Source organism: Barbus barbus, assembly GCF_936440315.1.
Source record: "Barbus barbus genome assembly, chromosome: 11".
NCBI classification, from domain to species: Eukaryota; Metazoa; Chordata; class Actinopteri; order Cypriniformes; family Cyprinidae; genus Barbus; species Barbus barbus.
The window spans coordinates 1012044-1156222 of record NC_136739.1 but is presented as its reverse complement, the minus strand read 5'-3'; the positions used below and the strand labels follow the sequence as shown (position 1 = coordinate 1156222).

Here is a 144179-nt window from a genome sequence, read left to right as displayed (position 1 = left end):
ATGCCAAATTTGTCACATGCTAATTAATCAATCCACTCGCTCCCCTAGTGGAAAGAGCTCAGATTGAGGCTATTATTAATGGGGAGCATTCCTCATTCACGCCACCCATTTATTCTGTGGTGTCTCCCACGCCTGTCAATTTATGGGACTCAGGAGAGCACCTGAGACCTCTGCTTCTCTGCCTCTCAGATTGTGCTGAGCAAGCACAACCGGCAGGGCACATTTAGAGGCGAATTTACATTATTTATGAGGAGACCACTGGAACCCCTGTTCTTAATTATTTTCCAAATTTCCATAAAATGCATTTGCCATTATGTCTGCTGTGTTTTAAATAGCACGTGTCAAACAGAAGAGCACCAGTGAAAAAGCGGTAATGTGTGCCCTTCAATTCAATTCTGGCTTTATTGCTGATTGATCATGTTTACTCATAAATATCACGATCTGAGATGTCTTATAATAGGTTTAGGACAAAATTACACCAATAATTGCTCTGCTGTTTCCTAGGTTACTTTTTCTATCCAATCACAAAGCATATCAGCTATTGTTGTCCAGCACCTCAAAGGCCATAAAAACTAGATTAAATTAGGAGACTTTGGTAAAGCTCATTCAGCATAGCCTTGGGTAACAAACAAGAAAATGGAAAGACAATAAAGAAATTATGTTTGTTCTTTCCTGTCTACAATACTTCAAACTCATTCTGTTCAAGGCAGTTAAAGGACAGACAGATGCAGAAAACAAAAATGGCTTTCATGTAAACAAATTCTAAAGTATGTCAATAAATGTGTTCACAGGCATTCAGAAATTTGATGCTGAGAACCTTGAAAACTTTGACAAATTTAGACCCAGCAGAAGCACTCATTGTAGAAGTCTGATACCTTCTCTAGATATTTTGTAAGATTGTATCTTCTGGCAGAATTCTATCCTGTGTCTAAACTGATTCTACTGGTTGAAAGAATAGGTACTCAATTCCGTGCCCAATTAGAAACCCTACAAAATCTATGATGTGATCTTTGTAATTATACAAATACAATTGATTCATGTCTATGTTATGACACAAACAGTACCATTTTATAAATAGTCAAATTAACAGCTTTCGCCTTTTTTTTTAAGTTAGATTACCAGTTATCATACAACATTTGCATACTATTAACCTGCTAGCCTGTTATATTAGCATGCTAACCTATTAACCTATTAGCTTAAAGGGCACCTATTATGTCTTCTATTATGTCAGAACATTTTCATTCAAGAGCAGTGAGTTTTATTTTATTATTTGGGTCATATTAACAGAGTAGACAGCAGTAAATACAGAGATCTCAAATAAACATGCAATTTCTTTCCCAGCTGTTTGCCTTCACAGACATGATCAACTGTGTTTTTGTAACTTCTGTGTTTTCAGCATAAACGTGTGTGTATTTGACAGTTTAAGTGCGATAAGACATGGAAGAGAACTTTGTTTAGTACAGCCGCTTTCTGTGTGTCTTCTTCAGATGTGTGCTCTCAGAAAACTGTACAGTATATCAGAAGTTTAAACTGATATGGCATTAGAACGCATGTTTTCAGCATGATAGACATGATGAAACCAAACAGATGTTTTTTTGGCAGAGTATCTGCGGTATGAGCTGTAAAGGCACAGCCCTATTCTGGAAAAGAGGGCGGGGAGCAGCAGTTAATTTGCATTTAAAGAGACAAGCACGAAAACAGCCGGTTTCTGCTTCCACTTAAAACAGGCATTTTCAAAATGATATAATAAATGATATGTGGGGTATATTAAGCTGAAACTTCATAGACACATTCTGGGGACAGCTGAGACTTATATTACATCTTGTAAAAAGGGGTATAATAGGTGCCCTTTAACATACCGCAATGATTTGCACACTACCCTTATTTAACTTTATTTACAGCTAATACTGCTACAAAAAATATCTATAAAAATAGTATATATTACAATAATGTGTTTGAAAAGGCATTACAACAAGCTGCTTGTTCTGGTCCTGAGTGAAATAATTCTATGAGGGGATACAATGTTGCACAACACCAGCAGACTGATAAAAACCTGTGGCCATTGCAGCCAATCAGAATTCGGTCAGCTCTTGCTTTTTTTCTGTGCAATATGGATTTGTTAACATCACATACAGTGGGAGGTTTTGTGGGCATATAGTCTGCAATACACACAATTTGGAAAGAGTAACTGCAAAACCTTATTTTATAAGATGCTATGAACGTTTTAACAGGTTCCCTGAAAACACAAACTAGTATTTTGTTGAATTGAATTTTCAGTGGAAAAAAACAAGTGGACCAAAAGAAATACAATTCCAGAAACTCAATGCTGCAGTGACACATAAACTATACTCTAATACCAACAACAGGTACAACTGTGAATGTCATGAAAACCACAGCACAGCCCGCAAACACACACACAGCATCTCTAGTTTCTGACTTCATTACTATCACATGGAGTAATTTTATCATTATGGCTGTTGTCTTATACTGACTGTGGAAGCGCTCGGTAAAAACAAATGTTTAGTTATCAATGAGCAACACATTGGAGGCTATTTCCCCAGGCACAGCCTTTAAATAATGTCCTGGCTTGGAGTCAGAGCGTAGAATAATCAGACAGTCCTTAAACAGCGCTGGCAGAATGATTTATTCCCACTTTGGTGCCCAGATTAGGTTTTTAATGTATTTAACGGATTGCATCCCCGTGGTGAAAACTGAACGAGCAGAAGGGGGGCACCTCGTGCCTCTACCGTGTGACCCTAAATTAATTTTAATATTTGACAAATCAAATACACTTAGCCGGGAGACCTGGCTCCAGGAGAGAAGATTTATGAGACATTATAAAATGTGTGTGCAGTGAGGGTTGACTAAATACACCTCCATGCTCCTCTTTGGGGGACAAGAGACCTCCAGGAGCCCGAGGTAATAGCGTTATAGGGAGGAGGTCAAAGCGGCGCTCTAGTGCGGTGGCGTGTGTAGTGTTCAGAGCAGCTGGAATACAAGAATCAGACTTGAGAAACAGCCACATCAGTCTGATGATATGATTACTGACGTCGCGGGTGGAGCAGAGCAATGTTAGAGCCTGATCTTTATTGACATTGCTGGGGCTATAGTCGGCTTCCATTCATGAAAGGGATGCTAAGATACATTTAAAAACACATGCAAAATATCTACACTCAGCCTTAGAGGGCATGCTCAGAGTGTTCATTATATATCTGACATGTATCAGTCCACCAGGAAACAAAGTGGCAATAATGTGGTATGGTATGGTTCAATTTATTAACGTTTGTTCATGATACCTACAGTAATGCATTAACAATGAACTACATTTATTAACATTTTATTATATACAGTACATGTATACATTTATATATTTATTTAATGTATATTATTTTTGTTTATATATTATATTCACATTTATATACATTTATTAATAAATATTATTTATTAATCATATGTTAAAAAGTTTGTTAATTTCTACATGTGTTTCTATTTTTTTATTATTGTTTAATGAACATGTCAATTTATTCATCGTCTAGTCATTCCAAACCTGTATGACTGACTTTCTTCTGTGAAACACAAGATTATATTTTTTTAAAACTGTTTTTGTCCATAAAATTAAAGTCAAAAAGGTCCAAAATAATAATACAGTAATGTTTATTGTATGGACCAAAAACACTGTTCTAAAAATCCATGTCTATTTAAATAACCATAATAATTGCATAAAGTTAATTGTTAACCTTTTAAAGATGATAAAATGGCTAGTTTATGATATCCAATGCATTAATTAAATGTTATTGTTAAATGTTACTGACGAGGTATTCGATCTTCATAGTAACAATGAGCACTTCAGAAGAACTAGTCGTTGGATTTGTCTAGTCAAAATTTGCAGAGTTTGTGGCCCTTTGAAAGATATTCTGAAATGTATTATGAAGCATTTATTAAGTCAATTTATCTGCCAAACATTTCCACAATACATATAGGTTCAAAGCAGCTTTACATGCAGTTTAAAGCTGGGCGATAGTATAGTTTAACTTACTTTGTTATGCAGCGATATAGAGTATTATGAATCTATAAGTTTTGACAATTTATAACAATTAGGTATAGTGACAAGCCTAATTACTATTTGGTGATGTTCATCACTGCCACTGTTAAACGATGCAGAAACAACAGGGTTTAAGTACCACAAAGTAAATAAATGAGAAATCTTCAAACACAACTGTATAATCTGGTCTGTTCTGCCCGTAAACATAATAAAAAATTTAAAAAAAGAAACACTGTACCATCCGGCTGTTATTGGTCAGACTGATCTGCAAAAATGACTTGTGACAATAATCAAAAGTTTGGCTTTTTGAGACCAGCAAAACTACTGCAACACTGTTTTCAACATGAATTTCTAACCTTGCCAAGCACTTCGCCGTATTCAAATCTATCAACACATTCATAAAACAAGAGACAAAATGAAGGAATAATCTATTTTTCAGCAGGTGCAGGTTTGCGAGTACCAATAGCAGTAAAAGCAGGCTCATAGAGTTGATATATGGATAGATAGGTGACTCTTCACGAGATGATGAAGCTGCATTAGAAGCCATTATTAATCAAGTAAATGACCATGTGAGAGCTGCCCTTTAAATTCCAAGCCTGTTCCATGGAAATTGATGGCTATTAATATTTAACACATACAAGTGTAGCATCACAAATCAATCTGTTCAACCAATTACTCCACATTTACTCAACTGGTGGTCAAGCAGCGATGCCGCTCGCGTATATTGCTGACATCACCAGAACCCGCTGAGGGAAAGATTTATACATACAGGTGCTGCTGTGTTGAGGTTTTTTATTTCGGCCTTGCAGCGGCTGGGTCAGAATGCCATTGCCATTTCTCTGAGCTTTCGTTTAGAGTTAATACAAAGGGTATAAAGCTCATTGTCAGGATCCTGGCGGTGCACAGAAACAAGCATTAGTCCTGGAATAAGGTATGTGCAGACAGGGCTGTTGTTAAACCCATATTTCTGCTCATAAATATGCATGAAGCTGCAGTGTTCATGGAAAGCAATAAGGCGGCGTCATCACAGAGCTCACCTCAGCGTCACTCTCCTCCACGCTCCCTATTAATTCACTCTGACACCCACAGCCCTTGACCCAGACACTGTGAAGGTGAGAGAAGGAAAGAGTGAGGTGGGAGGAGGAAAAGAGACAAAGTTGTATTTCTCTCTCAGGCTTGCTGACAACAACTTAAACCAGCCTAAACTGGTTTGCTAGTCTTAGTTGGCTTCCCATGCTGGTCTGATGGCCGATCTAAGAGGAGTCTTAGCACTTTTCAGATGGTCAGGCTTCTTAATCAAGTGATGCGCTCCAAAACTAAAACTAATTTAATTTAAAATACATGTTTGTTTGTTTTTTTAGTAATCAATCACATTTCTTTAATATTTTAATTAAACATAAGCCAATTTTTTTATCAATTTTATTTTTCTACTGCATGACTTGCGTAATAGACACAGTTAAAATGTGCCATCATAGAACCGGTTTCGGACAATGAGTCAGCCCTCCAAACCTGTTTCAGTCAAAACTGAAATTTCATTGTCGGATGATATTTCCAGTTGCCAAAATGAACAGTTATGCTGTTACAGCGTGTACTATAAAAGCTGCACCACAGTGAAAATATAATCTAAGATTGGTAGATTCAGAAGTATAAAACTGGACATTTTGCAGTAACTAGGCTAAGAATGCAATTAAATCCAACTCAGATTGTAGATGTTATCTTAACTGTTATTTCCAAGCAATACCCAATATAAGTGATGCTGATGCTCTCTTCCACAAAAATCCTGGAAAGTTCATGCATGCTCTTACAGATAGCCTAAATAATAACACTGAAAATCATTAGCAGATTAAGTCTAAATAAATGCCTCGATAAGTACACCCGAATCAACACTAATGACTCTGTCTAAATAGAAGATAAAGGCTTATGGATAATTACTTGGCATTGGAAAAGTCTTTATAAGGGTTGTGTAGCAGAGGGAACCATCATGTCTTAATGAACTGTACATTCAATAATGCACTGTAGCATGGATTTGAGTAACATTCAGCAAGTATAGGGAAGTGCTTCGAGTACTAAGCACTAAAACATTTCCTCAAGACAGTTATCAGAAAGCATTATGTTATGATGGCATGGTAAGCAGTAAGCTTTTGAAAGTATGCAGTCTTTGTGTCTCTTTATTAGTAAAATACAGTGTCATTAGATTGGCTGATTCCAATTGTTGCCAGCTTTCGATATTTTTGATAAAAAAAAAAATCATTATAAACTATTTGTAAAATAATCAAAAATATTTAATTTAATTATTATTCAGATGAAACACACACAAACCGCACATTAAAAGGAGATCACACAAAGATGAAAATTTGCACTTAATTTGACTAAAAGACTATGGATTACAGGCAATGATGTTGTAAATAATGTTCAGTTTCTTGCACAGACCAATCGTTTCTCTTCATAAGACCTCAATGTATTGTCAGGAGCCATGGTTATTAATTTCATATTGTCTGTACAGTTTATGCTTTTTTGACTTTCAAAGTGACGGTAGGCATGGACTTGTATTTCATAAATCACAAAGGTTTAAGATAAATATATTCTTTATTGTTCTTGTGAAGAAAAAAGGTATCTATATCTTCTGAGGGTGAGTAAAAAAAAACAAGGACATTTTCATCTTTGAACTTTCCCTTTAAATTCAAACAAATGATGCTAACTTTCTTTCTTTGCGGTGGAAAACAGTGGCTGAGTGGATATGCTGTAATAAGAATATACAATTACTTATAAAATAACTTAAAATTAACTAACCAAATATTCATTATTTTATTGTTTATTATATCATGTCACACACATCATACAAATATGCAAAGTTCGACAAACTGTGAAAATCTAAATTATATCACTATTTGTTTCAAGGGTGTTGCGTTCTGTCATCACCATCTGAAGAACAGATAATACAGATAAATGTTTACTCCTGTACATGCTAGAACGGTTACATGTTACATTGGCTTTGTACGCTTCAACAAGTCCTTTTCACACATGATCTCTGAACAGAAAAAAAACATCATTAAATGTACAGAAAATCAGTATGTGTGAAAGCTCTTCGGTTCGGTATAAGAACAATACTTCACACAGTATCATTACTTACTGTGAGGCTCATATTAGAAATAATGAAAGCAAGCACCGGTGAGCTGGTTAAGCCTGTGGTAATGGCAGCTGTGTAGATAAAAAGGCGGCACATGCTTTTTTAGCTTCCTCTTTGAGAGGATTAAGCTTTTCCCAGCTGTTTATGTCACAGCGACTCCTCAGCCAAACACACACCTGAGAAAGATGCACCACATGGATCCTCTAGGTGCTCTGGTACACGCCTACCGTCGCTGAGCTCCAGGTGTGTGTGGTTCAGATGTGGATAAATACTGAGGCAGAGAGAAGCTTAGTGTACTTCTGTAGTCCAAGTGCACTCTGTCGACTGTCTGTATGGAGTATTTAAAGAGTATTTACATGCTTTTACTCCATTATCACAACTGCTACAGAGCCTCTAGTCTACATCACCAGCATGAGGGGCTGACAGAGTGCGTCTTCTGAGTGTCTCTAGAGTCTGTGAGAGGTATTGACATGTGCAGGCTGTTTTTCACTACTCAGATCTTACCGTCTCAATTCTCAGATTCTTGCAGTGTCAAACATGGCGCCGATGATGGCAGCTATTGTGCGTTGCTCTTCAGTGTTCGTGTTGTTTTTGTTTGTTTTTCCTGTTTTTTGTTTTTCAAATACAATCAGTTTTACCAGGGATGATCTGCTGAACATTCGGCAGAACACAATACAAAATCTTCTACCGGATTTTGATTTTTCGGCCGTTTTGCTGGACATTGTAGTTGGCGGAGCCATAGCTCTGGTCAAACGCTACAGGAGGCACCTATCAACACCTGGCAGACGACTTAAACGAGTTCTTTTGTCGTTTTGAACGATCACCCCACACCCGCCCAGAACACCCCTCCACACAACCATTAACACCTCCAGCAACCCCTCTCTCCCCCACACCTACAATTCAAATCAGCGAAGATGATGTGTGCCAGGTCTTCAGGAAAAACAAAAGAAGGAAAGCACCAGGTCCAAACGGTGTGTCACCAGCCTGCCTAAAAATCTGTGCTGATCAGCTGGCCCCCATCTTCACACAGATCTTCAATAGATCACTGGAGCTGTGTGAAGTCCCCTCATGCTTCAAACGCTCCACCACCATCCCCGTCCCAAAGAAACCCAAAATTACTGGACTTAATGACTACAGACCTGTGGCCCTAACGTCTGTAGCCATGAAATCATTTGAAAGACTGGTTTTGGCTCATCTGAAGGACATCACTGGACCCCCTGCAGTTTGCCTACAGAGCAAACAGGTCTGTGGATGATGCTGTCAACATGGGACTGCACTTCATCCTGCAGCATCTGGACAGACCAGGGACTTATGTGAGGATCCTGTTTGTGGACTTCACAAAAATGATCTGTGCTGAGCGAATCATTGGTACAACCCTCCCCACTCTCCAAGAACTGTACTTATCCAGAGTGAGCAAAAGGGCTGGTAAAATCACTCTGGACCCCTCACATCCAGCACACTCCCTCTTTGAACTGTTACCGTCTGGTCGACGTTACAGAGCTCTGAGAACCAGAACGACCAGACACAGGAACAGTTTCTTCCCTCAGGCAATCCATCTCATTAACGCTCAACAACAAACGTGGAACACTCAACTGATACATTATCCATTCACCACACTCACTTATTTTATTTTTATTTTTCTCATTTCTAATTTCTAATTTGCACATACTTGACCTGTACATACATAGTTGTCTATATTATATATTATGTTTTTTTTTTTTTTTTTGCTGCTTTGTACATTGATTATTGGCTATTTGTTGTTATTTTGTTTCATTACCTGTGTCCTGTCCTGTTGGTGTCTTTCTGTTGCACTGTGGAGCTTCTGTCACTACAACAAATTCCTTGTATGTGTAAACATACATGACCAATAAAGCTCATTCTCAATTAATGCACCACCAGGGCGTTTTTAACTCTTAGAAATGTTCATGTTACAGATTTAAATGGGTCATGTCATGAAAAACATGTTTTTTTCTTTGCTCTTTTGAAATAAGAGAATTCAGTGTACTGTGTAGATGTACTCTGATATTCACAACAAGGATACAAAATTCAATTCAGACCATTTATGGAAAACAAGATGCAAAGATGGGTCAGTTTAGAAACTGGCATGGTCAGGACATCATAATGAAGTCATTCACGAATGACATTAGGGCTGCATGATTTGCAGACAAAAATCTAACTGCATTTGTTTCCTAATAAAAATGTAGCCTATTTAAAATAAAATAAAAAAATATATTTTTGTCATTTATTATTTATTTTACAGTATAATTTTATTTTCAAATGCTAAACCATCAAGCTTTAATTTTGCCCTATATGACATGCACATTTACAAATCCAATATTTGACAATTTGGCCCATCTGGATGACTGACAGTGTAAACTACAACAATATGGTAGGCTAGCCAATCGTATCAGAGGGCATTTACATAAAGGGGCACTTCTGGCACTTCTTCCTAAAACTGTGAGTCATCATATTCTAGTGGTAATTTTTATAATGAACCAAGCAAAGATGCAACTGAACCCGACTGCCAGTAAATCGTCCTGCATTTGTATGGAAAACAGCAGAATTGACTTTATGACACTGTTTATGTGAAAAACCAAACCCCAAATAAAAATAAGAATGATTATTTATAATAAAACTTGAGTGAATTTTCCATTGTAATAATAACTGAAATGTCTTCAGACCAAATTTTATACTTTTGAATTATGAACAGAAACGAGAACATAAATCGTTAATGCCTTTATTGTCACTGTCCCAGAATATTAAGAATATTAAAAGTCCTGCATCCATTCTGCATTGGACAAGGCAAGGCTAAACTGCACCATATCTCTGCGTCTGACAGCACACAGATTTTGTGAATCAGAGGATGCTCTCTGCAGTCCTTCAGAGGAACGCACTGACCCTGTGACAGACTCCCTGGAGTTTAGCAGATCAGCACAAGTTATTTCACAAAAGGCTGACATTTAAATGAATATATAAAATATCACTGAATGCAAAAACTCTTTTGTTGACAAATGACTAATTTGTAAAATTTTACAACAACAAAACTCTTTGGTTCTGCAAAAATTATAAATAGGCTAAATTATATAATTTGGCTTCAAAACACAAAATTCACCAAAAGGAGACAACTTTGGGGAACTACTAATTTCGTACCTAAAATAATCATGGAACTTAATTATCAAAATGTAAAAACTTAGTGAACTTGCAACAAAATGCAACAAAAGTGTAAAACAGAGCTCCTTAAAATACAAAAGTCAAAGCAATCGGTTTACAAAGCACTGATATCTCAGCACTGCAACAAACACATCAATGCATAACCCGAACTTCATTTGCAAATGAAGATCCTACACAGACCAAGAAATGCTTTAATTGTCTGAACATTAAGTGAAGCCCTCAGGTCTATAGCATATAGATTCTCTTGCAACCTGCCCCATTAACTCTGATTTATAGTATCATCACCCTAATAGCTTCAGAGCCTCTGTTCCACTCATTCTTATGCAGGTAGCATCATGCGTCCTGTTTTCTCTGACTGTCTACCTGCTGCTATTCAATGTAGTTTACAAGCTTAGACCCAGCAGAATCAAGTAAACATACACCCTTCTCCGTATGCATCTCTCTGAGCCTCTCAAGTCCTACTCGCTCTTATCTTCATAAGAGCACATTTGATCTGAGCAGTGTTAAGAAGTAACAAAATGTAGTCATGCTACTAACTTAACACTTTTTTGCTGTTGTTTCCAGCAAAGAGCAATACATTTAGCATTGTGTAATAATATGTGACCCTGGACCACAAAATCAGTCATAAGGGTAATTTCTTTAAACTTTCCATTGATGTATGGTTTGTTATGATAGGACAATATTTGTCTGAGATACAACCATTTCAAAATCTGGAATCTGAGGGTGCAAAAAAATCTAAATATTGAGAAAAATACCTTTAAAGTTGTTCAAATGAAGTTCTTAGAAATGCATATTACTAATCAAAAATTTACTTTTGATATATTTATAGTAATACATTTAAGAAATATCTTCATGGAACATGTCCTAATGATTTTTGGCATAAAATAAAAATCAATAATTTTGAGCCATACAATGTATTTTTGGCTATTGCTACAAATATACCCCAGTGACTTAAGACTGCTTTGTGCTCCAGGATCACATGTTTTGGCACATTGTATTACTCAATAATGAAACACTCTCTCTTGTATGTTGCATTTAGGAGTTTCTATTAATTTATAATATACTGTATATACATACATACAGACATACAATGCCATTCAAAAGTTTGGGGTTATTGTTTTTCAAAGAAGTCTTGTTTGCTCACCAAGGCTGTGTTTATATCCTCAAAAATACAGTATAAAACAGTATTATGGTAGAATATTATTACAATTTAGAACAACTGTTTTCAGTTTTATTATATTATAAAATGTAATTTATTCCTGTGATAGAAAATCTGAATTTTCAGTCTTCAGTGCCATATGATCATTTAGAAATCATTATGATACGCTGATTTAGTGCTTAAAAACATTTCTTATCATCAATGTTGAAAACAGTGCTGCTTAATATTTTTGTGGAAACTGTGATACATTTTTATATTTATTGAGTTTTATTTTGTGGAACAATAGTAAAGATAATTAAGTCATTAATTCAGAAAAACAGAGCAAAAACTTTTTTTTCATAAAAAATTATCTCGTAATTCTGAGATAATTAACTCGTTAATTCAGAAAAACAGAGTAGATTTTTTTTCCTCAAGTGAATGCAATACGCTTCCGTAGGGCACAACCAAACATAAATCCAAAATATTAGCAGACAAAGGAACATGGGAGAACACAGGCTTTAAATACTAAACATAATCAGGGAGGAACAGAAAACAGGTGTGCAACTAATTAATCAAAAACCATGGAAACAAACGAGGCAGGAAGACTGAGACATAGAAACTAAACTATATTTTAACCCAATTTTACAGTCTCTGCACTGGCTACCTATTAAGTTCCGTATCATTTACAAAATATTATTACTTGCCTATAAGGCCCTAAATGGTTTAGCTCCTGCGTACCTAACTTGTCTTCTACCACGCTACAATCCAACCCGCTCTCTAAGGTCGCAAAACTCTGGACTTTTGGTAGTACCTAGGATAGCAAAGTCCACTAAAGGAGGTAGAGCTTTTTCACATTTGGCTCCCAAACTCTGGAATAGCCTTCCTGATAACGTTCGGGGTTCCGACACACTCTCTCTGTTTAAATCTAGATTAAAGACACATCTCTTTAGCCAAGCATTCACATAATGCATCTTATAATCTTGTACTGCAGTTATATCTGATCAAATGTACATTATTATTATTCTTTAGCTTGGGTTGAACAAATCATTTTTGCTTAGATGGAACAGCAGCTACGCTAATTATGTCTCTATTTGTTTCTCTGTTTCTGCCACGGGATGTTAATACTAGGAATTACAGAAGCTTCAGTCTGGATCAAACCCTTAAATGATCTGAGATGACCGAACACCTGAGAAAAGATAATGCCAACCCCTCAGAGGACCTCAGAGGATGCCAACGCTCAGACAACATACACAATTACCAAATATTGCCATAAGTCAAACATATTAAGGTTCTGCAATATATAAATATATTGTGGAAATTTAAATTCCTGTAGAGCTGCTTTGCAACGATTTGTATCGTAAAAAGTGCTATACAAATAAACTTGAATTTAATTTAATTGAAAGGTAGTCAGTTTAATACGAGGACATTTCCCATCCCATATATACCGTGAAACACATGCATCTAGTTTGTTCCAGTAGCCAACCGGTGGAGCGAGAGGAATCATGGAAGAAAAGAAATGAATACGTGGGAGAACATTCATTTTAATCACCGATATACGGGCCTGAAAAGAAGTAGGAAGACGAGACCAGTTTTCCAAATCTGAGGATACTTTGGCTAGAATACCATTATAGTTTTTTGAGACTATTTCCTGCAGGGAAGGCAAAATATCCATCCCCAAGTACTTAAAGTTTTGAACCAATGGAATAGATATAGAAAGGGACATGGAATCAATTTTAGAATTGAGGGGAAGAAAACATGACTTACTCCAATTAATTTTAAACCCTGAGAGAGATCCAAGATGGTCAAATAAATTCAGCACATGAGGAATAGAATGTGACGGCTTCTCCAAAAACAATAAGATATCATCAGCAAACAAAGAAATATGATGATGAGTATTCTGTATATTTATGGGGGAAATAGCTTCAGATTGTCGGACCGCTTGAGCTAAGGGTTCCAAGGATACGGCAAATAACAGAAGAGACAGCGGGCAACCCTGACGAGTACCTCGATGTATAAAGAATGGATTAGAGCGAACAGCATCTGTGAGAACAGTGGCTGCTGGATTGGCAAACAGAACTTTTATCATATTTATGAAACTCAATCCCAGACCCAGATGCTGTAGAACCGCCCATAAATAGCTCCATTCTAGCTGGTCGAAATCTTTCATCGCATCCAGAGATAATGCTGCACAAGGAGAGGACAAGCTATTATTTGAATTAATAATATGATATAACCTGCGTAAATTATCCGGAGCTGAGCGAGATTTAATGAATCCTGTTTAGTCATGCTGAACTAGCCTATTCATAAATTTCTCTAGACGACGAGATAGTACTTTAGCATATAATTTAACATCAGTCCCTATCAAAGAAAGTGGCGGGTAACTAGAACAGGAAGTCGGATCTTTATCTTTTTTTAACAAGAGAGAAATAACAGCCATATTAATAGCTGGGTGAAATGAGCCTTGAGTAACTGAAATTTATCATATCTAACATGATGTGGCCTATAAAAAGTAGTATACAATTTGATTGTAATCCCCATCTATGCCTGGGGATTTGCCCTTGTTCATAGATCAAATTACTGACTCCAGCTCCTGAAGAGAGATCGGTTCAGTCAGGTATTCTGAATCTGAATCTGACAGCCTAGATAAATCAAGATTAGACAGAACAGATGCAAAAGAGTCAGGGTCACCATCAGCGGAAGAAGTATAGAGGTTAGAGTAAAAAGAGTGAAAGGCAAAATTTATGTATTTTGGGTCTGTCATAATGAGCCCAGATTGGGATTTCACAGCTGAAATATTAGCAAACTTTTCATTGTTGCGTAATCTTTGGGCTAAAAGGTGGCTTGGTCTACTCCCTTGAAAATAATAATTCTGCCTGGATTTTTGGATCAGGAATTCTGCCCTGGACCTCAGTAATGAATTGAGTTCGGACCGAACCGCCATGATTTTACTGAGTGTATTGTCTGAGAAACAACGCTGATTATCTCTAGTCAGATTCTGGAGCTGTGATTCCAGTTCAACTATCTTTCTGTGTCGGTTTTTCTGAAGGAAAGGCATATGAAATTGAATTATTCCTTATAAATCCTTTAACTGCATTCCAAAGTGTTCGAGGATCATCCACTGAACCTTGATTAATTTCAATAAACTCAGCAAATTTATTTCTGAATTGACTGCAAAAATTCTCATCCTGTAACAATTTAGGGTTAAATCACCATCTAGTGGCACGAGATGGCCAAGAGATCAAAGATAATCTACACAAATTTCCATCGTGATCCGACAAAGATAAGGAACAGCTGAAGATAAAGAAGTAGAAATGAAAATATAGTCAATTTGCGAATAGGATTTATGAGTAGCAGAAAAGAAAGTGAAAGACTTAGCAGAAGGATTTAATAAACGCCAACTGTCCACCAACGAAGATGAGGTTACTCATTGCCGAAGTTTGTCAGAACACAAAGCTTGAGAGTGATTCCTTTGGTCCAGATCTATCTAGGATATGCGACATTACAGAATTCATATCTGCACCCAATACAATTTCAAAATCTGAAAACTTCAAGAGATTTGTTGACAAAACAGAAAAAAAGTAGGGTCAGGAGTACAAGGGGCATAAACATTCTATTCCTCATGTGCTGAATTTATTTGACCATCTTGGATCTCTCTCTGGGTTTAAAATTAATTGGAGCAAGTCATGTTTTCTTCCCCTCAATTCTAAAATTCAAAAAAACAAACACATTCCCATGAACTATGGCAGATCAAACCAAGAACAAACCTTGGTCTGCCAGCACCCCTTAATATGGTCCGTGGCGTCAACAAAAACCTGCACATTACTGTAGTACCAGCATTTGGCCCCATAGTCACATATTGACTAGGTAGTATTTCTATTTAAAAAATAAAAAATAAAAAAAACAGAAAGGAAAGAGAGATAAAGAATACAACTAAAACAAAGAAAATACCATAATCAGTATGCGATACTGTATGCACAATGAACTATAAATTAAGAAGTGAACATTAAAGTGAACAGTGAAAGACACAGTCACCTAACCATTTAGAGCATCTCTTCTCCGATTAGACAGCAAATGTCCAGCTGGAGTTCACTGAGAGTTGGTGGATGAAGGGGATCTGAGAAAATCTCTTGCTTCTTCTGGGGAGTGTAGCATTTTAGGTTCACCTTGATTGAGAATGACCTTCAGCCTCGCAGGATAAAGGAGAACATTCTGGACGCCAGCGTCTCTCATATCCTTCCTAATTGGCGCAAATGTACTTCATTTTGCGGTGACCGGAGAAAAATCTGGAAAGAAAGACAGCGTTGCTCCGTCGAAAGTTTTCACTGGTGCATGAAGTCTGGCGGCCCGCAGAATAAGCTTCCTGTCCGTGTACCGCAGCAGTTTAAAGATGAAAACCTGTGGTTTAACGCGATCTGTGGAGAGCCTTGTGTACATGCGCTCGCTCCACTTCAATGTCTTTACCCGCCAGAGACGGGAGCCACGTCGATCTTTTCAAAAAGCCGATAGGGTCGTCCTTTTCAGAACCTTCAGGCAATCCGAGCAGACGCAGATTGCTGCGCCTATTGCGATCCTGTAAGTCCACAACCTGTTGCTCGAGCGCATCAACACGCCTATCGTGATCTGCGATGACTTTCTTTTGTTCTCTCATCTCCCCTGTAAGAAGATCCAGTTTAGAGCATAGCGAATGAACAACTGATATGTGAGAAGCGAATTCGTTCCACATCGCCGTCAACTCGGTTTTTAGAATGTCCTCAAAGTGTGTAACAGTGCTCGCCATCTTGTCCATCATATCGCTTGAGTTCGGTGACTTGGATTTCTTCTTATTCAGAGAAGCCGGTGGAGACAACTCCTGCTGTTTACGACTGCATGCCATCAGGTAAAGCACCACCAATGACCAAAACTTAAAACAAAGCGAAAAAAATGTACGGCCAAACGTACAGAGCTGTACTCAAGTGCAACTAGGTTCATGAGCACGTCATGTGACTCAACCCATTTTTTTTTTTTTAGAATTCCTTGATCGAAAGTTCAAAAGAACAACCACTGAAATAGAAATATTTTTGTAACATTGTAAATGTCTTTACTGCCACTTTTGATCAATATAAAGAGTCCTCGCTCATTAGAAAATGCATACTGACCCCAATATTTTGAATAGCCATAATGCAACGGTCCACTTTATCACCTTGGATGTTCATTATTCTTCCAAGTTTAAACCGTGATCTTCCGCCTGATACAGTTGGACACAAGTAGAAAGCCTAAAAGTAACAAACCAACCAACAGAAACCCAGGAACTCTGTTAGCTCCAGCATTTTATCAGTCATGTAAATGTTAGAAGCATAGTGTTGCTAAGCAAGCTACTTTGCAAGGGTAGTTTGACTATAGTTTATCCACTTTAAATAAATAGCTTGTCTCTTATCTTATAATTTCAAGGAAAATTCCCCAACACAGGATCTGAGGCATGAATCATACACGCGCACTGAATTTTATCTCCCCTCATCTCTTAATAGAGCACCAGAGAGAGAGAGAAGACCCCCTGCATGGCAGAGCTCATTTGGACGGGGTAATTAATTACATTACTGGCTGCATTCTAATTGGAAGAGGAGAAGGAGGTGGGGGTTCCTCCCCAACAGCAAGCAGCGATGAACGGGCAGGTGAGTGTTCAAGAAAATCTAATAAATTGCTGTTGATGCAGGAAGGTCTACGCAAAATAAGGTGAAGGCGCTGGCTCATCAGCCACATTCTCGTGCTGTTTTGCATTTCAAATCTAATCAAAGACCCGTCTCTAGTTTTGATTGGCAGTTCAGACAGGTAGATATGCAGGCATGCATATGCAAACTCGACATGGGTATCTCTGAAGAGTGAATTATATGGCTGCGGCTTATTCCTTCTGATCTGGGAGTCTGTAGAGTAATTTTTGCATTAGAGTTAGTGTTAAAAGAGTATTTTGTTTCTACACAATTTGGCTAATTTAAGTTTACAGCCTTTATCTGTGCAATGTTTGGAAGATCTGAGGTTGCTGAATGTCATATTCAGGAAAAACCACGATATCTCTTTTTCTAAACACGACCGCATGTGAAGCTAGTCGTGCTATGTTTTCTTCCATGCAAAAGATTGTGTATAAAAGCTATGGGCTGAAAAGAGGAGTGTAATTTCTCTGCCACTGCACTTCCCCGCAACCCAGAGGTACACTTATCCCTGAAAAAACCCTCACGCAATTTTATCATCAAACACGCACCTGTGAAAGCCTAGCACGAATGAGGGCTGAAAGGAAAACCGTTTTTCATGTGCATGTACAAACAAATACAAATCTAAAGCAAAGCGAAGGAAATGGCAGACTTAAGGAATTCACAACATGTTGTCAAAATGGATTGATACATAATGGAAATGTAGTTCGTGTTGTGCTTAGGGAAGTGTGGAAAGAGCCGGAAACAATCAACCGGAGCCCACCGGGTCTCATTCTCCATCAGTGCCTTTACTGTATCTGTCGACAACACGTCTGCCATCTCCTCTCGCCTCTGACACCTTGGCACTGACCCAAAATGCTGTCGTTATCTTAAATTTCCCAGCAATTTCCCCATCGTTTGCTTCTCTTTCACTGTAAAACCCCTAAAATCTGCACAGCTAAGTCTTCTGCTGATGCGAACCACCAAAACCTGTATCTGCACAATATCAAAGATGACCTTGTCATCTTCAGGTAAGATGATCTGAGGAAGAAAGTACCTGTATAAATCAAACAGAGTCAAAATACATGTCGAGCAAGCAAAAATGTTGGACCACATTAAAAATAAAATGCTTCTCTCATAGGAAAAATTACTATACATAAAAAAAGTGTGATGCTCATGAACATTAACGTCTGACTAAAGCAGAAACTAAAGATATCATTAGTGCATCTTAGTTAACACAAGTCAGACAACATCATAAATCACTGTTAACAAAGTGCTGAACACACTGAGTTTGTGCTTGTCGTGGGACTTCTGTTGTTGACCACTAAAATCTGTTCTGGGGGCAGCACTTTTTGAATTGGTGGGCGGTAATAAGATAATACACTGGAGGCGTTACTGTTAAATCTCAGGGGTTGCAATGAGAAAGCTATAGTTTGATCGCTGCAAGGAACGAATGATTACCATGGTGCCCTTGAACAAGGCACTTAACCCCAGGTCACTACAGAGTGACTGTCAATGTTATAAGAGTGCTGTAAATTGCATTGGATAATAGCATGTGCTAAAACACTTATTGCATGCCATGTCAAGTTCCTGTGCTTGCTTGAGTTTATGAAGAAATAAATAACCAGGTAATATGAATCATGATGCCATTAAATTATTTCATTTTATTTCCCCCACCCTCAAACACACATTAGACACCGGGGATGACTGATGTTTAGGATAGGTAGAACAACATATTGAATAACAGAATAGAACAATAGATAGAATGATCTACAGACAGACATATGGATGGATGGATGGAACGATCGAAAGAACGATGGATGGATGGAACGAACGATCGAAAGAAGGATGGATGGATGGCCGGACGGACAGACGGATAGAATGATAGGATAGATGGATGGATGCTGGAGCGGATAGAAAGAAAGTTAGAAAGAACAATGGACAGATGGACGGATAATGGATAGTACAATTGAAAGAATAATGGATGGCCGATAGATGGACAGATGGATAAAGTGATTGGATGGATGGATGAACAGCTCAATAGAAAAAATGATGAATGGATGGATGATGAACAGAACGATCGAAAAAACGATGGATGGATGATGAACAGAACAATTGAAAGAACGATGGATGGACGAATGATGAACAGAACGATTGAAAGAATGAAGGATTGATGGATGATGAACAGAACGATTGAAAGAATGATGGATGGATGGATGGATGGATGGATGGATGGATGTATAATTAACAGAACGATTGAAAGAATGATGGATGGATGGATGGATGGATGGATGGATGGATGTATAATTAACAGAACGATTGAAAGAATGATGGCTGGATGGATGTATGGATGGATGGATGGATGGATGGATGGATGGATGATGAACAGAACGATTGAAAGAATGATGGCTGGACAGATGGATGGCTAGAATGAAAAAATGATGGATGGATGATGAACAGAACGATTGAAAGAACGATGGATGGATGGATGATGAACAGAACGATTGAAAGAATGATGGATGGACAGATGGATGGCTAGAATTAAAAAATGATGGATGGATGGATGGATAATGAACAGAACGTTGGATGGACAGATGGATGGCTAGAATGAAAAAAATATGGATGGATGGATGATGAACAGAAAGATTGAAAGAACGATGGATGGACAGATGGATGGCTAGAATGAAAAAATGATGGATGGATGGATGGATGATGAACAGAAAGATTGAAAGAACGATGGATGGTTGGATGATGAACAGAACGATGGATGGACAGATGGATGGCTAGAATGAAAAAAATATGGATGGATGGATGATGAACAGAAAGATTGAAAGAACGATGGATGGATGGATGGATGGATGGATGGATGATGGCTAGAATGATAGAAAGAAGGGTAGATGGATGATGGATGGATAGGGAATAGAAAGAATGATGATGATGAACAGAATGATAGAACAATTGATGATGAATGGATGATGGATAGATAGAAAAAAAATGATGGATGGATGGATGATGATGGCTAGAACGACAGAACGAACGATGGATGGATGGATGAACAGAATAATAGAAATAACGATGGAAGATGCAACAGAATGGAATGATGTCAGGGCCAATATCCTCGTGGTTAGTGCGCCGACATACAGCACAACTGCACTCGTGGCGACCAGAGTTCAAATCCTATCTTGCGGTCCTTCGCCGATCCTGTTCCCCTCTCTCTCTACCCAATGATTTCCTGCCTGCTCTCTACTGTCTGTACAAATAAAGGCATTTAAAAGCCCAAACTCAAAAACATAACTTAAAAATGACAGAATGATGGACAGATGGATGAAGAATAGAAAGAATGATGGACAGAATGATAGAAAGAGGGATGGAAGGACAGATTGATGGATGTAAAAAATGAGAACAATTCTTGGCATCTGAGAGATTTAATACCAAAAAATCAAAAGATATTCACAGTGAATGTTTTTTAGCAGACCTTGGGTCATGTAGCCAGAATTTATTTTTCAGAAATGTAGTTTGTCCTTGTATTAAAGCCAGAGCTTCTCGGCACTTGCTCTGTAATACATGTCCAGCATTGATCCCTGGTTATTGGTAGCAGTGTCTATTTAAACAATAATAGATTTCTGTCCTTGTAATATGTCAGTGAAAATGGATTGAACCAGCCCATCAGGTGCTGAACTAACAATCAGTTGGTGGGAGAGTAGCTGTGAATGCTGTCAGGGGAGCAGAAATGAAGAAAAGCACTTTTCCACATGCACGTCTTTCTGTTAGCGTCTGTAAACAGATGACTGGCTGCACCGTTCCGAGGGTTTATTCAGATTGCGTCCTCATATCAGCATTCACAAAGTTTCATATTGCGCTTCTCACTTCACTTCACAAGCCTCTCAGGAAACTGTAACGTCTAATCAGAACTGATGTTTCTGTTATGGAGATCAACCTAATTGAATAATTTCACAGATAAAGGAGTGAAAGATAAGCTGAACTAATACCCCCTCAGAGAAGCCATTCAGGCGCCGCAGATTTAAGTTTGCATGTAACTTTGAAAAGCACCAGGCTTTAACAGTCTCACATATGCATGAAAAATACCGCATAGAAAGTATAGTCATGGGGTTTTACAGCTATAAGGTGTATTTTTGTGTATCTATGTTATTCTCTGGATCTTAATGCGTAGTTGAATGGCTTGTTACAGGAAGCAAGTCTGTCATTCACTCGATTCATCTTCAAGTGCGTGATGTTGCCATGTGAACGTGAGCTAGCTTAAGGCATAGACGTGTTGAAAAGTGTGATGAATGCCAATAGATGCATTAAGCAGAAAGCCTTCTGACCTGAACAGGCCATCAAGAATGGGTTAAGCATCTGCCTTCTGCATAAAAGAGCCCTATATTTTATCTTCTGCCATTAACAAAAACATTTTCGCTTGCGTCCGAGGATAAAAATGTTAAGAGAATCTGGCTTCCTGGTTTTTGACAGCATTAAGTTTTTGCTAAAAACAGGCTTGATTCATAACTAAATGTGGCAAAAAGTGCAGTTGGGAATGTGAAAGCATTTTAGGGTTGACATTTTGTGTGACATTTTATTCTACTATTTAATTCACTCATATCTAATAAAGCGGAAAGAAAAATACAGTCACAATCCAACTGAGAACAATGAACAAGTTGGATGTGTGTTTTAGCGGTGCATTAACTGGTGGTTAAACAAATAATAACTGTTCCTGAACAGTACAATGTGAAATAACTGAAAATATAAATGTGTTTCTCCCATTTTTCCTCAGTTGCTAGAAGATAATTAAGTGTTTCGGCTTTGAACGTCCCTGATGAATTACCATCTTGGCTAGACAAACACAATACACACAAAACACAGGCAAAAAGCATGCAGAGAACATAAAAAAAGGAGAAAAACTCTGGCAAGGTTGTTGAATGGAAGCATCCAAGCTGTTCTGTTACAAGCATAATGGGTATTTTATCCTGTCTTGTTGATTCAAATTGTCCTAAATGATTTGGACCTTGTTACTCAAATGTGGCATTTAATGCAGTGCATTTTATTAAAGCAGATGCAGGTCTTTTAAAAGATAAACATATGGCTTAGCACGATCATCAAATCAGCTATAATTAAATAAATATATGCGCTGTGTATTTGCACTGATTGACTGTGTTCTTTTACAGTACATGCAAGCAGCTCATGATTTTCAGTGTCTCAGAGCAATAAGAATGGTAATTTTACAGATGTATAGTAGGAGCTTGGGCACCTATTGTCTCCGTTCTTCTTCTTTTTCAGATAGAGGACGGTCTCAATATTAACCGTAGTACATTTGGAGTCTCTATCTCAAACTCTCTAACTCAAACACCACCAATAGGCCACATTTTCACTCATATTTCTGCTAATAACTTTTGAACCGGTAGGGCTAGAAGCAAAATATTTTTTTGTTTTTCTTCCTCTGATTCCTTGGCTCATATCAAGTCAAATGCATACCAAAATGTTAATTTCTACAGGACAAGATTTTTCACAATTTAGATTTTTTCTGAAAAATCCACTTTTTCGAACTCATCCTAAACGGTTTGTCCAATTTTCACCAAAATTGGCTCAGACCATCTTTAGAGAATTGTCAAAAATATATCAAAAGCTTTTTGATGTACCAAATAATTTTCATTAAGCTTGTTAACAAATTTGATGAAGATTAGACCTGAATGGACATTGTTTTAGCGGCGCAATGCCACCTCAAAAGATTGGCCAGTTTGGCTAAAAATCATGAGATTGGTCTTGCTATATTTGGAACAGTATACCAGATCTAACAATACCCAGTTTTCCTATGTTGGCCTTTTTGGGTGTCAGAGAACCTGGGTCTTTGCTGAGTAACTAAAGATAGCTCGTTAGCACTTCATTTTACCTCTGTTGTGCTTTGCCCCTTAATTGCTGCTCTTCTTCTTCTTATTATTATTTTTTAAAGATCATTATTTTTTGAATTTGGTGTAACAGAATATGCTGACATGCTTTAATTATTTTTCAAATACTGTACGTTATTGAAGTTCCTCTATGCCCCGCCTCTCTCAAACATGTCATTTTCTACAAAGCCCCTCCTTCTGACAAGCCCAGTCTGCTCTGATTGGCCAACTGACCCAGTGCATTGTGATTGGCCGAACACCACAAGCCATGTCGGAAATGTAACACCCCTTTCCATAAGTGTGTGCTTCAGCTTTCAAAATTAAAGACAGATAATAATGTCCTTAGTTTCACCATCAGTTCAAGCCCGAGAGAGGAACAGAGTCGCGTGACAGACACAGTCATAACGCTAGTATGTGTTTGCGCACGAGCCGCGATTAAGACGATTTCTGACGGGCTGTACACTCCGCTGTGATGTGACCCTGTCTCCCTCTCTCTCTCTCTCACACACACACAGGTGCAAAACTCTGCATTTGAACAGTCAATAGCAATTACTTAAACTAATAACAAAACATACTTACAGTCGCTGATTCAGAAGCGCCAGATTGTCATAGCAAAGTCAGAATTACCTCCTCTCCTAGGTTCTGTTGTAAGTGAACTTAATGATTTCTGAAGGCCAAATAAAGTGCTTTTGTTTTTGCCTAGAAACACACAGCTTCTCCCGGACACAGCTGCATCAACACTACTTCATTGTACATTATTTAATGTTGCTGCTGTTGTGCCTGTTTCCCAAAGCAGCACACTGTGTTCATTATAAAGTAGAACTTAAAAGCCACATTAGAGGAGCTGTCAGACCCTGGGATTCTGAATAGTGGCCAAATATTTCAGGACCTGATGTGTTTCCAAACAGAAATCTCGCACAGACAGTTTACCAAACAAGACCATTTCCACGCTTTAGTGTTATTTATGTGATTACTAATGATTGTGAGCCTTGAATGTGATGGGGAAAAACAGAAATGCATTGGTAAAACAATGTCTGCCAAGAATATAAATGTGAATGTAAATGTAAATAAACTATGCTCTCATAGAAAGCACCTTTTATGCAAAAGCCCTTGACGTTCCACTGAAGTTGTATTATGCAGCACAGGAAACAATGGACCTGCCTGGGAAGATAAGCATGTATAGCTACTAACAGGCTTTTAAAAAAAGAAATACGTATCGTCTTTTGTACATTTCAAAGCGATGAGAGGAATTACTGACACTAAAAGTTGCATTATATACACTATTATTAAAAAGTTTGGCTTCCATGAGATTTTTCTCTTTTCTTTTTTTTTTTAGAAGGAAAGAAATCAATACTTTTATTCAGCAATGATGCATTCATTTGATTAAAAGTAACAGTAAATAGATTTATAATGTCACATAACGCTTGAAACACATGTTTCTTGAGCAGCAAATCAGTATATTAGAATGATTTCTGAAGGATCATGTGACACTGAAGACTGGCGTTATGATGCTGAAAATACAGCTTTGCCAAAGGAATAAATTAATAAATAATAAATTAATACATATTAAAATAGAAAACAGTTTCACATTTAAAATTGTAATAATATTTCACCATATTACCATTTTATTTTTTTTATCAAATAAATGTAGCCTTGGTAAGCATATTCTTAGCGACTCCAAGCTTTAAACAGTGATGTACCTTGGTCTGAGCAGTTAAAAATGGATAAGAGAGAATATAGCGCATACATACTAAACATTTCCGTAGCATAGTGCTACATGACTAATCTTGCAGCTAATATGTTTTGCTGACTAATGAAACTATTTTGGGTCACTCATTTGATTTGGACAGAGACCGAAGTGAGGAAAAGGAGGAATACATATTATTTTCCAAACCAGAAACCCTGTAAATGCTTTATGACAAGAAAGTTTGCTGTTCAATAGTGCAGGATCGTAACTATTCCAGATACACACGTCCAGGTCTGAAACACATGCCATGATATAATCAGTGAGATTGAAACTAGAGCCAGTGAACATGATCAAATTGTCCTTTATCTGACAGGCACATTCATCACACAATGACAGATCCTTCTTTACACCGTCACTAAGTTCCTCCATTTGATCTGCTGCACATGACGTCAGTGAATAAAGCAATCTTTAAACTGCATTGCAGAAGATTTAGAAAGCTATGATTCTGATCTGTGTAAATCTCATTAGGTCTGCATAAGCACACATTTGCATATCTGGCAGAGCAGATATCGCCTGTTTTACAAACAGTGATCGTTCTCTGGCTTACGTCGCAGGTAGAGATAACGGGTCAGCGCTACATTTTTTTTTTATGAAGGATCAAAGACAAAAATTGGTTTATTAAAAGTGCTAGAGTAAATGACAACCATGCAATGTAATATGGAATTTCTGCATGAAACGCCACAAAGTTGTGTCATTCTCACATTTATATTCGATCCAGATGAAGCACACCTGCAAATAAAAAAATGGTTATCTGCTTTTTAACTGGCGGTCCTTATATCCTAATTAGGCATATTTACTTAGGCAACAATCACATTCAATTTCACGCCATTTTAGCTAAGTTAATTAAAACATGAATGTTCATTTGCACATTCTAAACCCCTCCTCCTCCTCTATCTCACACCTGCAAAACCACAGAAACAAACCAAGCTAAATTTGCCTTTCAGTGCTTTTCTAAAGAATAAACTCACTCATTACAAGAGACTTGGGAAGCATAAAACCCAGATACTTTAATCACTTTTATAAAAAGATTTAGATGACACCTCCAGGTAACCTAATTAGTTTAAGAAATATCACTGTTTGTAAATAGGAGCCCATTTCTCAGATGAATTGCCTACTGCATGTTTTTTTTCCCTTAAATAAATCAGGACGGCAAACAAGGAAACTCTTTCTTTGCACAGGACCCCTGGGTATTCCTTGAATTTACAAAGGAATTATTATTGCAAGTTTAACGTAAATGTGATCATCACTGTCAACATGCCAGCAGCAGTTATTGCCCTACAACATGATTCATAATTCTGACTTTGATAACATCAGTCATAAGTCAGTCATCAGGAATTATACATTTGCAATCATACATATTCATGTGTGTCTTCATGTTCACCCCAAATTTTTACCCACTCAATGATTTTATCCGTTTATTCATCTGTTCAACTCATGATTCTTTTTAGTTTTTTTGGACACAATTATGCCCATAGCCAAAATTTAATAACTGCTGCAAAAAAATATTAAATGCTTGCATAAATAAATATTGTTGCTTGCATATGAAACAGATATTACAGTACGTGCATTTCTGGTAATGCATTATCCACAGAGCATACTTTCAGTACTGCCATATAGATTTTAGCCTTACAAGACTGGAACAGTCTCCATGTTAGGAATCTGTCTATGAATCCTTTATATGATGGTCACTAGTTACTGGATGTACTGGATGTGGCGGATTAGGGTGAAAGGAAAAACATGTATCATTTCATGTCACAGACGTACTTGGTACCCACCAATCCAATGAAGCCTGGGCTATAAAGCAGCTGCAGCACAATCATACATGTTTGACGTGATGCTTGAAACACAGCAGACCGGCTCATATGAACATCTTCATTAAGAATCATAACAGGCCTGGTGGACCCTTTCCCTGCTCCTGAGGCGGCCGTCTCCAGATTCTGCCGCAAGGCCTCTGATTGATGTTTTTATAAGTAAGACCTTGCTCTGCCCTCCCCCTCTGGGTCTGCCCTGCACTTCCTACCATCAATCACGTGTCATTTCCTTTCTAACGCCATCTCTGACAGAAATACAGTAAACATGATCTATGTGTGTGTGTGTGTGTGTGTATTTAAGTAATTATTAAGTGTCTGGCACCTCTAATAAAAGACTGGCATTGCTTTCTCTAGCTTCTATTTTTTTTCCAAATATAATAACAGCTCACAAAAGGTAAGAATCTCATTTCTATTGTACTTGAAGTTCAACTGGTCCTTGTCATAGAGCAGCATGCTATAGATCCTTCTGACTCACAATAGACTGCAGATAGTTACATATGGCCCCTCGAGGGTTAATCGTTTAATGTTTTCACATAGATCTCTTAAAGACAGTATCATACAGAAATATAAACGCAGAGCTGTAGATGCCCAGATGACAAGAGACCACATGCACACATATTGTGAAAACAGCTTCTTTTATAAACTGAACAGTCTGCACTGAGAGCATCTGTTGCAGTATCATATATTCAGATATTTTATTAGCTTTCTTTCAATTTTATCTGCATCTGTTGTTAGTGGATTTTTAACTGTTTACCCCTATTTTAAGATATAAAGCATCATCTAGCACTAACTGGGACAGCGATAGATCATGGCAAAATTTAATTAACCATTTTTTCCCTTTAGCTCATTTCCCAAGTACACCGACTTCATTATTGTTACTCTGATTTGAGAACTGAACTATGCTTCAACACACACACACACACACACACACACACACACACACACACACACACACACACACACACTTTAAAACACCAATCTTTAAAAATCTAGCCAGAGGTTTTCAAGGACTACCTCTATTACGACTTTCAAACAGTATATTTATAGTATAACATAGCGGTAATCGTATAAAGAGTATAATAAGTTTATTTCTCTATAGCAGATTTATTATTATTATTATTATTATTATTTCAAAGGGTACATTGTCCTGTTGCCTATAAAAAAAACATACAAATCTATTTATTCATGATTATCATCCATAACACACACTACCATTCAAAATATTTTATTTTTGTTTTTATAAATTATTTAATTCAGCAAGGACATATTAAACTGATGATAAAAAGATGGAGTAAATATATTTATAAATGCTACAAAAAGATTTTGGTTTCAAGTGCATTCTGTTCTTTTGAACTGTCTGTCCTGCAAAGAAAATAGATGATAAGTTTCACAAAAATATTAAGACCAACTGTTTTCAACATTGACAATAACAATATGAAGTGTTTCTTGAGCAGCAAATCAGCTTGGCTGGAATAAATTACCTTTTAAATTATTTTCAAATAGAAGACAGTTATTTTAAATTGTAATAATACAGTATTTCACAATATTTGATCAAATAAATGCAGCCTTTGTGAGCACGAGACTTTTCAAAAACATTTAAATATCTTACCGATGATGAGTTTAGAGCAGTGTTAATTTTGTCAACGATATTTTTTCACCTACGAAAACGAGACATGACACGATAGCGAACTAAAACTCCTTTTGAATGACAATAATCTATTGACATATTCGTCAACGAATAAAAACGAGACGAAAATGTTAGGAAGGGAAGAGATTCATTCAGAACGAATCTGCTGCGTGGTTCGGAGGTTAGATGCGTGCATTCGACTGTATCATAGTCTATTGATCAATCCTGCGGGACATGAGTGAACTCAATTCGGTCTGGTTTTCTGAACACAGACACTGAAGCGTACACACACAGAAAGCGGGTCTCACACAGCGCACGGGTAGGCTACTCTTTTGCGTCGCATGAACGGAGAATTACACACAAAATGATGTTGAATTATCCGTTTTGACCAGTATTCATGTAAACACAGTCAATTAAGTGAATGTAAACATTAGGGAGAACATGCTTATCAGTGCATTGCATCCATTGCATCCCTGCATTCGGTTTTAAAGGGATAGCAGCCTAATTTAGTTGCTATTGTCCGAGTCATTGATGTTAATCAAGCAACAAAAGAAAGACAGAAAATCACACACTGCTCTTGACTGAATCACTTTAGCAGCACTAAATGTTAATCTAAATGTATTTATAGAAATAAATGTGTCTGCTTGATAGAATGACGAATATGGTAAACAAGTTGTTATAAAGAATGCATAGTTAGCCAGATATAACCATCGGTATGTCATTGAAAAGAAGACCATGTTCTTGTTCTTTATGAGAAGTGGTTTTATTTAATTTTAACGAACAATGTTGTGTGTCACCGCAGTTAAATCGGTGTCTATCATGATAAAACCTCAATATGAAACCTATACAGTATAATGAGTTTGGAAATTTTAGAGAAATGCTTAATAAATGCACTACACTGTAACTAAACCCATTCGATTTTAGCCATCTAAATGTACTGTAGATTTAGTTGACTAAATTCGTATGATATATACCCCCGGTTTCACAGACACGACTTAAGCCAGACTAAAATCTAAGTCTGAGCGGTTTCAACTGAAAGAAACTTGCTCTGACTGATCTTAAAATATATCAGTGCCTTTATTTTGTCTCAAAATGAACAAAAGTAATGTTTTTCTAAGGCACGTTTATCAAAATGACATAAATGTCCTAATTGAACTATAGCCTAATCTAAGCCCTGTCTGTGAAACTAGGCCTTAATCGACTAAAACTAGATTAAAACTAAAAACAATTCGGATGACTAAAATATGAGTAAAACTAAATGGCATTTTAGTCAAAAGACTATGAGTAAAACTAAATCTAAATTTACTGTCAAAATGAACACTGGTTTAGAGGAACAGGACAATGCAAAAATGAGGAGATGCACGGCTGCACCGCTGCTCTGAATGTAATGAGAAACTGGACATCAGTTGGGTAGCAATGAGCGATGACTGTAAATAAGGCAGTAATTACAGACAGGAAGTGACAGGCAGGGGGTGCCGCCCACTCCCCCACTCTCCAAGTAAACACATGTCAAGGTGACAGAGGGGTCAGGCAAGCGTGCAGCCTTTTATAGGAAGCCAACACAGAGATCCTCCCCATCAGAGGAAGCACTGCAGCAGTGATGGATGGACCTGAACTGAACATTTGTTTTCTGTCAGAAAGGAGGAGGAAGAAGAGTAAAAGGTAAAATAATGCATCTGTGGCAAATTGCTCCCTTAGAGGTCTTGTCTCAGATGCTCAGTGCACTAAAGAGAGCGTCCTCATGTCACTGCACTGACGTCTTAATCTAGAGTAAAAGGAGTTTGACATTTCAGTGCAATCATACAGATGATGAGATGGCACTTAATCTTTTTGAGGTAAGCCAGCGAACTCAAGTCAGTATGTAACACAGCAAACAGATCTCTCTTTTTTTTCTCTCGTGTGCTAAAAAGCAGTCATTTCAATCAATGTCATTAGGATCCTCAATGCTCTGAAAAAAGTTCACTGTAAACATGATTTCGGGACTGTAACCTTTCATAATCTCTGTGGCTTTATTCATAAGTCATGTGGCATTTTTCAAAAGCTTGACTGAAGGCCCAATTACTTTAATTTTTGTAAGTGATGTGGCAACTTTTAAGTGATGTTCTACAGATGCTCATCGTTAACTCAATCGTTAAACATCTGCCTAAAATTCCGTAAACTGTTGAGTGTCATAATTTGAGACTTCCTTTACTCTTAATTGGCACTAACATGCATTTTGGTCACTGAGTCACAATAGTTGAGTGATCTGTCCACTAAAACCACATTTGGAGGTAGTGAAAATTATGCGACTACAACATAACACTAATCTGTCCTAATGCATTCTGGTGCATCCCAGGCAACAGTGAAGGACGACCTGCTCACCTGCCAATCAAATACTGTTTGTTAGGTTATGGGCCACTTAAAAAAAACATCTTAATGTGAGAGTCAATAAATAAATAAATAATAAATACTGAATACATATCTATCCGCAGTAACTGCTTCAGTATTGTCTGATATCAACATGAAAGATCATGGGAAGCACATTAAATTATAATCACCACCATTAAAATAACCACTAAAATACCACTTAAAATGTCACATTTGTGGATTTAAGTACACTATTATTTAAAAGTGTGGGGTCAGACATTAAAAAAGTTTTTATTCAGCAAGGATGGATTATATAGATCAAAATTGACAATAAAAAACATTTGTAATATTATATATATATAATTTAAAATAAATGCTGTTCTTTTGAACTTTTTTATTCAAAGTATCCTGATTTTTTTTTTTCATAATTTCCACTTTTTTATTAGTATTATTTTTCCTTTTAATTATTTATAATAAAAAATGTTTCCAATTCACCATATTAAAATGATTTCTGAAGCATCACGTGACACTGACCACTTAAAAAAATTGTTAAAATAATATTTCACAATATTTCTCAATACGGTTTTATTGATCAAATAAATTCAGTCTTGGTGAGCATTAAAGACTTCTTTCAAAAACATAAAAAATAAATAAATAAATAAAATCTTACAACCCCAAACTTTTGAAAAGTATATATCTGAGAGAAATTGTACAATTTATAAAATGTTTCCCCTTCATTTTATCAATAACCACAACAAGGCATTAAGTGATGGATTTAGTGCCAAAATCAGAGACCCTTTAATTACAAGCAGCCACAGGAGATGCATTTGAGCCACATGTTAATAACAGATATAAACAGCCAAGCATCTCAGCTGACAACATGTGATCAGATCACTCAAGACGGGCACTAACACCAGGTGTAAACAGGGCCTAAGAAATCCATTCGTTTGTATCAGAAAACACTCCCTAGAAAATCAATATGTACTGAATATAAAGCCAAAATTGCAGAACACAAACAAAGAAAAAATGCTGAGTCCTAATGGAACACAAATAGTTTCCCCAAAAGCCCTAGGGACAGTGAAAAACACAGAAAGACAGTCTAGCCCAGCCGTTTCTAAGGCAAATGACTGCTTTCATGTTATGCATTAGGATGATTGCAAAGTAATGCCAATATAATTGTGTATTTAACTGCATTTAAGATAAGGCATGCTGTCTGTCAGTGACTACAGCAATCATTTAGTCGTCAACATTGGCTCCTCATCTGCAAATAATAATGGAGGAAATAATGGCAGACACGACATCAGAGAGGGGCAATAAAACATGCAGAATGCCATTTATTTAACCAGAAATTGTGCTGGCACATAAATGGGACTGAGGAAAGGTATCTGTACGGACAAAAAAACACATCTGCAAGATCCGAACACATGCACACAATAAATGGACACAAGTAAATAGCTTGGACCTCTGAGTATTCTGACCATGAACTGCACATTCAATTATCTGTTCTGCAGTGACGGAGATACGAGAGGAAGTCGTGTTTTTCAATGGAAGTTCAGTTTAATTCCACCTAATGTATCCTACAACCACACAGAAAAACACAAACAAACTACATTCCCCTGAACATCAAATCAAGAAATAAAAGCACCCATTTCATACAGCCTCAGCAATAACAAACAGCAAACAAGCATAATGAAGTTTAATACTCAGTTTGAAGCGCTCTGGCTATTCGAAACAAGGCAGGAAAATGTGCCAGTCCATCTGTTTGGCCGAGAGGGCTGAGGGGAGTCTGAGCCCCTGCGGTTTCCGTGGGAGTCTGAAACAACCACCGACTACAGAACGCTCGCATGGACCTGCATTCACACCAAATGAGAGTCGGAGTCTCTCAGGGCCAGATGATGCTTCAGACCGGTTTGAGAGCCATATCTCCCACATCTAGCATCTAAGCCATGAAGATCAGCGGCCTGGATCAGTGCCTGGAACAACTCTGGCACATACCAGGAAAACAAATTTGTTGTGGTGGAGATGAGATTAGATGTGGCAAGACAGAGCAAAGAGTGAATACCGATGAGCAGGAGGTGTGATATTTTTAGTTGTAAGCTTGTAAGATTCAATCGCAGATATTCGCATGCTTAAGTGACACTGTATGTCCGAGTTACACTTCCATGAGAATCAATAACAGACAGAGGACATGCAGTCACGGGCATGCTGACGAGGACTGAATAAAATAAGTAATTATCAGAATTCAGTGTTTCTCCATGTGATATGTGGATCACACCACAATACTATATGAAATTCAGTGTTCAATTTGTTCTTTTTAGTCAGAAAGACAGATGAGTACCCAGAATGTATTATGTGGGAAAGTTCAAAGTAATATAGAACATAAAAGACGACATTTTAAAAAAGAAATCTCAGGCCATGCAATTGAAATCAATGGTGACCAAAACATCTAAATATCTTCTTCTGTGATACAGAGAAAAAAGTAAATCATACAGTTTTGGCACGACATGAGGATGAGTAAATGATGACAAAATGTTAATTTTCTGGTGAATTCTCCCTTTAAGAACACTCACAGCACTCAAAACCCAAGAGAATCGTTCAGAACAGAGGTGTTAAGCAGCGCTTCAGCTGTGGAAAAGTCAGTGAGATTAGTTTGGAAGTTCTGCATTGATGTGACAGCGAAGAAAAGCAGAAATAAGAGTGCATTGACTATCAAAGAGGGATAAGTGAGTTGCAAACAACCACTTTGTACCGTTGTGTGTGTGACGCAGTTACTTTAAACCGGTTCCAGTGGTGCAAAGATGGTAAATGGTCAGCTTGACATTTAAAATCTCTTATCTGGTCAGTAAAATGTTATTTTTAAATTAACATTCAAGTCCTGTATGTATTCCGACTGCTTAGTCAGAAAATGTTTTTGGCCACCCCATGGTAATTTCTGGCAAATTACAATAATTACTGCATATATTGTTATTAGGCCTCAATTAATTAATTCATAGGATATCATCTTCAAGCTGTCTTAAGAAACTGTCTGAAGAGTATTTTCTGATAACAGATATGGATAATAACAAGTTACCATAGTTTTGTTGTAGTAGCAATAATTGTGGTAACTACTGTATTTTTAACAGAAATGATGGTTATTATGGTACAATTCTGCAATGGTTACAGGAAACATTTCAAAGCATAAGTGATATTTTATTCCAGTTCACTCTTAATTTAGTTAATTTAAAACCCATAAACAGGCAGGTTGCACATAGTGTGAGAACAGGTTTCACTGTTGCAGGGTTTTATCGCTTAAAAAAACTATTGAATGAAAAAGTAACTAATTGAACTGAAATAAAAGTAAATATAAGTTAGAGAGAAATTTTGCCTTGGCAGCTAGCTAAAATAAAATTTAATAGTTTAATTTGAACTACTAAAACAAAATTTTAAATACAAATAAAAACAAATTAGAATGGCATAAACGCATAAAAATAAACTTCAACTCAAATTAAAATCAAAATATGAATACATTTGTTGTTCAATGTGTTGTTCAGTGAACTTTTTTTTTTTTTTTTGGGGGGGGGGGTGTTCCTGGGAAATAACATGAAACTAGCCCCAGTTTCTCCCTTTACTGCCAATTATTAAACTGTAAAAATTGTGTAGGAATGCCATTTACTTTATACTACATATCCAGAATATTTTCTTCAGATGAGGTTAATCTACAGTACATAATTTGACCACCTTTGTCACAGTAAGGCATCTGTTTATATACTGTGGTCCATTGATGGCCTAAATTCAATAGACAGTTACCTGCACTCTTCCTCCCTTCTCTGATGCCTTCCTTCTCTGATGCCTTCCTCTATGACCTCTCTGATGGGCTTCTTGTCCGCTAGTCACTGATTGTTCCACTGTCATGCAGTCAGTCTTGCTGTATGTTGACAAACTGTAAAAGCTCACACAAACACAAACACACACTTATTTTTTACAACCAATAGTGGTTACTTGGGCTCTGTTCAGAATATTGACAACTATGCTTGGCATTTAATTTTAGATTTGTTTTCTTGTATGTAGACTATGGCATAGGGACATTTCTGAATATTTACAATACAGAGCAGCACTCATGAGATGATTTAATTTCGGGAAATGTATGATGCCACACCTCAGCGTCTACCACATAACAAACTGATGACAGCGGCTCACAGGCATACACCACTGCATCAGCGCTGTGACCTGACAAGGGAAGAGCAGGTGTTATTCAGCAGAGACTACAGGCCTCTTTGTGTCTTTATGGGTCATGGTTCAGGTGCGCGTGCACGCCTGGGCTGTTGCACTGGGGATAACATCTCGAGCATGAAGCCCGATGTGGCAGACACACTCAGCAAAGCTGATCTCTGAGCCGCACAACCCCAAATACTCCATACATCCACAGTGTCATCTCAAACATACATAATACAAATAAAACACGAGCTTTCTCAAAATTACAAGCTGCAGTCTGATTGGATGCCTTTAGCCATTTATGGGAGTCAGAATTCAGTTGTTGTTGTTTTTGTCTGCCTGGAAACAAGTTGTGTTTATATGCTACTAAATGATGTGATCAGAGTTGGTATGGAAGGTTGACTATACCATACCAACGGTGGCCCGGTAGTGCACAACACAAATCGCAACTAATTTATTTGTTGTTGTAACTTGTTTCTGTTGTGTTGCAGCTTTATTACATAAATTATAAACATATATAAATTACATTTTATATCAAATTGTTATATATGTATAATATATTTAAATATGTTTTTATTTTACTTTACATATTTTATATATCTTACCTATTTTTTGCTTTACATATTAAAAAATATTTATATAAACTATATTTAGTATAAGTGTTATTATTATAACTTATTATAAATAGTTTGTTTTTTAATTAGTGCTGTCAAACGATTAATCGCATCCAAAATAAAAGTTTTTGTTTACATAATATATGAGTGTATACTGTGTATATTTATTATGCATATATAAATACAAACACATGCATGTATATATTTAAGAAAAATATGTTATGTTTATATATTAAATATATTTATATATAATATAAATATATAAATGAATATGCATTCATTTTTTTCTTCAAAATATATACTGTATGTGTGTGTTTATATTATTTTGGTTGTGATTAATCACTATTAATCGTTTGACAGCACTATTCTGAACATGAATTAAAGGGATAGTTCACCCAGAAATTATTTGAATCCACTAACACCCAGGCTATTTAAGATGTAGGTCAACTTTAAATACTTGTATTATTATTAGTATTATTTCAATGTATTCCTCGTTTCTCTTCGGATTATGTCCCAATACAGATTTACTTGACACTAAACATCACCTAATGATCAACTGTCATTGGTCAGTTTACATGACAGGTACCCCTGATTAAATGACAGATACTTGGCAAAACAGACCAGACTTTATGCCGACTGTCAAACGTCTGGCTATGCAAGACTAAGCTGTACCAAATGAACTATTGCTTATCCATAAACATAAGCCCTACAAAAAACCACCCCATGTCCTCATTTCCACTCTCACCGTGACCCTTTCACCCTCTCTCCCCACGGTGCTGCTCTGAACGCACTGATTTTTTTCTTGCATGCAGAGAAGCCAGAATCCCCCGCACCCTGTTTTCATGTTACAAGCTCAGCGATGGTAGTGTTGCAGGTTGTAGTGCAGCCAGCATGGGCTGCATAATTCAGTCTAGCTGTTGCGTCTGGGTGGGAGCTGGGCCGCAGTGCATCTCCGTAGCGGCGTTAATGATGACAGCCAGGCCGATAATGGTGCAGGCTCCCAGACAGGATCCATACAGATAACCCAGGCACGACACTGATGGAGTCTCTTACCGTCATTACGGTCCATCAGGTGGAATTACAGGGCAAAAACCAGCAGCAATATATGTCATTAGCAGAGTCACGGTTCAACACACAGCCCTGCTAAAACAAGGGTTGAGACTAGAGCCATCAAACACAGCCTCAGCATCCCGCCCCACGCACACACATAAGCTGCTTTTATGATATGTTTGATTCATCTACAGAATATGGCTACACTCTATTTATGTTGATACCAGCCTATTATCTTACCTACAGTAAGACTTTGTACATCTCATGCATGCACTTGGTTTTTATGTTCAGACAATTCATTAATATGCAAGCATCTGAATTTTTCATGACTTTAAATTATTTTAAAGGAAACAAAGAACCATTTGCAAGCAGATTGCAGATAATTAAGATGATTGTGAAAGCATGAAATATTAATTCCTTAAGTGGACCTGGAGGAAAAGCACACACACTTAGAAACTATATTAGTCAGGACGTCTGATACACCCATTAGTTTTCATACAAAAAAAATATATATTTTACACCTTAACCCTAAACCGTATTTTCATTTTGCTGATTTATAAGCATTGTGGACCACATCAATAGGCAGACTCTAACAAGCTGGTTTGATATAGCTTCCCTAATGACAAATTCATATAATCTTACAATTACAACCACAATGTACATAGAAATACAAATACTTCTGCTCTATCTTCAGTACTTGAATTTACTCTTGAAATTCTGCATTGCAGTACTGTGACTTTACTGTTGGCTGTTATTTGATAAACTGCTTGAGCAACATCATCAGTTGCTATGGTTAAAAGCATCTCCTAAATGACTAACTGTAAGTGTCATCAGACAAATAAATTAAGAAAAATGGCTTGGATTTAAAACTCAAACAGTGTTTAAACAGCACTTTTCTCTCTATGTAAATACCCAAACAAATATGTGTCTACAACTAGGTTCTTTCCAAACAAGAAGTACTGATCAGTCATGCAAGTAGAGAGGCATTTGTTTGCTACACATATTAAAAAAAATCCAAACAATTTATTAATTTGCATATTTTTGTACTTTATACAATTATATCCCAATATTGTCCTCCTTCAAATGACTGACTACCAGTGAATGATAAATATTAATAACCTAAGGTAATATAAACTAATGCTGCTTCTTGCTGTTGTTTTGGATCCAGTGGAAAACACATAGTACAGTATAAACACGTCTGAGGAAACTTTCCATCTGCACACTTAAGAATAAATGTTCTTCTTTTGGCATCTTTATGGTTCTGTGAAGAACTTTTAACATCCATGGAACCTTTCCATTGTTCAGAAGTTTGTTAAGGTTCTTTAGATTTTAAAATCTTCTTCAAACAAGCTATTTTAAGAACAGTTCACTGAAAGGTTCTTTGGGGAACCAAAAATGGTTCTTCGGCAGCATTGTAGTGAAAACCCTCTTTATTTTTAAGAGTATGTGATGGCATACTTAAGTTATAAGTTAAAATTAAATAAGGTGAAACTTTGATTTTTACAAATAAATATTTGAAACAGTACCTACATTAGAAATATTCAGTAGCCCCTACTGCCACCCATAACAAAATCCATTCAGTAATACTGAAGCATTTGAATATTTCATGCCATTTAATTTCTTTAAAAGCAAGACAGAATGATTTGCGAGCAGGTTCTAGACAATTATTTAGAATAACTGTTAAAACACATAAAATATGCACTTCCTCCCGGTGGTTCTGGTGCAAAAATAAATTGCTATAATTTTCCTTTTGCTGAAATATGTATCACAGAAATTAATACTGCATTACTTGCATTATTTATTTTTATAAGACATTTTCAACTTGCCACTCATAAGGTGCAGGGAGAGGTCAGGGAAATGAAACCGATGCTTTTCAGAGATCACACGGGCCTTGCAGAGATCATTCCTCAAATTTACACTACATTACTGAAGCAGCCTATATGAACATTATCTGCATCACAACAGGCTCATAAATCCAGGGAGAAAAGTGAGCGGGAGAAAGAGAGACGGAGAAACGGCCCCACTTCCTCAGGGTTTATCATTATGAGCATAACAGCGGGATGAAAAGGCTTTCAAAGGTTTGTTTAAGGTCCTGTGGTGGACAGGTGATGACAGGCTTTGAGGCAAAAAGACCAAGTACCTATTAATAGAAGCATGTGTGCGTTATCTTCAGGAGCGAAAAGATGCTTCAGCAAACTTAATAAATGTCTTCCAGATGTAAATGAAACAGACTGCGATACAGATGATAAGTCTGCCATTACGGAGGCGTTTACTCTTGTGCTGGAGTCAGTGTATTTAAACCACACTGATGATAACATGATATTAATTTATTAAATGGACGGCGCATCACGGTCCAGCTAATTAATTGCTATGCATGCTGTGCTGATAATTTTTATCCATATTTATTTAATATGCTATTAAGGCTAGTTGGCACACAGGGCAGTATCTCAGTAGCCATAAGGTCCAGATGTGTTTTGTTTTTTTTCTACCAGTGGTTTCGGATGCTACTTTTTTACAACTAATTTAGAACGGTCTTAAATTATAATTTAAATTTAAATTCTAATAATTTATGTTCATTCTATCCACCAAACTAAAATTCTAAGATTCTAAGAACCGTCCTCCATAATGTTAAAGTCAGCTATATAATGAAGGCAGACTTCAACTGAATTGAACTTTAATCTAAGGAAAAGGTGTTGCGGTTCCAAACATATATATAAAATTATATATATAAAAAATAAATCATAAAAAAACATGGTTTGATCATATTTTTGCATATTTTACACGCCGTTCCATTCATTTTGTGCATCATAACATTTACATTTTAAATTCAACCTCCAGTATGCTTTTAATGACAACTTACCCCACAATATGCACTGATATTTATTGGAAAACAACAAGTATTGATTTTTAAATTATTTATGTAATACATATATATTTTAATATTTTGTATATATTTTTTTTATACTTACATTTATTTTTATTTCTCTTTTTTTAACAAATTTTAGTACTTCAACTTATTTTCAGTTAGTTGCCAAGACACCACTTCTTAATAGTTCAAGAGTATTCGTTTTTCATCCAATATTTATATTTTATTTCAGCTTTATTTCAATTACCAAAATGTTTAACAGTTTTAGTTTGAACAATAACAGCACTGGTTGTTAAGGACAATCACACACAAATCATATCACTCAGAAATGATGAGAGCTAAACTCATAAACCTGTCCATACCAGCACCGCTTGTTTTATGACTAATCCAGAAAAATTAGAAAATGTAATCTATAACGCCATCCATCTAGCCTATTAATCAAATGACAAAAAAATAAAACTCGAATTTCCAAACTAGAATCATAACCACTCCACAAAAAACAAAAACAATGAAAGTCACTGTGTCATATTTCAGGTTCATATGAAAATCCTTAGGATTAATGCGACCCAACCTCTGCGAGTCCTTCAGAAGCTTGCCGAGCTCATTGTGCTGTGCTGAGATGCCATTTTCTGGTCCAATGACACCAAGTTACTCTCATATTGAACATACTCAGTGGCTCGGGTTCATGACTGGCATCTCAGACACGCATTAAAAGCTTTCCCTTTAGTACTGAGATGTTAAGTTTGTGATGTGAGGCAAGTCCCACTTCTCCAGCAGCAACTGAGATGAGCTCCAAGAGCATTCTGGGAGCTCTGCAAGTCAGCCTCTATTAAAAATGACAAGATCAGACGCGCACACACACACACACACACACACTCTCTCTCCAATTGTGGATGGGTGGTGTCACGTCACCTCTCTCCTCAGACAAGTTCCGGAATACATCATCATGCCAAAACACAGCTCATTAAACACTATTAGCCAGTCATTTCAGCAAATTAAATCCCCTCTCGACTCCTCTTGCTTAACAAACAGCTCTGGGGTCAAAACCAAAGAGGGGGAGACTCAGGCAAATGAAAGCAGGCCTCTCATAATAATAGCACATCTGGGACAAACAGACATAATGTGATGTTGTTGTTAATGATCAGAGGTCAGGATTTGATTGTAATTACTTAAAGAGGCTCCTAATAGTGATAAAGTGCCTGTAATTGGCTCAAGGCGCTTAAGAAAATGTGCCCTAAATGAAGATCATTCTAGAGACATTACTGATGAAAGAAAATCAAATCAACACATTAATTAAGATCAAGCTGTAGACATTTCTGTGGGCATGAGGTACGATGCCTGGTATGATTCTGATTTGTCAATCACGTAATCGAGCAGTAATATTTCCTAATATCAGTCACTTCCCAGGGAAATGCTATATATGAGATCACTCATCTGGGTAACAGGACCTGACACTACTTTCATGTCTCACACGTCTGTGTACTTGCTCTCTCGTTTCACATAAGCACAACTGCAGTCTTCTTGCGTATCAGTTATCTCTGTATTAATACTACTGTAATATTGCTGCAGTTTTAGTAAAATACTGCAGCTAGGACAACTGTTTTAGAGCCCTGCATTACACCCCTAGGGCCGGGCTTCCAGCCAATTTTCATGTCATAGTTCAGACGCGGGCCAGGCCTCAGGCCTGTTTTAGGCTTTTCCTTATTTTTATATTTTAGACATCCATAAATTAGTGATGAAAAAAAATTGCCGTGCTGGTGGAAACAACATGAGTCCTTGCTGCCGCGACGGTCAAGAGCAGCTCGACGGTGTTTAGTGTCAGCGCACCTGAGGAGTTCTGCGTTCAAATGCACGCAATAGACTAAAGCTTGCCGCAAAGCCCCAGCAAAAGTAATTACCATGAATGTGTCCAGGGGAAATAGCAAGGAGATATCTGAATTATTTACTAATAAACTAGTGTTGTCAGTGTTGCAAAGAGGAAGATGACGACCCTGACTCGCCGTCTCCTCATTAGAGAGAAGTGCATCTTTACGGAATTTGATTATAATAAAAGAGTTTTTGTTTTCGATTTGATTTCATTAAGTAGTAATTGTAAGCTTTCTATAGATATATTAATCATGTCTGTGAGGCATTCGCTGAGTTTCAGTTCATTTCCTGTTCAAGGCCGCATCATGTTTGTTTTCTTTATTTTTCAAAAGCACAATGTTTTGTTGATACCGTGAGTGCACACAAATAAAAGTAGACCCGTTACAGTTCTGAATGTTGTAGTACTCTTATGAGCAAAAATTACGGTGTATTTTAAGTTGTTTCCACTGAAAAAAATGCAAGTGATTTAGCTGGAGCCTCCATGTCCTGCGCTTTAGCTTCCTCTCTCCGCACGAACGCTTGGATACAGCACACTTTTATCTAGGTTTAACGTTTAAACATTGTTATGTGCTTGAACTGTTTTATATCTATAGATTTTATTTTAGGGAAGTCGTGATGATTTGCGAAGGCTAAATTTATCAAACATAGGCTATGATCAGTCTGCTGGCCGCTTGGTCATTATTTAAAAAAAATGCTCCAAACGTGTTTCTAAATTAATTTAATAAAAAACGAAAAGAAATATAATTACTGTGCCATTACATACAAAAATATTTTAGTAGGTGAAACAGTAGTATAAGCCGTTTTGGGAGAAGGGGAGGCTCAGGTCGGACTCGGGCCGGTAATTCTGATGAGCTGTCGGACACGGGCCGGGCTATGAGCAGTCCGATAAATGTTCGATATAATGTTGATGCACCAAAGCGGAACGAAACAGTGCGACTCATTTGAAGCGCACCGGGGTCTTGATTTGAAACAATATCACTCATTAGAACATGCAGCAACTAAGAAATTAATTTTTCTATTAAGATATTTATTTTGTTAAGGAAAATTAAGGAACAACTCACTTTGGAGCAAAAATCTGGCTCTAAAATTGAAAGAAATAAAGATTTGACATTTATCATGATAATTATTGATATATGAAAAATTGATTGTGATAATTTTTTTGGCAATATGGCCCAGCCCTACGCAAGACCTTTGTTTACTTTATTAAAGTGTATAATTTTTGTTTTCTTTGCGCACAAAAAGTATTCTCGCAGCTTTGCAAAATTGAAGTTGAGACACTGATGTCAAATGGACAGTTTTATCGATGTCCTTACTACGTTTCTGGGTCTGGGAACATTTCAGTTGTGTTGCTGTCTATGAAGGGTCAGAGAGCTCTCAGATTTCATCAAAAGTATAATTTTGGGGTGAATATAATTAAAAAAAAAAACTCTTACAGACCTCAAACTTTTTTCCAGTACTGTAATTTCAACTTGGATCAGTATTTCATGCCGCTTCATTTATTTATTTATTAATTCATTCATTCAGTGAGTGGTCATGCAATAAGCAAGATAAATGTACAGTCAGCCTGACATTAGTGCAAAATAAACCCCTTCAGAGCGCGACAAGTCCAGATCCCTCTATCGGGGGTTTATTTTGCAATAATGACCGACTGATGGTACATTATTTCTTAAAATATCAAACACCTTAATGGCTTTTTCATTAACAAAGGCCTTGGGAATTAAGATCGATGTGCAATTGTTCCTTTTCAATTGTCTAATCAACCATAGAATATTGCAATTTACATAAAACAGCAGCTGCAGAGGGGATTTTTTTTTTCTGAGTGGCGTAAAGGCCAGCGCATATCTGAGAGTATTAGGGAGAAAATGAAAAGAGAGACAGAGAGGGGGAGAAGGAGAATGTTATGTGCCTAGAAAGAAGTAATTGCACATCAGATGCTGACAAAATGGTGTTTTGATGCAGCAAAATTGGCAGCTGAAACTTTCTCTGCATACGGCTTGTACATACAGATAATCTGAGGATTCAGAGCCTCCGTGCTGCACACACTTCCAGCGCTGGCGGTTAGAGGAAATGCTTTCTGAAATGATTGCCAATGTCATTGACATATAATGTCAGGAACGAGCACAGAAGGCTGACCCAGCTGTTTCACCAGTCAAGGAACAGACACTTTCCACAATTAAACCTCAGCACAAATACAGCCTTATGTGCATTTGCAAAAGCTTTCCAAATTAGTCTGCAAAACAGAATGTGCATTTACATACATTTATTACTACATTATATGTTCAAAGACTACTGTTAGTTGGGAAAACACATGGGAAAATCCATCTACCGTGTGGTCCAAATGAGTCCACATAAGAAAAAATTGAAAAATAAAACTAAAAAAACATTTTGAAGACTAAAGGTCCTTTTCGTATGTGTTTTTCGTATTCGTCATCCTTTCCTATCAAAATGCTTGCTACGGATGGGAAAACTCAGAAAATCGAACCCATTCAGATTTTTTTTATGAAGGGCGTAAGTTTCGGAGGCAGTGTGTAAACGTGATTGACACAACGTGAGGTCGGATTTATTTTTCCACGTCCGAAAATTTCGGACGAAAATTTCAGACTCAGTGTGCAATGAAAGGCCTTAACCCTTTAAGACCGGCTGTGTCGTCGCCGACACACTAAACCAAGCTGTATTCATGTTACCGTAACTCTTCAACCGTTTGCACCATCACAATAATTCAAATTGCTCCTGACAGAAAACTACATGCGCTTTTCGGCAATATATTGCTTATTACGGTAATTTCTTGCGCTCCGTCGACAAATGACGGCTGATTTCCGGGAGAGCGGGGAGGGAGAATTTGAATGGAGCGATAGGGAGCGCGGAGTTTTGGATTGCATAAAATAATAAACGAAACAAACAAAAACATGGTGAAGGAGGAGTAAACAGCATAAGAGTCGATTGGGATGATTTTTGATGAGACTTTGGGAGCAGTCTGAGTGAGACTTTTTCACATGTAGTGTGTGCATCGCTATAATGAGTCCGTGCATGTAAATGTATGGGTGTATGCATGTGCACGCATTTACATGCATGTATAAATGTATGCGTGTATGAACAAAAAAGCCTCCTGAATGAAAACTGTGCAACCCAGTGTCCCAAAACTACTTGTATATATGTAATATAGTTGAATTTTGAAGTAAGAAGTGTTGGATTATTTCGATCACGATTTTTCTCTTTTTTATAAATAAAAAACAGAAAATATTTTACTGTTGTTTTTTATTTTTGTCTATTTAAATTCTGTTTACAAACTCAACACACGACATTAATGGTCAAAAACTGTACTTTTTTGAAAGCCGTCTGTTTTCTGAAAAAAATGACACCTTGCACTTGAAAATAGCACATTCTGTTAGAATTTTACAGTCAAATAAACAAAATATGTAAAAATGACCTATTTTACCCTTAGGTTTTAAAGGGTTAAGAAAGGCTCTGCATTATTTATAACTAATCATATGTGACATTAAGCATTTGAACTTTTATAAAAGGTCAGATTTTCTTGCTTTCATTCAAGCACAAGATGCTCTATGGACCTGTCAGGAAAAAAATGGAAATGTATCCATGCATGATTCATATTCAGACTAATATTAAAAAAAAAAAAAAGTCAATATATTCTAAGTGAATACTTGTAACTCTATAGGGCTTGTCCTGCTGAGTTTAGCTTGAAATCTAACTAAATACACCTGAACAAGCTCTTTAAGGTGTTCAGAATTACTTGCAAATTACAGATGGGTGGGTTAAATTGGGATTGGTGGTCTGGCCTTGACAGTGATTAGGAACATGACGAGACATAAGGATAGGAACAAAGGAACAGGGTACTGTAAATGTGTATTGAAAAAAAAAAGCAGATGGCTATAAGTTTTTTTAATTAGTTAATTTTCCTATTAAATTGTTATGTTAATAATGACATTTTGAAGGGGAAAAAGTTACAGAGTAAAAGTATTTTAACTAGTGATCTCAGGTTTTGAACCCCGTCTCTATAACAAGACTATTCACCATTTCTAATTCAACATCAATTATGAAAAACGAATTATTGATGAACATTTTAACATACTGAAACACGTTAATTTATTTTTATGTTTGTTAAAGATGATTGTCAAACTTCAGTGACAATTTAATAGCATGCCATCAGCAGAGCCATTCAGAAAGAAAATATAAATTACATTTAAAAAATGAAATTGAAGAAAAAGACAGTTATGTGTCATGCAGACTGTATGGGAAAATCCACACTGAAATAAGGATCCTTGTATGAAAGCATTTGGAAAACATGTCTTTAATTATTTGAAAAGCTTAAAGGAATTGTACACCCCAAAATGAAAATCACTTACCCAGATGTCCTTCCAAACCAGTATTCTCAGTAAACTCTATGACTTTCTCCATGAACCACAAGCAGTACATTTTTGAAGATTATCCAAGCCACTCTTATCAATATAATGAAAGTGAAAGAAGACTGGGGCTGTCAAGCAACAAGATGTCAGGAACTACCATAAAACTATCAAAAAAGTAGTCATATGGGAGTCACGTGACGAGCTCATGAAACTAGTCACACTCGAGTAGAGCTCTGTACATTTGGCCTCTATTTGCTGATTTTTTTTGTTTTGTTTTAAGTTTTATTCATTGGTGGTGCTTTACCTGATGGCATGCAGTCGTAAACAGCAGGAGTTGTCTCCATCAGCTTCTCCGATTAAGAAGAAATCCAAGCCACCGACCGCGAGCGATATGATGGACAAGATGGCGAGCACTGTTACACACTTTGAGGACATTCTAAGAACCGAGTTGACGGCGATGCGGAACGAGTTCGCTTCTCACATATCAGTTGTTCAGTCGCTATGCTCTAAACTGGATCTTCTTACAGGGGAGATGAGAGAACAAAAGAAAGTTGTCACAGATCACGATAGACGCGATGTGGTTGTGGACTTACAGGATCTCAATAGGCGCAGCAATCTGCAACTGGTTTTATTGCCTGAAGGTTCCGCAAAGGACGACCCTATGGGCTTTTTTAAAAGATCGCTACCGACGTGGCTCCCGTCTCTGGCGGGTAAAGAGATTGAAGTGGAGAGAGCCCATCGCATGTATACAAGGCTCTCCACAGATCGCGCTAAACCACGGGTTTTCATCTTTAAACTGCTGCGGTACACGGACAGGGAGCTCATTCTGCGGGCCGCCAGACTTCATGCACCAGTGAAAACGTTTGACAGAGCAACGCTGTCTTTCTTTCCAGATTTGTATCCGGTCACCACAAAAAGAAGTGCATTTGCGCCAATTAGGAAGGATATGAGAGACGCTGGCGTCCAGAATTTTCTCCTTTATCCTGCAACGCTGAAGGTCATTCTCAATCAAGGTGAACCTAAAATGCTACACTCCCCAGAAGAAGCAAGAGATTTTCTCAGATCCCATTCATCCACCAACTCTCAGTGAACTCCAGCTGGACATTTGCTGTCTAATCAGAGAAGAGATGCTCTAAATGGTTAGGTGACTGTGTCTTTCACTGTTCACTTTAATGTTCACTTCTTAATTCATAGTTCATTGTGCATACAGTATCGCATACTGATTATGGTATTTTAGTTGTATTCTGTATCTCTCTTTTCTTTCTATCTATCTTTTCTTTATTTTTTCTTTAGTTTATTTTATTTAATTATTTTAAATAGAAATACTACCTAGTAAATATGTGACTATGGGGCCAAATATTGTTGACGCCACGGACCATATTAAGGGGTGCTGGCAGACCAAGGTTTGTTCTTGGTTTGATCTGCCATAGTTCATGGGAATGTGTTTGTTTTTTTGAATGGTAATGGAGAGGGTGGGGGGTGGTTTAATGGTAGACTCAACTGGTTTTATTTTCAAACTTGTATTTTGTCTTATTATGCAGTAATTCTGTTTGATACCTACGACTGACCTTAATATTCTGAGTTGTAATATTAATGGGCTAAATGGCCCTCACAAATGTACAGGTTTTCTGGATTTTTTGCGAAGAAAGTTTAATATAGTGTTAGTTCAAGAATCCCATTTGAAACAGGAGGATATACACAGGTGTAATAATAAGTTTTATGAAGTGGTATCTCACTCATCTTCGGATACTAAAACCAAGGGTGTCCTAATATTGGTCCGGAGGACTTTAAATATTACTATTTTAGATAAAGGTTGTGATACAAATGGTAGAATAAAACATATAAAAACAACAGTGGAGAATAGGAATATTGTATTTCTCTCAGTTTATGCCTCTTGTACTCCTGACCCTACGTTTTCTCTGTTTTATCAACCTATCTCTTGAGGTTTTCAGATTTTGAAATTGTATTGGGTGCAGATATGAATTCTGTAATGTTGCATATCCTAGATAGATCTGGACCAAAGGAATCACTCTCAAGCTTTGTGTTCTGACAAACTTCGGTAATGAGTAACCTCATCCTCATTGGTGGATAGTTGGCGTTTATTAAATCCTGAACTGTGAGAAAAAAACAAAAAAAAACAGAACGTGTTGTTCTGAGCTCAATCTCTTTGATAAAGCACATCTCAGTGGTTTAATTTCCAATGACGGAGAAATATTTTTAGCTTGACACAAAGAGGTACAAATGCCCCGAAAATAAAACAAAACGGGCGCCACATCAAGGGATTCTAAAGTGATCTCACATCAATACCTCAGGAGCTGTCACAGAGGGGCATTTGTTTTGGAACTGGGAGGATGAAATGATGACATTCAGGGGCCCGTTTCGTGAGATGATGTCTGGAGCCACCCGCCTGACACCTCCATAAATCAGAATGACTTTGCAGAGTCACACTAATGGAGACAAAACAGAAGATTAATACGTCTCAAGGTTTGATAAAGGTTAATTTGGTAAAAGTATGCATCCGTTTGAAGCAATTACCAGCCACGAATGGTCAGTACCTGCAGAATTAGGGTTGCCATGGATACCTGAGGAGCAAGTAATAGGAACGTTTCCCTGCATGACAACATCTCAAATTTATTCATCTTTCTTTTATTTACCAGCTCGAAATACACAAAAAATAGAGGCTTTTAAAGTGAGACAGCAGACCTGGCCTGTGTATCAGTATCAGTTATCTCTTCAACGTAATCTCAACCACGTAACCTCTCTATAGATCTCATCTATACATCTATGAGGCACAAAGACATAATAAACAGTGATTTCTGCATGGATATGTTTGAAAACACAACAGGTCAGGTCACTGCAATTAACTGCAATCTTATATAATTTTGACAAACGTTTGCTCAAGGAAATGAAATTTACTCTGCTGAAAAAAAAGGATACTTTAATCTTAATTCGACTCATTTTAGATGAGTAATAGTGGTCTGTTACTGGTTTGGTTATTGTTACAGATAGACCAGCCTGACGAGTGTAGCCATATGGGTGACTGAATAATGCAACAATTTACTCGTAACAATGTATCATTTTCCTATGAAGATTTTGAGCTGCTTAGCATCCTTTCATTCTTTCATTGTTCTTTTGAGTCGGATCATCAGATCAGAAACTTATGGAGGACCGAACCTGCAGAAATTAAAAATGATTGTTTGCACATTGGACTGATCTGGTTCTTACTGACTTGATTCAGTCACAGCAGTTAAAGATTCGGTCACATTTACCATTTTCTGCAGAATTTTGTTTCACGTAAAGGAGAAAAAGTTCCCCGTGCAGATTTTGCTTGTGTTCAAATTTGCCCACAAATGTTGCTAATGTGACCACACTTTAACAGCCCATTAGTGGTAAAGATTTTGTGTATATAATGAATTCAATTTAATTTTAATTGTCCCACAAAGCTATCGTAGTTTCAGAGGACTTAAAATATAATAACACAAGTCATGTGGACTATTTTAAGATACATTTACGATGTGGTTTGGTCACTTTAGCGAAATTACACAGGAAAAAGGTCCATTGTCAATAGTGTAGCAATGTAAAGTAATGTGGCGAATTTGAACATGAGCAAAATCCTCATGTCAAACTCCAGAGCGTGCAGATTCCTATTGAAATTACTGGATTTCACTAAGAAATCAAACCATGAAACTAGTTTGAATATTGTTTAATATGCTACTTGAACATCTCTGCACACACACAAAAAAGCCTCGTGTGACAGACAGACTTGCCAGATGTACTGCAGCAAGACAATAAATAATCTAGAGACCAATTACTTGTGTATGAGGCCATGGGTCAGACAAAACAAATGTATCCCCACAGGACAAAGAACATGAGACGTGTCCACATCAACACGTCTCGCCTCATCTGTTCCTCCTGGGCAAAACACAAAAACTCCAAGAGGATGCAAAATAAGCTCTTTGTTCACTAATATAGGAGTGTATTTGTCTTTGGGAAGTTGCTATCAAATGCTAAGTTCTTCTCCGTGAGACGTCTGGACAGTCAATGTTTGAGTCTAATATCATCCCATAAATGTTCACTGGGTGGGAGTTCTTGAAACTAAGCAACAGAGAAATGACAAATTTACACACAAACATTTACTACTACGTTTTCCAAACTTTCACACTTTTGAGATGTGTATAGACAGGAATCTGAACCTCACAAACAAGAAATGAGAAATAGTTTTTAAAGGCTGATTTAATTTATTGCTCGCATCCAGATTACTATGAAGTGAACTGTAAATCTATTCAAATCTGAAAACTTTATCTCTAAGTCATCTAAAGGATAAAAGGAGCGTAATGAGTACATTAAGATAGGAAATGGCACTCATTTCACCACAATAAACTGCACAGTCCAAACACTTCAACAAGTCACTAATTGTGATGTTAAAGCTAGAAGAATTTAATAAATTAATAAATAAAAATTTTCAACCAAGTGAAAGAAGTTTAAGAACTTTTAATTTTTTTGCCATCATTGTATTCAAGGAACATTCAAGAAAATACAGTGTGCAATAACTTATGTCATCATGGCAGTTATGAAGGATGTTAACACGTCAACGTGAACTCAATCGATTAGTATTCTGCACAAACGATTCCAGGAACATCATTTGTGACCCTGGACCACAAAACCAGTCTTAAGGGTCAATTTTTCGAAATTGAGATTTATACATCATATTAAAGCAGTATAAATAATATTTCCATTGATGTATGATATTGTTATGATAGGACAATATTTGGCTGAGATAAAACTATTTTAAAATCTAAAATCTGAGGCTGCCAAAATATCAAAATTGAGAAAATAGTCTTTAAAGTTGTCCAAATGAAGTTCTTAGCAATGCATATTACTAATCAAACATGAAGTTTTGATATATTTACAGTAGGAAATTTACTAAATATATTAATGGAACATGATCTTTACTTAATATCCTAATGATTTTTGCCATAAAAGAAAATGCAATAATTTTGACCCATACAATGTATTTTTGGCTATTTCTACAAATATACCCCAGCGACTCGAGACTGGTTTTGTGCTTCAGTGTCACGTGAGGTTTGCACGCAAGATTATACAAGCAACCGAGTTCTGAAGTCCTTCCTCAGCTCACTGGAAGTGCAGTACATTATATGTTACTTTACTTTATTTAACTGACACTTCAAAGCCACCTAAAGTGCACACTGCGTGAACAGTGGTCTGAGGTTAAGTGTCTTGTTTAAAAAATAAAGTCATCAGAGAAGTCACCACTAGCCAGGTTTGAAATGATGGGCTTTGACTCGCTAGCGCAGATCTTGAACCACTGCATCACCACCCTGACAGATTTGATTTTAACCATGCGATTCAATTCAGTGTTTTTAAACATATGCTCTATTCACTAACTTGCATTTCAGAGAACTCTCTGTTTGTTTATTTCAAATTTTATTTGCAAATGGATAAAAATATATAAATCTCATGCAACACTTATACAGTTCTGGGAAACTTGTCAAGGTGATTTTTAATTTGCTACATAGCCTTCACAAGAAAGTCTGTCCTCTAAAATGGAACGAAATGTTCCTGTATAATACAATAAGTGTATGAGAGGTTGTTACAGGTCCTGACAAATGCTCATGTCACTTTAACTGATTTGCCTTTTATGCACTATATAGAAAGAGGCCAATACACTAAGTTTAATGGTCTATAGATTAGCATTTGCACCAGATCTAGACATGCAAAGTCCAAATTCTATTGGCCTGGTTAATGATGTCTGTGTAGGTTCTATATTGATCAATGGCAGCAATTAATCTTCAAAGGATAATGAAATAATCAAGCCAAACATCCATACATCCAGACACATGCATAATTTCTTTAGCGAATCAGGCACTAAAACAACCCAGACAGCATTTGATGATAAATGGCACTATTATTCTTCGCAAGTTCCCCTTGTGTGTTTAACGTCTTCTTTGTTTGAGTATCATGTATCCCAGTGATTGAGAAGTTAGCATATTATATATTTATTTAGTCTGTGCAGCTGTCCTTGTCCTAACCTCCCTCTTGGGAATGTCCTGATGTTTGTGACATTTTAATAACAAGGCTATTTTAAGACGTGTTTACATGGATTGCTCTCAATCTGTTTTACTTTGTTCTCCTGTTGGTTTGATGCATTTTTTCAACATCTCTATTTGCACAGCAGTACAACACTCGTCATGTAACGTCTGTCTATAATTACATACTGCCATATATATTCTCCAGTAGATCATAGTATGCTGTCAATTAGATATCAGAGATCTCATTTTAATAAACTCATCACTCCCACAAATACATTGCAGGTGCAGAATTGATCTTCTTTCAGCTGAAATATTAATCACTGTACTTTGTAAAATACACTGACCTTTATAGAAAACAACAGAGCTTAATTAAGTTCAAAGACCCCCAGATCTCAAATACAGTCCTTCCACTTCATGAAGTGGTTGTGTGTCTCTGTATAGGTCACCAATTATTAAATATTAACACTTCTGAATGGCATATACTACACTTTCTAGTGATTTAACAAAAATCATTCAAAAGAAAAGTAATTGAGGTCTGTGAACAATAACTAGTTTCCAGAGTGATGCATGCTCATTTCTAACTCGAACCATTACAAAAAAAGAAAAGAAAAAAAGTGATTAATATTGTTTTAATGCATTATTGATTTTGCAATATTTTTATAGGTAAGCTTACTACACATTCACATTAAGAAATTATTCTACTTGACTAAGAAATGTTAGCAAGATTGCATTAAATTGATAAATAGTAACTGTACAGACATTTATAATGTGATAAAAGATTTCCAATTCAAATAAAAGCTGTTCTTTAAAACTTTCTATTCAAAGAACATTGTATCAGGGTTTCCACAAAAATATTAAACAGCACAATTGTTTTCAACGTTGATAAAATAAGAAATATTTCCAAATTAGCATATAAGAATGATTTCTGAAGGATCGTGTCACTGGAGTAATGCAAATTTTATTTTTAAATATATTAAATTCATTTTAAATGACTGTTTTACTGTATTTATACAAGCAGCCTCGTGAGACAATAACAGACATTCCATCAATTCTAATAAAATAAATAAAGAAAAACTACCAACCCAAACTTTTGAATGGCAGTCCATCATTTTGCTAGATTGCAATATATAATATAAATAAACTAGACTGCTACTTTTGGCTACTTCAATGAATGGAAATGACCCAACTGTTTGCTCTCCAAGGACCCAACATTTATATACGCAGACTCACAATCAGACATGTGTTAACACAATCAGTTAATTCATTATAATGTTGTTAACAATTCCCTTAATCATGTGACTGGAATTGCTCAGTTGTACAATTAAATAAAAAACTGACACTTTACTCGTCTCAAATTTCAGCCCTTGTTCTCTGTTTTTCAGCTCTATAGCATATAAGACAGGTGGTCCAAAACCATTAGTGCACCTGAAAAAGAAAGCAACTTCAAACAGAACCTTTTTCAAGCTTTGAAGTCTAGTTACAGTTAAAAGAGAGACCAAAAAAGACAAGACGGTCTCGTAGTGGTTATATTCTAATTTCACAGTACTTGTGCAGAGGCCTTAGATGATGTCAGATGAACTACCTACAAAAAAAAAAAAACACACATCTTAAACTATTCTCGTCATAACCTATTTTACCAACTTTGATTCTTCAGTAGAGGGAAGTTTATATGCATATGAGGAGGTTCCTAGACACCTCTTGCAGAGAACACCGGCCCATGGCTACAGGCTGAATGATTAAAGTTCAAAGGCAAGAGCCAGGGATTACTCACAGATTCAAAGTCTTCAAGGGTGCAGTGCAGCCCCTGGAAACGACAAGATTTCACCATGTCCCAGAGGCGGTGAGCAGCTCGATCATACAACTCCTGCCAGTCAAACCTGCACAGGTTGCACTCCGGATCTGTGATGTTGAGTCGTGGCACGTATGCGTCGCCCGTTTGGCTGGCACGCTTACTGAGGACGGTGTCTGCAGGAAGGCCCCAAATCCCTCCAATGTGCTGCACATCACAGTCTGTGAGAGCGGATAGCCGGACAGGGTTCATATTGCACAGTGTAACAGCAGGAAAGTGAATCTCCTCATCTAGTTGGGTGACATGGTGGGATTGGAAATAAAAAGTAATAGAGCTGCAGAAATAGTGTAGGAGGAAGCCCAGTGATCCCAAGATGGCCAGCAGCCAGAGCGAGTATCTGATGGAGCCCATGTTTGGCTGGAGGAGGTTTTGAATTCCATGAAGAGAGGTCTGTTCCGCTAATGCTCTCAGATATGAACAGCGAGTTCTGCCGGCTTTCATGAAGTGCGACTGTTGGAGAGCTTCGTCCCAAAACCTGTATGAAGCAGCTGCCATTGTACTATAAAAACATCTGTTGAAAGTCTTGCTAGAAACTGAAGCAGCATTGGTCACAAGCCTTTTATAGATCTCGGAGGTGGACTTCATAGTCTAATCTACAAATATAATCTAATTTGAAAACTTCTACATCTGCATTACATACATTTATCTCAACAAGATTTCATCTACAACTTCCTCATTAAGACTTCTCGCAAGCAAGTAAAGAGAAAAATGAGTCTAAACTCTTCATCTTCACAGTGATTGTGATAAGACACAGTGGATGCAGCGAGATACTGATTTCCATTACCAGTCGTTAAAAAAAAGAAATATGTTGACCGGTTTCTCTCATCCAAATGCTTTTTGCTCTATTGAAATTATAAAATAAAGCAACAAAATGTACCACTGTTATATGCAAACAAATAGATGCAGTTTTGCATTTTTTGTGCAAAAATCAAACTTGCAACATTTCACTCCTCAAGCATTAGATTCTCAATAGCTCAGGTAAGCAATGGCAGTCTCTAAATCAAAGTAATTAGTTTGTTCAACCAGTTCACGTAAAGGGACAGATTTAAAACAACATTTAGTGAGGCTTTTAGGTTGTATATTTTTAAATACTGCTGCTCATTACTATATTTATGACACAGTTATGCATAAATTAGTAGCTAGTAATAGTTATATTATGGCATCTGTGATTTTCCATTCACTTAAAAAGCCTGAAAAACACTGTAAAAATGTTACAGTAAAAACCTGGTTTAATCTGATTACTTTACAATACACGGTAAAAACTGCAAATGGTTTAATATTAAATTATATGTATTCAAAAAAATGTCAAAATATTGTCAAACTATGAATTACTGTGTAATTTATGGTGGAAAAGAGTAAAATATCTGACATCATATCTTAGTGTGATATCACATCACATATGATTATATTTTATTTAAATAGCCGGTCCATAAAACAATACTTTAACAACAAAATGTAACATAAAATAACCAAAAGTGCATTACTTGTAACAAAAGCAATAATTGTTTCTTATTACGTTTGTTATAAGTAATGCACTTTTGGGTATTTTGTGTTACATTTCCTGTTATTTAGTTTTATGGCAGGCCACTTACAATGAACTTTAATTCATCGTGTGGCTTTCAATTTTATCACCTGCATTAGCATAGTGGTTACCAGTATAAGGTAACATTACATCACTTAAATATACAGTTATAAAATTTTTTACACACACACACTTCAATGTAGTTAATTATTTTTGTTAGTAGCTTGTAGCATAGCTAACTTTTTTTTCAAAAGTGTAGTTTGACTGTAGCTTAAATTAAAATTGCATGTAGCAAAGTAGCTTCCCCAAAACTGCAAAGTGTCTAGCCTAATGCCTCTTTGTTTGCACAGATATAGATAACTAGAACAGAGGCTTACGGATCGATGGTGTGATTGACAGGCTTCTTGGAAACATGCTGAGCTCATTTAATGAGAACTACACTGTTTGCATGCGGGATGTGTTGAACAGCACTGTTGCCAAGATGTAAAATGCGAAGGCAAGATGATGAGAGCGGGCATATAAATCAGTTTAAATTCATACTTGTATGCAAGCACCAATATACATCTTCAGAGCTTTCACCCTGTGGTGCCATCATGCTCAGATGACAATGATTCTTCTTGAAGTCTGAAACTGGGTGCCCTCCAGCCACCTCCCACACAGGAAGACAGCAAGTATGATGTCTCTCCCGCTGGCACAGATTTAAGGACAGCCAGAGTACTCCAGGTCTCTCTCTACCTGACACTTCCACACACACACACACACACACACACACACACACACACACACAAACACACATACAATGGGGTCCAAAAGTTAAACAACAGTGTAATCGCTGCGTTCAAAACTGTCCAAATTGGGTCTGAAAAGTACTCAATATTAACTTCTTGTTCATAGAATTGTTAAAAGCTTAATGCAACGTTTGCTTGGTTTAGTTTTTCTAAATCCTGTTTATTAATTTGGTTTTATTTATTATTAAAGGACTAGATTACCCAAAAATGAAAATAACCTAAACATATATTCACCTTCAGACCATCCAAGATATGGATGAGTTTGTTTTCGTGGGAACAGATTTGAGGAAATTTAGCATTAAATCAGTTGCTTACCAGTGGATGCTCCGCAGTGAATGGGTGCCGTCAGAATGAGTATGAACAGTTTATAAAAACATCACAATAATAAATTAATCCACACAACTCTACAACATTTGAACAAATTAAGTGAAAAGCTTTATTTGTAATAAACAAATCTATCATTAAGACATTTTTTACTTCAAACATTGCTTTCAGCTAAAATACTGTTTAAAAAAAACAAACAAACAAAAAAGATTTGTTCATTACATGCATTAACTGGAGTTTATTTTAATGCATGTGCATCTCTCCACAGCAGTTAAAACAGTGAGTCACAGACAGCCTTTTACATTTCATCAGCCATCAGTCTAAGAGTGAGAAAAGATTCTTTCAAATGCAACTGTGGAGAGATTTACACTTGCATACTCTTCAAAGACAAAAAGTGCATACAGCATTTGTGTGCCAAATACCAAAGCATTTACCTAAAGATCAAATAAGCACCAAGGCCAGACAAGTGCGACAAACTGTGCCAACAACTTAGAGACAAGTGCTGTTGACAAGACAGATAGAAAGCATGTATACCAACATGGAGTCAGATTTGGATGCAACCTTTGGAATATAAAGGAGTCAGGATGGTGGTTCCTGTTCCTATGATATTGTTGGTTAATGTTCTATATATATATATATATATATATATATATATATATATATATATATATATATATATATATATATATATATGGAAGGAAAAATGGAAAGGGAAGTGGTGTGTGGCCAAGTGTGGTAACCCATACTCTGAATTTGTGCTCTGCATTTAACCCATCCAAGTGTACACTCAGTAGTGAACATACACCCGGAGCAGCGGGCAGCCAATGCTGCGGCGCCCAGGGAGCAGTTCGGGTTAATATAGGAATGGTTAATATATATATATGGTTAATATAGGAATATTAACATTATTGACTACTAGTCTAAATATATATGTTTGATAAACAAACAAACAATGTGCATTGATGAATTGTGACCAAGGCCAGAGACATTACCTTCATGAAAAGGAAGTGCTCTATTTATTTGACTAAATGCATATATTTTTTAAAAACCTGCACTTCCAGATAATATAATATTAATTAAATAAAAGGCGTGTTAAGTGTAGACATGTACTTAAGTTGGGTCAAAAAAAACATTCTAAAAAAATAAACTAATTACATTTAATATAAATACAGTGGAATACATTGTTACTTATTTACATTTAACATGAAATTAACTTGTTTCCGAAAACATTGTTCACAATTAATTATGTGTGTACTAAATTCATCTTTTAAAAGCATGCTAAGTGTAGTTCTTTTTTCACAAGAGTCATAAGGAAGGCCAACAAGTTTTGATTTCCTGTAAAATTTGCCTGAATGCAATCTGTGAATTGTTTGCAAGAGGATTTGGTAGAGAACTGTATAGATGTGTTTAATAAAAGCACCTGTAACACTTTGAGCATAAAGATCAAGCTGCACTGAGCTGTCGAGTAAAGGAGGTGTCTCCACAATGTGACCCATAGAGGCCTCATCTTTTAAAATCTTCACAGAAGGACGTTTTCTTTTACCCTCGTCCGAGACAAATCAATCAGACCACAGCAGGCACAATCTGCTTCCATTTTCACCACTGTGTTTGTTTCAGAATGCTGTAGCTTTCGTACTCTCAGGTGCTAAATCCTTTGACGGTTGTGGGCGCACTTCTCTCCTCTATGATTTGAGGTGAAGTATACATCTAATGGGAGCCGTGCTGAAGTCAGGATAGCACACATAGTGGAATTGATCCAATATTCTCCGGAAGATTGACAACACTGACTAGACCGGTGGACAAGCCGAGGCAGCAATTTTTTCCTTGTCTGTCTTTTTAAAATGCTTTGGCACTGCCAAACGTGGCACATGTAGGTCGAGTCAGATCAGAAGTCAAAGAGTTTATTGGCCTGACCTGCGCAGTAAAACACTACTTTATTTATTTATTTATTTTTTTAAGTTAACAGTAATGTATGTATTGCACATGATAAAATGCATTGTTAGCATTTGCTCATTTTAAAGAAAAGTGGTTAATATAGGATTTTTGCCCCATTATTGACTACTAGTCTAAAATCAACACTGAGTTACCAATATTTTAGGAAGAGTTTCTACATTTATGGAGAGGTGTTGTTAATATTATAATATTAATAATAATATCAATATTCTGGTGGGGTTGCACCATATTACATTTTAATGCAAAATGTTACTTTGTTACATTAATGATACATAAATACATTTATATGCAAGTATGACTTTTTTATATATAGTAACAAATGAACAGCAGGCAAAATTAAAACACAATGCTAAAAGCAAGAAGATTGAAAAGATGATACAAAACATAAAAGCGTATGTTTACCCTAAAACCGCTTCACATTTGTTTGCATTACAGTAACTGCATCAGTGACATGAGTAGCAGGTCATGGACCCCAGAAATGGCTTTGAGATATGATTGTGTAAAAGTGCCAGCTTTCATCATACAGCCTGAAAGAAAATCAAAGCTGATTCTAATTGCTGCTCCACCAAACCATTCTTAGACAAACTCCAGCTTCATTGCAGTGGATTCTGCAGTGTGGCCAATCCATTGAGATGAATTTCCACTTTCTACTTCGCATACAATCAAATCAAATCCAAAAATATACATATAATGGAAAGAAAGGAATGAGGCCAGCATGGTACTAATATTTGAAAGATCAGAGCAAGAGCCATGAATAACAGACCACAGAAAGAGGAGAAAGAATAATGTAGGTCGCATGTTTGAATCAGTGCAGGATTTCAAGGACGTTTAATTAGAGCTTTTACCCAGCGTGGTAAAGAGCCAGGATACGGAGTCATTTATACCTGTGTCAGATTCATAAGAAGTCCTTGTCACGCTGTTGACAGCCCATGACATTATGCCAGTTACGAATAAAAGCTGTTGTGAAAGAATGAATCTTAATTGCTAGCTATAATCTGCCTTGGTTTATGCCAAATTGCTACATTGTTTTCACAATAAACCAGGAGACCAGGCTGCATGTTCATTGGAGAACGATAATGATTTTTTAATCTGAGACAATTTGCCAATGTTCCCTTTACACTATACTGTAGTAATTACAATTACCCATAGCAGGGATAAGCAGAACTATCATCATATTTAACTCCTTATCTCTCCAGATAAGCTCACAAATCATGCTCCTGGGGTAATTAGCTGCCTGGATTAATGAAACTCCTCTAATTAATAGGCCTTTGTCAGTTTTCAGTGACAAAATGATGTTTTACCTTTGACAGCACTACACTGCTGCAATCCCCAACATGGGATAGGCCAGAACACAAAGGACGGAGGTCAAGAATGCATTCAGTTAGGTACAGCACTGCGGCACTTCAGACCAAACTGTAGTTTTTGGTGCGTTCACACTAAAGCTTTAGATCCAGATTAGAGTCTATTTGACGTCAGTTACAGCAGGAACTGCTCTGGAATACATTCATGTGATCTGCTATCGGTACAAAGAAATCTGGCCTAGTTTGTGGCAATAACTCAGTTTTGAAGACATGCGTTTTACTTTATTACACGGCTCTCTGAAATGCCATTCTGATTGGTCAGTGTGACATTCCGAGGTCAGTTATTCCCTGATAATGATTGTTGTCAATAGCAATGCTTCATAATTACCGCTCATCTGGGTATCTGAGGTCGGCACTTTTTCATGTCGCTCGTATCTTATTGCCAATGCACTAAGATCTCTCATTCAATCTCTCATCAATCTCTCATTTCATTCAAACACATAGTCCCATGTTGCACCTCAGTTGTTGACTGTGTAAATCTGTCCAGAATAACCTGGTGCCATAAGTCTGAAGCAGGTCAACCAAATAGCAGCTTTGAACAGCTCACAGTATTAAAGCAAAAGAACACTTATTGATAATCCCAACTCAGGAAGGAGACTGTCAAATTTGGGGCAAGTAACCAAGATTAATGGTCAAAGAGATACATAGCATGACCATCACATCTAAATCCATGATATAAATGACAAGCTAAAGACTTCCTCGGATTGACTTCCCCCACCTAGAAGACAAGAACCAGACTGAGATTCCTTATGAGACCTTTTAACCTCTTTCGTCTTCACAGAGCAGGTCCTCATGTTCACAGAATGGCACAGAAACTGCCTTCACATGTGCCTAAATGATGCTAAAAGGACTTATGAGCAACTGCTCTTAGCCATGCTTTTTGCCATCACTTTTCACTGCACGCCCGCTCCTACTTAACCACGATGAGAAAAAACCCATCTAGCCTCGCTACATCCTTTTATTTTTTTACTTCAGTTTCTTTTCTTTCCCTTGAGAGTTTCGTGTTCTGAGTTAAGTTTTGCCACAAAGCCATGTCTCCGAGTCCAACTCCGACTGTACTCGCATAAAAACACACAGACATTATTATATTATTTTCAAATAAATTGTTTTAATTGTTTTTTTTTTTTTTTTTTTGTCCCTGGACCAGTAGGGTATTCCTGTAATAAAGTAGCGGTGGCTGGTGCAGATTCAAAGTATCAATTCTGCTTAAAAAGTTGCAATCATATCCTGTTTACATGAAATAAGCCTGCCCCTGAGCAGGTTTAAGCTTATGGACCTGTTGCTATGACAGCAAGTCCAGGATGACCTTCGAAGAACCAAATGATCCAAGATCAAGTGAAATCAGCAACAATCAAATCCAGCTAACTGAGTTAGCGACGTACGAAGAACAGGCCCCTGATCTTTATTCCTGTCTGTGTACTGTACATTCAGTTTATAAATAACTGTGTTTACATTAATGTCCCACCAAAATGCACTGTGTGATCATCAGCACCACAGTAGTTGGCCTATACGTTGTTAGTTTTATTAGTCCTCATGAATGTCGCTGCATGTGGCATAGAGGTACTTTTTCCTGCAATATCAGCTAAATATCCTAAGAATGCAACTCATTCTACAAAGGAGATGATGACTGTGCAATGAGCAAAGTAATGTAATGAAATAATGAATTCTCTCATTCTACACTTTAAAAATGTGCGCACAAAACCAAACTGATTTATGTTATTATCTATTATTTTGCAAAAATGCAGTCTCCTTATTGTGTCCTCACTGCACAACAAATGTCTGACATTTCTTAAGTTCAGAATTACTTCACTTAGACATGCACAGACATAAATAAATTTAAATGGAAATGTGAAAAAGTGCACTGTTCATTCTACTGGCTAGACTATCAGATACAGTAGCCTAATATCTGAATTTGGAAGCACTTATGAATGAAACAAATTAATGATGAACAAACTTATACACTACTGTCCAAAATTGGGGGTAAATCGTAATTCAAAGTGCTTTACATAAAAGGAAGTAAAATACTAATAAAAAAAAAATCATCAAAACAATAAAACCAGAAATTTTAATGAATTTAGAACAGTTAGAAATAAAAAATTATTATATATAAAATACAGTGCAGTCAGTACGGATGTGGCACAGCTCATTCAACAAATGCACAGCTAAACAGATGAGTTTTGAGTCTGGATTTAAATGTGGCTAATGTTTTAGCACATCTGATCTCTTCTGGAAGCTGGTTCCAACTGCATAGTAGGTAAAAGCGGACTCCCCTTGTTTTGTGTGAACCCTTGGTATTTCTAACGGACTCGATCCTAATGATCTGAGTGGTCTGTTCAGTGAGCATATCTGCAATGTATTTAGGTCCTAGGCCATTGAGTGATTTATAAACGAGTAAAAGTGCTTTAAAATCAATCCTAAATGTAACTGGAAGCCAGTGTAAGGACCTGAGGAGTGTGATATGCTCAGATTTTCTGGTCTAGTCAGAATCCTGGCAGCAGCGTTCTGGATGAGCTGCAGTTGTCTAATGGTCTTCTTGGGAAGGCCGGTGAGGAGACCATTACAGTAATCCACCCTGCTGGTGATAAAGGCATGAACAAGTTTCTCCAAGTCTTGATTGGAAACAAAACTTCTAATTCTTGTAATGTTTTTAAGATGATAGTATGCTGATTTAGTTACTGCTTTGACATGACTACTGAAACTAAGGTCTGTCTCCAGAACCATACCAAGTTTCTTGACTTGATTTTTAGTTGTTTGACCCCTAGAGTCAAGGTATGCATTCACCTTGAGAACTTTGTTTCCAAATACAATGACTTCAGTTTTCTCCTTGTTTAACTGAAGAAAGTTTTGGCACATCCAACTGTTAATTTCATCAATGCATTGGCAGAGGGAGTCAATGGGGCTGTAGTCATTTGGAGATAAGGCTAGGTAAATCTGGGTATCATCAGCATAGCTGTGATGGGCAATTTGGTTCTTCCTCATTATCTGACTTAGTGGGAGCATATACAGGCTAAACAAGAGCGGTGCAAGAATTGAGTCTTGTGGGACTCCGTATGTCATGGCTGTCCACTTAGAAGGGAGAGGTTATTATGTGAGTATAGGAGAGCATAAGTCTAAGTATGATCTGAACCATTTGAGTACCATCCCAGAAAGCCAAATCTAGTTTTCCAGTCTCTCTAGAAGTATGTTATGACCGACAGTGTCAAACGCAGCATTAAGATCTAGAAGTCAAGTCAAGTTGAGCTTTATTGTCATTCCGCTACATGTGGGGACATACAGTGGAACGAAATGTCGTGCCTCACAGGACATAAATACAGACATACAGCAATGAAGTAAAAAAAAACACTATAAGCCTATACACAACTAACCTACTGATAAGGTTTGGGGTGGGGGGTGGTCCATGTTTCAGCAGGTAGGGGTTTGTATGGGGTTTCAGAGGGGGGCGGGGTGGTTTGAGTTCAGGGCTCTCACAGCCTGGGGGAAAAAGCTGTTGAGCAGTCTGGCGGAGCGGGCTCTGATGCTCCGGTACAGTCTTCCTGATGGTAGGAGCTGGAAGAGACTGTGGGAGGGATGGGTGGAGTCCTTCACGATGCTGTTAGTTTTGCTGGAGCATCGTGTAAGGAAGATGTCCAGGATGGAGGAGAGAGGGGCACCGATGATCTTTGCAGCTGTGTTCACTGTCCGCTGGAGGGTCTTGCGGTCAGCAGCACTGCAGTTCCCGTACCAGACAGTGATGCAGCTGGTCAGCACACTCTCAATGGTGCCTCTGTAGAATGTGGTGAGGATGGGTGGAGGGAGACTTGCTCTTTTCACCCGGAGGAGAAAGTGTAGGCGCTGTTGTGCCTTTTTGGAGAGCGACATGGTGTTGGTGGTCCAGGTGAGATCCTCTGTGATGTGCACCCCCAGGAATTTAGTGCTGCTAACTCTCTCCACAGTCGAGCTGTCGATGGTCAGTGGGGGGTGGTCAACGGAGTTTCTTCTGAAGTCCATCACAACCTCCTTTGTTTTCTCCACATTGAGGGACAGATTGTTAGTGCCACACCATTCAGCCAGCTGTGCCACTTCCTCTCTGTAGTGCGTTTCATCGTTGTTGCTGATGAGACCTACCACTGTTGTGTCATCAGCAAACTTGATGATGTGGTTGGAGCTGAACTTGGCAGTGCAGTCGTGGGTCAGCAGTGTGAAGAGCACCCTTCAAGTACCAGCACTGACATTTTGCCAGAATCAGAATTAAAGAATATAATTTATCATCTTAATGAGCTCTGTCTCTGTGCTGTGATTCGGTCCGAAACCAGATTGAAAATTGTCCAGGTATCCATTTGAGTTTATGTAGTTGTTCAGCTGATTAAAAACTACCTTTTCAATAATCTTACCTATTAAAGGAAGATTTGATATTGGTCTATAGTTGCTCAACATGGTGTTATCAAGATTGTGCTTTTTCAGAAGGGGCTTAAGATGCTGTACTATTTGTTCCAAAATTCTGCTATCAGTTGCTTCAAAAACAGACAGTTACTTATTTTTGAAATTGAAACTGTATAACCTCTGCATAACTTGAACATGTGCCAATCTCCTTTCTTATGTTATTGATCTTCTCAGAAAAGAAGGAAGCAAACTCATTGCATTTGCTGTCGGAAAGCATTTCACTGGGAATCTGGCTTGAGGGGTTTGTTAGTCTCTCAACAGTAGCAAAAAGAGTGCGAGTGTTGTTTAAGTTACTGTTTATAAGGTTTGGGAAGAAGGTCTGTCTAGCTGTGGCTAGTTCTGCATTGAAAGCATGAAGGCTGTCTTTATAGATTCTATAGTGAATTCAAGTTTCGTCTTCCACCACATCCGCAGTCATGCTGCTTAATATTTTTGTGGAAACCATTAAAATTGTTTCCAGGATTCTTTGATAAATATAAAATTTAACAGAGCAGCATTTATTTGAAACAGAAATCTTTTGCAACATTATAAATGTCTTTAACGTCTAATTTTTATCAAATTAATTTAAATTTAAAGTATTTAAAGCGGTCATATGATGCTATTTTTAAGATCATTATTTTGTGTATTTGGTGTAACAGAATATGTTGACATGCTTTAATGTTCAAAAAAAACATTATTTTTCAAATACTGTACATTATTGTAATTCCTCTATGCCCCGCCTCTCTCAAACTACAAAGCCCCTCCTTCCAACAATCACAGTCTGCTCTGATTGGCCAGCCGATCCAGTGCATTGTGATTGGCCGAAGTACTGTACACAAGCCACAGTTAAGACGATTTATGAAGGGCTGTACACTCCGCTGTGATGTGACCCCGTTCCCCTCACACACACACATGTAAAACTCCGCATTTGAACAGTCAACAATAAATACTTGAACTAATAACAAAATATACTTACAGTTGCTGGTTTGGAAGTGACAGATTGTCATAGCAATGTCGGAATTTACCCTTTTTTTTTTTTTTTAGAAATAGCCTTTGTGCACAGCCAGCCTTTTTACTCTCCTAGGTTCACAAAACTGTCGTCCATAAAATGCATTGCACAAATTTGGGTAGTGCTGTTCTGTAGTAAATAAGTCTTAACCAATGATTCTACTTTCGGAAGGCCAAATAAAGTGCTTTTGCATTCGCACAGAAACACAGCTTCTCCCTGACACGGCTGCATCAACACTACTGCGGTTACTGAAACCATGCCTTCTTTCTTTGCGTGAACATTTGGGCAGCATTACACAAATATTTCCACATCGTGACGTAGACATGTGGGGGCGTGTTTTAATGAGCCTTCTCTTTTAGATAGAATAAATCCTTTTGAAGACTTATAAAGTCCACAAACATTTGAATAGAAGTTTATACATCTGCTCTAGTATTTTGCGTCAAGTTCACAATAAATTGCCAGTATATCTATAATTGACTAAGTCTTATGTGATTTATTTTATACTCCAAGCTTTTCTGTCATTATTTCAACCCTATGAAGTTACTGCATGAACTGCTGATAGTACAGTATTCTGTTAAATGTACCAAAATGTGTGTCTTTGTTTGACACCTTTGCAGTCACTGCTTGGCAGAATGATGAGTCAAAACTGTGGTGCAAAGGATTTTCAAAAGTCATGGGAACTCTGAAACGAAAACAATATATGCCACATGGGAAGCTGACATCATCTTCAATCAAATAATGTGGTACTGAGAGACCTGTCCTCCGTTCAGTCAAGATTTACATTCATCTGACACAGGAGTTTCTCTCCTTATTCACACTGTAGTCTGACACGGTTTGTTTCAGGCTATCAAGACGGTTCCTCTCTGGAGAAGCATCTCAGAGGAACAACGGGACAAGGTTGGCTAGAATATATAAAAAAATTTAAAAAGTCTAATAAAATCTCCAGTGAGATGTACACGATTCATTTCATGCTTGAAAGTCATTTGACAGTCTAAGTGAACAGCAGCAAAAGGGTGGCTGTGTTCAGGTGGCAAAACATAGGGAACCACATCATTGTCAAATAACTCAAAACATACAGTGCTCTGCCAAGAATGCCATTATACAGCCTGAGAACAGATCCAGAATTAAAACTTTACCTTTAGGAAACATTAGAGTGATTGTTAGCAATAGATTTGCTTTAAAATCATTCATATCTGTCTTGTCTCTTTTCATCTGCAGTAAAGCCCACAGCTGCATATATAATTAGATAAGCTAAACTTCAAATGTTGGTCTTTTTATAATCCATCAGAAAGTAAGAACCGGCAAATAAAGTTTTTCTAATGATTAGTGAGACATTGGACAAAACACGACTGCAGCTGTACTTGATATTTATTTTTTAAAATACCTCGAATTCTACTTTAAAAGTCAAATCAGCGATAAATCAAAAGAATTATAATAATACATTAATACAATAAAATATATTTGTAATTATTACACACACACACACACATACAAACATAAAATCAACAAAACAATTATTACTATTTCTGACAAAAATAATAGTTTTTATTTTTATAATAAAATATGCCTTATTTTAATAGGTTTCACAACAGTGTCCCTTTTCTGTGAACACACCACATTAGATATTTACAAAAGCATATCAATATTTAAATCAAAGTCAGCCTCATAAATGTCCTCTTTTCATATTTCACCTGATAGGAATTCAACAAGGTCATACCACTATAATTTTAGTATTATTTATATACTATACTACTATGGTATTTATTATTCAAGTTTTGAATTTTGATTGTTTTTTTTTTGTTTTTTTGAGGTTTCCATCATTTTGTCATTTTTTTTCAATAAAGGAAAGTTATAAATAGTTTTACTTTAACAATAAGAACACTAATAGTAATATTCTCACTATTCCATACCTTTCGTGAACTGTCCCTTTAAGAAGAATTGCATTAAAGCAAATTTAAGACATTGTGTCAGGCCAAAATGCAAGAACTGCTTCTAATTTTCTTCATCAAGCAAATTTACCGGAAACCTGGTATCACCAGCTTCTGGGGAAACATGGCTATTTCTACACTCTTCTACTTTGTCTAGTCTAGTCTCATGTGTATGCTTTAGACTTTACAGCGATCTGCCTCTTCGAAGTAAAGCTAGCAGCAGCATTTCTGCCTCATTGAATGCAGCTAGTTGCTTTGATATTATCTGAAACTGGAATGTCACTCGAAAGGTCGTCCACTGACATTTGTAATTTCTTAAACAACCGACACAATAAAACGCATCTAAATGTGCAAGAAATGGAACGCAGTCTGAACCAAACTATACTGTTAAATGTTGACATTTCTCCTCCGTGCACTTTCAAAACGCACCGGTTTTATCCTCTCTAAGCCCTGCTAAGACTAATGAGTCAGAGAGACATTAGTCATCTCATAAACTGATAAGTGATCACAAATGGTCAAGTGCACTTGAAATCCGATATTTGCTTAGTTCTCCTTATGTGCATCAAACGGCACCTGACTTTCCAATCAGAAGATATGGAGATACCGTATGCACTTACCGAAACAAACCCAATCAAGGAAGATGGTCTACACTTTGACCTTTTCTACAGTATGGGTTGGATCCCATAGCCTGTTCCTGCCTTATGCAAACATACATAGACGGTGAGGGCTTTCCACTGCAAACCCGGGTTTAATCTAATTCCTCCACCTAGTTATCGGCTTCTCTACCGTTTCAGATGTAAACTCAGTTCGGCTTTTAAACTTGCACTTGTAAAATCACACATTCTGTTTCCCCTAGAGAGAAGCTAGTGTGTTTGCTGCACATTTAAAGCCATCTGATTAATTATTCAAGGGTATTATTTTCAGCATTCAATCTATTTCCTGCATCAGCGGTGCTGATAATGGGTCCCGGTGGAGCTGGGGAAGTCATGCATGCATATTCCTTGTTTATTCCATGCTTACCTCATAAAAACTTCACAGATGTACTGTACCTGGTGCAGAAATCAATGCTCACATGGGTATTAGAATACATTCAGGGAACAATTTCACAAACAGATGATTATGAGAATTCAACTAGTGACTTCAGCTATGTATATTAGTTTGAGGCTTTTTTGTTTTGACAGTTTCAGTAACAGCTTTGGATGAGGCGCATTTACTTTTTCATTTCTTTATTAATATTTTGATACATCTGAGTCCCCAGAGGTTGTTATTTTTCTTTCCCTAGGAGCCAGGTTTTGTCAGCAGCTAAGTGCACACTGCTACTTTGGAAATATAGGGACTATATTTGGTCTTTTAATTTAGTGTCATACCAGAAAATAGGTGACTTCATTGACAGACTAAATTACAATTTGTTCATTTCAACACAATAGGTGTGAAAAAAAACATAAAATAAATTAATATACACAGGCATATACATACATTACATAAATGTATTGGATATAGATAGGATTCTGTCTTGTTACAGTTGGCTATTTCTGCTGTTGCTACAACTACTACTTATAATAATAATAATTAAATAAATAGTTTTTTATTTTGCAACCCATAAGAGGGTAGGATTTTTTTCCAGGCCTGAAAAATAGATTCTGTCCTTGTATTATAAGCAAAACAAACAAATATCATATTTTATTAATTTAATAAATGAAAGAGAACAGCATAATTTTATTCTTTTTAATTTTAATTTAATATTTTGGTCCTGTTATGGTTTGCTCATGTCTGGTAGTTGTAACACAGAGCACAGGGGAGTCCCAGCTCTTCATTCATATTTATTTCTAGTATGCTTTTGTCTTGAAGTCACACTTGTTTAAGTGAATCAGGAGTGCTGTGATGAGAGAGACGAGGTGGTCAGGGGTTTCAGACTGAAAGTTTGGATTTACTGAAGTGAAAAACACAGACTGAAAGCTCATTACCGAGATCACTTCTGAATATGTATCACTGTATTCTGGCACAAAGAGGTCAAAGCTCAGGTCTGGATCTGAATACATATAGACTGCTTTCATTTGCTTGTGTTGGGCTTTTGCTTTCTCTTTTACTACACAGGTCAGTTAGGAAGGAATTACTGGGTTCAGGACATGAAGCAGATCAAACCTGACCCTGCAAGCTTAGGGGAGGACTACAATGTCTCAACAGCTTTTATGTGACAGTCTCTGCTTATCCAAGCACAAAGCACCAAACATCCTTCATCTTCACTTTTATATTCACGGACAGCAGATCTCACATGAAAAGGATGAACAGATTGAGACTTGATCTCAGAATGAATGCTTCTCTGGGTTTTGGGTAAATGCTTAATGAGACAAATGGCTCATTCAGTAAAACCGTGTTGACTAAATAGGGACTAGTATCAAACACATTCATCTCTGGTCCTCAGATTAGCATCTCATCTGCTGAGCTGTGTATATATTCAGCCAAAGGCAATAAGTTTCCTAATGAGCCAATGCACTGTAAAGCAAACATTCATATTAAGCACCAGACAATAAATTGCTTTTTTAATGTTTATGTACAGAGCTTTTGAAATCTATTTGTTCTATGCTGTAGAGTCCCAGTCGAATTAACGTAACTTAGCCTTCATCTTTCAGGAAAAAAGAGCGGAGTACAAGGATAAAGTGCATTTAAAAGATTTTGGTTTATAAATTAAACTCTGGGGTGATTAATTCATGACTAAACGTTAATTACAAACTAATATGTAATAATAAAATATTCACAAAAAATGTTTTAAAAATGTTGAGGATATCTTATATAACGATGTCAGATAAATATATTAATCAGAGAAGAACTACATGCCATGTCTATTTATGAAACAAATTAGGTTCTTTTATAAATGTATGTTTTCCCAAGATTAACGCAACACTCGCTTGTTAAAGCAAATGTGCATCTGCCATCAGAAACTGATTATTTTGTGGGTTCAAAACAATGCAAATATCTCAGCAGCCTCAGAGAAAACAGATTTTGCATTCCACGCAGCACATGCAATCACAATTACATTTTTATCAATGCCGCCGAAAGAAGGGTCTTTAATTTAGGGAGGAAAACTCATTTCTAAACTCACTGCAAACAGTGGGTTACAAAGGCAAAGAGTGAATATAGGCCTTTGCCCCTTTTAGTACAAAATCTAAATATATGGTGTTGAGATTTAAATATTACCCTTTATTTTATATAATCCCTTAATATTAACCATAAATGTCTACAAAGGTAACAAGAAAAAAAACTATATTGGTACAGCTCATGCAAAATCAATAACCAAAATGACAACAATATTGGTTTAAACATGACCACAGGTTTATCATACATTATGTATAGGCCTATTTCTAGTCTTACAATTTAAACAAATGAAATATTAGATAAGAAGAATAAGAAAACGGATCGATCTAGTCCAGTGCAACACTGCTAAACCCAAATATTTACCATCAGGACCGAGCATCTATTGCTATGCAAAGGATGACATTTGAAACCCATGACAGCACTAGCATTCAAATGCAATATTTCACATGCAGTGACCAAAGACTCGCAAGCCAGTTAAACTTCCAACAATGAGAAAGACCTGGTGTTGCAAGTCTTTTATTCTCTCCAAACGCCGCCGCTCTTGATCTCCTACGCTCAAAGCAGCCATGTTAAAAATGACTGTAATAAGATTTTTGGTGCTAAATTAAAGTGACTCCAGTCGCAGCAGAAGCCATTATTTGTGTAATGGAGCATTTGCAGTGGAGACTCGGAGCATGATAGCACAGAGAAGCTTATTTTCTTGTGAGCAGCGTTGAGTCAAGCAAACACAACAAAGCTTTGCTCAAACACCACCCTAATCACTGGCAAACTCACACAGCTCCATATGGTGAAGGTACAACAATCCTGGAAGCTCAACACAAAATGCCTCGACTGCCCTCTACTGGCTTCCACGGATCAGAGCCGAGAGAAAGCTTGAATGAATGCTGGAGTCCTGATTTTGCTGAGTTAGATGTGTTCCTAGTAAATACAGTCTTGACCACATCCCTAGACCTAAACCTAACCTTATAACCAGGAGTAATCCCTAAAATCAGAGGAAATGATAGATGGATGACACTGATTGTAAGCCTAAACTTCACAAACACTATAAACTGGTTCTTCAAATCTGACTTATTTTGAAGTAAAGTAAGTTAGACTAACTGAAATAAACCTGGCTTGTTTGGTAAACAGCCTCCTGGAACATGTTGCACTTGGACTCGAGCATCAACACTTATTTCAAACTTATCTCAAATTTATTAGGAATAAAAACATTGGAAAATTGCGTTATCATCATTTTGTATTAGATTATTAATATTACCATTATTATTTTTAAAGATGCCATGTAATTGTTGTTGTTGTTTATTTTAGATGAAGATTTGATTTGACTTAAACTGAACTAAAGTTATCTTAAAATAAATAAACAAACAATACCATTTACTCAAATCAGGTAGGCTAACTTAGTCAAGATTACCAGGTAGTTCAAGGTATGCTATTGGCCTGTACTGAAACTAGTCCTGATATTAACTGTATTAAAAAATAATAATAAATAGATAATATAACAATATAAACAGCAGGTGCGATGCTAAATACTTATGGCAGATAAGATTTTACCTCTGCTTTGAAGAAGAAGAAAAAAAGAACTGTTTTCGATTGTTGCTGGACTTCTGGACCATATTCCGTCCAAACACAAGTTTGTGAACCGCCTGGACTCCATGTGACCGCCACATTACACTCACGTGAGGCATTTAAAGCGGTTTGTTAGAGTTTGGATCACCTGCTGGGTGCTGATGAGACCAAGACCATGGATCAGTTTATCTGAGAAGTCCTCAGTCTGTGAAGAAGCGCCCAACTCTGAGCTCGGTAAGATGGTATAGAACCTGATTATTTTATTTAAAGAAATAACTAAATAAATTAAAAAAGTATATCTCTGAGCTTGAGCTAAAAAAAACAACAACTTTATTTTATAATTCTTCTTATTATAATTTTTTTAAACTAAATGGGTCTCCACCATAGCACTGGTTTGTATGTTGCACTAAACAAGGAGTTTAAATACCAAATTATCCAGGTTTTTTTCTCTTGTGTGCTTTAAAAAAAAAACATTTTTCATGATTTTGTGATCTTTTGTAATGATGTGTTTCAAACTGTGCAGACAAAATGTTACATTCTCAAGACTCCACATACAGTAAAACATGCATATAATGAATTACTACCATTCAACTTGTTTTATGCTGCAGCCTGTTATGCTAACCAAGGATGAATTTATCTGATCAAAAATATATTTTAAACAATAATATTGTTAAATATTAAGAGTTATAAAACAACCGAGTAACTAATTGTTACCCCAGTGTCACATGATCTTCAGAAATCATTCTATTTTGCTGATTTGCTGCTCAAGAAACGTTTCGTATTATTCTCGTTGTAGAAAACAGTTGGGCTGCATAATATTTTTGTGGAAACCATTAAATGTTTTTTTATGGATTCGTTGATTAAATAGAAGCTCAAAAGAACAGCACTTATTTGAAATATAAATATTTAGTAACGTTATACATGTCACTTTTCATCAATTTAATGAGTCAATGCTGATTAAAATTAAAGAATGTTGTTTTTTTTTTTTTGTTTTTTTTTTTTTGGGGGGTTAATACAATGTACTTTTTGAGGTTAAATTAATTTCCATCTCGACCCAAACCCAAAACAGTGTCACTATTCTAGAAAGCAATCACCCCTCTGAATACTATATGCCCACTCTCTGAGGAAACTGATGCTTTAAACTTAACGTAATGTGTCTGAATGGGTGGATGTTCAGTCCAATGCAGGACTATATTAAAATCATTGAATATGAAAAAATAAAATCATTTGAAATGACTGTTATTTTTATATGGATGTTGAAAAGAAGGGAAGGCAAGTCAATTTCAGTGTAATGTGAGGGATAATTTAGACATCTGAAAAAATGTAGAGTGCGTTGGTTCCAAAGAGCTTTTAAAAGCCAGGAATACAATTATTTTTTTCACATTTTTACTTCTGAGGGAAAAACGCGCAAGTGGTTATTTTCATTATTACCCACTTTTTATTGTTGAACTGTAACAGCTTCATATCTTTGTGCTAGATTTTTTTTTAAATCTACTGCTTTCAGAAAGCATGTTTTGTCTTGATAGTCGTTCTTTGATCTGCATATATATATTTAGCCACATTGAAATCTCACCAGTTGTCTTTTATCTACAAGAGTTGATTGAGGTGGTGAGGAACTTTGAAGCTGGCCGGAAGAAATGGCTTCATGCAGAGCTGGAGCTGAAAAACAGAAGGAGTTCCTGGTGAAATCGGATGTGGCTCGAGCTGCTCTGGAGGTCAAACTCAAACATGCTCGAAACCAGCTGGACGTGGAGATCAAGAAGCGCTACAAAGCTGAAGCAGACTACCAGTGCCTGTTAGTTAAGAACTGAAACAATATCTCTTATCACTTGTGCAGTAATATTGGTAAGGGAAACACAAATCTAGCTACTTTATACGTACTATACTTCAAGTATATTTTATTAAGTATACTTGAGTAAACTTCAAGTATATTTTAAGTATACTCTTTTCCGTAAGGGTTGTACCACTTATTATTATAAATTATTCATTTGTTGGTTGATTAGCTACTGCACCTTGAAACTTGTATGTAAATGTTGAAGTTGAAGCCAACAAGGAAAAGGTTGGCAGTTTGGTCAGTGCAACATGACTAACATAGACTTGGTGGAGGGCGTCATCGAGTACAGGACCGTGTGAATGTGGCGCTCGTGACTTATGTGCTAATGTGCATAGAGAGTTCATAAAGCACAAGTTCTCTGTGATTTATTGCCCATTGTCGTGAGAGTTTATTAAGGACACTTATTGTATCTTTATCCTCATTAATTAATTTGACAGGAGCGGCAGATGCAGTTGATATGTGATGTTCTGGTGCATGACAGCAAGTCAAGTGCTTGTCTCGATGATGAGCAGAGGTCAATGCTGACCAGCTTCAGTCACAAAGGAGCCAGTGTCCCACAGCACAGAGGAAAACGGTACCTCAACAATCAACACGGGCTTTATATACTTCTCAGTTTGCTGGAGTTTTCCCTCTTTCCCAATGCTGTTTTCCATCTTTATACCAGGTTATCAGTGATTGATGAGTCCTCCTTCCTCTCGCACTCAGACATTAGTTATGACAGAACGGATGATGATTTGGTGGAGTATCAAATTTAGTATCATTTTATTCATGCTGTAGGATTATTGTCAGACCCGAGAAAAGTGCATGTGCATAAACATCACTGAAAAGATCAAAACAATTGTTTCTGCTGGTATGATTTCTAGGACTTGGACAACACAGCGTTTGTTAAGCCTCTCAAGTCAAGAGCTCGTGAGAGAAGAGTAAGTGCTGCCAGTTTTCCAGATAATTACTGTTCTTACTGAAATATTGCATATTGAAATATTACTACAATTTAAAATAATGTTTTCTATTTTAATATATTTTAAAAAGTAATTTATTTGTGAAACTGTGATGCATTTTTCAGGATTCTTTGAATAGAAAGAGCAGTTTAATGCTTCCTTGCTGAATAAAAGTACTAATTTTTCCTTTAAAAAGTGGCGATATATAGAATACATGGAAAGGCTAGGATTCCAAATCAAGTCTAAAGTAGCAAAAATAAAAGATTTTACATAAAATTAATTTAAGGATTTGCACTAATTCAATCATATTATTTAAATAAGTAGATTTGTAATTTTAAATATATTCTGAATTAATATATATTCTGAATTACATTATTATATATAGCACACTAAATATTCCCATTCCTTTTTCAGATTTCTCAAGTTATAAAAGACACAACATGTATATAAATGTGTATATACAGTGCTGCTTGAAAGTTTGTGAACCCCTTGCAGAATCTGTGAAAATGTGAGTAATTTTAAATTTGAATTTGAAGATCAAGGTAAATTGTACTTAATTTGTCTTCCGGGAAACATGCAAGTATATTCTGTTGCTTCCGAAGGGCAGTATTAAATGGGGAATAAAAAACATATTTCTACAAAATAATACAGGTTTGGACATCTTCATCCTGTTCAAATGTTTTCACACCCCGGCTCTTAATGCATCGTGTTTCCTTCTGGAGCATCAGTAAATGTTTGAGCCTTTTTAATAGTTGTATTTGAGTCCCTCAATTGTCCTCAGAGTGAAAAAATGGATCTCAAAATCATACAGTCACTGCTGGAAATGGTTCAAATATGCAAAAGATGCTAGAAAACTGAAGAATCTGCAGGACATGGAGGATTTTTCTGAAGAACAGAGCTCAGTTTAACTGTTCAGAACAAACAAGGGACTCGTGAACAACCATCACAAAACAAAAAACAGTCGTGGATCATCCAGGTAACCACACACAGTATTAAGAACCAAGGGTTCACAAACTTTTGAATGGTGTTATTTTAATTTCAGCTATTTTGTTTTGTCTTGTGGACTAAATGTAAACATCTTTTATGTAAAATAAATAAAAAATAACATGCATTTTGTATGGTTCACAAACTTTCAAGCAGCACTGTATTGTAGTTTTGTCCTTAATGTGTCTCTTTATCACTGCTTGTTTTTAGCTTTCGTCAATGGGCCCAAGTGTTGGTCCTCCGATTCAAAAACGAGGGAGGTTAAGCGGGCGTTCAGGAGATCTGCTGGGGGCTAGACCGCTGGAGAAGGTTGGTAGAAGTTTATTAAAACAATTCAGATAAGAAAAATAAAGAGTAGATTTAATAGTTTCAGTAAAAACAAATCCACCAAAAGTGAAACATTTTAAACAGAAATGATCTGAATCTTGAATATTTGATATAATTGAATTATCATCATTTGTAACTTAAGTTAACGCACCATGCTAATTTCACAATCAGTTTAAAATCTTCAGTAATCATACGTTGTCAATGAAACAGTACATCAGTAAGGACTGTAACACACAGTTAGCAAACGTGAGGTATATCTTGTGAAATGTACAGACTCTTCATATTAGTAGTGGGATCATATTCCCTCTTTAGGGTAGTCTGGTGTCGTTTCTCATCAGCTCGTTCGTTCATCAGTGCCTCATCCGACTGCTTGCCGTCATATTGCCCACATCCACCGCCTCACTGCTCGGATGAGAACAGCAGTGGACCGTGTCCTGTCTGTCTCCCTCCATGGGACTCATATCACTCCCACTCAGCTGGCACTGATCACTGAGAGAGAAGCAAAGCAATTTGGCACTTTGAGAAACTACATTTGTCCAGGAACGTGGACACGAGCTAGATAACCAATTGTTATGCTACTCTGAGGGTCTTCCATTTCCGCAGAAAGAATGATTGGCTTCAAATGGATTTTTAGTGTGTGTTTGTCTGCTTAGGAAATCGAGACGACGGTTGTGAAGGCGTCTGTCACTACCCCAGAGACTAGAGGTCAGATTCACATGGTAATAGACATAACCCAGGAGGCTCCAGAATATCAGTCCAGGGCTCTCAGAAATGAACATTTTCCGTCTGTTGATGGTAAATAAGACTCAAAGGTGCCACTTTCAATGACACATTCTAACCTTCTCAAACTAACCAGAGTCCTTCATGCAGAACAAACATCTGTGTGGGCACACAGTGAGGTCTCAGAGGCTGAAACAGTGGTTGAAATGGAGGTGAGCACCCCGGAGCTAGCCGTCCCTCAGGACTTCACTCCCGCCGTGGATAAGACTTTGCAGCAATAATATGATTCCCAGATGATTCCACGTTCCCAGAAACCGACGTCATCATAGTTGGGTAAATTGATAGTGGTGGACAAAACCACAACAAACATCATTTTTTATATACCCATTTTTTTACAAAAGGAAAAGAAAAATCCATGATAGAATTTCTGTGACTTTACAAAAGAGTTAAAAAATAGATTACATGGGTCAAAAGAGAGAAAGATGTCAAATATGTGTTAATTCCTTATATTAGAAACATTCGTGCGGCAGAGCGTTTTCTGTCATTTTACACTGAGGTGATATAACACGAAGTATAAAGTTATAAATGTATATAAAATAAAATATGAAAACATTAAAAAAATATGTGATCCTGGAGCACAAAAGCAGTCTTAAGTCGCTGGGGTATATTTGTAGCAATAGCCAAAAATACATTGTATGTGTTTATGCCAAAAATCATTAGGATATTACTAAGGACTTTATTTGGATAACTTTAAAAGTAACTTTAGATTTTCAAATAGTTGTATCTCGGCCAAATATTGTCCTATCCTAACAAATCATACATCAATGGAAATATTATTTAGCTTTCAGATGCTGTATAAATCTACATTTTGAAAATTTTACCCTTATGACTGGTTTTGTGGTCCAGGGTTATATATATATATATATATATCAGTATATATTAGTAAAATTTTCATAGTCTGTGAAAAGTATCCATGTAATATAAAGATTTGAGATTTGAGTACAGGCTTTAATTCTTAGGGTCAGAGGGAAAAAAACATGCTAAATAAAAATGTTTATTAAAAATAAATCGTAATAACTTTAAAAAAAATAAAAAATACTAGGTGTAGACTGGTCTGCACTGTAAAAAGAAAAAAATTGAAGGCAACCAGCTTCAGCAGATTTTGAGTTTTATCAACTTATTTTTTTAAGAGATTTTTGAGTTCTCTCAACTTTGTTGTATAAACTTAAAACAAGTTGAGAGAACTCAAAAATCTGCTGAAGCTGGTTGCCTTAAATTAAGTTTGCTGAACTTTTTTATATGTATTTTTTACAGTGTGTATGATGTCTGTATGACTGTGGTTAATGTTCTCTAGGTGGTTCGTCCAGAGACATGCGTGCCATGTGGGAAGAGGATTCGCTTTGGGAAGCTGGCCATAAAATGCAGAGCCATCCTGAGTATAAACAGCTATGTGTGGAGAGATGCAGTCCTAATGCTCACGGTTCAGCCCAATGAGGTATTCACCCTTCATAGTGCACAGAGCACACACATCCTTATGTGAAGATGCCATGTTTGTTTCCCTCTTATAGGAGACTTTAGAGAGCTTTGCCCCCTCCACACGTCCAAGGATTCCCATTGTTCAGTGTGTTCATGAAATTGAGAAAAGACAACTTGAAGAGGTGTTTTTACAATTTTTACTTGAAAAGTGTAATACGTTTTCAGAATTTTGATAAAGAGAAAGTTCAAAGAGCAGCATTTATTTGAAATAGTAATATTACATAACAGATGTCTTTACTGTCACCTTTAATCAATTTAATGCATTGTATTAATGCCTTTTAAAACAGATCTTACCCCAAACCTTTGAGGTAAAATATTTATGGTTAAATATGATCATTTAATATTTACAGTGTTTATTTAAAGGGCTTTCTGGCCATTCTAAAGCACATGATTTTCTTTCGTCCTTCTCTGGAACACAAAGAAGTTTAGCAGAACATGCTGGATGCTCTTTTCCATTCAACAGCCATTCAGTTGATCTGACTAGTAGTTGAGTCATTGACAGGTGAAACCTAGTATTGGTTTTGTGGTCCAGGGTCTATTACTTTACTACTTAAAACTTTATTTTCCCCCATCATCATCAAGTCTATCAAGAGACCCGTCTTGTCTTGACATTAATAGTCCCAATTTGACTTTCAAAATTTGATATACGTTGAGGAGTCTGACTAGATTATCCAAAAAGGTGGCAATTTTGCAGCGGGTGGATTCTATAACAAGCGTCTGGTGCTTGTGTGTGCCGGAGGCATGAGGACGTATGCTACCCTCATTCATTTAGGGCGGATGGTTATTTCCCATTACTTGTGATATAGTTGACAAGTCCCTGATGACTCAGAAACAATCAATGTCGAACGTTATCTCCAAAACCAGCGCTTGTCTTTCTCAGCATTTTAATTTCATTCGCCGCTGTTGAATGGAGGGTAAGTGGCAGATTTAGGAGCAGTCAGGGTGCTTCTGCTATTATTGAGGTTTTTTTTTTTTTTTAAGCCCTCATAGTTTCAGGATGACTCCAGGGTAAAGTACCTCCCTTTTAAATTATAAATTGGATTGGATGTCATGGGGAGAGCCATATTGTCTAATTTCCTTGGCCAAGAATGGCTGTTGCATGTAAATGAGAGAAAGTCCTTCATAATGCAAATGCTGCTACAGGTGTTTATGTACCTGCTCTGTGAAACCTGATATCCTTAATGTTAGAAAAGTTGATAAATTGATTAATTCACCTGATATATTGCTCTGGCAATGGAGCGTAATAGAATTTTTCACTCGCAGAGATGGCTGATGAAGACAAGAGCATAGAAACATTACTAAAGACTATCAAAGAGTTGCCGCAGCCGAACAAAGACACCCTGGCCTTCCTGATGCTGCATTTGCAGAGGTAAAGTGCTCAGATTTAGACATTTCTGCAACTCTGACTTTGTATACTTAAGCATTTTGAAAGCGCGTTCATGTTGTTTATCAGAGTAATGCGACGTGTCAGATGGATCAGAATAACTTATCCAGAGTGTTTGGGCCCACTGTCATTGGTCACGGGTTGCTAGAACCTTCTCCTATGACCATTATGAGAGACACAAACACCCAACCCAAAGTAAGTTGCAAGAAAATCTCAATATGATGCATTCCTTGTGTATTTAGCTTTGTTTCAAGAAATAAAACTCTTCTAACTTCTTTGCAACAGGTAGTAGCTCGGTTTTTGTCCTTCCCCTCAGATTTCTGGGAAGGCCTTCTAGCTGAGAAGGAGGCTCCGCTCGTTCCTCCTCTGGTGGACTCCAACGTGACCCTGGACCACAAAACCAGTCTTAAGTGTCAATTTTTCGAAACTGAGATTTCTACATCATCTGAAAGCTGAATAAATAATATTTCCATTGATGTATGGTTTGTTATGATAGGACAATATTTGTCCGAGATTTAACTATTTAAAAATCTGGAATCTGAGGGAGCAAAATAATCAAAATATTGAGAAAATCGCCTTTAAAGTTGTTCAAATGAAGTTCTTGGCATTGCATATTACTAATCAAAAATGAAGTTTTGTTATTTATAATCAATAATAATTAAAATATCTTCATGGAACATGATCTTTACTTGATATCCTAATGATTTTTGGCATAAAATAAAAAAATAATAATTTTGACCCATACAATGTATTCTTGGTTATTGCTACAAATATACCCCAGCGACTTAAGACTGCTTTTGTGCTCCAGGGTCACAAATGTAGTTGCATTTTTCAGTCTGTAGATTATATTTTGCTAGGATTCTTTAACTTATTTTTTTATTTGTAGGAACAGATAAACTATTCAAACCTCTGACCTCTCCTGAGTTGAGTAAACACTCGAAAACTACGTCCAGTGGCTCAATAAAGGGTCGGATCAAGCACTTTGGTGGCATTTTAAATAACCCGTAAGCTATTTTGCCTCGTTGTATTGGTCTTGAGCATGTTCGTATCACGTGTTTTCATAACCATTGTTTTTCTTTCTAGAACCAAACCACAAAATGAACCAGGAAAAAAGAAATTCTTCACATCCCCTAAATGATTTGTGTGTATATAAGTGTATTTTGTGTTGCACAGGAACACTTTGAACAGTTTTTCTTCCACCACACAAAATTAAACATTTTAGCACTTCATATTCTACCCGGGAAAAAACCTCTTCCTATGAATGTAATTCTGTCCAGAAAGGTACAAATCTATGAAATATGAGACCACACTCTTTGTATTCTCTGCAGAATGATTAAGTCTATTTATTATGTAGGAAATGTCCTGGAAAATATATAAAGGTGGTATGAACACAGGGTGAAATGGCAAAATGATTTGAAATAAACTAGATGAATTAATGTTCTGTGTTTGTGGGTTTTTTTTAAATGCATATATATATATATATGGGCAGTATCAGCACTAGTGCCCTCAGAAGTTGGGCAGTATTATAAATTTATATACAAGCATTTTGCCAAACTGCAAAGTCTGTAATTGAATAATTTGTCTTGGTCTTAAAGGTTAAGAAAAATAATTGATGTTCTTGTAGCTGTTTAACCATAAATACAGACACTGTGATTTTCTACAAGGGCAGCAGTAAATTACTTTATTACCTTTTGTGACTTAATCAAAATATAATTTATTGCAGACGTCTGACTCTTGCATTGCGCTCGGCTTTCAGACAGGGAACGGTCACAGATACATCAATTATTCAAAACAATTACCAGCACGACTGGTATCCAATTACAAGGTCTTACCATTTTTTGTTTTACATGACATGTCAAAGGCTAGAACGAATAGTAACAGACTGCACTTTCTTAGAATATATTTGACATTTCACTGACGAGGGAGCCAACAAGCTGTAAATAAAATGAATTTCAAGTCATTTCAGAAACAGTTATTATACAGCAGAACTATTTGTGCATTTGTTTGATCCAGCTTTGACCTGATAACACTGTACAATGGTAAATCCATACAATACAGTAGCAGACCTTTGAACACAAATGCCACTGAATCTTCAGATGAAATACCTGATTTATTTGTATGAAAATGACTGAGACTGAAACTACAGTATGATCTGGTTTTTGAAGCTTCTGTTGAGGTCTTTATGTGGCAGGACGATGGAGTTGAGTATGATGACCTCAGATGGGATATTTACATTACAGCCTGATTAGATAGAGAGAGAAGCATTGAGAAGTCACATTAGATGAATCACTTTCAAATACATAATATATTCATAATGATGTTCTATAAAATTACCTAGAATTGTAATGGATGGTGTTAGTTTTCCATCTCTGAACAGTGTCTCACTGTCAATTTTGGCATATGGGTCATTAGGATTCGGGTCACTAGGGGTCCCTTCCACTCTGGCCCATTTGCCAATGGTGCTGCCCCAGCCCACGATACTGTTCAACACGCAGCTGTGATCCTACAGAACACACAGTTAGTATATATACTGTATTATATTGTGTTGAGTCAATAGGGAGAGAAGGTGAGTGTTCTGTGCCACTGCTTAGGAGCATAAACTCACCTGTAAAGTAGCACCATGAAGGATGATGGACTCCCTCACGCGAACTCCTGAACCTATCGTTACGCCTGTTCCTATGGACACATTTGGACCTAACTAAAGAAGAAAAGAAACAACACAAATCCTTTAAGGTATCTTGGAGGGGTTAGGTGTCAAAGTCGCAACATCTACTGTGGCTACTGGGGTGCCTCAGGGCTCAGTTCTTGGACCACTTCTCTTCTCTAATCTACATGGCATCACTAGGCTCTCTCATTCGAAAACATGGCTTTTCATATCACTGCTATGCTGATCATCTGAATTTCACAGACCACATTGCTAAAACTGCCAGATTTGCCTTGTGCAACATAAGGAAGATCAGGCCCTTTCTATGGGAACATGCTACACAAGTAGTTGCTCAAGCTCTTGTTCTGTCTATGCTGGACTATTGCAGCACTCTCTTGGCAGGTCTTCCAAGCAGTTCTATCAAACCTCTGCAACTAATCAAGAATACGGCAGCAAGAGTAGTTTTTAACCAGCTGAAAATAATGCATGTCACACCTCTGTTCATCCATTTCCACTGGCTACCAATAGCTGCTTGTGTAAAATTCAAGGCAGTGCCTACAAAACAACCACTGGCTCTGCACCCCTTTACCTAAATTAATGTCACCTAAATGCAGACGTATGTGCCCTCCAGAAGCTTGTATGCGCTTTATAGTCCATCTCAAATAGGCACAAAGTCACTTTCACAGACTTTTACCTTAACTGTTCCCAGCTGGTGGAATGACCTGCCCAACTCGATCCGAGCAGCTGAGTCTTTAGCCATCTTCAAGAAACATCTAAAGACACATCTCTTCCATCTACACTTAACCCTCTAGAAATCTCTATTCTATTTCTATTCTATCTACTTTTTTTCTTTATTTATTAAAATACGAACCAAAAAACAACTTGACCCTCTAATCCTAGCATTCCTTATTCTTTTTCTGTTCTAAACTACTTGTTTTCTTTTTAAGTATTATAAAAAATTAATAATTTTACTCTCTAATATTAGGTTTATATGGAATCCCGTTTCCGCCACTGAATAAAATTAAAAAAAAAAAAAGGTCATTGTGACTTTTTCTCAGAATTACGATTTATAAAGTCAGAATTGAAAGTTATAAAAAGTCAGAATTACGATTTAGAAAGTCAACTGCGAGTTTATATCTTATATCTAGCCTTTTTTTCCTCACAATTCTGCCTTTTTTTCATGGAATTTTGAGATATAAAATCGCAATTGTGAGTTATGAAGTCAAAATTGCGATAAAAAACTTGCAATTCTGACTTTTTCTCGCAATTCTGAGTTTTTTTCTCAGAATTGCATGATATAAAACTCTCAATTGCGAGTTAAAGTCCAATTTTTGGACTGAAATGTTCTCAGAATTGCGAGTTTATATCTCACAATTCTGACTTTATAACTCGCGTGTTATAAAGTCAGAATTGGGAGATATAAAGTTCTGTAGATTCATTCTGCAAATCTTCTGCTAAACATACTTTTGCATGCAGATGTGTCACATTGCAGAAGTTTAATTCATTGCAAATGTCAAGAAACACTTACCACAGCAGTTGGATCAATGTTGGCAGTTGGATGTATATAAACATTTCCTAAAATAAAAATATGCATTAGAAGGCATGCATAAAGAGCTCTTTCAGACAAACAAAATGTATATTTCCACTAAGCATCTACCTCTGGTCTTTGGCCCTCCTTCTCTATTAGTAGCTAACCTCTCTGGATGTGTTGTGTGATACTGGTTAAGATACAAACGGCATGCATAGATCGCAGATCTGAAAAAAAAGAGGGGAGCATAACAGTAACTACAATCATACACACACACAATCAAATATAGTGACAGAGAAAATGCAGAAATATAATCAGTGCATAATTGTAATTAAACAGCATGTCAGCAACTAACCCTGCAGATTTGATTTGGCTCCAAAAGCGGTCTGTTTTGTACACATATAATTTGCCTTGGCCTGCCAGCGCTGTAAAGATGTCCTGCTCCAGACGGATCACCTCTGCCCGATGCCAGCCGTTGGACTGCTCCTCTCTACAGCACACAACCACATAGTACCAACTTAAGTCTTAATTGCACCCTCTGGTGATATCAGGAGAATGTTCTACGACCCAGGACAGAACGACACTATGATGGACAAACACAAAATTAGGAAAAATAACTTGAACACAAACAAATGAATGAAAATGAAAGGTAAATGCTGAAGATGCAGGGGGTTAAAAATTCAATTTGCAGTGTATTTAACTTTTAAAATGTATTGTATTTATTAGTAAATCAGAATACCGAGTAAAAAATTCCCTATAGGGTAATTCACGTCTTTGTCCAAGCCATCAATGCACATTATTCTCAAATAGGTTTTAGATAATCCATTTTCATATACTTTTTTGCTTCAAATCAAAGTTTGTGATGTTATCACAACATGTGTGACGTGTTATCATCACACCACAACATGCTGCTAACAGGAATCTAGCTGACAGACCACACAAGCAGGTGAGCTCACTACAAATCTGCATCACACTTGCTTTTTCTCATTCTACATCCAAACCAGGCCTTCAGTCCACGTTCAGACTTACCCCTCATCGTAATATCTGATGATGGAACAGGAAACAGAATGATGGCAGACAGGAAGGAGTTAGAGGGGAAAAGATAAATGAAGAGAACCAAGTATGCATGCACTTCCACTCAAGAACCCTACAGGATGTGTCCCACTCACAACAGCATGTCCTGTTGGTTCTTCTGGAAAACCGCTCCGATATGCTGGAATATCTCCGGAGTGAACAGGTATATTCCACAGTTGATTATATCACTCACAAATGTGCTGGGCTTCTCGACATAATGCAAGACCTGGAGGATATGATGCAACGATTATGATCGTATTTGTTATTGCTTCAAGTTTTTAAAATAAAAAATAAATAATGATTACCTCATCAGTTTGTTCATTCTCAACAATGCAGCCGTAGTTCAGGGACTGTTTTCTGTTGGCCTGAAACAATCAGATTTGATTATTAAAGCTAATAACTGAGAATCCTGTTTTATAGATAGCCTGTCTCATCTATGATTTAATACATAAACACAAGAACCGTGGTGCCGAGGATGACAAAACTGTAAGCGTCTCCGTGCTCCTTCTGGAAGTCCAGCATCTCTGGCAGAGGAAACTCTGAGCACACGTCAGCATTCATGACAAAAAACGCCTCTGGACCGCCAGACAGAATCTGATCTCTGAAATGGTAGATTCCTCCTCCGGTGCCCAGAGCAGCGTACTCCTGAAGGTATCTGAGGGGGATTTCACAACAATAAATACTAATGTTATATAATAAAGATATTATAAAGGAGCTTACCTTATTGAGATTTTGAAATCTTGTTGGGCGCATGACAAAAATCTGTTTAGTTCTTCATTGGGCTGATAAAAGCCAATAAGTAAGATCTCCTTCATATTCGGAAGCTAAAGAAAAGAGAAGTCATAAAACCTGTTAAACGAGTGCACAACTTTTCCCTATAGGGAGATGAATCAAATATCTATTCATCTCTGCGTGAACCTTAGAGCAAGCCTCGATGTGATGCTGTAGCATGGGCACTCCAGCCACTGGAAACAGAGGTTTGGGCACCTCGAAAGACAGCGGGCGAAACCGGGTCCCTGCAACACAGAAGCAATTAACAAATCATCATTAGGGTGCATTTCATGTCCACTGATGGGACTTTTATTTTACTAACAAGTCTTTTCTGCACAAAAATAATATTTTATCAATTTTAAGCAAAGCTTATTATAATCTCACATTTTTTAGAATAACTACGTCTCATGTCCTTTCAGGGTATATTCTATATTAGCACAGGTGTTATGAAAAATATTACCAAAATTAAACATTTGCATAAAAGTACCGTAATGAGGCATATTTATAACTTTAAAAAAGTCCTGTCCTTAGTGACATATACAATATTATTCTTAAAATGATTTTAAAACAATCACCGCACGAGAGAAACATTGATGAGTTCAGTCTGAGTCTGAGGGATATTTACTCGCCTTTCTGAGGACCTCCGATCAGAATAACAGCCTTCAGCATGATTACTATATATACAGATGCTCGAGCAGGAAGCACTTAAACTCCTTCAGTGAATCGATTTGGTGCATAAATACCATTCCATGTTTGGCTTCAACGTGCAAAACTTACAAAAAAAAAGTATTTGTTTATGTATCCAATTCCAAATTAAACAACATGACAGCAGAGTAAAATCTAATGAGCTCACGTGGACACTTCCGGAAGTACTAGGAAGCGTTTGTTTTTATTTTCAAAATAAAGGTCATTCTAATCCTCACTATAATGTTTACTTAGGGGCAACTACACTTGTTGATAAACAAGGCATCTGAATTACATAGTTAGATTTTTGCTAGTATCATTATTTAATTAATAATTGAATAAAGTTTTATTGTTTGTGATTGCTGTTTTTTTTTATTTTACATTATTGCACATATGATAAACAACATCAGTTTATAATATGCAAGTAAACTGAGCATGTTCTGCTCTTTGTTAATGGTTGTGTTCTGTGTACTACATAGTATCAAATCTAATGAATATCATTTAATTTTTTAATCTAATATTTATCCCAGTCTGGTCTATACAATTATTTATTAGCATGCATCATTTTTTTAAGTGAAATGGCATTTACTAAAGATATCAGTGCACTAAATAATACATATTTAAAAATAAATATAAGACATTAATGACCAATCACAATAACCCTAAGAAAGATGACCAGTCGCAGTACAGTATGCAAATATTACAATCTGATCATGTAAGATTTGCACGTTTGAATCGTGTATTAAAAAATAATAATTATTTAATGTGCATAAAAAACAAAGATAAAGAGCACCTTATCTACACAACAAACTGAGTGCTAAACAATGCACGAGCGTGAGTGTATATTATTAACTAATATTAACATTCAACAAATCCCTCTGTACTTGTTGAATACGAAAGTGTTTTATACAATAAAAAAGTGAAGATATATAATAATACACATAGCTTTTTGTTCAGATCACCAAAAAAAATAAATAGTTAATTGTGAATACTAAACAGCGGTCACACAAAACAGTATTTTGGTGAAATAACTACTAGAATAATTCGGGAAATAGATCCAGTCCAGACCCGGAGACCTGCTTCCAGCCAATCAGAGCTCTCCTCGCGCTCCTCACTACAAGCTGCGTCGTTCAGTCTCTCGCGCTCTCATTTGATTCAGTCTCTCGCGCTCTCATTTGCCTGAGGACGCAGTGAACCTGGTGAGCGAAATATATCAATAATTATAATTATGCTGATGTCACACTGCCATAAAGTGTAACTGTAGTGTTTACAAACTTAGTGAAGTATTTTTACTTACTCGAGTACATTTTATAAAGTATTTGTTGTTGTTTTTTGTTTGGAAAGTTTTTATTTACATTCCAAAGCATAATATCATACTTTTAACTGCACTACATATATTTCCTAAATAAAAGTTGTTTGTTTTACCTTTAATACTTGTACTTAAGTACATTTCTGAATTATTTTCACTTGCGTACAAGAAAGAAAGTTATAGATTTATAATGTAATTAAATATTTAATATTTAATATGAAACGTAGTGCAGGAAAAAGTACAATATTATGCGTTGTGAAGTAAAGTTTGCTAAAGAAAAACACTCTGATAAAGTACTGACACTTGAAAACGATTTACTATGTACTTATTTGTGACTCTGGACAACAAAACCAGTCATAAGTGTCAATTTTTCCATTGTCTTTCCATTGATGTATGGTTTGTTATGATAGGACAATATTTGTCTGAGATGCAACTATTTGAAAATCTGGAATCTGAGGGAGCAAAAAAATCTAAATATTGAGAAAATCACCTTTAAAGTTGTTCAAATGAAGTTCTTAGTAATGCATATTACTAAGTTTTGATATATTTACAGTAGGAAATTTACTAAATATCTTCATGGAACATGATCTTTACTTAATATCCTAATGAATTTTGGCATAAAACAAAATTCTATAATTTTGACCCAAACAGTGTATTGTTGGCTATTGCTACAAATATACCCCAGCGACTTAAGACTGCTTTTGTGCTCCAGGGACAGATTTAGTACTGAGTCTGTCTTCTTGGAATGCATTGGATACTTTGTATGTGTGTAAATAGGGAGAGAGAAAAACATAAAAATAAAGTGTTAATATATGTATTAATTTCTTAAAGAACTTTAATTATGTGGCTTGTGTTTCAGAGACATCACGATGTCAAAGTCAGATCCCCCTCCAAGTTATGAAGAGTCAAGACAGCAGCAGCATGGAAACTATCCATACCCTCCCTACGGATATCCAGCCCAGCCAGGGGTGTACACGGGCCCGGGACAGCCTGGCATACACCCCCCGGCAGGGCACTGGCAGGGCCCTGGATACTGCCCTTCAGCAATGCCATCTGTGATGCCGTCCTTCATAACACCAGGGATATTTCCCTCCAACCTAAGTAAGAATCAAGTGTAATCTATTACTTCTCTACTGTATTTATTTGTTTGTTTTGTGTGCAAATCATTTCCAGTAAACTGTTGCATAGTGCAGCCTGCCTTTATAGTATTTAGTTTTATACTGCATTTGTCTGCTTTATGAACACAACTGAGCTGATTTTTATTCAGAAACCATGCACTCTTGTTAGGCGGCTGAGTCTGGCATATATCTGCTACAGCAGAAATGCAACATAGTTGTCCAAATACATTTATATATATATATAATGATCAAAACTGTTTTCTGTGCATTGTTGTAGGAGATGCAGAGGGCATATGGGACAGCATGAGTGTTCGACATGCCTTCATTAGAAAGGTATTGAGACTATTAATTTTAAAATAGAATACGGATTTCTAAGTATATAAATGTAGCAATAAAATAAGCAACAGCTTAATGTAACGAGACTGGCTTGTGGTTGTTTTTATACCAGGTTTACCTTATTCTAGCCGTCCAGCTGTTAATCACTGCTTCAATCATTGCAGTATTTACGTTTGTGTAAGTATGATAAATTCACAAAACAACTGAACATTCATGAACTGAATGTAATGCATTACACATACTACTGTAATGAAATGGGTGTGTTTGTGTACATCCCTCATCTTACAGTGAGCCCGTGCGTCTTTTTGTGGTCCAAAATCCTGCCATTTATTGGGCATCATTGTGAGTTATTTTACTGTCAAATCAAAGTCTTTTATGATCCCCAATATTACATTCAGAAATCATTATAATGTGCTGATTTGTTGCGTGTGGATGCTGTGGTACTTTTTTCTATTTCTATTCTTTGATTAATGAAAAGTTCGAAAGAGCAGCATTTATTTGAAATAGAAATGTAACATTTTAAATGTCTTTACTGTCACTTTTGATCAATTTAATGGATCCCTGCTGAATGAAATTCATTCTTAAAAACAAAACTGACTCACCCTAAACATTTGAATATGTATATTATATTATTTATTTATTTTTTCTCACAGCCCGGTGTATCTTGTTACTTACCTTATGCTGGTTTGCTGTGAGGGGCCGAGGTGAGTTTAATCATTTTGAACTATTTACATTATAAGCGCCACAATATCTACCGTATTTAATAATGGAAATCCTGACTTGGTTTGTAGGAGGCGTCATCCATGGAATTTAATACTCCTTTTCATTTTTGTAAGTGATGATTGCATTTAGCTTTCATGGACATTCCCCTTGAATTATTCATTGTAATTGACCAAATATGTTTTCTGTCCTCCACAGACCCTTACGTTGTCTTATATGACAGGAACAATATCAAGGTAAGACAGATATCATCAGTTTCACACACTGCATATGCTTGGTTTTAAACATCAGATATGCTCTTGTTTTTCCATCTGGTGTTATTTAGTTATTTTGACACCAAAGCAGTGTTCCTGGCCCTGGGGATCACGGCAATAGTGTGTATAATCGTCACAATCTTCTGTTTTCAGACCAAGGTAAGACCTGCTGTGGCAGCACCCATCGACTGGTGAATGCTACTTTGTTGCCTGTGTAAAATAACCCCATTGTATTTGATTACAATGATCGTCTGTCTCTGTTTAAACATTCATGGCTTACTGGTAAATATCTCATGCTTGCTTGAGACAAAACTGCTTTTTGTGTGCTCTGCTTTTTAATGGATAAATGTTTGCTTTTGTGTTATTTTCTCCCCATTTTACATATGTAATTTACTTTGATTTAGTATTGCAGCTTCTAAAGTTTGGTGTGTTTTGAAGTAAAGCCATGTTTTCTGCATTTGAACAGGTTGACTTCACCTCCTGCACAGGTCTGCTCTGTGCTCTGTGTGTTGTTCTTCTGGTGACTGGCATTATCACATCCATTGTACTCTCCTTTCAGTATGTAAGTGAGGCCAATATGTCATTATTTCAGTCATTGCAAATAATGTGGTGGTTTAAAGCAGTGGTTCTCAACTAGAAGGGCCACTAAGGGGAAACTTCTGAATTGATTAATGTAATATATTGACACTCCCAGCTAATAAAAATGTTTGAAAACAAGCAGCTTTGTCATAATTAAAGCAGAACATACTGGAAGAAATATTATAATTTTAATGAGTGTTGGACAGTGGGGTGTGGAGAACCTCTGGTTTAAAATAATACTCTGTTATTTTCAATGCCTACATAGTTTAGACTTGTTCTTTAGTTTGTTAAAAACAACAGAAAACACATTACAGTAATGCAATGGAAGCAAATGGGTGGCACTATAAATAAATGTTCAAAAAAGCTCAAGTATAACCATGACATTTAAAGTGATAGTTCCCACAAAAATGACTCGTTACACTCTTGCCCTACAACGACGGTCAAAATAATGATAAAATAACAAATTATCTTTAAAGTAGTCCATACAGCTTCTGAAAACATACTATAGTATTGTGTGGGGAACGGACTGAAAGTTAAGTTGTTAACTATCAGAATATGGGTGGGTGAGGATGATTAAGTTATAGCTTATGGGTGAAGTGTTCCTTTAAGGCAGTGGTTCTCAACCAGAGGTCCTCAGCAAGGTCTGAATAGGATTTACAATTGTTTAAAATCAGACAAAACAAGCTAATTCAACTAAGAGTACCAAGATTTTTTACCCTCAACAATTGTTTGTTTTCTTTGAAGAGCCAGGATTCCCACAAACCAAAAAACCTGGATATATGAGGAAGCCTAATTAAAAGTAAAAAAGTGTGATTTCTGGACCTAGAGAACTCATGTAATACTCATCTTATCCACTAAATTATCAATAGCTGGATAAATTAAGCTCAAGTTCAAGTTTATTTGTATAGCGCTTTTTACGATACAAATTGTTGCAAAGCAGCTCTACAGGAAATTAAGTTTCCACAATATATTTATATATTGCAGAACCTTAATATATGTAACTTATGGCAATATTTGGTAATTCTGTATGTTGTCTGAGCGTTGGCATCCTCTGAGGTCCTCTGAGGGGTTGGCATTATCTTTTCTCAGGTGTTCGGTCATCTCAGATCATTTAAGGGTTGGATCCAGACTGAAGCTTCTGTCATTCCTGAAGTTTCTGTTTCATGTTAATCCCGTGGCAGAAACAGAGAAACAAATAGAAACAAATAGAGACATAATTAGCGTAGCTGCTGTTCCATCTAAGCAAAAATGATTTGTTCAACCCAAGCTAAAGAATAATAATAATGTGCATTTGATCAGATATAACTGCAGTACAAGATTATAAGATGCATTATGTGAATGCTTGGCTAAAGAGATGTGTCTTTAATCTAGATTTAAACAGAGAGAGTGTGTCTGAACCCCGAACGTTATCAGGAAGGCTATTCCAGAGTTTGGGAGCCAAATGTGAAAAAGCTCTACCTCCTTTAGTGGACTTTGCTATCCTAGGTACTACCAAAAGTCCAGAGTTGTGCGACCTTAGAGAGCGGGTTGGATTGTAGCGTGGTAGAAGATGAGTTAGGTACGCAGGAGCTAAACCATTTAGGGCCTTATAGGCAAGTAATAATATTTTGTAAATGATATGGAACTGAATAGGTAGCCAGTGCAGAGACTGTAAAATTGGGGTAATATGATCATATTTTCTTGACCTGGTAAGAGCTCTAGCCGCTGTATTTTGGACTATCTGTAGCTTGTTTATTGAAGATGCAGGACAACCAGCTAGCAGTGCATTACAATAGTCCAGTCTAGAGGTCATGAATGCATGAACTAGCTTTTCTGCATCAGAAACAGGGAGCATGTTTCGAAGCTTGGCAATGTTTCTAAGATGAAAGATGCTGTTTTGGTAATATGGGAAATATGATTTTCAAAGGACAAGTTGCTGTTTAATATAAAACCCAGATTTTTGACTTTAGAGGACGTGACAGTGCATCCGTCTAGTTGCAAATTGTAATCCAAGAGATTCTGTGTACTGTTTTTTGGTCCAATAAGTAATATCTCTCTTATCTGAATTTAATAGGAGAAAATTATTGGTCATTCAATCTTTTACATTTTTTACACAATCTATTAGCTTAGATAGTTGAGAAGTTTCATCTGGTCTTGTTGAGATATATAGTTGAGTATCATCAGCATAACAATGAAAACTAATCCCATATTTTCTAATAATATTACCAAGGGGCAACATGTATATTGAAAATAGCAGAGGACCTAGGACAGATCCTTGTGGTACTCCATACTTTACTGGTGATAATTGAGATGACTCTCCATTTAAATGAACAAAGTGGTAGCGATCGGACAGGTAGGATCTAAACCATTTTAAAGCCTGCCCTTGAATACCAGTATAGTTTTGTAATCGATCTATGAGTGCGTCATGGTCTATAGCAGGGATCTCCAACCCTGCTCCTGGAGAGCTACCATCCTGCAGATTTCACTTCCAACCAAGTAACAAGTAGCCTTGAAGACCTTGATTAGCTGCTTCAGGTGTGTTTTATTGGGGTTGGAGCTGAAATCTGTAGGATGGTAGCTCTCCAGGAGCAGGGTTGGAGACCCCTGGTCTATAGTGTCGAACGCAGCACTAAGATCAAGTAATACTAGCAATGAGATGCAGCCTTGGTCTGAAGCACGAAGCAAGTCATTTGTAATTTTAACAAGTGCAGTTTCTGTGCTATGGTGAGGCCTGAAACCTGACTTAAATTCTTCATAGAGATCATTTTTTTGCAAGAAGGAGCACAATTGAGCAGACACAAATTTTTCAGAACTTTTTGACATAAACAGAAGATTTGAAATGGGTCTGTAATTTGCCAGTTCATTAGAATCTAGTTGTGGTTTCTTAATAAGAGGCTTAATAACCGCCAGCTTGAATGGTTTTGGGACGTGACCTAAAGATAACGATGAGTTAATAATATTGAGAAGCGGTTCTTCTGCTACAGGTAACAACTCTTTCAGTAGTTTAGTGGGTACAGGATCTAATAAACACGTTGTTGGTTTAGATGCACTGATAAGTTTATTTAGTTCTTCCTGTCCTATAGTTGTAAAGCACTGCAGTTTTTCTTTGGGTGCGATGAATGAAGCTGAAATACTAGACACAGTAGAATCTACATTTGATATTGTATTTCTGATTTTATTAGTGAAGAAATTCATAAAGTCATTACTATTAAACTGCGAGGGAATAATACTAAGGTAGGTAAATAGTTGTGTAAATTCACAGATTAAAAAGAGTGGGATCCCTGAAGAACATCAGCTCCAAAAATGTGTAATTATTATCTTTATAATGTCATAAGGATTGCCCACATATTAAAATAAGTTTTGTACTCAGACTAGGGGGACTTTGAATATTGTTGTGGACAATGGCGTCCAAAACTGTCTGACAGATGCATATTTTATATACATTTCACATATTAACATAAGATTGATGTGGCAGAATTGCTGACCAAACTTGTCTTTGGAAAGTAAGGCCTATATGCTGTCTTATGAATTATTAACCAGGAAAATACCTGTTATATGATAATATACCTGTACCATCAATGTCTCAGGTGCCGTGGCTGCATATGCTGTATGGTGCTTGTGGAGCAATAGTCTTTACCTTGGTGAGTTTATGAAACATTATTATGAAAAAAAATATTTTAAAAGAATATACTTAAGTGTGAACTGAATGTAATGTTTTTGAACACTTAATTGCATATTATTTACAATTAAATATGCTAAAATGTAGTATAGTACATTTTAAATGCAGCTAGCATTTAATATGAACTATTAGTATAGTTAGATAATTATTCATAATCATGCATTTAAAGTAAATAATATTAAATGTCATTTCTGCTGAAACTTACATATTTAAATATAATTGTAAATACAAATTTGTAATGATGAAATTGCAGTTTAGTACAATTAAAATGTGAACTATTACAGTAAAAATGATCATGTGCTTTAGTATGTTAGTCAATTCATCAAATAGTGTGACAAAAGATCAAAACAATGAGTTAAAATGTATACTTCAAAGTAACAATGCATTCAATTTGACATTATTACATTATAGAAACAGTGTGTTTTCTTAAAGAGCTCTTTAGTGGCCTTATATTCAATTAATATTGGATTATCTGCAAGTACAGTTTCTTTTAAATATACCTTTTAAGATTTGAAGTACATATTCAACAGTGTTGGGGAAAGTTACTTTTAAAATTAATGCAATACAATATTGCAATACTCCCTAAAAAAAAGTAACTAATTACATTACTTAGTTACTTTTTATGGAAAGTAATGTTACATTAGTTTTGCGTCACTTTTTAAATCTGGGCAGGGCTTGATTGTTTGTTTTTAATATATAATATATATATCTTGTATTTTAGGCAAACGTAAAAGCCCTTTTACACCAAAAGTGAAATGAATAAGTCTCAGGCTGAAGGGAAAGTTCACGTCTGTACAGCAGAACTCAGAAGAAAAAAGTTCAACACTTCAGCAATAAAAAAAAGCACAAATTTTTATATTAATTTTTGCTTATTAGTGTACTTGAATTGGATCATCGTAGGTCAGCAGCAGACATTGGTTAATAAAATGGGATTAAATACATAAAGTATATTTGTGTTATTTAACATTTAATTATAGCAGGTTTGCGTCATATTCTGAGTTTGCATTTGACTCTTTATTGATTTTGAGGAATACTGAATCTTCTTTTTGCAAGTGAGATGAATTAATGCATGCTCACATTTATTCTAGAGCTATAGTAACATCTCACATGGGGACAGAGCTGTCAATCAATACATTACTTTACTAGTTACTTGAAAAAAGTCATCTGATTGTGTTACCCCCAACACTGCATATTCAATACAATTAAGCACGCTTGTTTTCACAATTGAATGGTAAATGATTGCTTGTCTTTTTGTAGTTTTTGGCTTACCACACTCAGCTGCTCATTGGAAACCGAGCGAACAGCATCAGCCCTGAGGAATATATCTTCGGAGCTCTTTCCCTTTATGTTGATATCGTCCAGATCTTTATCTTCTTCCTGCACATCACAGGAAGCTCTTCTGAGTAAACGGATGAGCGTTTCTGTCTCAGAGACTGACCTTTCTTGGAGCTTATCTTGACTTTTTCAATCACATGGATCTCAAATATTACCTTCAGCACTACTGACGGTTATTAAAATTATGTTGTGTTGCTTCATATGTTGTTCTACAGAGGTTGCTCATACTTTTACCAAAATGATTGTCACTTTATTTACAATAAGCACTTTATATTTTGTAACATTCCACCTGTTCTTTTGCAAGAGTTTACTGTGAGCGTGCACTAAAACAGTGATTTGATGTATTATCAATGTTTAGCCTACAACCTGAAGGGAAATAAAATGAAGAGAATCGATTAACAAATGTATGATGATTATTGGCTATAAATCAGGAATCATTGGCACTGCACAACAGAAAGTGATGCAATATTAATTAACCTTCAACTTAGTAAGTGCTTCTGATTCGAAACACAATAAAGAATACATGTACAACATTAAAAATCATTTTCAAAGAAAAATACTCAGAAACGTACCATTTTGTTAATTTATTATGCATGTACTATTTAAATTATTTGTTAGGAAACTTGGTGTCAAGGAACATGATCAGTAGAAAAACACCTACACGTACAGTATGACTTTAATAATGCATGTCACAACATCACCTGTATTATAGCAGTTAACACTGATTCCCTTCAAAGTACATTAGTTTTATCTAACATCCCGTTGTGTCTGGTAATAAGTATTATAAAAGTGGCTGAATTTGTGTGGGTTAATCATCATGGCACGTCCAGATCCCTGATGGCTGGCTGTCCGAGAGGTTGGCTGCTTTGATCTTTATGGGGTCAGGCGTTTGGGGTCACGAGGAAACATGGAGGTCTGACGTACATTATGTAGGCCGAGATAAAGCATGGTCACTCTCTCCAGACCTAAGAGATGCCAGACATTTAACATCATGCACTAGTGCAGCAAATGAGAGCTAAAAAACTGACACGGAATATTTTAGCACTAAAAGTGCTGTTGACTTGAAAGTTTCACCAGATGTCGGTAACAAGCCAAGTAATCCATACATAGGGGCAGGACTGCTTTCTAATTACTGATAGATTTCAGCTGGTGTCTTGGCTTTCCATGCCTTTTTGCACCTCCCTTTGTATGCATGGATTATTTTGGTTGTTACCGACATCTGGTGAAAATTTCAAGTCAACAGAACCTTTAGAAATATATTTACTGAGAAAAATGGTGATGTGTAAATGCCTTAAATGACCCAAAACCTTTGAACAGTAATTTCTAAGATTGTAAAAATGTTTGTTACCTATGCCACCGCCACCATGAGGAGGAGCTCCATAACGGAACGAGTCAATGTAGGCCTTGATCTTCTCCAAGTCTGTAACACAGAGCAAAACATGTATCATCTATGACAAAACAGACTTCAGAGTAGTCAATATTTACCATAAGGATGAAGTGCAAAGAGTTGTGAATCAAATGCATTACAGTCACTCCACATTCTGTGTATTCCTGTTTAGTGGAGCATCACTTTTAAGAGCACGGATGCTGTGATGCAGTGTAGTTACCGATGCCGTGGTGCATTGCTCTTTCAGTGAGCAGCTGGGCATCGTGAACTCTCTGAGCTCCAGACAGGATCTCCTCTCCTCTCATGAACATATCATACGAGTTGGAGTATTTCTGCAGGAAGAACATGTAGAGTTTGCTATGAACGATGCAGCCGCTGACTAAAGTGATGGATTTAGATCTATAGGCTTCTAAACACTTACCGGGTTGTTGGGGTCAGGCATGGTGTAGAATGGCCTTACCGCCAAGGGGTATTTGTCCAGCACATAGAAGTCAGTGTCATACTAAAATAAACACAAAGGTGTGTTTAATTTATATGAGCAATATTCTACTCATTTGCACAAACATATTTGTCCTGGTTTCAATATTTCTGGAGCTAAAACCATTGATAATTTAGGTTATTTTCCACTTTCTCTGAACTTAAGCAAACAAAGGAGTCACAAACAGACTTCAGAATTACCCATTTTTTGTAGTTTCCATAAATTATTCTGAGCTTTAGAGTATGTCTGCTCTTTTATGTCAAAGAAAATTTAAAAATGCTGGAGTAATGATCAGCTTTGCCTTCACAGAAATAAACTGCATTTTAAAATATATTTAAAAAAAGAAAAACTTCATTTTTAATCAAATAAATGCAGCCTTAATAAACATGAGACTATATTTTTAAAACATTAAAAGACCTTTCTGACCACGAACTTTTGAATAGTAGAGTATATTATTAATGCTTAAAAGATCTTTTACCTTCTCTTTCACAATACGACCAAGCAGCTTTTCATTAGGTGTGCTGAGGAAGAAAAAAATGAATGATCACAGATCTGTTCTAAGATGTGTTACAGATTCCCTGCGTGTGCAATGTGGGAAATTCCATCAAGAAAGCCACCCTGACCTCAAATCTTCTTCATCCCCCATTTCCACCCCAGCAGCTCTGAGCATCGCCACCGCCTCCTTATACTCCAGTCTCAGCGTGGGCTCCAGGAACCTGAACGGCTCACTGGGGTACTGCTTATTCACCGTCTGGATCTCTGTCTGGAACCTGGAGTGCATTCACATCACAGACACATGATGAGAGAGAATAAGTAGGAAGAACGGAGACTTGCATGGAATGTGGGCCCAAAATTCAAAAGTGAAACCATTAAAACATTTGTTTCATCTTCCAAATACTGTTTTCCATAGCATTAGTGGGTAAATGTTATTTTTCCTCAATGCTGGATCAATCATTTATGAATTCCACATAAAGAGAAAGCTGGGACAGATTGCCTTGTAAGTAACATTTGCCACAAAATCACAAGACTTGCAGTATTAACCTGAGCACTAGATGGCAGTGTACATCTTTGTTATTATAAACCACATGAACTTGTTGGCATTTCTTTCACGTGTCATTTTTTATGAATTTCAAGAGAAACTCATGTGACTATTCTCATGTGATTTGCTTCTTATTAAAAGGAAATAGGACTTCACTAATTTTCTTTTTGCACATTTAAAGCCATGTTGAAGGGGTCACGTCCCTTACCGGTCACGCAGTCCCTTAAAGATCTGAACCATGGTGTCAGTAATGGAGTCAATGACCTCATGGTAATGATAATTGAAAGCCATTTCAATATCCAGCCCCACAAACTCAGTCAGATGGCGATGAGTGTTGGAGTCCTCAGCCCTGAACACTAGGAGAAACATTTGCAGTCAACTGAGTCATTCACATTCATAGTAACCGCAGTATTTAAATTAAACCACAGGGGGATTCACTTTAAACACATTACTAGTGTTCACGGCTGACAGAAATTTATCATGAAATAACATTTTCAAAATTCAAATTGCGTTACAGTGTTATTAGAGTCAAACCAAAACTCAACTATTTAAATATTTATTGTTAATTTAAATAAAGCTGAAATTAAATAAATATGAAAATCTTAAAATTAAGCTTTTACAACAAGCTGAAATAAAATAAGCATGCAAAGGAGTAAAAAATAAATAAACAGAAATGCTAAACGACAAATGACAAACAAAAAAATTACTAAAACCTAAATTAAAATTAAAATATGAATAACTATAATAGTATATAAAAGAATTCTAAAACAACACTAAATTTTCAGACCATCAATAACGTCTCAGAATGATGCACTTTTGAACATTTCCAGGTAAAAGGAAAAAAAAGAAGCTGTTTCTACAATGTGACTTCCTGAAGTCTTGCGTCCCAGGGCTCTGCTGAAAGTGTTTGATATTCTTGCTCTATTCAGTGTGCTGCACAGGAGGGATTTCTGTGCAATCCGTCTGTTTATCCTGCAGTATGTCCTGATCTGCATACTGGCAGAGAGGAGATACTGCTGAAGGTGACAGCGGCCAGATGCTTTTGAGGCCATGATCGTCTCTGGGTCTTCTGGATTGTTTGCGATCACCTTAGAGATGATCTGAGGATGTAGAAGGGAAAGAAAGGGTGTGTTTTCATGCTTTACCTGGTCCGACACAGAAGACTTTGTCAAAGTCAGCACAAATGCACATCTGCTTGTAGAGCTGAGGGGACTGGGCCAGGTATGCACTGGTTTTAAAGTAGGAGACGGTGAAGACATTTGCTCCCCCCTCGCTGGCAGCTGTGAAAAATACACAAAAACACATGCGCTGTGATCATAGATATTATGTTGTCTGCAGATGTGAGGACAGAGCAGTGCTAATAATTCTCATGGAAATATGGCCATCATAAGAACATGATGTTCTAGAGGACACGTAGAGTTGGGTGTGGGCACCGGATGCCATGCGGTTTTACTGAAAGAACACGATGTTGATCTGTTGCGGGTGGTAGATCTCACCGAAGGCGGCAAACTTTAAATTCAAAATGTGTCACTAAGGCATTTTCTGATTGGCTGGCCGGGCTACAGAGGAAATGAAAGTAACTGTTTTCCTTAACAGCGAAAAACCACATAAACACAACGGGGGGTTTTGCTGAAAGTGTTGTAACACCACCAAGGCCTTTACTGACGTAATACCCAGTCTTTAAAATCATTGGAGGACTAAAAAAGCAGCGTATTTAAGAGCTGCTTGAAGTAGTTGAGCGACATCATTTTGGTGCTCGACTTCCATCAACGTTCCTGTCCCAAAACGTTCCAGTATTAGGCGAATAAAAGCAGTAACGCAGATATGAATTAAAATTAATACAATGTGTTGTTGTTTGTGTGTGTGTGGGGGGGGGGTTGTTTTTTATTAGATTTATTAAGGATTTGATTTATTATTTTTATAAATGAATAAAAAAATATATATTTTACATTCCCTGTCATTATTCTTTTATTATACCAATAAAATTATTACAGCACTAAAATGAAAGCTCATTTCTGCCTCAAAATATAACTTAATAAATAAAAATGTAACAGTGACCTTATGATTTACAATGCAACTCTCAGTTTGTCTTATTTTAAACGTTATCTCACAATTACTTTTTATGGTAGAATCAGTCTTCCATGGGAATCAGTAAATTGTGATTTATAATATCAAGCTTCAAAAGGGACAAAAAGTTTGCAGTCATTATGATTTATTTATTTTGATATTTTTTAAAGAAGTCTCATGTTCACAAAGACTACTTTTATTTAAATACAGTGAAATAGTACTATTGTGTACAGACTGTTTTCTATTTGAATATATATGTGACCCTGGAGCACAAAAGCAGTCTTAAGTCGCTGGGGTATATTTGTAGCAATAGCCAACAATACATTGTATGGATCAAAATTATTATTTTTCTTTTATGCCAAAAATCATTAGGATATTAAGTAAATATCATGTTCCATGAAGGTATTTTGCAAATGTCTTACCATAAATATATCAAAACTTCATTTTTGATTAGTAATATGCATTTCTAAGAACTTCATTTGAACAACTTTAAAGGTGATTTTCTCAATATTTAGATTTAGACACCCTCAGATTCCAGATTTTATCTCAGCCACATATTGTCCTACACCATCAATGGAAAGCTTATTTATTCAGCTTTCAGATGATGTATAAATCTACATTTTTAAAAACTGACCCATATGACTGGTTTTGTGGTCCAGGGTCACATTTTAAACTGTAATGTATTTCCATCATCATTACTCCAGTCTTCAGTGTCACATGATCTTCAGAAATCATTCTAATTATTACCTATTATCAATGTCGAAAACAGCACCTTAATATTTTTGTGGAAACTTTGCTATTTTTTCAGGATTCTCTGATGAATAGAAAGAGCTGAGAAAGTTTTGAGTTTTGAACTCTTTGTGCTCATGAATCCCAGCAGATCTGATAGCTCTCGGTGTACCCACCATCTCAAGAGTGCTAACATGGCATCCTATTACTGACTGGAGACATATCTCCTTAATAAACACCACTTTTTCTTCAGCCGGTGTTTTGACAGTGTCGCTGTCTTTTTTTTTTTTTTTTACCTCAGAAAATGAAAAAGTATCAATCCTTGAAATTGAAATTTTTAGAGACTGAAGGTGCAGAGAAGGAACAATAAACTAAGTTGGACAGCGGGAGCAGGAAATCATTCAGGAGGCTCAGTGTGTGAGGACAGAGATAAGACCTGTGTCATGAATACAGATACTCCAGCGTGAACATGGAGACAAGATCATTTGCCTCGTGTCATCTCAAATGCTCTGTGAGGTTGAAGATATAACCGAAGCAGAGACTTCTTCTCTTCTAGATTGTGACGTACATCCAAATGAAATGGATTATTAGGTTACTCAACATGAGCTTACAGTCAGCTCTAAGAAAGGCGGGTTTAAACTGACTAAATGTTTAGAGATACATCACCAGACAAAGTCTGTCTTTCACCTGAAGATGAAAGTTGAAAAATGAAACATGCAAAGACAATGTAGCATAATTCAGCACATAACCCGGCCTTCATTACATCAGAAGAAAAGTTGTTTCAGAGGTGGATTTGTTTTGGTAAGACATGATGATAATTTAGCCAATTTGTAAAATAACTGCTTATATGTGACCCTGGAGCACAAAAGCAGTCATGAGTAGCACGGGTATATTAGTAGCAATAGACAACAATACAGTGTATGGATCAAAATTATAAATTTTTCTTTTATGCCAAAAATCATTAGGATATTAAGTAAAGATCATGTTCCATGAAGATATTTTGCAAATTTCTTACCGTAAATATATCAAAACTTCATTTTTGATTAGTAATATGCATTGCTAAGAACTTCATTTGAACAACTTTAAAGGAGATTTTCTCAATATTTAGATTTTTTTGCTCCCTCAGATTCCAGATTTTCAAATAGTTGTATCTCAGCCAAATATTGTCCTATCATAACAAACCATACATCAATGGAAAATTTCAAAAACTTGACACTTAAGACTGGTTTTATGGTTCAGGGTCACATATCGTGCTATTATTTGTGCTCGCTGCTTAATCTGGCACACAACATATTCATTTTCATTGAGTTTTGATATGCAAGTAAATAACTAGTGAACTACTCCTCTGGCATTTCTTCAGAGGTATGCAGAGAGATGAAGTGCACTTGGAGAAGGCCGTACCAGAGATGATTTTGGGGGTCTGGATCTCCACAAAGCCCTTGTTGATAAGCGTGTCTCTGAAGAGCTGACACACGCCTGACTGCAGCCTGAAGATGGCTTGGCTGGTCGTGGTCTGTGAAGGAAGACGCATGGGTTAGTACACAAGTTATGTAACCCGTTTGTTTGGGTGTTGCCAGGGACTGATGTCAGCACTGCTGTTTTCATGCCGTGTAACACCTTGAAACCTCTGCTTTGCATTGTGAAGTTCTGGAGAAAACATAATGCTAGATCTCAAAAGACCTCTTTTGATTTTGCTCTAATAAAATCTCTCTGGCAACTGAATATATTCTGGTCATTTTTGTCAGAGATACAAATAAATTAGGTCCTCTTCACAGGACCAAAGGGACAGAGTGCTTGAAAAATCAATCTTCAGCAACAATCAAAGCTCCTGAATCCTCGGGTCTCAAACAAAAAAGCTTTCTCAGCCTGAATTTCCCATGAATCAGATGACTCCCTGATGACCCGCGATACGGGCCACGTTTCCTCTTTCTTCGTCACGTACAGACAGCTCGCATAAATCCTAGAGAAACGGCTTCTATATCAATATTTCAAGATTTGATTCGGTTAGGACAGACTCACTTTTGCAGACAAGAATTCATTGTGCTAGAATAACATTAAGATTTCTGTGGAGATTTAAGGTAATTAGATCTACTCTGGTTCCATGTTTGTAGTTTTATAACCACATTACAAACCTCCACTCCCCTTAGGGGGATTTTAGACCTGTAAATAACAGAAAAATGACGCTGTTCAGAAACCTAGTGAGCAGTCTATATAGACACTTCTACTATTCTAATGAAATATGACCGATTTGATAAACAGCAAGTCAGATCTACAAGCATGTGCATAAACTGGACTGGCATCAAAACAGCTGTTTTTGCATGATTTGAGGCTAGATTTATGATATTATTATTGTCAGATTTGATTGCTGCTTTTAAATCTAATTTTGACGTGCAGTCCTGAAGAAGAGTTTATAGTTTCTGGTCATCAAGCAGAGTTGTACTGACTGTAAAGGGTGTTAATCAAGATGAAGTTTGAACTCAACATAATAAATAGGAGACATAGATAATGGGTAAAATAGGTCATTATTAATTAGATTGAACTATTCAGTTTTCAGTACTGAAATAAGTACACAGATAGTTTGGGGTCAGTAAGATTTTTCATTAAGGCCACATTTATTTGATAAAAAAAATACAGCAAAACAGCAATATTGTGACTTATTACAAATTACAAATAACTGTACAATTTCTGAAAGAAGACTTATGTTGAGCAAGGCTGCTAAAAATACTATTATGAAATGTTATTGCAATTTAAAATATCTATTTTCTATTTTAATATATTTAATAATGTAATGTATTCCTGTGATGGCAAAGCTGAAGTTTCAGTAGCCATTTCTCCGGTCTTCAGTGTCACATGGTATGTCTGTATGTCTGTATGTCTGTATCTATCTATCTATCTATCTATCTATCTATCTATCTATCTATCTATCTATCTATCTATCTATCTATCTATCTATCTATCTATCTATCTATCCATCCATCCATCCATCCATCCATCCATCCATCCATCCATCCATCCATCCATCCATCCATCCATCCATCCATCCATCCATCCATCCATCCATCCATCCATCCATCCATCCATCCATCCATCCATCCATCCATCCATCCATCCATCCATCCATCCATCTGGTATTGCATCTGGTATATCTTAGAAGGCAGTATAATGTTGCTGCCTTCCTTTAAGAAAACTTTTCCATCTAGGTAGACAGCTTTGGTTTTGGGGGGGGGAAATGCCCCCCAAAAACCCATATTATCATTAGTGACATGTCATTTGAAATGAGATCCTACAACTTTTGACTAATGAATTTGAGTAGTTTAACAAATCATGAAATAGAGATTGCACTCACTAACAGCAAATTTCTAGTGATCAAATATAGCTGAATGCAACTATGAAAGTGTAGACTTTATATAAACATGCAAAGGTTATGGACATGACTGTGGGAAACCTGCAGAAATTACATGTTTTTTTAAAATAACAGTTAGTGTGATCATTTATGGCCGTAATGCAGTAAGTGTAATATATACAGGGCAATAGGACTTCCTCTTATTAACCTGCTAATAAATATCAAGAAGTCAACAGATTAAGACAGTCTGTCTATATTCTCAGTGCAGATCATGATAACGCAGTGCGCTGCGAGGACATTAAGTGACTCTTCTGTGAAGCTGAGTGGTTGTACAGTTAATATGCAAAGCTGCTATCAGCGGAGTGTGTAAACATGCAGGTTTCAGTTGGCATCCTCACACGTCTCTCACTCGGGGAGTATAGAAATGAGCTGCGTGCATCACTATAGTTCAAGTTCAAGTTTATTTGTATAGCGCTTTTTACGATACAAATCATTGCAAAGCAGCTCTACAGGAAATTAAGTTTCCACAATATATTTATATATTGCAGAACCTTAATATATGTAACTTATGGCAAAATTTGGTAATTCTGTACTCTAGTGTTCGCAAGGCCATTTTTCTTTTATGCCAAAAATCATTAGGATATTAAGTAAAGATCATGTTCCATGAAGATATTTTGTACATTTTCTACTGTAAATATATCAAAACTTATTTTTGATTAGTAATATGCATTGCTAAGAACTTCATTTGAACAACTTTAAAGGAGATTTTCTCAATATTTAGATTTTTTTGCACCCTCAGATTCCAGATTTTCAAATAGTTGTATCTCAGCCACATATTGTCCGATCATAACAAACCATACATCAATTTAATGGATTGTACTGTTCTTTAACACAAACTGATTGTTAAGCTGATGTAATGTCTTTCGGAAAAAAAAATTCAGCAGACAAATCTATAAAATCATTTTGAAAGTTTTAAATTGTAAAAAATGTTATGATCTAGGACTTTCATTCACTGTGAGCCATTGTAAATACTGCAAGTCTATTCCTCACAGTTTCATTTGATCAGTGTTACATTCAATAGGGCAACTAACCTGACTTAGGTCTATTGGCATTTGCTTGACTGGTACAGGGCCAATCACCTGAGATGTAAATGTCATGTGACTATTTACAGGACAATGCTAACCAGCCAAATCCTGACCCCTAGGGACAGATAATTCATCTTAAATGAAATCAGAGAGATGGATACAGGCTTACCCTCAGATCGATGACTCTGTTGTCCAGTCTAGTGTCCTGATTAACTGTGGCTCTTCCCTCCTGAAAGAAAAACAGAAAATATCATGATTACTCAAAGAATTTCTACAACATTCTGTTGACAGCTCACAAATAAATCTGATTGAAATCTCATTCCAAACCTATATGATTTATTTTCTTCTATCATGGTATAATATTTTTTTCTGCCATGAACATTTACAAAAATAAAGTTTACTACAAGCTGGAAATTATACAGGTATAATATACAACACTACCCAGAATTACAGTATATAAATCTGACTCTAGATTCAAATTGTTTCTCTTGCAGACGCCCCAAGGCCCCTGAGCTCTAAGAGTTATGTTTCCTTCATAAAGCCTGTAGGAGCTGAAGACTGATCAACAGGCCGCTCATCCTCAGACCGCCCGATAAGACACAGGCGTAATGAGGCGGCAGATGCTCTGTCTGACTGACATCGGGGAATCCCTGCAGAGAACACCTGGACAGCAACTGCAGCTGGTTTCTTCTTACTACATTAACACTGTCTGACATCAAGAAAGACAGGCAGAGACAGAAGCCATGTTCACAATAGCCATTTCTGTACTGTGCAAAGTATGCAAATGTTCTGTATTTATGGTATGACCTGCTGCATTTGCTATGAGAAATACAAAACAGATTAGACCATATAGAATACTATATACCATAATGTAATGCTCTCAACAATGTAGCAAGGTTATTTTTATTTGTATAGTGCCTTAAAAAAAACAAAGGCTGCTGCTTTAAGGGATAGTTCACTTCAAAAAAGAATTCTGTCATTATTTACTCAAGGACCAGCATCTGTTTGCTTACACACACTCTTCAAAATATCTTATTTTGTGTTCATTAGAAGAAGAAAAAACATGTTTGGAACCACTCAAGGGTGAGAAAATGATGACAGAATTTTAACTATCCCTTTAATGCATACCATTCTGAGTATATACTGTGCAGTAGTGCATTCCTAACAGAAATAGAGAGAAAACAACCTTTCACCTCAACTCGTCTTACATCAATTAGGCTGTGGATTATCGTAACAATGAAATGAGGGATCTGTTTAACGTTTTAAGCTTTCATTTCTGTGCTGCTTTTCAACTTTCTCACCTCGTCTCCTTCTCCCTCCGGCCTGACAGCATCTTCAAGCTGAAGGGGAAGTCTGGCCTCAGACTGGCTGATCACAAAGATCTGAGATCATGACACAGAAAAGGGAAAGAGAGTTTAGGCTATTATTAGACACAAAACAAAAGAAGTCATCAAGCACAATGCCCAAGCTGCTTTTTTTCCATACAATGAATGTGAAACAGTGAACTCTCTGGTCACTTTCACTGCATGAACTAAAGCAGCTTCTGCAAAACTGCTCCTTTTGTGTTCCACATACTCTTCCCCAAGTCATATAGATCTGAAACAACACCAGGGTCAGAAAATGATGGTCATATATTCATTCTGGAGTGAATTATTCATTTAACAGCATGTTACTACAGAAGAATTGTACCTGCAAATAGGTTCTTGGTATAATTCTTTGTTTATAGCACATGTAAGGCCAAAACAAATGTTCAGAAATCAAGTTTTTTTTATTGTGCATTCCACGTAATATCAATCAAACTGGGTTGTTCTGATAAAGAGGAGACACTGCAGGCAAAAACACTGCTTTTTCATGCACCTGTCAGGTTTTTGGGCTTTTTAGTTTTTCATAAAGTGTTTTTTCAGACTAGTGGAAAGTGTTTTCCAGTTTTCCAAAACTTTACAGTTTTATTCCTGTCTATATATCCTGACAGAGGGATTTGTTCATATATAATTTGCTTGCTTATATACAACGTTCTATTCCCCCCAAAATTGTGAAAATATAGTGTTTTCTGTCCGTTCTAAGCATTTCCTGAATTACGGAGTGACAAAAATGAGACCCAAAACTCTAATATGTCAAATAAAATTAAACAAGAATTTTGAAACTGACATCATCCAGTGTTTAGATTTTTGGACTAGAAATGTATGCAAATTAGAGCATATTTCATTAAATAATGACTCATTTGGATATCTAAACCTAACATTTTAGAAAACTTGTAATACAAAAAATGTTTGCAATTATCAATGCAATCAATCCACTGGGTAAGTAAGGAGATAACTATTTATTTCCACCTGCAGTGTCTGGCCTTAAGTAATAATAACTTACACAAATACAGGTCATTTACAAAATTATAGTTCATTGAAAGTGTTTTTTTATATATTAAAAGTTTGATTTATGACAAAAGCAGATAACTCCACATTTCATGTTTCAGAGTTACACAAAAGCACTGGTTTAATCTTAGTAATCTCCTCAGATGCCTGACAAAGGTTGCTGTTGTTGTGATCATAAACTGTATGGATGTGATTATACACAGTTTTCCCTCTCCATTGTAACGCAGTGCTTTTGCAAGGCTCTGTGAAAACGTTTCAGCTTATTTTCCGTTTACGCCCTGAAGAAGATATCACAGGTTCATCAAGTTTGTGGAAATGATTCATCCTCGATCACTTTTAGTCAGCTTTGACCAAACTGCTCTCACGTCTTTTCAAAGTGAAAGTAGCCGTGTCACCTGACCTGAATACAGCGCGCTGATTCGCTAGAATGGACTTATCGGCTTCTGTTCAAAAACAACACGGAGCTTGTTGGCTTCTGCAGTAAAATATAAACTCACGATGCCTTGAGAGTGGACAATACCGGCTTTTTTGACAAATCGTGTTTCGGGTTCAGATCGAGCTATATGTGGAGAATAATATTTTTTTTTTTTTTTAAAAGTGGCGTTTATCAGTTTTTGCTAATTAAACTCTTCATATAAAGAGCCTATTTTTTGTGAAATGTTATTTCAACTTTCCATATTTACAGAGAACATTGAAAGGTGCTCTCTCAATCAAGTAACAGAGATGCATCTCAGATCTCTACCCTCTCCACATGGAGCTCCACATCCTGCTGGGAACAGCTCTCGATCTTCTGCTCCACCTTCTTCACCACGGCCTCCACGTCAATGATGCTCTCCTTTGTGAGGCTATAAACACAAATATGCAGCATGAGGGGAACAAATGCATTTTGACAGCTGCAAACCCAAACACTGCAATTTAAAAAAAAATATTCTAATTATACATTTTAAAATTCTTGTATAAACATAATACAAAAAGTATTATGGGATGTTTAGAGATTACACGACAGGTCAACAGGTTTTTTTTCTTTCCAGTCTCTTATTGCTCACTAAGACTGCAAGTGTAATTCAGAAATCATATGCTGATTTGGTACCCAAGAAACATTTCAAAACTGTTGTTTGTGTGAAAACTAGCATGATTCAGGATTCCTTGATTAATATAAAACATTACAAAAACAGCATTTATTGGAATCAGATTTTTTAGTAACAATGTCTTTACCACCATTTTTGGTCAATTTAATGTGTCCTTACTGATTAAAAGTATTAATAAATTTTTAAACAAAGGTGTAGACAGAATATTTATAAAATTAATTAGTCACAAAACATGTGTGAACTTCAAAACACAAATTCATGTTTAGAAATGTGCAATGTGTGGATTTATTAGACTCGGGTGATAATGATCAAAAACAAAACTGTTTCACCTCAGAACAAAAGTTTAGGTGTTTTATAAAACACATTCAGAGTAGCACATATGAAACAGAAACTGCAGAACAACTTCATGGAAACTCGTGAGATTATATTGTTAGGCAACAGCACCTTTGCAATTCAGCTTTGTTTCAAACGATCTCCATCACATGGTACACACAAGTTCTGCTTTACAACTCAAATAGATCGCTGTTGTGAAGACAAACCACATTGTTTTCACTGATGAAACACTACGGATTTTCTCAGCACCACAAATACTGCAAAAATATTAGCAGTAAAGTGAAAACCTAAAAATGAAAACCCGGTCACTTTCCAAATTAGTTTTCAGTGGAACACAAAATGAGAAACTTCTGATGAATATTTGGATCTAAATTTTTAAAGCTTGACAGACATGGTCACTATCATTCACGATCTGTCAAAAAATACATAAAGCCAATGGGGTTTGGAACGACATGAGCAACTTTCATTTTGGATGACCTACTCCTTTTAATGAAACAATTTAAGATTGGCAAGACTAAGCCATGTCGCCTCTCTAAGGTCAAACGTTAAGATGACGGCCAACTGTCTGCTTCAGAGACAGACGGCACAAATTGAGATTGCAACCTTCAGCTCCAGTCATTACAAAGGAGTAATGAGAGACCAGAGAGAGAGGGAATGAGATGCGCCGGTCCCTGCCAGCTGCTGCTCTGAGAGCGGCCACATCGCTCTGGGATCAGTTCTGCTTACACGGCCCTCTCTAACTATCTCCATACAGACACGCTGCTCTTCATAAGTCCTGATTAAGTCTGGCTACTGAACACTAAGCTGCCCATGATGGGCTCTGCATTAGTGCTTGTGCATTGAAAGCACGCTGGCCTGAAGGGAGAGGTGGATATAAAGAGAGGATTACACAGGGAGCGAGTGTGTTTGACCTGCACATACGCTTTATCACACAACATTTGATTCTCAACAAGCTTCAGTGATGAAGACTACACATCCACTGACCATTAGCTAGGGGGAGCTGTGCTCCAGAACGTGTCTGTAAAGTCTCTATATAGGTTTGAGGGAGCAAGACGCACTCTAATCAGGGTCTGAAGCACTTCTTAATAACCTTATTATGAACGAATAAGGCATGAACGGGATTTGAAGTGGTGTAAAAAATTAAAAAATCAGAAGTGAGTGGCTTTATCGCTTTGGTTTGAGATAAATTTCTATAAATACAAAGGTGCATTAAAACCTTTGCCATGGGAGGTTTAATGATACTGGGATTCTACCATGGTAAAAGAATGTGGACATAACCATTAAACATGGTAAAACTCATCATTTGAGCTGGTAATTGATTTTAGAAAAGGTGGCTATGGCAATATGACAAAAGACAGCAACATTCATTAAATACTTAGAATACACTGATAATTGTCTCTGCCAAATAATCTAAATTAATATAAAAATTCTGTATTTTTTTTGTCTTTGAACACAGGTCATCTAAATAGATTTTAGTTTCAGAATATGCACTTTATGAGTTTACAATGTTTTAATCTTTACCATGTGATATTTAAACTGAGATGCTGAATGTTACAGTGAATGTTACCATGGTAAAGCATGTGAAAATAAACGTTAATGGTAACACTTTACTTAAAGCCGTTATGTATAATGCATTATAAAGGCTTATTAAAGGGTATAATGCATTTTAATTATTCATAATATGCATTGTAATACATTATATCTTATAAATAATTATAACTGAATTTAAATGTATAAGTGTTATAATCTAAAATTATTTATGAGGTTTGCAATGCATTAAATGGCATAATGCATTAAAACTACTTTCATAATGCATAACAGCATTAATAACAGTAAAACTCAGTGTAATGCATTTGTTCATTGCTTTTAAAAAAATGACAGCAATTGCAATATAATTAAAGAAACTGACAATTATAGATACATAGGCTACATATATATTCAGCCAAGGATTATATAATAATATAAAAAAATTAAAAAAAACTCTACAAATAAATAAATTAAAAATCTACAACACAGCTCATCCAATCTAATTTTAAAGTAAGTAATCTTCATCCTGAAGTAATCAAACATGCATGATATTTTCCAGGAATTAAAAAAAAAAAACTGAATAATGAATCATGTTTGTAGGGAATGTGTGCTTCCGGGTAAACATGAGGAGTGTGCATCTTTAGAGTAATGCAGCTAATACAGGTGTGCATTATTTTAAAATACACCACATCGTTATTTTAGAGAATTCTGGAACTCTAAAAATAGGTATAGCTCATATATTCATTATGCATTTGGGTGTGTTAAACATCCTCTAACTGAAACTCTCTAACTTAACTGCCATGTTACTCCACTAACATTTACGTAATACAAAGAGAGGAAGTTTCTCTGCAAAACACAAAATCTGTTTCAGTGATCTGCGAGCGTGGGGAAGCGCTCATCTAAGATTCCTTCTGAGGAGAAATCCTTCAGAAATAACAAGTGCACAGATATCAACCAGAACCATTTGAGTCAAGAACAATTACAAGAACTTCAAGCAATGGGAAACAAGATCAACAGCGTAAGGAACTCCCCAGACCACAACACCCTTCCTAATTCATGACTGATAATGTGAATAGAGTTTAGCCGCCATTCAGTGCTGCGTGAGCAAACAGAGGATGTTAACACGGTCAAGCAACACACCCTCTGACCCTCTTAAAAGAATAGAGGTGGACTTGAAAACACAGTTTCGTCTATCAAACAGTTGTGAAAGCAAGAAACATTTCAAGCAAGAATGCAACAGAACGAATCATGCAAATATTCAAACATACACATTTCCATACATCCAGGCGGAATAAAAGGTTTCAGTTTTGTGAGTTAATGTTTGTCCTATTGTCCCACAACCCCTCTATTTGACCCCATTCATTCAAGTCATACTTCTAAGTAGACATGTCTCTCTGATGTATCTACTGTTTGTTGTTTTAAGGGGAATGACCCATTACGGTGTTGAGGGAAAGCTGTTTCAGACTGCAAAACTGGAGCTTTTGTTCTGAAGTGAAACTTTATCGATCGCCACTTAACACGTTAAAATGGAGCGAGTCGCCAGGACTTCACTTTTCCCACCATTGTTTGACAGGAAACATGGCCTATACTCACTTAGCTGCAAACTTGACCATCTGCTTGCTTGCACGATCTCCCACGGCGAGCAGGGCCTGCACGGTAAACTGCTGGTGACGCAGGACCAAGAAGCACTGTTTCCCTGGAGAGAAAACAACCTGTCAGAACACATACCGGAGCATACCTTACAGACGGGTACTTACTGCCCAAGACAAAAAGCACAATCATATTACTTAATATACACTAAAGTTTGGGGGCAGTTCTATTTTTTAAAGAAATTAATAATCTAGAATTAATTCATAATAAATTAAGCAAAGTCTGTTCTGTTTAATTACACATTAAATTGTTACTTTATTTAGTTTAAATTGCATTTAGTGTGGAGTTTGCATGTGAAATTTTGTTGGTGGGTACAATGAAAGTTTCAAATTCAATTAAATTCAGTTTAGCAAAGATCACAAAACCAGAATCAACAATACATTTTAATCAATTACTAAAGACTTTTACTTATTTAAATCTCTAACAAACTAGGATTTAGATTTGATATCAAAGTAGAGCATGCTCTTGTCAGAAGAGTTAAATAAAAAAGCAGCAAATTTACTGTCAGCTATCAACAGAACATCTGGACGTCTCTTTGAAACACACAATGCGTGTAGTTTTGACTTGTCACCAGATTGCTAATCAGACACCTTGAGAGTGAACAAACTCTGATTGGTGCAAACCTGACACGGATCAGGTCAAGATCAGAGACCACCCAGACTCTGTGAAGTCCCCCTCGGTGTTCAGAGGCTGTCAGACAGACAGCTGAGTGGGTAGGAAGTTAAAAACAGAAATCAGGATGTTGTTGTGCTGAAGGACATCCTTCAGCCCAGAGCACACCTACAGAATGAAGGAAGCTGGGGTTAAAGGATCCTTGACATGGAAGCCGTAGTGGAAGGAAACTAGTGATATAGCCGTGGTTTATTCATTACTGCACTCTCAAAGCAGACGTGTACGTGTGGGCCCTTCAGACTTGGATTGTGTGGAACAGACAGGGGAAGCCACAAAGTTTCATTTAAGCTGAGGATTCAACCAAACAGTTTCTATTGACATCAATAAAACACAGCCACAAGGAGTGTTTGTCAGTTCTGTAGTGAAAATGGCCACTATTTTCATAAGCTTTCAACGTCATTGCAATTCATCCGAATAAAATATTTGGCACAGATAAGGCCCATGTTGAGGGCACCCATGTCCCTCATGGACCTCGTCACCTCCATTAACCACGGGTATGGAAAATTACAGGACTGAAAAGTAGGAAAAATTATATATTATTATTATTTTAAGAATGTGCATCACATGTATGGAGGAACATAAGAAAATAAGTCTAGATAAAATATAGCTAACAGCACACTGTGCATTATATACACACTATGTGTAAACTACAAAAACAGTATATGAAGCAGTACGCAACAATCAACATTTTAAATAGTATGCTGCATGCAATTTTTGAAACGTGTAGTTATCACCTCAGATGTACATATATTTCACATTTTTAATCCAACTTTGAGTTAAAAGATCTCAAATTTTGCCAATGTAATTTGGCAAATGCAGCAAAAGTAGATCTAGTTAGCAAAATTAGCACAAAAAAGAGCACTGTCTATTATTAATAGTCTACCAATGCATGAAGAACAGCTTATTCAGAGGTCGCTTCCAAACTAAGCACCTTTATACTGATCAAAGTACAAACTTTCCTGTTTAAAGTTTAAATTCAATTTTAAAAAATTATAATAATCTGATGTGAAATTCACGGGGAGAAATGCTATTATTAATGTATAATTATGATGATGTCTGTTATTTAAATTTAAATTGAAGCCTTTAATCACTTGTTATTATCTAAATCAACTTACATTGCATTTTTCAGGTGTATATACTTAAGGACATTTCTATCAGTTCTTGTATTCCCTTAAATCCAACTCATGACCTTGGTGCCAAACCCATGCTCTACTGTTTGAGCTATTTATTTATTCATTCATTCACTTTTTAACGCCATGCCAGCATCAAGGCTATTTTCATGGCGATCTCTGAATAAATTATACAAGGTATACCGATTAACAAAAGGTTATAAAAGACATTTCAGATGAACACTAGACAAAAATTCTAAAATACATTCAAGTGATACATTTTTATATAAATCAGTTAAACACACCTCTGAATAAAACCATTGTCCATTTACATTAAAAACAGTACAATCCAATAAAATATGCTTCACAGTCATTTTAGTTTGGCAATTAATGGCATGATGGTGGTTCTTCACCTTTTGATAATAAATATCCATGTGCAAATCTTGTATGACCTAAAAGACATCTTGTAAAAACAACCTAGATTTAAAATTAGTAAAAACTAATTCTTACGCTAGGATTTGTTTCATATAGCTTATTTTCATGCCATTTATGCCACGTCATTAATAAGAGTTTATCACAGGTTTCTTCTGTTTGAGGAGCTGTAATTTTAGTGTTTATTAATGCAACAATACATCCGGCATGTCAAATAAGAAAGCCTTGAGCTTTGGTAAGAGCAGCTTCCATGTGTTGAAATGAATTGAGCAACACTTCCAGCAGCAGATGAGCTTGTGTAATAGTGAGGAGGCGGGTGTTTACCTTTAGCTCTGCTGGTGTGAATTCTGGCGCGCACCCAGATCTGCTGCTCTGCCTTCTCGGGTGTCAGGTCCTGGACACGCACCAACGCCCTGTCTGCCTCCATCCAGGAGAGAGAGAGAGACTCAGAGAAAAGACAAAGACGACAGGCCTCCCCCCTTGTACACAGATCTCCACAAAGACATTCACTCGGATTACAAAGCCACCGGGAAGAGGGCTAATAAATATGAAACATAACAAGCCCCGTCTGAAATGTGACCATCACGTGAATTCTTCTCTGTTTTGACAAATACAGTGTCACCCTGCCTCCGCTGACTCGCATTCAGACTTTATTATGAGGCAGCAGAGACGGGGCGGTCCGCTCAGCCCCAGTTAAAGTGCTCAGGGCGTTTGGCTGATCCAGAATCCACCCACATGAAAGCTTCATCTATCTCTGCCCGAGAGGAATGCTGGTGGGAGACGACTTTGTTCTCGCAGCCGGACAGTCGGGAGTAATGTCACCCTAATTCCTCATCCCAGATTTATCTCATACAGTCATTCAAGACTATTATGTGTGACAGCGAGGGGAGGAACATCAGGGAGAGCTAAAGGACACGCCAGGGAGATCCCGACAGCATTAGATTATCTCTTAAACTCAAAGACATTCCTAATTATCATTCTACAGCAGATTTTGCACTGGGAAACCTGTCTATATTCATCCTGTGGGAGCGAGATGCCCTCCTAAATCTCCACTTAAAAACTGAGAAGGACACTGACCCAGTTTCTGCTGGGATTGGACCATAGGACAGATCCCATAGCGATCCTTGGCAAAATCCTGGGAGGAGAAAAAGAGAAGACAGGGATGGTAATGAATCTTAAAGGAACAGTTCGGCAAAAATAAAATCTGTTAATTCTGTCATCATTTATTCACCCGTTATGTTATTTAAAACATGACTTTTTCCAAAGGAGAATGCTTGAATGGGTATTTAAACTTTCAAGCCTCATCAATGATAAAAAACAACTACAAAGCATCGAAAGAAGTCCATTTGAGGGATATTTAGCAAGTAAACAAAATCCAAAATACATTCATTCGTTGAAAATACAGCAATTTGTTTATCACTGATAATCATTCTTTCTAGTAAGCTGTTAATTTGAGAACCTCATGATTGGATCATGGATCATTAATGAGTTAAACAAATCTTTCAGATTGTTTTGTGAACTGGATCAACCAATTGATTGATAAATATTAAACTCAAAAGAATAATTTGTTCTTGAAACAAACATTGCCAGGGTTATGTCAAGATATGCAGTGAATGATATCTTAAACGGGTCATTATGGTCCATTTACTTAAGAAAAATACATTTAAAAAGTCCCCATTCATTGTAACTGAAAGGAAAATGTGACCAGTCCATTAAAAAAAAAAAAAAAAAGAAGAAAAATCTTTCCAAAATACATATTCATAATATATTTGGGACACTAAGAACGTAAGTACATCTTTTGTTTTAATGTCTATAACAGTTGATATGGCTAATAACAGACAGAAAATGTGAATTTGGACCGTGAACAGTAAATACTTACATCCTCATCAGCTTCCTGCTGCTCTGCGGCCTGAATCAAAGACAGAAACTGAACTCAATAAAACTTCAACAGTAGAGGAAAAACAGACCCTCCGTAAGAGCTAACATAAAGATTAAACACATACTGATTATTCTGGAGAAAGCCAAGTGCTGCAAGTTCACTTCACAATCTTACCAAAATGCCATGACACAAATTCAAACACTTACTGATGTCTGCAACTACATTAGAGTGCGAAAATGGAAAATAAAAGGACTTTTCTAGGTAAAACAGAACTGGATTCTTTGTAAATTATTCAAATCAATGTGTCAATTTAAATAAGAATGGCTTTATAAATGTGTTCTGCTCATGTTTCCAGTCTCTGAATCACTCACTTGACAAAATGTTGCACAAATGTCAAGCAGACAAAAAAAAGAGCCAAAAATACATTGTATGGGTCAAAATTAATGATTTTTCTTTTATGGCAAAAATCATTAGGATATTAAGTAAAGATCATGTTCCATGAAGATATTTAGTAAATTTCCTACCGTAAATATATAAAAACTTAAGAACTTTAAAGTTGTCCAAATTAAGTTCTTAATTCTAAAGGCGATTTTCTCAATATTTAGATTTTTCAGATTAAAAGCCAGCACAGTACTGAACAAACCTCACAGCCCAAATTTCACTCACTCCTAAGAAAACAAGACATTAAGCAAACAAAATAAGCACAATGCTCATTCTGACTGTTTAAAATATTGTGGAAATATTTTCTGGATGCACAAATGCCACTTTGTTCAGGCACATGCACATATTTATAATCACAGGAATTGCAAAACAATGAAAAGCCCTCCATACTGCAGTGGTTTGCGTCTCCTGGCACACACTCACCAGCTTGGCCTGCTTCTCTGCCTTCTTCGCCGCTTTCTCTGCTTCCTTCTGCTGTTTCTTCAGGGCTTTCTTCGACTGGGCCTGCTGCTCCTCCTCACCGGCTCTAAAACAGGAACATCACACAACAAAAACAGCTCTGTCAAACTTCCATCTACCTTTTTTAAATTTCCTTTCAGGAAGCTTGTCTGAAAGATGGTGAAAAGCATTCCAACCTCGGCTTACACGCATAGGCACAGCATCCCGCTGGCTTTTTGTCCCATACTGTAGCAACAGACTGATATAACAGTAATGAATGGGAACATGGAAGTGACAGTAACGATCGATAATGAAAATAGATTTTTCAGTTCACTTTTAATGATGTGATTTCAATTACGTTCCACATATTGGCAACGGCAGTTTTTCAGTCCATATCACATGATCACAAGTGCATATAGTAACTAACACTGTAGTGGCAGCATGGTGGCTGTGTCAGATCTGAATAACATATCATTTTTCATATGTATATAAAATGCCCCAAAAAAATAATTTAGGGTCAATTGTCAGTTCTCTTGTATGGTGTCTTGATATATATATATATATACACAACAGTTCAAAGGCTTGGGCTCAGTATGATTTTTTTAAAAGAAACCATTACTTTTATTCAGCAAGGAAAAATTATAATGAAACAAATAAAATACCATTTCAAATAAATTATATTTTGATATTTCTGTTCATTAAAGAACCCTAAAAAAATGTATCAGTTTTTCCAAAAACATTAAGCAGTACAACTGTTTTCAGCACTGATAATAATAATAATAATAAATGTTTCTTAAGCAGTAAATCAGTATATTATTATGATTTCTGAAGGATCATGTGACTCTGAAGACTGCAGTAATGATGCTTTGATCACAGGAATAAATCTCTGTTTTAAAATAAATTAAAATTAGTGCTGTCAAACGATTAATCACATCCAAAATAAACGTTTTTTGTTTATATAATATATGCATGCTTACTGTGTATATTATATAAATATAAATACAGACACAGTATATATTTAGAATATATATGTATTTACATGTATATATTTATATTTGTATAATTTGTATATAAATATATTTAATATATAAACATAACATTTTTCTTAAATATATTCACGCATGTGTGTCTATTTATATATATATATACACGTAATAAATATACACAGTACACATACACATGTAAACAAAAATGTTTATTTTGGATGCGATTAATCACGATTAATCATTTGACAGCACTAATTAAAATAGAAAATAGATATTTTAAATAACAATAACATTTAATAATATTTATAGCAGCCTTGGAGAGCATAAAAGTCTTCTTTCAGAAATCTTACAGACCCCAAACTTTTGATAAATACACACATTCCACACAAAACTGATGAAATGCAATACTCAAACATTTTTTCTGGAATTTCATTTCCTAGCCTGTTATTATAATTAATTACATGACACTGGACATTCTGCATGCTCTATATAAGAATTGGCAATTAAACAAAAACACACACACTAGCTTATTTCCTCTATATAATAATATGACAGGAAACAAGCTTACTTGTGAAAAATGTAATAAATTACTCTGAAATGACTTTCTATTTTGGCATTAACACCAGTCCAGACATTAACCAAGTGAGGCTAATATTGCCAAGACCACCATCCATCCATCATTAGTTAATATACGGCAGAGATTAATTACTGAGCAGTACAACAGTTATTTATTACAAACACAATTACACCCCAACAATATGTAAACTGATCACAGGTCAGAGGTTAAAGGAAATGACATGCCTCTGTGATCTCCATTACCATTTTAAACTCTCAATATATAACACATGGTTTCCGGTTAACAGGACTGACCAACCGCTTTAAATACACCCGTTACAAATCACTCATTTGCTAACTTTAAATTCTGTGCTGTCTCTAAGGATATGAATGGCACCATTTAATCTGAAACCACAAGAGTAACAGGTGGTCAACAACATGAGCAGAACAAACCCATGCTCCACCTCAAGACATTCAACAGAATTTACTATTACACCAATTCCTCCAAACAACAGAGAAACTGTGACTCCGCTGCTCTTTATCCAACACTGATCTACAGCAGAATCTGGGCAGGCGACCATATGGCAGCCCTCAGGCAACACAGGATCAGGTGCCTGTACACAGAGCTACAGAAGTTTAAACACAATGGATCGGTGAAAGTCTTCCCCAGCACTACTACTGCCGCGGGCACCGCTGAGGCCTCAACCGTGCCAAAGCGGGCAATAAACAACTCTACTCCCCCCTCTGCATTATGCATTAGCACGTAACGGCAGCGGAGGACATACAGGGCCACAGTGAAGGTATGCACAGCACGGAGCAGTTTTCAAGGGAATTCATGGATGACGGTCTCCCAAAGCATCGCTGCAATTTCTGCTCACAGGATATTGGAGGCACTGGTGCAGATAGAAGAGAATGAGAAGGCTGCCGATAATTAAAGGCCTGTGTCAGATTCGAGGTTATTTACACAGAAACACAAGGAGCAGAGCAGAGCAGAGCAGGGCTATAAGAGTAAGGGTGCAGCTCCACACCACCAGAAAGCAGCTGTTGACTCATCAAATTATGTTTATGTATTAAACCATAGACAGTATTGTTTAGATAACACTGCTTTGGGCACAGCATGGCATTATTACATAAATACTCCATTTAAAAAATAGTCTGCTATAACTAACATGAAACAAAATGAATGTAATTTCTGAGATCAAAACAAATCTTTCTTACTTTCACTTTGTTTTTTGAAAAGTAAAAGCAGGTCAAGAGTTTTACTTTTTTTATCTGATCCAGGGTTATTGATCAATTCATTTTCATGACTTTATAGATGATTTTCCACATCAATTATTGGAAATGCTTTTCTTTTGAGCTTTCTGTTTATCATAGAAGCCAGAAACAAAAAGTATCACGGCTTCTATAATAAAAATAAATAAATAATAATAATAAAAAAAAAAAAATAAAAAAAATTTTTTATATATATATATATATATATATATATATATATATATATATACACACACACATATATAAATAAATAATTATATAAATAAATAAGTATATATATATATATACACATATATATATATAAGCAGCATTACGCCATTAATAGACATTAAGTTGATTATTAAAAACGGGTAACTATCTGTAACTAGTACATCATTAGTACTGCTCACACATATCACATGTTTGCTTTATAACATTAAAGTGTTGCATTTTAAACGTCTCCACGACGGATATCTATGAGTTTATTCTCTTCTATGTCAGTAAATTGATTCCAAACTAAGTTTAAAAACTTAAAACTGTGGCAAAAGTAGGTTTATCGTGTCTGAGCGCTTGTTTAAGTCCAACTGTTAGTATATAGAGACCCTGTTCAGCTCATAGTTAAAGATCTGCTGATGCAATCATCTGTAACTCAGCTAGCAGCTAAACAAGCTAATCAGTGCCCTGACCACAAATATAGCACATCCGCGCAAAACAACGACATTGTGTTCTCACCCTTGAACAGTGTCTTTAGTCATAGTTCGGCTCTGAAGGGATGCAGTGAAACAAAAGCACTAGAAGTTCAAGATTTGGGGTTTGTTCATGTGCAGTGACAGCCACTGGGAACGGTGTGCGTGTGGAGAAGTGCGGAAGTGTTTTGGTGTTGCACATTCACAGCCTCCTCGCGGAGAGTCCGTGTAGAACACGTCTCCACGACAAAAGGTTCCTAGTTACTGGTTTATCCGCACGCGCTCTGTTAGCTGCTCAGCTCGTGTAAATAAAACAGTGAAATTAATTAGTGAAATAAAACATTGCAATCCTGCTGCCATCCCAGAAAAATAATGAGTTAAATATGAGTTAAACCAAATAAACCCTGTGAAGATGTTCCGCCTCTATGGTTTATAGTCACTTCAGGGCTGCTAAAACACTCCTGTAACCTGATGAATATTCATTTCCCACAAACATAGACCTACTGTGCAGCATGCAAACAAATATATTACATGCATACTCTATATATGATGTGTTTCTCAGTAGGATTGGTTCATATTAGCAGTGTCACTGGATAATAAACAGGCTTTCTCTTGAGTTACAGACCATCGTTTCTGTTCTGTTGTGGCTATAAAGTCTTTCAAGGGCTATTGGTCACAGTAGGTCCTGATGCAGGAAACTTCCTTCCTGATCCTTCAGTCAAAACAATGTAAACCAATGGCAAGAGTAGGAAATATAGTCTGATAAACCTTCTGTGCAACAAAGTTCCCTTCACAGCTTTATTTATGCATCGAAATAAACACATTTCTGGCCGAGAAGCAGCTGGCTTTAAAACAGCAACTCATTTACCTTCATTACTTTCTAAATACAAACACACAAACAAACAATAGACACCATCACATCATTCGTAAGGTTGCACTGGTTATAATGGGACTTGTATTGATTTGAATGGAAACTGTAATGGGTCTCTGCTGGTCACTTGTGGCTTTCTATTGGTGGCTTGGTGAAACCAATAAATCCTAATGGAATACACTACAGAAAAACATTTTACTGGTTTTAATGGTTAAAAGCTGATGGTTTGTAATGGTAGGATGAAGTCAGCTTAAATCAGCCAAATAAGGTTCTAGCATCATATCTCTTTCAATTTTTACAGAAAATCCCAATAACTATCTTGTATTGTTGCTTCAACACTTGTCTTCTACACTATTTGTAGTGGAAACCATTAGGATTTTCAGTGATGGTTCTATTGTTTGTTTGTTTTTTCAGCAGGGATACTGTCTATGTGTGTTCTTTTGTTCTTCTCACGCAATTCTTTTCTTTAAGACATTAATTATTAAAGGATTGTGATTTGAGTGTTTGGATGAACTTAACATCTGTTTTTGACCTGTGATGTGCTTGGCTTAGGGTTGTCTGAGATCCGGGATTTGTTTTATTTAACTGGTTTGCACTCTATCTATTCTGCCATGTGCCTTATGCCACTTTCTCTATCTTTTTTTATTTTTATTTTTCTACAATGTTCTCAGATTGATAAGCTCTTTTTGCACTACAAATATATCTGCACAGTTTTGTTTTTATTTAACTGGTTTGCACTATCTGCCATGCGCCTTATGCCACTTTATCTATTTCTTTATTTTTTTTCTATAATGTCCTTACTTGTATAGCTATAGAGTTGTATGTACATATGTTTAAACCGTATTATCTGTATTTGAACGTGTTTAATGTTAACTATTTACACCAAGGGTCTGAGCCAGGGTAACGCAATTTCAATTCTCTGTATGTATATGTGCTATACATGTGGAAGAATTGACAATAAAGCAGACTTGACTTGACTTGACTGATAATATAGGGTTTTCCCAGCAGACTTCCAGAAGCTCCCTTTGGTTTGTCTCTTTTCAAATGGCAGTTTAGAGATGGGAGAGATGGTCCAGCTGAGCTCAATGGAGTGTTAATGGAGTGGCGTGGCTTTTGAGAACAGCTCTTATGCTAATGACAGAACCATTCCAACATTTCCAAATGAACAAAATGAAGCACCGAATGCTCTATTTTTACTGGCCTCTTACTGTGAGAGCAGACACTGAAAAATAACCATAAACCTTAAAGTCTGATGCAGGGTACTTCACACCTCATTGGACTCTTTAGAAATGGTAATTTTAGCCCACTGTGTTAAACATGAGTTAAGACATAACGATATAAACCTTGTGAATATCACTGTGGTTTATAGTTTCTTCAGGGCTTCTGGTACCTGATGATTATTCATCAAGCAATAGACCACATCTTGATGACTGAAATCTTTGCATTGCAAACAGAGGCCAAAAGTGCATGTCTTCATGCAGTATCAACAGAAATATCAATTCTTAAGAAAGTAAGAATTTACTAAATCAAAAGATAAAATTAAGAATATTTGTAATTTTTCTTCTTTTCTTGCATTTTTTTGCATATAAAAAGTACAGCTTTTAAGAATTTTGCATTTTAACATTTTTTAATTAATTCAAATTATATATATATATTTAAAAGGTAAATTACTGATTCTTCATTGCAATTTTTGTTATATTGATTTTAATTTATGCTGTTTTAAATTTAAGTTAGAGTATTTTTTTATTTAGAATTTAAGAAATTACTGTATTGCACTGATGAGAATCATTAGGGAAATATTGTATATAATAAAACTAAAACTTCAAGTGATTTTGATTGATTTTCTTGATAGGTTTTGTCAAGACTTATTCAAATGTTTCTAAAATGGTTTTTCTCTTATACAGTATAAGACATTACATTTGTATTCTGTAGATTTGATCATTATTACCTTATTAACTTCTTTTGCTCGTTATCTGCTACAACAACAGAAGTCCCGAAGGACGGCCAATTCTGTCCCTTTGTAGGTTGATGGGTGTCTTGTATCAGCAGTTGCTTAAAATGCTAAAGAACACAGATGTTCTTAAAATTACAGACCCTCTCCTCAGCCATTCTGTTCAGCGGGAGATCAGGTGGAGCTTTTGTTTTGGTAACTTGACAGACCTTCACTCCACTTCAGCTCTACCCCACCCCCCACTGAGAGATTGGTGTGTGTGTGTGAGAGAGTGTGTGTATGTGTGTGAGAGAGAGAGAGTGTGTGTATGTGTGTGAGAGAGAGAGAGAGAGAGTGTGTGTATGGGCACTGGAGAGAAGAAAGATGACACCGTCAGACCTCATTAAAATTGGTGATTTTTAGGTTTTATTATGAAATGGAAGTAAAAATGCAACAATTGTGACATGATTAAATTACAACCTTTTTAAACATTGTTTTTTTTTTACAGTGTGAGCTACCATTTCAATAAATATCAAAAAGCTTAAGGGGGAATAAGAAAAGCTAAGTGCACACACACACACACACACACACAGGCAAACAATGAACTATGTACAAATAATTTACACTACACGTTTGGAATCAGACAAAAGACTATGCAACAGTTTGCTAACATTTCCTGATAAGAAATTCTGCAAGTACAGACTTCGTCAAGGCTCTGCCTTTAGGTCCTGCAATAAAAGTACAAAAAAAAAAAAAAAGAAAAAAAAAAGTAATTTAAGTAGTTGAATAAAAAGTGTTACAAAATAACAATTATTAACACAAGTTTACAATATACAAAAAGTGTAGTAAAGTCCTTTTAAAAAAAATAATAATAATAATAAAATGAAAGCTTAGTCATCCACGCAGGAAAGTTTTATGTACAAAGTGTCCATTAACTGGACAGGACACTCGATGACTCCGACTCAGTAGATACTGATGATATAGGACCTCTTTTCTTGGTCAGCATCTTGAGACTTGATCTACTGCTGATGCTCAGAGCGTTACGGGCGGATTTACTGAATTTGACTCCCAGGAAAGCATAAAGGATGGGGTTGAGACAGCAGTGGAAATATGCAAGCGCCTCAGTAAAGAAGATCCATTTCTCCAGACCCTGCTCCAGGAAACAGCTGTGAGAGATTACATTCAACGTCACCAGAGCGTCCACAAGGATCCCGGCGCAGTACGGCAACCAGCAGATGAAGAAGCAGAGGATGAGGATGACTGTTGTCTTCAGCGCCTTCCTCTTCAGGACCTGACCTTTGGAGTTCTTGGACAGCTTTGAGATGATGATACAGTAACAGGTCAGAATGATCAGACCAGGCAGCAAAAATCCAATGATGATGTGCTGGAAACGGAAAGCGACCTTCCACACCATGTTGGCTTGCTGTGGGTAGTTGAGCTCGCAGATCGTATTCTCGCCCGTGTTGTGGACTTTGGCGAACACCAGATCGGGAATGGTGAGCAGGGTCGCCGGAAGCCAAACTCCGAGGTAGATCACCTTTTCTGCGAGCAACCTCCTAAATTTCTGGCTGTTTGTGGCACGGACCACCGCCAGGTACCTGTCCAGACTGATGAAGGCTAGAATCAGCACGCTGCTGTACAGATTCAGAGTGTAGATCATATTGACAGTGACACACAGAAATCCCCCAAAAACCCATCCGCTTGCCGCATCCACAGCCCAAAAGGGTAACGTGAAAACAAACAGGAGGTCGGCGATGGAGAGATGCAACCTGTATTTATCGGTCATGTTCTTTGACTTCTTTTGGAAGCCCATCACAAGCACCACAAATCCATTGCCAATGATTCCCAGGACAAATATAATCCCATATACAATAGGGAGAAAGATCTTCGGGAAGTCATTGCTGACCGTTAGGTCACAGAGATCATCAAAGTCAAAGTCTCCAGATCCAGAGTCTGAGCTGTTGTCTAAAATGATGTGCTGCAGAAAATAACAATATTTTGATTAATTTCACATAATAGGCCTACATTAAAAATCACAAAAGTTACATCAAACATTGTAAATTACAACTACATTTAAAATCATTAAAACAGATTTTATTTTTAAAAACTTTTAAACCTAAATGGTAAAACGTGACACCCAAAGAGCAGGTTGCAAGACATAATAAACATAAACAACAGACTAAGCTTTATTAATAAGTATTTAATCAAACTTCAGACTACAGAGCGATTTAGATTTGTCCTAAACCAACTTACATCGTAATATTCCATGTTGTTCAAACAGATGAACGTATAAACCGCGCAAAAAGTCTCCACACACTTCAGTCAAACAGAGCTCCTCCAGCAGCTTTTAAAATAGTCCACCGAGGAGCCGGACACGCCCCTTTTATTCAACGGGGCGTGGCCACGAGGTAGGCGGAGCTCAGCAGGCAGCGCTCTCGTGCGCTGTATTATGAATGCACTGCCTCCAATGGTTATTGACATAACCTTTATATTTGTGTTTCACTCGTGCCTGGCACAAAAATAGTTTGTACAGAGACTTTTTTTTTGCTGCTATCAATGGCACTGCTTGTATTACAAATAGATAGATAGATAGATAGATAGATAGATAGATAGATAGATAGATAGATAGATAGATAGATAGATAGATAGATAGATAGATAGATAGATAGATAGATAGATAGGCCTATCACAAATATACCACAAATATTGCAATGACTAAGAAAGTTTATTTTTATTCATTTTAAAACTTATTTTATATTATAATTTAAATGAAATGTAATAGCCTATTTGATGTCTCTTTATTCACTTGCTAAGCAGCTACAAGAGGGATAATGAGCAGTCAGCAGGTCGTTATCGCACATTAATTCCCTTAAGGACAATACCAGACACTGTTTTGTGTTGAGGTCCTCATCATCTGTCAGGGTTTATTTTGTGTTAAAGGAACAGTTCACCCAAAAAATAAAAATGTGCTTACGAAACAAAACAAAACTCACGCTCAGGTCAAGATGCAGATGAGTTTGTTTCTTAATCAAAACAGATTTGGAGAAATATGTCGCTTGCTCAGCAATGGATCCTCAGCAGTGAATGGGTGCCGTCAGAATGAGAGTCCAAACATCACAATAATCAACAAATAATCCACACAACTGTTAACAATTTATAAAGTAAAAAGCTGTGTGCCTTTAAGAAACAAATCCATCATTAAGGCATTTTAAATTCAAACCATCACAAAAATACAGTCCATAATCTATTATAATGTTTCCTTCAGTGACAAATTCCATCCCCTGTTATCCTCTTACATCAAAATATTTGTTTAGAACTGTTTTGGATTGCAATATAAGGCTTAATTTCTCCAAATTTGTTTCTGATGAAGAAACAAGCTCATATACATCTTGGATGGCCTGAGAGTGAATACCTTTTCAGCAATTTTTCATTGAACTATATTCGTTTAAAGTCCAGCTTATCCCTTGCATATTGATTTAATCAGATCAACTGAACTTTCCCACCACCTATAATGTCCTCCCAGACACCCCAGCAGTTTTGTTTATGATCAGATGGTGTTTCTTGGGTGAAGAACAGTGTGAAGGCCGTTGCTCGTGGTGGTGGCGTTAGGCTTTGTAGTGTGATTTACTAGACGACAGGTCTCCTCTGGTCCTCTTTGCAATTTGTTTCGTGCAGAACTCTGATTGTTGAAGGAACCGTGAGTGATGAAAGAAGAAGGTCACGCAGTCACTTCCATCATATGCCTAGACTAACACTTCATGACAGATCCAAACTCTCTGTGACTCTACTAAATCTCAGCTATGACAGAATCGCATTTCTTTGAAACATGAGACACTTATTGAAGTGATTTATTCATTTAATTTTTGAGCAACATCCAGTCAACTTAGGTTTGTTGTTATGTCTGTCCTCTCATTAGGTCGATCCCTGATGGTGCTCTTAGCATTAGAGCCCTGTGGACCACACAGATGGAATTCCTCCATCTATTGTGTTACTGTGAAACATCAACAGCATGGGCCTCTGGTGAGTAACGGATACGGAATGAAGGTGACTCAGGAAAAATATAAGTATATGTAAAAGTGTTCACTGACAGATGGAGACATGAGAGAACTTTCATGCACTTTTTCTTAAGGATCATGTAACTGTGTCCAATAACAATAAACACTTGATCCTTACAGTTCAGACACTTACTTATAATATAAATCACTCAGCAAATGAATTCTGTACCTATTATTCTTTCTGTATTTTATTGCATAATAGACCAGAAAGGCAAAGCTTATAGTCGCAACTGCACATTACATAATGCTTATTAACTAGGAAAATTATGGAAATGTTATGACATTAAATATTTAAGCTTCTCCACTATTTCTAGGTCAATAATCTAATAAATTTGCAACATTCAACGCTATAATTTTTTATTAAAACTGCATTATATGAGAAAAATGCAAACTGTAAGCATTTCCACAAGTGGATTCAGACTCATACTCCACCGTCGAAAGTTAAAACAGGTTTTGACAGGTCGTTCCAGGCTGAATTATTAACTTGGCAGTGTCTCCATGTTTTGTTTTCTTTCAATTATATGAGTGAGGGTCAGGTCAGGAGGATGTGTTTCGCTAACCAGAGCTAGAATCCCCCCTGTGAAATATAAGATACCCTGTCCTGAGAGCACTAAACACAATCTGTCTGTATATATGCCGCATGAATACAAAGGATCCGTGTGTTGTTTAGAATTCAAATAAAAAGTGTGAAGAGCGGCAAGGGAGCTAAGGAGCAGGGAATGAGCATGGAAATAAGGTAAAAGAATGCAACAGAGATAAAGAACAAAATCTGTAAAGCCTCCAGAGAGTAAACAATGCTTGTTTTGCAGCCACAGCTCATTCATGGCCGTCAGCAAGCTTTAAGATGCTTTTTGGAAAATATGCAATGATACATAATTACTCATAAAATTCAGAGCTAGGGGGTTTCCAGCTATTACGACCTAGCTGTTTGTGTGCTTTGATCTGACATTAAAAACCCCAAGCAGGCTGAATTGTTTTTTCATCCTGATTTGATGATTCATTTGCATGACAGAAAAAAACAAAACAGATGATCCTCTTTAGTTATTTCAAGGGAAAATACTAACTGTGTTTTAATTAACTAGTTTTATGTGCAAAATAGAATCTAAACATCTCTAAAAGCTCATTTTAAGATCAAGGGTTATTAGGTTTTATCTGCTCTTAGTTGGCACATCATTTAGATCATGATCGCTGAAGGGCTTTTTTATGAGCTGGAAAACATACATATTTTACTTATGGTTCTGCTTTGGGATATTTGTTAATGTGCATGTTGGATGGTCTGCTAATTAATTCCAGCATCGTTGTGGTTGTGTTCTGCATATTTTCACCCACCTCCCCTCATAAAGAGCGAATGAAATATAACCAGGGCAATGACATGATAAGATTTGCCCTTTCATGTTCTAGCATATTTAGAATATTTTTAATATTTCGTGACTAAATGATAGTGTTACTCACATATTATAAAGCATACCTTCTCAGTTTAGGCATGTGTCAGTCTGTTAATGTTTAAATTCAATCTTATGACTGAACAATGGAAATGTTTAAGGACAAAGGTTCGCCTTATCTACGAAAGGCACCTTTTTATGCTTCCTACTTGGGTGTGGGGCAGACTTATTGACTTTCTGAACGCTCTTCCTCTTATAGCATTAGGTCTTGGCTTTGAGCTTTGAAATTAGAGGAGAGGGCCATTCATTCAATGGAGAATTTGTTGGACAGGCTTGAGATGTGCCTTCATCAAGTTTGGAGTTGATTTCATAAGCTATCAGATAAACACAGTTTGTAATAAAAAATGTTGACACTCATGTTGTTTGCACGTGTGCTATACTGAAACTACGTAAAACAGGCAGTCACATGTTGTACCATGAGCTTCGTGTGGGTGCCCGCGGTGTTGACTTACAACAGGAAGCACTACAGTTTGCATATAAAAAAAAAAAAGAATCACAGACACATTTTCTTTGCCCACACGTCCTGACACGACTTCACTTTGAAAATGAAAGGGTAATGAAAAAGGAAAAAATAAGTTGGGTAAAATGAAATTTAAAATGGTGACACTTCCCCTGGGGTGTTGCTTGAAATTTATATTCATTATTGGCTCATAGCCCAAACAAACCACAACAGCGTCTCACAAGCCTTTCTTGGATGAGATGAAGTCTGAAGGGAAGGGTGTTTGCTGTTTCTCCATAAGTTCCTACCTTCCTTCACTAACGACTAAATTGTGGTTTAGTGTGCAATAATGAAAGTGACCAATTAGTATGTCACATCAGATTACAAAACAGCCAAATCCTCTTTCCTAGGTTGGGCATGATAGCAAAATATAGTGGTATCGCTGCTATTTAGCTGTTATGCTGGGTAAATGTCCATTAAATGGTTAACTTTACAGGCAATTGTTTGGTAAATAGACCTCATAGGCGCAGCTTCCCTCTGTCTGTTATTCTATCAGAGGAAAATTATCTAAAAAGTCACTCCATAACAATTGCATCCTACATTTTTGACCGACTTACCAGCTGTTTTATTTACAGAGCTACCTGCGTCTGGCCTTCCAATAGAGCCCATTGTGTGCATTCATCAGGAAAAGCACTATGACTATCTGTGACAGAAGGGTTGAGGGGCAGCCACTCCTTTTGCTCCCTTTCAAGTGTCCCGAGCTCTAAATCCGCACATATGGCCAGAGTGGCTTAAGTAGAGGAGAAAGGACACATCAAACACATGGCCTGCTCAATTCTGCTTCACTTGACTCAGATAAGAGGGACGGTGCACCAGATGACAGCTCATAAGACCTCATGAGTAGGTGAACGGAAGAGTTATAAGCCTAATGAGCGTTCAGTGCGCCCACAATGCAATTCAGAGTTCTTTATTATTTATTAGGAGACTGATATATGCCCTGTCCCCTGTCAAGTTAGATTTGAGGTAAAGTCAGTCAAGACATAGTGCAAAAACATCAGTGCTGATACATAAGAAAACAAACAATCAAAAAAGTCCCTTCATTTCCTCTTACTTATGTAAGATACTGATATTCTGATTTCCATAGGAAGCCAGGAGGAAGTGTAGAGTTGACTCATCCACATAAGGGCACTTAAGGCACTAATTATTAATCACTTTTACTAAAATACTAAATATTAAGCATACTGAATATTTGAAACTGCATTTCTTAAATTCTTTTTATATTGTTAGTTTTGAGTCAAAATAGTCCTAAAATACTAAATATTAAATATACTTCATATTCCAAATACATTTTGTGATGTTCATTTTTTGAGGCAAAAAAGTCCTAAATACTAAATGTCCTCAATACATCTTTTAAAACATTTTTAGTTATTATAAAATAATATTTTTTGAGTGAAAATAGTTCTAAAATAGTAAACATATTGACTATTATAAATATTGCAACTGTTCTGTTGTTTTTAATATTTTTAATATTTTAAATAAAAGTTCTGAATATTATAGAGCTTCTTTAATATCAGATGATCACATTTCTCACAACTTAAATGTTATTTTCTGTGCTTTACATCTTTAGACAGATACATATTTTTAGATAGCGAGAGAAATGGGCATGCAGGCCAGACTCGAACCCACATCACCATCATGATCACCAGAACATCAGGAATATTAGTGCTGCTTCGGAGCTCTGACATGCAGATATTTCTTAAACACCAGACTGAAACAAAGCACTCATAACCAGCACAGTCATATAACGGCACTTTGTCTTCACCAAGATCTGGTTTCTTGCCTGAAAGCAAGCCTGAAAGACGAGACCGGAGCGATGGCCTGCAGCAAGCTGAAAACAAAGGTTATTTTTCTGTGCTTCATGTCTGGAGGTGAAAGAGAGAGAAAGATGAAAAACAAGCACCTGTTAACATGACTTGTTTTTGTTCCTCCATCTCATAGGCTGTAAGCTATAATAATGGGCCACACGGTGAAAGTCTTGGCATAATTATATGCTTCTCAACTGTCTGAACTTCAATTTCTGACGCCTGACTGCTGTGCCATGCCAAGTACTCACAGATACTTATATTTAAGTATATATTTTTGCAAAGTTTAATTTACTTTTCATTGGGGCACACTCACCAGTTTTGCTTATTGCTGAATTTTATATGCAATGCAAACTATATAAATGACTCAATATTTCCCACAGGGTTCATTCAATGTTTGTCATATCATGTTATTTGTATGTTTAAAGTATATCAAAGTCTGAAACTGAAAGGAGATTCCCATGAGGCTTTGGGTTTTAAGGAAAGCAAACAGAGGACTCCCTTTCTCCCGGTTAAAGTTCCCGCCTCCCGGCTTTTTCCGTGGACAGACAGGGAATATAACTCCCAGCATTAAGGGCTTTGTATGTAACGGCTTCTTAGTTTATTTTGTATTACATTTCACACCACAATTTATCTTTTTTCCTTGTTAATTCTGAGATGTCTTCACTGATAAAGCCTGTTGTCGACAGTTTCCAGACCGTGAAACTGAGAGGATTGCTGTGAAGTGGCCAAACATATAATCCTGATAGATGCATTGTGTGTTTACTTCACATTTAACTCAAACCCCTCGAAGACAGTCATAACAAATGGGGGGTCTTGAAAACATTACACATTTTAATTATAAATTTGAACTGTTTTCAGTAAGCACAAAAGTTCAATTACAAGTTAGCCAGCTTGCCACATTTGGCTGAAATCACATATTGAACAACATGTTCACATTTTGACCATTTGGGTTGCGTGAGAAACCTCACCTACTTATTTCTTGCTATGAGTGTACTCTTTAGACAGATATGGGGTGCTGTATATTTCTCATATGTCACATTCTTGTGTTCTGACTCACTCAATGTGTTTTTAACTGTGCTTGAATTGCATACAACTGTAAGCCCCTATTGTTCACAGCCAAAGTCACTTCACAAGACGCAGACGACTTGACAAGGGAAATCTTGTTCAGACCTCTTACTTAGAGCCCAGGAAAGTGCTTCACTCCCACTTCAAATCAAATCCATGTCTGATCAATCATGGGCCCTGAGCCTTCAGGGTGGCAGTGGGGATCAATCTGCCATTTTTCAGGGGGTCCACTGACTGCTTATATCTAGGGCTACGGCTGAGGCCCGTCTAATTGAATTAGCAGGGCCACGTCCCCGGGGTGGCTTCCATCTGGTTTTATATGAAACTGACAAGAAGAAGTGACTTGAAGATACATCAACAGATGCAGCTGGTAGTCCAGCAGGGAACTAAACTCTATAGAGGATGCAGAATGAGATATTATTTTGCTTCATTTCCTTGGCATGGTTTCATTATGTGTTTTGAATTACGTCACGGGAAAATACACAAGTGTTAGAAAAACCTACAGAAATGACACGTCTAATTGTACATTCTGACTGTTGTTTCCTAACAGATGTTCTGTTATTGAGACCTAAAAGCATTTCTTGCGCTATTGTTTTGGCATTGATGGCTGATGTTAATTAAATCAATGTTATCATTCCAGGTGATGACAACACCTGTTCATTACTCAGACTGAATCACCTATTATTGTCCTAAGTGTCAGACACCAGAAATGATTGCTCAACCAACTTCAGAGTGCTTTGTCTTTGCCCTCAGACACCCATATCCCATTTCCTTGCTTTTCCTTTGCAGAACATGGATTATAGTTAGTGTTCCTAATGCCAAATCACTTATTTGACATTTATCAGAGAAGCCCAAAACACTGAACCATAAAATAATTCAAAATAGGTCTGTTATTCAAATCAGACTTTTAATGTGCCTGTGCCTTTGTTATAGCAAACAGCTTTATGATATGCAGCAGGAGAGTAGCATTGTGTCTCACCTTGTCAACCAGTCTGCTAATAGTTGCTAATACTTAGGGTTTGTTCTCAATGTGGTGTTAATTTAAAGGCATTCACACAAAAATGTTATTTATGTCATAAGTTGTTTCAAACATAATTTCTGTCTAGTTGTTCCAAACCTGTATGAGTTTCTTTCTTTTGTTGAAGATAATAGAAGATATTTTGAAGAATGTTGGTATCCAAACAGTTGACGGTAGCCATTGACTTCCAAAGTATTTTCTCCATTCTGTGGAATTCAATGGCTATCAACTGCTCAGTTCAAAATATCTTCTATTGTGCTCAACAGTAGGACGAAACTCATACATGATGAAGAATTTTCATTTTGAGTGAACTATCCCCTAAAAATATCTTTAATTAAAACAATTATTGCAGAACACAAGAATTAAACAATAGGATGAAGTCAGCTAAAATGGGCCACGTTTTGGTAAATGACTTATAAAGCATCAAAGAAGCTATGCATGAGATCTAATGATATTCTCATAAATTATCATGGGTCTCTTAAATATATTTATGTTTAAATGTGAAAAAGTCTAAAAGTTTTAAAATTATGAGAGTTAGAGTATTAGCAGGTACCTTCTAGAGCCACGGTACAACATTCAGGTAAAATGGGCCAATATTAAACAAGAACAACACTGGTAATTTCATCTTAAATCATTTTATTTTTTACAGTTATTTGACACTATTGTCTTTAGTGTGCCATAGCAACACCATGAATGTATTTCATTAAATAGAAAGTTAAATTAATATTTAATTAAACAATGCAATTAAAAATGAACTGATCGTGTTTCTGTGCATAGGTGTCTTTTGTGTGCATGTATGCTTGTATTTTTTCTTTTTTAAAGACTTAAGATTTTGTATGGATACATATCTACAGTAGGCCTATAAACCTATTTTCACCCTCAATTTCTAAAAGTGTGTGTGTGTGTATGCAGCCCATTTTACTGACATCTTCCTTTCTTTCCCTTTCTCTTCTCTCTTCTTGTCTCTCTGTTTCCTTTCTTAGCTTGTCCTCCTGCCATACAGTCTGCAATGCATAAAAAAAAAAAAAAAAGATTTTGTATGCATACCTATCTTAAACCTATTTTCACCCTCAATTTCTGTCTAAAAATGTGTGTGTGTGTGTTTATGCAGCCCATTTTAGCTGAAAATCGTAGCCCATTTTAGCTTAATCAGCTAAAATTTCTACCTAAAATGACTTTTTTCACAAAAATCACCCCTGCTGTTCATCCTCTGTATGGACACGGTGACGGCCAAAGACCAAAGACCACATCCCTGGACGCTTCTTTAAGCTGACGAAGTCTCCCTCACGGACCCAATGCGCACAGACCTGGAGGAGCAAGTACAACAACGGTATGGCCGGCTCAATGAAAACGGCTCAAAATCAACATCGTAAAATCAAAACAGAGTACCTCGAATGCAGCCCCCAAACCAATGGCACCATCCGCATTGATGGCTAGGAGTTGAAGAAGACAGCCCAATTCAAATACCTCGGGTCCCTGGTCACGTCAGACGGCAACACCATCTTCGACTCACGAGCAAGAATCAATGCGGCATGGCTCAAGTGGAGACAGGTCACCGGAGTCCTGTGTGATAAGAAAATGCCAGAATATCTCAAGGCAAAGGTCTACAAGACCGTAGCTCGCCCAATCGCCCTCTGTGGCACTGAATGTTGGCCCCAGACCAAGAAACATGAGTTGACCCTCCACACAATGGAAATGAAGATGCTCCGGTGGATGCTTGGGCTGATCCTCCACGACCACATAAGGAATGAGGACGTCAGGCGACGACTCAGAGTAACCACAATAACGGAGATAACTCGTGCACTTACAAGTATACAAGTATTTGTATACTTACCACATAGAGTACACTTAAAAATATAAACTTGAAGTATACTACTTTTTGGTAAAGGAATGTTAATTGTTTTTTAATAATAATTGTTGATCTATTATAATAATAATTCTAATAATAATACTAATAAATTACAACAGTAGAGAGCAATAACTGACATACAATCCCAAATATTTTAGCCAGTTTATAAATACAGCCTTTTACCCGCATAAGACTATAAAACCGTTTCTGACTTCTTTATTCAATGACAAGAACACTCCAGAAAGCAGGTGTTCTAATATCACTTACATTAAGAAGTATTTGAGCATAAATGCCTGAACACCTTCCAGCAGAGTTGTTTTTACCAGTGCCATTTAGTCTGAAAAAAACACGCAATAAAAATGAAGCCGTCTGCTGATGTCTGCGGGGTAATTAGCTCTCCCTTTCACTGCCTACCAAACTTCTGCCATTCAACATGTTACTTCAAACACAGTGTGGCTGAACTCTTGGTGAACCTGGCCTGTGTTCTGCTGATGGCTGCTGCTTCTCATGTTGTTCAAACCTCAGAGAAACTTCCCCTGTCTAGTTACCCCCCTCCCCAAACCTAATCTAACACTACAGCCTGTTTATGCATGATAAAACTGCCTGTCTGACATGAAATCAATAGCCAAGGACATCGATGAGTCACTGTCACACTACTCATCTGCACATTTCCCTCTTTTGCCCGCTGATTGCGTGAGAGCAACTGTTAAAAACAAGAAGTTGTGAGTTGTTTGTTTCTCTTTCTCAACATGCAATGAGGTCACTGTCAAGCTAGAATTCACACTGGTCCGCTTTCCACTGGAGAAAGATCTTGTTTTGGTGCGTTCTTGCTCTGTGGTCTGTCATGCGGACAGGGTTCATGTGAATTCACCTCGGTGTCACCTGTAATGAGAGAGGGGCTTATTCAAGATCAAGAAAGCCACTTTAAAGCATTACCTCATGCTCTATGACATTTTAACCAACCAAAGAAATCTAAAGTGGCCGCAGAGACTCGTCAGGCTCTATATTGATCGTGATAAACTCCTATTCATTCCTAAACAGACATGAATACATATTTAACACCTGTACACTTATGGGTGCCAGCGTTTTACATTTTTTTATTTTTGAGGTGGAAGTTCCAGTTCACTTTAGAACATTTTTCTACAGTTAAAAGATATAATATATAAGAAATAATGTTTTTTTTGGACATTGCATTCAAAATCCACTTGTCTCAAAAATCTAAGGAGGCATGCTTGTCTTCCTGACATCTATTAGAGGGGCAGATGGCCTCTTGTCTTGTATTGTTGGGGGTTTGGAGGACAGGAGGTGTGAAGTGTGGCCTGCTCAGAGTGAATAGCTACAGCTCAGGCTTGAAGGAGCCACACACAAAGGCAAGCGCCCAGAGATTAGTGACATGACACAGCCATTCTGAAAGCACACAAGCGGAGCACGGAGATTGTGTTTTGTTGCTGTGGAAAATGGCAGAGTGACACATCTGGAGCAGAACTGCATTCGGCTCAGGGTTTCAAGGCTTCCCACCGGGCTTCTTTCCACCATTATCTGCTCAATGGGTGGAAAGTCAGTGGCCACTTTCCTAAAATAGAGTACAAAGTAAAGTCTGAAACTCTTAAAAAGTTTATTTTTTCCATTTTGCAATAAAACGGTCAGTAAACAGTGTTTAACCTTCAGAAAAATTAATATTATAAGAGGTGTTTTATTTATTTATTTATTTGCATTTCATGCTTGTTTTATTTTGGTAACACTACAATAAGGTGTCCTTTGATAACATTATTAGTGTATTAACAATCAATGAGCAAGACATTTATTACACTATTTAGTCATCTTTGTTAATGTTAGTTAATAAAAATACAGTAATTCATCATTTTATGTTAACAAACACAGCTTGTGAATTTAATAATGCATTAGTAAATGCTGAAATTAACATTAACTAATATTAATAAATAATGTAGAAGTGGTTCATACTTAGTTCATGTTAACTAATGTAGTTAACTAAAGTTAACTAATGAACCTTATTGTAAAGTGTTACATTAATTTTCTATGAAATTTGCAACCGTTACCAGAATTTGTGACAAGACTGACTTGTGTACTTTTTTCAAACATTGTCCTGCAAAAAAACATTACATAAATAGGATTTATTTATTTATGCACACATGCATATATGTATGTATACATTTGTGTATACTGAAAACATGGTGTAGGAACATATTTCAGAAATTACTATTAAATTTCACAAACAATTATAGAGAAATGACATGTAACACACTGAATAAAACATGAAATTGTTAAGCACAAAAACTCAAATACTCCAAAAATATTTGTTTTATTTACAACTTCAGTGTTATTTGCAACTTCTTGTTTCATATATAATTATAATTATTATTTTTTTTTTCGTTGTAGATATGCATGTTAAAGAAAAATACACCAGAAGGGTAATACGGTTACAAATTATTACTCTGTGGGGGCTGATAGCTAGGGCAAATCGATGATTTATTGATAAATGTATATTTTCCACAAATAAACAAAGCTTTTTTTATTTAATTTATTTTTATTAACTGTAAAAAGTGATGCTGACTTAACTTAAAAAAATTGAGGAAACCCATTGCCTTAAAAGTATATAATAAGCGGGAAAAAAGTTAAGTGACAATTGACAATTCACTTAACTTATACTTTTTTATTATTATTAATTACCATCTTCACCAAGCACAACAAATACAAGAACTAAGATCATATCACATGCGCTGTTCATCATCACGGAGAACGATAAGGAGACATGGTTTAACACATCTATGTTCTCAAATGTCAACAGTTTTAAGCAAGGCATGGTTGAGAAGTTAATTATGTAACATCTTGTTCCTGTTTGTGTGCTAATTGTTATAGCTGTGCTTCGAGGGCAGGGTCACATGTTCATTACAGCACTCCAGGGCAGAATTGAGTTCAGAAGTCATGGCACTTTAGTCATAAATCTCCCAATCTGCCTAGTCCTGTCAGTATTAATGCAACTCATTGGCTAACAAAGACAGAGAGGGGTTGCTTCTATTTTTTCTGATTCACTTCACAAAATTTGTTTGTTCCTTAAAGGTTCACTGAATTTTCCCAAAATAAACACATCACACAAACACGTATGCACAGATGGAAAACAACATGTGCACTGCCATCTGTGAAAGAAAGCTCATTATGATGTTCATTTGCATCCTTATTATGTTGGTTACATTCATATTGATTGAAGCGTATTAGGTGTTGGTTGAACCAACTTTTTTTTTTTTCAAAAGTTATGACAGATATGAAAATCATAATAAATACTTTGAGTCATATATAAATAACTCATGTTCTCACAGTCTTTATAAACACCATATTTAGAGTCTCAGAAAGCGTAAAAATAATAATAGTTATTTAAAATTTACAACAAATGTACAAAATGTGAAAATTAATTGCTTTTATTTATTTTTATAGGCAGAATAACATGTGCAAGGCTTGAAAGTAAACATTTGTGTGTTTTGATATTTTCTAAATAAATGAGTCTGACAGGTTTTGGATAAACCTGATATATTAAGTATGCTTTTAAGTTATTACAATGACCTTGGTGTCTCCCAGACCCCAAACAGAGAACAAGGGTTAAGTAGTAACCTCATCTGACAGTGACCCTGTCAAGATTTATATTCAATATAAACCAATATAGTAAACAGTCACCAGGTGGCACTCCATACATCTTAATTCAGATCCTCAATCTTTTCTTTATTCTTTTGATTGAACCTAAATCAAAGCGTATGTCAAGCGACTTTCATATTTCACATTTAATCTGTGATCACTCTGTTGAGTGCTATTAGAGATGGCATATATCCGTGCTTTAATCAAAGTTTGATGAATCACAGTGTTTCATGAGAAGACCGCTCTCTTTTTTCTTCCTTTAAGTGCTTGTATTCTCTCTCCTCTGGGTGTTCAGATGTTATGGGGGTGTAAAATTTCATATCCAGCCTTCTCATACTGCGAGCACTGCACGACTGTACCGATGTAAAGCTTTATTTTATACGCAGAGGAACTGTAGTATTTGCTATTGACTTAAACCTGAAATTGCAGATCGAAAGCAACTTTTCAGGTCTTAAAACCAGATTATTGAATGGTCTATTTCTATTCCTCCAGGACTTAGAGGTGGCTGGGTTTTGGGAGAGAATCAACCTGCTGCGTAGGGCCGGCCTCATCTCCCTCTCTCCCACGCCCACTTCTCCTCCAGTCAAGGCTAACACACTTTCTCCAGTCTCCCTCTGAAGAATAATTGGGCCTCCTCCTTGTTTTATTGTTGCTCTCCAGATCATAAATCAGTAAGAGGGATGGTGGCGGTTCCTCCGTGCGGCTCCACTCCTGCCCTGCAGACATGATGGGAGTTGCTCTCTAGTGACATGCAGTATTCCCATGTGTGCATGGATATGGATCCCAGAGTAAAGGCTGCCACAGGAAACAAAAGATGGCTTGTATTATTGTGACCGAGTGCCCAAAGGCTAATTAGGCAGAAAAAAAGGCAGCAAAAGCCTGCAAATCAATCATGCTGATCCTGCCTCTAAATAATGAATGACAAAATAATGAATTTTTAAAACATTTTTGTTTTCTGTTATTATTCTGGAGTGTGGTGGAACACCATGCCTTTGTTAGTGGGTTGGTTATTGTCAAAACCAAAATGAAATACTGATATTTTAGGGGGTTTTGAGGTACTACAGCGAGTTTCACACATAGACAGAGCTGAGATAATGTGTGATTTGGTCTGATGATCAAAACCACTTCCTGCTGCAAGTATAGAACAATTTGTACTTTGCACTGTTCTTTTTTTCTATTTCCTTTTTTCTATTACATTCTTCATTATATAACTTGCATGCAAATGATATTTGAAAAGTATTTGGTTCATCTAGAGCACTTCCAGCCTTTGTATATAAACGTTGCTGTAGCTACTAAAACTGATATGTGTTTCTTAATGTATTCATTTGTTTATTTATTTCAGGCACACATTTGTTGTGTGTTATGTAATAGGCAGCCATGTACCATGACATTAAAGTAAAGCTTGTGTAAAAACAATGTAGCTACTGAACTGCATTAAGGCAATATCAGCATACTATGTTCATCTTATGGTCTGTGACAAAAGTGAAAGCCTGTGAGGGCAAAAGGACAAGCGTAGTTAGCTATGTACCATGCAATTAAAGTAAAGCTTGTGTAAAAACAATGTAGCTATACTGATCTTATGGCAGTATCAGCATACTATTTTCATTTTGTGGTATGTGACAGTGAGGGCAAAAGGACTGGAATTGTTATCGTTTGATGTAGGTGCCATCTAGTGGCAGGGGCGTAGCTACGTGGTGGCATGGGTGGTCCCTAACTGAAGCTTGGCCACCCCTGTTGCACAAGCATTTTGACAGCATTAACAGATGACTTTTCTCCGCTCAAATATACGACACTGGCACCTCTTAATTTGAAACAACTAAGCTCAAAGATGCATATAAGTGGAAATGGCAACGCTGCAAGTGAGCGCTTAGCGAAGCAGCTTTTGAGCATAGACAAAAAAAAAGGCTTAGTGCAACAAAATTAACAAATATATGTCATGGTTATACACGCTTCCTCAAAGGTGGGGTGAGCTAATCTGAGTTTAGTTTCAATTCAGAATTTTAATATTTTATCCATTCAATGGATCTATGGTTAGCTGGCAATGGGCCGAATACCTCACGATGAACTGAGATAGTGACAGCTTTTACTGATTAGAAAGGGAGTTTCAAATGTAATATTGATTTTATGCAACAGTTCAATAAACATACGTTAATATTAAGTGACTTCAGTTTTAGGAACACTGTCTGATTTTGCTCAAAAATAGTTCCAAATAAAGTCCCAACTGAGCCAATCAATGCAAACACAGCGGTGTTTCGTTTATAAACGACGTTTCTAATTTTCAACAGTAAGAAAACAAGTGTTTTAAAGTTTGTTGTTTTGTAGAACATCACAGTTATATATGATATGAGAACAGTTGGGCCTGTAGATAGGGAGTACGTGCAATTTAATAAAAATATCATTATATTTTCAGAATGACATAATTTTTTTCTCAAACATAGTCAGTGAGGCAATGGCAATTACTGCAGTTATTCTATTCTGAACATCAAATCTTTTGTTTTTCCATCTAATTAGTTCGTTGAATCAAAATATTTGGACTTTATATTTAAAAATGACCTCAAGTTAGCATCGAGTAGCTAGTTAGCATGAGTTAACTAATTTTGTAATCCATAATTTATCCAGATTATGTACCCCCCCCCCCCCGGAACAAATAAATGAAACATGAAAACAATTTAACCTTTTTTTTATAGAAAAAAAATGTACACAGTCCTTAAGGGGGGCATTATCTACCCTATTATTAGTATAGTATTAAACAAATTTGACTAATTATATATTAGTGGGGAGGATGATATTCTGGAGACTCAGTGAATCAGTTTTTGAACCGTCTATAAGAATCGGTTCGTTAAAATGATTCAAACTTTTCAGCGCTATATGATTCAAGTGACTCGTTTCCTCAAGGTACACTATTTTGAAAATAACTGTCACTTTACTAAATATGTAATAAAGTTATTAATACTGCTAACTTTAGATAGGTACTACCCAGTAGCCTACTTTCTAGTTCTTAATTCTTACAGAGCCACTGAAGAGACAGAAAACAAGTCACATGGCATTGACATCTGCGACATTTCACAGTGTGTCTATTGTCAATAGTGTATCTATATATGACAGAATTTTCCTATATATTGACACTATTTTCCTATTTGATACTGTAAATCTGCTCTGACACAATCGACAGATTATAGGCTAAATCATACAGCTTTCTGTTGGTTAACGTGGTCACCATCTTCAAGTTGCAATTAAATACATAAGAAGTCTTCGCGTATGCAAAAAACAAACAAAGCATGAATCGGTTTTCTTAGGCATGCAAGTTTTTGTTTTTCGCTCCCGTGCCAAAGTCTTGTTCCCCGCCGCTGCAAGTGTCACTTTTGGGTCTCCGTAAATTCTCCACCGACTTAATGGAGAACATAAATCCCGTCTTATTTAGGAGACCGAGCGGCTTGACAGTGAGTACTGCCTCTTTGTCGGTTAGTTTAATTGTGAAGGATGAGATTAATTTGTGTCAATCAGGAAAAACAAACATTAAGGCTTAGAGAGAGTAATTTATCCTGTTGTCTAAATGTTCTCGAGTGCTCCTAATTCGGAAGCACAATTAGAGCTCAGTGTTAAAGAGGTGAACAAACATGAAACGGTAACGTCTGAAGTGCAGATCTGAAACGATTAGCTGCTCAGTGTGAGATGTTCTGCTTGGCTGCAGGTGTGTCTCAGTCCTCAGAAAGTCATAAGCCAGTAACGGTATGCTCGGTAATTTAGGAATACAAACTGAACAAGCCAATGTTGCAAAGAAACATCAGGCAAGGTGAAGGAGCATGGCAGAAAACAGATGTAACAAAACGGAGAGCAATAAAGAAACCTCTCAAAATGGAAATGACTTGCACTAGTCATCTCAGGCAAGCTGCAGTTTAAAAACCACCTGTTTCTTCTCATCTCAAATGGCACGATTTATCAGGCAGGATTGGGGAAAAATGAATGTACTGGAGGTAATTTTCCACCGTATTAGATTTTAAACAAAAGCATGTGAAATTATCCACAGAGACTGTGAAACCATTTTACCCGCAGTTATGAAAATTAAACATTGTGGGAGGCAGGCTTTTCAGACGATTGTTGATGCATTACCCCTGATATTATGCAATTTGTTTGTCTGTATATTTTTAGGGTATTTTTTTATCTCGAACACCCCCTGTTTAAATGCCCATAATTGAGACAAATCTTTCTCATTTGGAGTCGGATCCCTCGAGATGCCTTACAGGAACATAATGACACCTCACCGCCATAATTATTAACATGTGCATTTACAGCGAGGAACACTTAGCATTTGGATTAAACCATTGATCTCAATTGGTCCAGGAGGTTTGTCAGGTAATGGGTTTACACAAATCAAAGCGAATAGAAGATTGTTCCCCTGCTGCCAGCGTGTCCAACAGCCAGTACCCTTCGTGGTTGGTTTAGTCAAAGCGTACAATGCACTTCAATTATTACAGCACTCTTTATATCAGTGCTTGAGATGACAGCCATTTCTTCAGCTGTGGAAATCAAGTAGCTCTTTGTTTCTGTTTACAAACAGCCATAAAGCTGCAAAAGATGATGAAGATGCAGACGCACAAGAGGAACATTAATCTGAGTGAGATGGAAAATCCACTAACAGGTATATCAAACCACTCTGTTTCCAGGTAATGCGCCTTGCTGCTTCCACTTCGGTAAATGGCTTCAACTTTCTCATCTTTGGCTCTGGAGGAGCAGGGGTTTCATTTTTAAATACTAACCTATAAAAAGACTGCTTTGACAGCACTCCGGTTAAATATTTCCCTTGGCCATAGTTGAATTGTGAATACTTTTAATAGTGGTGAGGATTGGAGCGGACAGGCCTGGGGACTGGAAGGTCCCAAGATGCTAGGGCCAAATTGACAAGCCGTCTATGCTGGCTCAGTCTTCATTTATAGCAGGATGATCCTTGCCAACCCTGGTGGCAGCCAATTTGCTCTAGGACAGATGAATGTGAGAGGTATATGGAGGCAGTGTTTTCCCACAATCCCTCTGGGCAGAGCTGAGACCTCTGTCACAGAACTGACATCTTATTTACCTCAATGTTTGAGGAAATGTTGAGTCGACCGTTTCAACATTTGAATCAGGTGATGATGACCATGAGATCATTACGTTTTGACCTGCTTAGAATCATTTTGCACTTGCATTTACATGCTATCAGTGGAAAACCCAACACTATTTTCTGCCAGTCTTTGATAGTGTGTTTTCAAATGGTATGATCAGACACTGCCGTGGAAATTTCATTTATTGATTGAGTTCTGTTTTGTTAATACACAAAATAACAAACAACACTTTTAAGTGTTCCCTTAGTGTTAATTAGCCTCTTCCCATTGTCATTTACGAGAGGTGTAAA

General features: G+C 36.6%; 5 protein-coding genes across 6 annotated transcripts; 2 read left to right on the top strand and 3 right to left on the bottom strand.

Annotated features, from left to right (window-relative positions):
- Positions 1-71495: 71495 nt before the first annotated feature.
- LOC306877086 (rac GTPase-activating protein 1) lies at positions 71496-80278 on the top strand (the record flags this gene model as incomplete). The annotated part of the gene is given in 15 exon segments (XM_079428628.1): positions 71496-71568; positions 72929-73000; positions 73003-73133; positions 73606-73905; positions 74032-74088; positions 75301-75399; positions 76071-76212; positions 76288-76415; positions 77492-77632; positions 77706-77795; positions 78939-79042; positions 79127-79134; positions 79137-79252; positions 79343-80061; positions 80141-80278. Coding segments are annotated over 14 exon segments (1632 nt in total). The 3' UTR covers positions 79514-80061; positions 80141-80278.
- Positions 80143-85952, bottom strand: gmppaa (GDP-mannose pyrophosphorylase Aa). Of its 2 annotated transcripts, XM_079427885.1 has the most exons (13): positions 85704-85950; positions 85222-85319; positions 85024-85127; positions 84766-84958; positions 84609-84668; positions 84399-84529; positions 84259-84273; positions 83585-83719; positions 83359-83456; positions 83230-83276; positions 81663-81755; positions 81392-81560; positions 80378-81298 (listed from the first exon to the last, which is right to left on the bottom strand). In XM_079427885.1, exons 1-13 carry the CDS (start codon positions 85741-85743, stop codon positions 81198-81200), a joined length of 1284 nt encoding a protein of 427 aa, XP_079284011.1. In that variant the 5' UTR covers positions 85744-85950; the 3' UTR covers positions 80378-81197. The 2 variants fall into 2 exon arrangements, with proteins under 2 accessions (XP_079284012.1, XP_079284011.1); XM_079427886.1 differs by lacking the exon at positions 84259-84273 and having other exon boundaries at positions 80143-81298; positions 85704-85952.
- Positions 85953-87932: 1980 nt separating this feature from the next.
- Positions 87933-95464, top strand: LOC306876657 (protein lifeguard 3). The gene is made up of 11 exons (XM_079427993.1): positions 87933-88168; positions 88463-88518; positions 88634-88698; positions 88810-88863; positions 89175-89225; positions 89313-89352; positions 89440-89477; positions 89567-89654; positions 89962-90057; positions 93641-93694; positions 94990-95464. The coding sequence occupies exons 1-11, from the start codon at positions 87937-87939 to the stop codon at positions 95137-95139; spliced, it is 924 nt and encodes a 307-aa protein (XP_079284119.1). The 5' UTR covers positions 87933-87936; the 3' UTR covers positions 95140-95464.
- Positions 95465-95632: 168 nt separating this feature from the next.
- LOC306877362 (aspartate--tRNA ligase, cytoplasmic-like) lies at positions 95633-120806 on the bottom strand. Its single transcript, XM_079429087.1, has 18 exons — positions 120658-120806; positions 117119-117221; positions 116255-116284; positions 115453-115510; positions 114700-114792; positions 112106-112208; positions 108307-108409; positions 106497-106577; positions 105365-105424; positions 102169-102280; positions 99117-99251; positions 98180-98327; positions 97556-97702; positions 97411-97453; positions 96876-96956; positions 96675-96786; positions 96416-96487; positions 95633-96032 (listed from the first exon to the last, which is right to left on the bottom strand). Exons 1-18 carry the CDS (start codon positions 120678-120680, stop codon positions 95941-95943), a joined length of 1596 nt encoding a protein of 531 aa, XP_079285213.1. The 5' UTR covers positions 120681-120806; the 3' UTR covers positions 95633-95940.
- A 3011-nt stretch (positions 120807-123817) lies between these two features.
- LOC306877317 (C-X-C chemokine receptor type 4-B-like) lies at positions 123818-125748 on the bottom strand. The gene is made up of 2 exons (XM_079429019.1): positions 125666-125748; positions 123818-125390 (listed from the first exon to the last, which is right to left on the bottom strand). The coding sequence occupies exons 1-2, from the start codon at positions 125678-125680 to the stop codon at positions 124344-124346; spliced, it is 1062 nt and encodes a 353-aa protein (XP_079285145.1). The 5' UTR covers positions 125681-125748; the 3' UTR covers positions 123818-124343.
- Positions 125749-144179: the final 18431 nt, after the last annotated feature.

Bases quoted from the DNA above. Each gene is read 5' to 3' on its own strand.
- gmppaa (XM_079427885.1), bottom strand. From the start codon at position 85,743: ATGCTGAAGGCTGTTATTCTGATCGGAGGTCCTCAGAAAG. The intron at 85,128-85,221 runs GTTCACGCAGAG...TCTTTTCTTTAG, and splicing joins ACATCGAGGCTTGCTCTAAG to CTTCCGAATATGAAGGAGAT. The intron at 81,299-81,391 runs GTAATTTTATAG...CTATCTAATCAG, and splicing joins ACCATCCATTACAATTCTAG to GCTGTAATGTAAATATCCCA.
- LOC306876657 (XM_079427993.1), top strand. From the start codon at position 87,937: ATGTCAAAGTCAGATCCCCCTCCAAGTTATGAAGAGTCAAGACAGCAG. The intron at 89,478-89,566 runs GTAAGACAGATA...GGTGTTATTTAG, and splicing joins ATGACAGGAACAATATCAAG to TTATTTTGACACCAAAGCAG. The intron at 90,058-93,640 runs GTAAGTGAGGCC...TCAATGTCTCAG, and splicing joins TTGTACTCTCCTTTCAGTAT to GTGCCGTGGCTGCATATGCT.
- LOC306877362 (XM_079429087.1), bottom strand. From the start codon at position 120,680: ATGACTAAAGACACTGTTCAAGG. The intron at 116,285-117,118 runs GTGAGTGTGTGC...TCTTTGATTCAG, and splicing joins CAGAGAAGCAGGCCAAGCTG to GCCGCAGAGCAGCAGGAAGC. The intron at 108,410-112,105 runs GTGAGTATAGGC...TTGTGTTTATAG, and splicing joins ATGGTCAAGTTTGCAGCTAA to CCTCACAAAGGAGAGCATCA.